The 144,179-nt window shown below is 42.2% G+C and overlaps 3 protein-coding genes across 9 annotated transcripts; all 3 read right to left on the bottom strand.

Annotated features, from left to right (window-relative positions):
• Positions 1-8,194: 8,194 nt before the first annotated feature.
• Positions 8,195-19,089, bottom strand: slc6a1b (solute carrier family 6 member 1b). The gene is made up of 15 exons (XM_062544742.1): positions 18,758-19,089; positions 17,517-17,908; positions 17,091-17,222; positions 16,719-16,819; positions 16,309-16,418; positions 15,860-15,992; positions 15,515-15,649; positions 15,305-15,408; positions 14,879-15,003; positions 14,575-14,687; positions 14,205-14,336; positions 13,160-13,262; positions 12,518-12,618; positions 10,420-10,587; positions 8,195-10,166 (listed from the first exon to the last, which is right to left on the bottom strand). The coding sequence occupies exons 2-15, from the start codon at positions 17,749-17,751 to the stop codon at positions 10,059-10,061; spliced, it is 1,800 nt and encodes a 599-aa protein (XP_062400726.1). The 5' UTR covers positions 17,752-17,908; positions 18,758-19,089; the 3' UTR covers positions 8,195-10,058.
• Positions 19,090-51,163: 32,074 nt separating this feature from the next.
• slc6a11b (solute carrier family 6 member 11b) lies at positions 51,164-67,176 on the bottom strand. The gene is made up of 16 exons (XM_062544741.1): positions 66,821-67,176; positions 66,478-66,559; positions 65,939-66,172; positions 65,104-65,238; positions 64,574-64,714; positions 64,211-64,292; positions 63,059-63,191; positions 59,599-59,733; positions 57,138-57,241; positions 56,779-56,903; positions 56,107-56,219; positions 55,594-55,731; positions 54,484-54,586; positions 54,087-54,187; positions 53,722-53,892; positions 51,164-52,831 (listed from the first exon to the last, which is right to left on the bottom strand). The coding sequence occupies exons 3-16, from the start codon at positions 66,156-66,158 to the stop codon at positions 52,697-52,699; spliced, it is 1,836 nt and encodes a 611-aa protein (XP_062400725.1). The 5' UTR covers positions 66,159-66,172; positions 66,478-66,559; positions 66,821-67,176; the 3' UTR covers positions 51,164-52,696.
• A 16,553-nt stretch (positions 67,177-83,729) lies between these two features.
• Positions 83,730-134,892, bottom strand: atp2b2 (ATPase plasma membrane Ca2+ transporting 2). 7 transcript variants are annotated; one of them, XM_062544737.1, is made up of 24 exons: positions 134,348-134,892; positions 121,025-121,222; positions 115,591-115,848; positions 114,770-114,895; positions 113,367-113,492; positions 112,633-112,665; positions 111,403-111,495; positions 108,660-108,701; positions 107,280-107,444; positions 106,890-107,104; positions 106,488-106,730; positions 100,524-100,765; positions 100,033-100,267; positions 97,554-97,733; positions 97,058-97,145; positions 96,546-96,652; positions 95,742-95,933; positions 94,829-95,042; positions 94,426-94,637; positions 91,388-91,495; positions 90,548-90,730; positions 89,738-89,909; positions 88,546-88,595; positions 86,416-86,521 (listed from the first exon to the last, which is right to left on the bottom strand). In XM_062544737.1, the coding sequence occupies exons 1-23, from the start codon at positions 134,544-134,546 to the stop codon at positions 88,588-88,590; spliced, it is 3,639 nt and encodes a 1,212-aa protein (XP_062400721.1). In that variant the 5' UTR covers positions 134,547-134,892; the 3' UTR covers positions 86,416-86,521; positions 88,546-88,587. The 7 variants fall into 7 exon arrangements, with proteins under 7 accessions (XP_062400718.1, XP_062400720.1, XP_062400719.1 ...); XM_062544738.1 differs by lacking the exon at positions 112,633-112,665; XM_062544734.1 differs by lacking the exons at positions 88,546-88,595; positions 89,738-89,909 and having other exon boundaries at positions 83,730-86,521.
• Between the last annotated feature and the right edge of the window lie 9,287 nt (positions 134,893-144,179).

Genomic DNA, 144,179 nt, shown 5'->3' with positions numbered 1-144,179 from the left:
ACGTTTGATTTGAAATATAGGATTGGGAATAAACTGTGCAAAGAGTTCACTAGGTGCTTTGTTGCCTGAAGCAGTGTGTTAACCTTTGGCATACAGGACCACTCGTGAATCATTCATGATGCGGAGAAGCCCACTCCGCTTCGCTGCTCAACTCTGGAGGGATGCAAAGAGCCAGCCCCATGCCAAGTCCAACCTAATTCAAGCAAATTTGTACATATCCTTTCCCATTGTGTTTGGTTCCTGTCAATGAGTTGTGTTCAGAATATAAATCAAGAAAAATAGGTCAACACTGATGAAATCAGTTTTGTTTCACCTCTCTTAGTATGCCATTGCCATTTTGTTGCTTTAGATGTAAATTCCCATGGGAATAAAAGTATACATTTCACGATTTAAATATAACAGATTTTTGTATTACAATCTTTAGCATGAACAGTTAAATCTTGGAATATATTAGCCATATAGAGAGAAGCTAGGCCAAACCCAGATAGAATGTCTTTGTCCCAGGGCAAAGCAAAAGGGTGAGTGAGAAAGAGAGAGACGGGTAGATACAGAGCCAATGAAGGCTTAGTGGCCAGGGCACTCACACATTGCATCACTGACTGTGTTGTGTGCTGGGGGGAGAAGAGAAAGAAGGGCACACTGCACCTGCCCGCTTCCTCCACTGGAGAGATGAGCCTTTGTGGCAAGAAGGAGTAGACCCTGGCTGACACAACCCTCTTGCTTTTGCTAATCTATCAAAGGGGACTGAAAGCGTCCTGAAAGAATGTAGGCACCAGACCATGTCTGCCACCATCAGACGTACATGCACATGCTATTATCTCCCGCTAGCTTGGAGCATTGCTGTCGAAGTCACAAATCACACATACAAAACGCTGTCTAGATCATGGATGGTTGTTGACTGACTATCTTTTTCGTTCTGGGTTTCTCTTCTTTCTTCTTTCTCTTTTCTTTTTTTTTATCCACAAGCACCATCACTGTTTGCCTGGTAGGCCTAAGCTGTGTTATTATTTTTAGACCACTGATTCCTTCTTAAAATACATCTTGGACAGCATCAGAAGCAGTACTTCTGATCAAGAATGTTTAACCCAGTGGGGTTTCGTGCTTTACTGGATGGCACACCAGCTGATTAACTGCACCCTTGACCAAGTGGCCTTTCCTCACAGCTGGAGAAGCAGAGGTGAGTGGACACGAGGTATTGAGTAATGATGGGGACAATCAAAGCCAGCCAATCAAAGGCTCCTCAAACATGAAGCCACAAATATCCACAAAAACACTGTGGATATCTAGGAAACTGTTCAAAGGACTCAAATTGACCAAGACTGATTTGGCAATCATTGCCTCTGCTTGATATCAAAGAATAGATCTTCAGAATACAAGTAGAACACTCCATTGACTTGAATGGGATTTCCCAAAGTTCTGCCGGTCATTATTTTCTGATAGAGGACCTCTGGAAAAAAAAATGGCTGCTGTCAATGGCAATGGAGTTTGTGCTTCTAATTCAGGTCTTTCATATCACTCCGCTTTGTTGAAAGTGAAAGACAGCTAGTAAAACGTTGCCAAGCAACATCTGAAACAGTACAGTTTTATATGTGTAGCAAACTAGCCTATTTATGTTATTTTGTTTTGTTGTTATGCTATTATCTATTTCTATTATTATGTTAGCGGAAGCCATGAAACGGAAGTCAACGCTGAAAACACATTGTGGTAAGTTTCTTTTCTCGTTTTGGCAAGTAGCCATATAATAAGCAGGATAATGTATAGAATGATCGGGAAGATAAGTACCTTCAGGGCGAAACAAGACCCCTTCACTTGGTGTCTGGGTCCGGTTCGCCCTGTCGGTACTTATTTTCCCAATAATGACCAGCATTCTATACATTATCCCTTAGCCTATTAGCCTACTAAGCGCATTGTTGGAGAAGTGACTGCAAGTCCAGACCGAGCTATGTCTCTTAGTGAGTCTAGGGATGTCAGTGTTAGGCTACTGCCTACGTATTTTGCGTAGACACTAGAAAGTTGCCTAATGCAGTGGACAGTCCTGGGGTCATCTGGGGAAGGCCTATAGCTGTATCACCCATGAAAAAGGCATGTTCCTCTAAGAAACTAAAACTTTCCCCATCAGCATCACTGTCACTTAAACCACTCACTAAGACAGAATTAGGCACTTTAACATTCTGTTGTCTAACCACATCCTTTTAAAATGCGGCCTCGGCCGTGCTATATCGGGAAAATATATAACGGCATTGATTGTGATTCAAACAATCATAATCAAAGACCAGAACTATCCGTTTTGTTAGTAAGGGTGCGTAAATAAAAGAAAATGCGTAACTACGCACATTTCACTAGGCTCACTTGACTTGTCAAGTCGGCTGCAGTCGGATGCAGTCGACTGCAAACAGAAACGTAATTTGCGTAATATGCAGTGCACGCTAGTTAGACTTGAAGAAATGTTGTGATTATAGGCGCGTTCAAGATGGCTGCGCAGCACAAAAACTGTGCAGCACAAGATGTTAAAAATCTGTCCACGATGGTCTAGATGGGTGTGTTTTCGACTCGGCAGTCTGTATCACATGGCCTCAACTTATCGCGGGAGCAAGGCGTGGCCAGGCAGCTGCTTCGCAGTGGAGCAGCAGCTTTGGAGGTACTGCGGAGCGCAGCTGACGTCAGGTCTTTGCCCTAATTGGCTTTTACATCCCTGACGTGTGTGCAGGTGTTTAGATGCCTCCTCATATCCACAAGGGTCCGTGCGGGTCCGTGCCTCGTGATTCGTCACATGGTCAAGTCTAGACTACGGGAAGTAGAGAGTGTACAACTTCATAGCAGCGTTTGTATCCCCTCCCCTGCTGCCACCGGCAGCTCTCGCTGCTGCAAGAGGTCATTTGGAGTTGAACTTGAACACGCCTAATGTCACGAAAATGTGACCATGTCACGTCACTCAAAACTCGCGGGATAAAGACGCGTACAGCCAAATTTTGCAGTTGTCTGCATTTGTTCTCAAACGCCTGCAACCGGCTGGATCCCGCCCCAAGACATCAGTTCAAGGACGTGATGGGGAGATTCCTTCCAAACTGCCCTATGACGATTATGACAGGGGTCTCGTTCTTCCTCCTTACCAACGATTCTATAGCGGAGCAAGATGGATCAGTTAACATTTTAGGATAAGCACTGTAGCCAGTGTCTGGGACGACACCTGAGCTTGTCAAAAGTGGTCAATCTTGCTCTGTTGTAGAATCTTTGCTCCTTACGTTAGAATGTACTAAAATGAACAGATATGGAAGGGATACCTTCTTATTTGTGATTTCTGGAACAGCGGTAGGCTAGCCTACTGAAAATGTTTTGATAGTCTGCTATTTTATGCTGTTGGTTAAATATACACACGGAAAACACTTGATATTTAATTAATGTGCTACAATGCAGGCCTATTAACTGTATGACAACAGTGGTTTATTTAAACTACATCATATCAATTTATTTTGTCAGTCATCATGCTCATTTTAATGAGTAAGAAAGAAAGTTATACTGTATTTAATGCACACAAAAGTCTGCGATATCTCCCGCGAGGTCTCAAGCGAATCACGTCAGCCAAATTTGCAGGATCAATGTGACGTCACGGGGAACGTTGTAAACGTATACTTGCGCGTGGTGGTCATGACACTATTTGCAGTATTCTCCTGAAAATTTTTACTTTTTATCTAAAATATTTTACTTTTTATCTCAAAAGTTTGCCTTTTATTTCTCAAAATGTTGACTTAGCATAAACTTATTTTTGTATTTCCCTGGCGGAAATGGGCTTCCATACAATCTAAGTCCAGAATCAGTCAGAGTAAACATTGGTCGTAGTAGTGTTATCCAATTGCGTGCAGTGAGATTTTGAAATGCATGCTTGGTGCCGTCCCTCGAGGCCATTTTCATTATTCGTGGCCAGACCCTTAATCTGAAAGATTCCAGGGACTGGTTTACTATCAGGTAATCACCCCCCCCCCCCCCCCCCCCCCCTTAAGTGTCTGAAAATGCCTCTGTTTATCTTGTGTCTATGTGTTAAATTCTCCATACAGAGTCAGGGACTCTGAGTCACGGTTTGTATGTTGATGGTAGTTGGTATCATTGTGTTACTAATGTGTTTTTTAGGCTATATGACTTAACTTTGAACTGATCATTGTAAAGGCACTGTAATGTTTATCAATGAAATTGTCAAGACCTATAAACATAAACATGGATGGAAAATATTTTTAAAGACTTTAAAGAATAAATAAAAAATGGTTGGACACAACACTTTGTCAAACCTGTGCAAAAAAACAGCAGTATTTATTGTATTTTTTTCTTCACTAAACCGTTTGCACAACACACGACTGTGTTCGGTCATCTTGTCTTCAATGGATGCAATTAAAAACTCTCATTACACTGCTTTTGTTGGACAACAAATAGCTTATCCCGTCATGTGTTGGCCTTTGATAAGACCAAGCTCTTCTTTTACTGAGGGTTATTCTGGAGGGGCCAGATATGTTATCAGCCTCCCTGAGAGGATGGCAGGACACTACTGCTGCTTTTTGTGCAGCATAGTGCACACACAGTAGATTGATTGGTGCACAACTGATACAGTAAGATCAATATTCATGCATATCTAATTGTTGGTGAAATATGTAAATCAATAATTGTTCAATGTGCTGTAAATGCAGTCTCAGTATTAGATAAGGTTCAGGAACCTTTAAGAGCAAAGGTGTCACTGATTGACTGTGTGTGTGTGTGTGTGTGTGTGTGTGTGTGTGTGTGTGTGTGTGTGTGTGTGTGTGAAAACCACACTACACACTATGTGATTCAGATCATTGAAGTCTTGCTTGAGCCAATTTGTCTTTGCTTCTGTGTGTGTAATGACCTATAGGCAAAGTGTTGAACCAGTTCACAGAACGAAAACGAAAAATCAATATTTTATCAATATTATTATACATTTTATTCATATTAATGAACATTTATTTGAAATAATGGTAGCCAGTTAATAATGTTCCTTTATACTTTCTGCAATAACTTGTTGCAGAAATCCATAACTTTTCTGTTGTTGTTTGATACTAAATAACTTTCCATAACCAACATCTAATAAAACTCAGTAGTGTGAGGCACAATGAAGGTTGACAAATTATGTCTAAGGCACAATGAAGTTAACAAGTTTTTTAATCCATGAAAGGATTTAGAAAGACTTAAGTAGATATGAAACAGTGAAACAGACTTTGGCATAAGTCCTGTTCTCAGTCCAGTTGCAGACCCTTGCAAACTTTGCCGGAACGGGGTGACAGGGGCAGAGCCTACCCCTTAGACAGCTGGGTCCGATTTCCCTAAAGCATCATAAACTTGAGAAGGTTGTGAAGACCCTCTTATGAACATACGATTTGCAGACTGTTTCCCGAAATCACCGTTGCTTAAAAAAGTTGTTACTGGCTAAGAGATCCAGGTACGTCTCACTGTCACCACTCACCAGCAGGACATACATGGAAATTACAACTAAGAGTCATTGCACGAGAAAACCAGGCAAAACCAGCAGGAGGTGGGAAGATGGGGGTCGGCCAAATCGGCTCATACTTTGTATTTGTGATAAGTATGTGGAACTATGAACAGCCATATACTTAAAACCCTCGAACTCTTTTTTGTTGTGGAGTTCTGGGGCCCCTCTCAGAGAACCTCAAAAATCCAACAATTCATGGCTGAAAATGACTGAAATTGCCATTTCTACCCTGATTATCCTGATAAAGATATGAACATGAGCTTTATGTTTCCATAAAGCTTAGGTAGAATAGTTTTAAAGACCAAAAGGTGCACTAGGGGGTTATCTGCACCACTGAAAGCAGAATTTTCATCCCTCTAAAATTGGTCATTTTTTGGAGGCATTATCTCACATTCGCAGTGGCTTTGGTGGATGGTTTTACTGTTGCTGGACAGAGGAACATCTTCTGATTCAAAAACAATTGTCGTCTAATTGGGCCACACATAATGTGCGCCGTGCCAGGAGGGTCTTTACGGGTTTTTTTTCGGGTTTTGGAGTATAATAAACCAGGTAATAATATCTCACTATAGGGTAATTTATGGTCAATTTTTGTGTCACTGTATGACAAATTGTTAAAGAAAGCTTTAATTAACTAGAAAAGCACTCAAAGAGTGCAGACCTCTGCATGCATTGTTGTTCTTGGTTGTCATACATTTGAAACTAGACTATTCAGATCGCCACCGAGTGGCCATACCATGCCATTACATCGCAAACATCTGGCATTACATCTGTTTGTGATGTAATGCCATGGTATGGCCATGTGATGGCGATCTGAATATGGTTTATCATAGGCCAAAACACGAAAAGTCCTGCTAAAGACCCTCCTGGCACGGCACACATTATGTGTGGCCCAATTAGACAACAATTGTTTTTGAATCAGTAGATGTTCCTTTCTCCAGCAACAGTAAAACCATCCACCAAAGCCACTGCGAATACGAGATAATGCTTCTTAAAAATGACCGAAATTTAGAGGGAGGAAAATTCTGCTTTCAGTGGTGTAGATAACCCCTCGGTGCACCTTTTGGTCTTTAAAACTATGCTACCTAGGCTCTATGGAAATATAAAGCTTATGTTCATATCTTTATCAGGATAATCAGGGTAGAAATGGCAATTTCAGTCATTTTCAGCCATGAATTGTTGGATTTTTGAGGGTCTCTGAGAGGGGTCCCAGAACTCCATAACAAAAAACTGCTGGAGGGTTTTAAGTATATGGCTGTTCATAGTTCCACATACTTATCACATATAAAAAGTATGAGCCGATTTGGCCGACCCCCATCTTCCCACCTCTGCCTGGTTTTCTCATGCAATGACTCTTAAACTCCAAACTAGCGACAGAGCAATTGCCCCATCGTGATTGAGTTCAGGGACTACACATGTTGTGTCAATTTCAACATAGCAATTGTGTGGCTGTCTAGGTGAAAAACAGAGTTCAACTAACTCAAATAACCAAAACAAAATGTGTATCTGCAAAAAGGTGTACCTTTTGTTTGTTTGTTTGCTTGTTTTTCTTGTTTTTCTTGCTGCACAAAATAAACACAAAATTACACAAAATCGTGTAGTCCCTGAACACATCCTTTTTTTTGCCGTGTGGGCCTCCTGGCTTATGCAGTGAAACCACTACAGATGCTCAAGAACACGGCCGTCAACCAAAAAGGACACATGTTACACTGTTCATTTAGCTCTTGCATCAAATTCAAGTCACTAATGCTTGCCTACAAAGTGACTGCTGGGTTTGCTCCCACTTATTTAAATGCCCTCATCAAGGCTCATGTTACCCGTTGACCGCTGCATTCCCCGCACTCTCCACAATCCAGACTGTATACTTCCCTGTTGGTGGAACACCCTACCAAGTGCTACCAAGTGCTACCAGAGCTGGGGTGTCCCTATCTATCTTTAAGAAGGATCCTATCCCACTCTTGCAAATGTACCTCCTGAATGTACTGTAAATGTATGTAATGTATATTTTGATCATGGTTATAGTTATAGTTATGGTTATAGTTATTTAGCAGACGCCTTTGTCCAAAGTTACAAAGTTACTTTGATCATGCAAAGTTACAAAGTTGCAAAGCTGCCCATTCTATTAGTTAGTGCAGTCACTGGCCCAGTAACGCAAGAGCTCTTATGTAATGCAGAAAAGGTCATGACAGTGAACTCTGTCTGGCAAGATTTTGATTGCACATGACCCTCTTTATCAGGCTATTTCATAGTGTAATTTTAGAAAGTAAAGCAGATACTGTGCAGCTGGTCGATAAGTCCCTGTGTTGACACCGTGTTGATGCCACTATATGTGAGTGATTACGAGATTGAGTAAATTTACTGTAATGATTCTCATATTAGAATATTTAGAGGGAAAATCAAAAAGATGTTCAAACAATGTTGCTGTGAGCTTCATCCTTGCCTTAAAATTTTGACTTGATATTCCAGAATATGGTACTAGTTACTGTGACCAAAACATGAATAGTTTATTGATTTTCGTGACACAGTGTACCGAAGCAACCTAAGCAAATTGCTTAATTTGAATAAATTTGAATAAATCCTATAATATTGCAGTAGCTCTAGCGAGCTCATGGCGAGCTGATCAAGAATTTCAGTATAACCTTTACACTATGAAACACTGATTAATTAAATCTTCACATATCAGAGAGAGCACATTATAATCTATAATTCTTTATTTTTTCAGATAACATATATGGCAATCATGCTTTTTATATAACACCATCTAAAGACATGTATTATATTTTTTTACATATAATATTTTACAGTAGGCCCATGAAACAGTTAGAAATATACAAAACAATATTCTTTGACTAGACATAGTATCTATAATTGTATTTATTATTCTATTATTATTATTATTATTATTATTATTGACATTATTTTTACATTTCATAAAGATATGTGCTTTAGTTTCTGAGATCATTGTATTATTGCAGAAAACAGCAAATAATAACGATAAGATTCTTCAACATTTAGACAAAAACATCATAGGTCAAACAAACATTCACAGTTACATCTTTTACACAGTACAGTTTTACAACATTTTTGTTCAGAGAGAAAACTGCAGTATGGTACCTTTATACAAAATCACCGAACATTATCGATTGCACATTTTAGTTAGATATCTTTGCAGAGAACAAAATGACTAATTGAACCAGATCCCTGTCATGTGTAGCTGCCATAGAAGCAAACTAACATTTTCCTTGTTGAAATGCAATCTCAATACCTTGTGGAATTAAAGCTTTGTGCTTTTATCTGGTGAAGTTAGGAAATAGGGACACAAGCAGTAAACTCTTATTTAAGCCTATATATAGTCATCTCTATCTGAATATATTATAACTATATTTATTGCCAAACAACTTCTTAAAAAAAAGAATAAAATAAACTAAAAAAATGTTGGCTTTTCCTTGTTGGCAAAGATTGCTGGTTCATCTCTAAGATGTCCTCTGTAAACCGGCATTGTTAACCTGCACAGTCATGTAAACAGACTATGGCTTCTACTAAATTCGATTGTTGGCTGAAGGCCTTGTCATGCCTTCCAAATTTCAGGAAAAAATTTGGTCACTTCCACCTTTGTTCCTGAGGAGTGGCACACCAATGTATTAAGCAAGTAACTTCAAAATGGACACTGCCAAAAATGCTTACGTGGTAAGACCTTGTACCCTGTGCTTTGCAATGACGTAGCGCAACTAACGTTTAATCCAAATCTAGGTGGTGCTCGTCTTTTCCCCCACTGGATGAGTATGATTTTGGTCCTTTTCACTCTTACATACAAAACACCCTAAAATGAATCTAAAAAACATACAAAGTCATATTTGTCTTTAAAAAAACAAAGATAAAGTTGTAACAGTCTGTCATAACACTGAATTGCTTTTGTGGCAGGTACTAAATCATACTGGCCTTGTGCTTTTTAAGGGACACCCTCAAACTTACTGAAAAAGGTCTGTAAACTGCACTTCTTGGAAAAGAGTGATAGTCAGGCTACATAGGAGTATACATACATCATGAAATTTGGCCTTGCCTTTTGCACACTCCCGTAATGGTCATTGCTTGAATAGGTCAAAAACAATTCCATTATGCAATCACTGTATTGCATTTATGTGCCATGTAACTTCGCCTTCACTTTGCTGTATTTTACTCAAATACAATCAAATACAATCTGATTCTATTCTAAATGTTCCTTTTTACAATAATTAATAGATTAATTACATGTAAATATTTTAAATTAGCACAGTAGTGTTGAATCACATTGGGCCTCCAATTCATCATTTTTTTTAAAATTTACAGTAGTTCTCTGGTTGCTATGTAACATTTTAGAAAGACTAACATTTTGCATATGATGTACAAACTATCACTAAAACGTTGCTTGGTAGTTTGTCTTTTTTGTCTTTTTTACAAATGAAAAAAAAATGTAATCAGGTTGGTCACATTTTTCCCTAGGAGGTAGGTGATTATACTTTAGACATGGAAGTCCTTGGTTGTGTTCAACCATGATTACGTATTTCTGCATGGGTGTCTGTGTAATGGGGACTTAGATGTAAGCTTCCTCATTGGCAGGGTTGGAGTTCTCCGGCTGCTGCTCCGGCCCATTCTCCTGGGCCTTCGATAGTACTGTTGGCTGGATCATTATCCGCAGGCGCTGAGGGAAACACACACATCGTCAGTCTTCATTTTGTGGATAATCAATTTGCCCTCAGTGGAACTACTACCTAATAACCTAAACTCTCCAAGGAGAGTAGCTTAATGCAACAGCAGTTAGTAGCTCATGCCTACTATTCTGATTGATTTACAAATAGGACAACACTGGTATAACTGGTAAAAACTTTGACAGATATCTGATCTTTGACTTAGTCATCCGGTTGTCTGCAACCTACTCAGCAGGATGTACTTACCTCTTTATAGGAGCCTTTTAGTGTGAGGAACATGTAGCCCATGTACCCAGGAATGAGGATCATGGAGGACAGGGCCATGCACCAGCCCACACCTTGTCCCCATTTGGGGAACACGTAATCTCCCAAGGTGAGCGGGACCATCTGAATTGCGCTGAAGAGGAATACACCCTACAACACAGACAATGGAGCCATATATTTACATACAATATGGGCGATCAGAGAGATAACACACACTCACCAGCTACTACTAGGGACACCTTAGTGGACCCCTTTTTGTCCATTGAACTGCCTTAATTATTCATGGCACAAATCCAAAATAAGGCGCTGAAAACATTCCTCAGAGATGCTGGTCCATATTGTCATGATATCATCCCACCGTTGCTGCAGATTTGTCGGCTGCACATCCATGATGCAGTTCTCCCATTCTACCACATCCCAAAGACACTCTATTGGATTGAGATCTGGCGATTGTGGAGGCCATTTGAGTACAGTGAACTCATTGTGATTTTCAAGAAACCAGTTTGATATGATTCAAGCATTGTGCCATGGTGCGTTATCCTGCTGGCTGATTCCAGATGGGTACACCATGATTATAAAAGGATAGACATTTTCAGAAACAATACTCTGGTAGGCTGTGGCATTTAAAGGACACTCAAATGGTACTAAGGGGTATAAAGTGTGCCAAAAAATATCCCCCACACGATTACACCGCCACCACCAGCCTGAACTGTTGTTACAAGGAAGGATGGAACCTTTAAATGCTTTAAAATTCTGACCCTACCATCTGAATGTTGCAGCAGAAAATAAGACTTGCCAAACCAGACAACATTTTCCCAATCTCCTGTTGTCCAGTTTTGATGAGCCTGTGTAAAATGTAGCCTCTGTTTCCTGTTAACGGAACAAAATGGCATCTAGTGTGGTCTTCTGCTGCTGTAGCCCATCTGCTTCGAGAGACACGTTATACGTTCAAAGATCTTGCATTCTTCTGTGGTTGTTAACAAGTGGATTTGGTTACTGTTGCCTTCTTCTCTGATCTCTGGCATCAACATGGCATTTTCACCCAGAGAACCGTCACTCACTGAGTATATTCTCGTTTTTAGATCATTCTCTGTAAACCCTATAGATATGATTGTGTGTGAAAAATCCCAGTAGATCAGCAGTTAATTAAATACTCAACCAAAATAACCAATCCATCTGGCACCAACAATCATGGTTCATTCAAAGTCATTTAAATCCCCTTTCTTCACCATCCTGTTTGAACTTGAGTAGTTTGTCTTGTCTTGCGGCCATGTGATTGGCTGATTAGATATTGGCGTCAATGAACAGTTGAACAAGTGTACCTGATAAAGTTGCCGGAGAGGGTATATTACACTGTTGTGTTGTGTTATGCTATTATGTGTAAACTGTGAAGAACTTCCCCAGTTCCGGCTTAACAGCTTGAGTGAAGTAATAAGAATCAAGAATGTGAGCTATATTGCAAATATATTTTATATGTGTTCTTGCCCACTTTGTCTCCTGAATGCATATAACGCTTTAGCAATTCCAGGACAAAATCATCTAAATACATGTTTAAGTATATTTGGGAGCTTTTTGTCTTTATTGGACTGAAGAGATGGAAGGAAGTGCGTGGAGAGGGGTGGAGATGGGGAGGGGTAAATGACCCAGGTCAAACATGAGCTGAGTGCCCACACACACTTGGACCCAATTGTGGTACGGACGCTGTAGCCAGCCACCCCTCAGCACTCTAAAATAGTCTAAATATTGGTTGCAACATTGGCATTATTTTCCTTTCCTACACAGTATATTTGGACACAAGAGGTCATTAGAACAGGTCATTAGATCATCTGCATCGCTAAACCAAATAGCAGGTTGTTAGAACCAGCTGTTGCTACATAACATATTGCATTTTAAGTAGTCTTATAACATTAGCTAACAGACAAGATAAAGTGAAAAATTATAGCAAAAATAATAATAAAAATGTCCAGAAAAAGTAATGTTTTTCTATATGGCCAGCAAGACCACTTTGGTAAGATGTGAATGCAGCACACATCAGCCAATCATGTTCATTCAAACATATCTCATTTATGTCGGTACTTACAGCAACAATGAGAGGGGTGAAGACCACCCAACACAACTTCCACCAAAGGCAAGGCTTGTATCCAATCATCTCTTCGATGTTGCCATAGAACTTGTCCACACCTGCCACACAGAAAACATGCCAAATACAGCTTGCACTTGATACATTATGTAAATATCTACTTAACCCCAGATTACCGCTGGTGAGATGTCTGAGGACTGGCTGCCTCTGATATATGCTAATAAGTCTTTCTTCAATTTTGCATAACCAACCCTGTCATGCAATTACGTTTCTAAAGGCTCCATGCAAGGAATTAGGTTTCCCCATTAATTATATGGATTTAAGCAGGACACACATTTTCCTCACAAAAGCCCCTACAGTCAGTGTTGTAGGCATTGCTATTAGCAGAGCACACATATAGCCTACTGATGAAAATGTACTGTGTGTGTACTGTAAGTCACTTTGGATATACTGCAAGTGTCTGCTAAATTAATACAGTTTGCAAAAGATATTGATCCATGTCCGTATGTAAAACGACTAGGCAAGCCCACTCCAATATAAAGATAAGTAAGCAAAGTACTGCTTGGACTTCCAAATGGGACATCCAGATAAGTGTCTCAGGATATGGTCCTAAGAAGGCTGCTGATTGGAAGGTGAACTCACCATAGAACCAAGATATGGAGACACACTCAAAGAACACCAGAAACAGGAGGCACATTCCACTCGCAGAGTAGTAGTCAAAGAGCTTAAACACGTACAGGCCACCCTGGGGAAAGCAAACGGCAACCGCATCACATGATTATAATCCAGCAGTGGACCAACATGTCTGCCTTTACTCATTTACACACAGCCTTCAGTGGAATGCGGAGTCAAATCATAGACAAACCCCAAACTATCAGGTGAACATGAAATCACACACTGGTGAGGTGAGCTGTGAGGGACTCAAAAGAATGGGGACACGTAGTGTTGGAGAAACACAGAGTGCAACAAATACAGTGCAAATGGTGGCCAAAATGTTGAACCTTGACTGTTAGGTGAAACACAGTGCAGCAAGTGGTGGTCAAGGAAATTGTTTTATAACCTGAACGATTGTAGTATGGGGCACAGTTGGATAAATGGACCAGTTTTCTTCAACTGTTCCTGTAAAATACCCATCTTTCTGTAAATGCATGACCATTGTGATGGAGTATGCATGATCTTGTAAAGGATAAAGGGGTGGTTCCACTACCCTGTTCATGTGTTTATACATAATTCACAACTTATTATGTTATTTGGTCCCTAACTCTATCACACAAGCAGGTAGTTGTCTGTGAATAACCGCTCAATCTAAGAGGTCTCCCACCAGTGTCCCAGCACAACGGGGGGTTGTGATATACGGCTTCCTTTTGCATAATCATGTTTCTATCCATATGTATAACTGCATTATACCTGTAGTTATGAGATTACATAAGAAGAGCTCTGCCTAGACATACGCTGTAAAAGATGTACAATTCAAACAATGTTTGAGAGCCCTGAGTTTAAAGGGAGCCACTCAATCCATGTTGAAGTACATTATTTTAGCATCCTCTTCAGTCATCTGCAAATATATGCTTTAGGGAGCATCAGTTCATGGCTGTATGTGACTTAATGCATTATGCAATCAACAAGAGGACTGTTATAGGAACACATATAGTTACAGGGGAGTGGGCGGTTCTTCTAAGCCGCTTACCTGGGTGATGTTGGACAGGCCAATAATATAAGACACCAGGCAGACACCAGCAATGAAAATCTCTCTCCTTGCCCTCAGAGCGTGAGGAAATTCATCCACCAAAGCCGTGACGAAGCCCTCCACTGTGCAAAACTGAAGAGAGAACAACACAAGCAGTGAGATAACGTAAGGTTAGCTATTTGGGCATCAAAAAAGATCCATATCACCAACAACATATTGTAGCTTAGAGAACTGAGCACACGAAAGGACTCAACTCAATGTGATACTGCTGCATCACAGCAAGACACCAAGGTAATCGACATGAAATGGAATCTGATGCAATAAACAGGTCTACCAAATGGTCATGCAGCAATAAAAAGGCTAGTTTTACCTGGCTATCAATTCCCAGCATCAGCAACATTGAGAAGAACAGAATGGCCCACAGTGGTGAAACAGGTAGCTGTGTTACTGCCTGTGGATAGGCCAAGAAAGCCAAACCTGGACCTAAAAAACAGATAGTCAAAGACTCAGTTTGGTGCTGACTGAAACCTTGAGACATGCTCTTAAATATGTTCGTGCTATTTTGAAATGTAATACATTCTCATATGTAATTTATTATTACAAATATATCATAACATTTATTACTTTGATATTCTCTATCCAAATAGAAAAGAAGCCCTATCTGTAGCAATTACCCGATGCAGCTACATCAGCAATAGGCCTCTTTGTTATGAAGGCCATGAAACCCACAATGGAGAAGATGACGAAGCCAGCAAACATGCTGGTGAAGGAATTGATGCAGCACACAATGATGGAGTCCCTGTGGAGCAGAACAAAAGCATGGCTCACTAGCAGGTATTGATTCCTTAGTTGTTCACAGTGAAATGGACATGCTTTGACAGAAAGAGTTGAAACTGCTTACAGTATGTATAACATCATGCATGACACCACACACCTATAGTATTGAGCCGTAAATGACTTAAAGATAGTTGTATGATAACAAGACACAGCTGCAAGCTGAGTATGGTGCTTTGATTGCACCATTTAACAGACCAGGCTCAAGGAAATTATGCTAATAGGTGTCTAAATGCCTGCGATTTAATCTTACAATTGCTGCCTACTTGTAAACATTGTTGTTGAAAGGGTTGTAGCTCCCAAGGGCAATGAGTGACCCCAGCCCTAATCCATAGGAGAAGAAAATCTGAGTTGCAGCATCCAGCCACACCTGGCAAAATCAGGAAGAGATATTAGAAAAGATTAGGTGCATGTGATCCCACATGTGGTCCCAAACAACTAGAGGCCCTATCTGCTTAGGACACAGCATACTGCACCTCCGACTCCTTCAGCTTGCTGAATTGAGGGGTGATGTAGAACATTATCCCATCCCATGCTCCAGGCAGAGTGACTCCACGGATGAACAGAATAAAGAGCATGAAGTATGGGTACGTTGCAGAGAAGTACACCACCTAGGAGGCACAATCAATAACATGAGGCTGCTGGAACAACCAGGCCTTAAGATAAACTCCTGAAGTCATAGGATATTGTAGAAGAATGAACTATAATGTTTGGAGTCTGTAAATGTGTTGATAGAGATTGACGTCTTGGAGTATAACAGCCATGAAACGGATAGATAGTAAATATAGCATTTTCCCAAGAGTGTAAGACTTAACTCCTACCTTTCCAGTCCACCCTACACCTTTCCAAATACAGAAGTAGACGAGTACCCAGGCGATAGCCAGTGTTATTGCCAGCGGCACTCTGATCTCTCCTGGCTTATCCAGTCCGTCTGTCATCTGATGCATATTACGTCTAACAGAGTAAACAGAAAGATTCACTGGTTTATGCTGAAGAACTGAACCGTTTTTGGCATGTTCTCATTCCACTCTGCCATGCGACCTCAGCTGAACCACATGTTCTGTAAGGCTATACTGTATACATATGCTATGCCACATTCCATAAAATACAACTCACCCTGTCATGGATGGATTTAGTTTTCATCATATCCTCATATCTTGGTGGAACAATATATAGACAACAATAATACTGCTTCCAGACTAGCAAAACTGTCTCAATTCCTTGTTTTATAAATACATATTAATGTTCAATAGATGAATATTTATCTTACTCCCAAAACTCCACAACAGCACTTGTCAAGTTGGTGGTGTTTGCCATGCTGTAGTTTGAAAAACATCTGTCTGTGTTCCAGGGGTTATCACATGATTTCCATGGAAGATCCTGTCAATTGTCAAAATGACATGTTTCAATTACTCAATTCATTACTTTAATTCTGTATCTACGCCCCCCCCCCTCTCTCTCTCTCTCTGTGTGTGTGTGTGTGTGTGTGTGTGTGTGTGTGTGTGTATGTGTGTGTGTGTGTGTGGTGTGCGTGCGTGCGTGCGTGCGTGCGTGCGTGCGTGCGTGCATGCGTGTGTATTTATGCTTCATTTCTGGTATGTTTGTTACAACCTCAGCTAATGGTGCACTGTACAGTATGTAGTTTGGGAGAAAATATGCAATATGCAACGCCATACTCACAGCGGTGAATGAGTTATACAAGTAGTAAATGGCCCAGGAGATGATGACAATGTAATAAATGTTTAGCCAGAAGGACAGGACAGCGGCAGCCCAGCCAACACCTGAGATGGCGGAATCAGGAAAATATTTACTGGGTAGAAACTGACTAGCACGCAATTTACAAGCGTTCCGCGCTTTCCGATTTTCATGGTGCGTCAAATAAAACTTTTAATGAATTTGGTGAAAGTGAACCTCGTGACACTAAACCTGTATCTAATCCGTTACTAATTTCGCAAAACCGTATCTTTGAGGGATTAACAGAGCTTTGAAAGAGACCTTCACAACAATTTCCACGCTGCCTAGCCTATATTTGGAGTAAGTTTGCATGTTTACCTTTGAACATTGGAGCGAGTTTCCACACTCCAAGTCCGCCAACGGATGTGTACTGACCGAGGGCAGTTTCGAGCAGAAACAATGGTACTCCAGCAAATATGAGGGTCAAAAAGTAAGGAATCAAGAAGGCCCCTGAATAGGAATTAAATGGTAGAAAGTATGTATGAGTGGCAAATAAGCATTTGAAGACACAACAAGCTACCATGTAGTTTACGGTATCAACAAAGAGCATTAACAACACTTTCATTGCGCTGCAAATGAGTGGAGATAGCGCGCGCAGATTCCTGAGCGAGTTCAGATGGAGAAAACTAGTCGCGCCAATGAGATTATTTAAATTAACCACCAGAACAATGCAACCATTGACGAGTCCAGTTTTGAGACTCCACTTGTTTTAGAGAGCAGGGAAATCCAGCAAGTTTCGTTTACCTCCACCGTTTTTTCCACAAAGATATGGAAATCTCCAGACATTGCCAAGTCCGATTGCGTACCCAACACAAGATAGAAGAAAGTCAAATTTCCCTTGCCACGTTTCTCTGTCGGGAATATCCTTCTTCGGTTGGACTTTCACAACCAAGGTTTTGGGTTTATCGTTGGATGTCGGTGCCTCGTTTACTTCTGTTAGCACATGTCCATCGGTTGCTTTTGTACCGTTTGTCGCCATCTCTCTGGATTTCGCAGAGGTCCTGGCCGGCGGACGAGAGAATTCAGCACCAGTCCACGTAGACAGCAGTTTCGCGGTTCCTCACCCAAGCTTGAGACGGAGTATGGTGCGGGAAATCAGGAGAGATATCCAACAACTTTCAAGATGAAGTGGCAATCTGTAATCACACACAAATATAATATTAGATCAAGCTGCTACCTACATACTCGCACAAAGCATGGAGAGAAGAAACACTGCGTCGGAGGCGAAAGAGCGCTCCGAGGATGCGCTCCTAAATGACTTGACGCGACAACGACTTGAAATTTGCGCTCAGAATAATATACTGATGATGGCAAGACTTTCCCAGACTCCATTTCTCTCATGTAAAGAGCAAAAACACTGTCAGTAATGAGTTGGGTAATGATAACGTGTCCATTCAATGTGGTTAGTAGCCTACCGGGAAGTGGGCTATTGGGTAAAATATGCACAATTGAAGTTCATATAAGTTACAGTAGCCTATTATATATTTTTGAATTTTTAGAATAATTTCCTTTGTTGCTGAATACTTCACCTATGCCAAGCGTTTCTGTTCAAGACGACATTTAGATCCAGAAAAATATATTATCATAATTTAACATTACACGAGACTGCAAAAAGACTGACATAAAACATACATTGCGATATAGAAACGTGGCATTCGCTGAATTCTGACATAGTCCAGTCCATGTGAAAAAGGTGCCGATTGGCGAGAGCGCAAATCTCTGCGCGTAAAATAGATTTATTGGTTGTTTCTCTCGTGAGATAACGAATATAAGCGGACAAAGAATTGTGCCAGTTAAGATGTATGTCCTTTTAGACGAAGGAATAGTCATACACCGGACTCGTCAATATTCTTTAAATGTCCAAAACTATTCATTTGGTCAATTAATTATTCCATAAATTTAATTTTTAAAATGCTATTCTGGCGGTCAGAATGGTACATCAATCTTAAAGTTGGTTATTCGTTTCAATACAGAATTTTACTTACAACAAGACTCCTCTACTGGATTTTCGGGACAGGAATATCCGGTGGTTATTCTTGAAGTTGCACACAAGAAATATCACTGATTCAAACAAAAGAGAAACGTCTCCATTAAACTTGAGAACAATCAGCCTATCCAGGGGAAAAGGTGTTCAAATGCTTCGGTGAATGGTGCTGTCCAAAGTTGTGGTGCTGAAGGCGAAGAGGGAAACGAGTCAAGAGGCAGTTTCGACTTGTACCGCCGTCTAACATCAGTAACCCGAGATGTTACATGTAGCACGAGTCTCCGCTCTCATCTACATTTCGTCAATGTCATCTGAAAGTCGACCCTCCCCATGTTCAACATTTCCACCACTGAGATCGCAGCGGGTCTGACACTGGAGCATCTTCTTGACTCAAGGCTTTATATGCTTTCTGTTTTTTTTTTCTTCAAAGATCCGTGTATTTTTTTCCTCCTCTCACCAATTCAAATTGGCCACTCACGGTATGCTGATACGTACGTAATTTGATGTTTTATGACTTAACATTTAGTTTGCGTGACTGCCTGAAGAAAGTTAGCCCACTGACCTCAACCTATCCTAGATAGCATAGGAATGCAAAACAGTATGTACTGAACATCGGGTTCGGATAAACCATCCGAAGTCGATTTACACTAATTTGTAAAAAGCAATGACATGTTTTGCACACATTGCGCAATTTCTTGTTAAAATTATGCAGTTACAGCATATGCTACGGACACACAATTAAAATACATACAATCTTTTAATCTATAAAATAATGATAGACTATTTTATTGCAACCGATTTAGTCAGTTGCACTGAGTTGCCAAGTGAAATCTAACGAGTTTAGTTGGTCTTGTGAATGTATACCTCTCCAAACAATCTCCCCTCCTATAGTTTGTCATTCCTGGCTCATCCTGATCAGTGCTCACAACGAAACAACAGACTGTAGAGAATATATTTTGGGAGAAAACCGTGAACTCATTTAATCTAGCGCAACCAACACTTCCGAAGTGGCAGATCCACGGATGATGCCAATCGTGCGCTGGTTGCTGGCGAAATGTGATAAGAAACCAGTCAATAAGTGGCGTCTGGGAGGGCGAGATAAATTGACTAAACTGTGCTTTAAATCTTCTTAGCGTTCTGTCTCCAGAAATAAAATGCCCCTACGGAGTAACCCAAATCAACACACTTAATGCAGACTTTTACACCCATATTGCCATAAATTAATAGTTGCATACCGGGAAATGAGGGTTTCATAGGTCAGCACTGGGGGCTTTGATGAAATGGATGTAAGCGAACATTGAAGCTCAGTAAAAGATGAAGTCAGCTGAAATGGCATCATGCAGTTATGCTGATTATCCAATTCCACAGAAAATTAGGAATGTAGACCCACAAAATCTCTCTAACATATAGCCTATGACATGGAGACAGATGCATCCAGAGAGAGCATCCTTGGGGCTACACTCCTGTAGGTTCACAAATGTGGCTCAAAAGACACATGGATCATCCTGCTGTTGACATAAATAAAACACTAAAGAAGCCACTCATTTTTCATCACCCAATTTCAGTTGTGTTCCCAATTTCAGTGCATAATGTCCAAATCCCACCCATTCTCCCACATACTGTACACTCCACTCTAATTGTACGTCTCCTTTTTTTGCCACCCTACTCTCCCCAATGCACTGACGCAGGCCTGCAGCACACATTCGGGTGTTTTTTTGCTTGTTTGTTTAACTTTGTTTCAGTGTCTGGCTCTGTAGGCACGGGGTGGTGAGGGAGATGCACAGATCAGGGCAGATGGTGAACCAATGAGGGGTGCGCTAACCTACTAATGATACAAAATGAAATTTAGCATTTAGATTTCCATCTGTGGTATTTGCCCCGTGGGGATGGGGGAGTCAGCCATGGCTCACGTTTGGAGACCTGCGGTGAGAATTTTGAGTGTTGGCATTGGTTGGTGGCACACTTGATTGCTCAACTGTGCACTGAACCTTATAATTGCATAAGGAGGTAATAATCCAATCTCTCAAACCCCTGATATTCCGCCTGTTATGCTGCAAATGGATGCAGCAGCATCAAAGCTGTCTGTGTCTATAAGGGGCCTACTGTAACTGTATGCATCAGGCAGTAAAAGACAAACACCAGTAGTGGACGACATGTCCTCTAGTACAGGGGTTCTCAATGTTTTTGGTTCCAAGGACCCCTTTTTAGTGGATAACTTTTTCCGAGGACCCCCTTGTAACCGTAACAGTTAACCATTCGTATTCTCTGAAGTTGTGGCCGGGTCCACTATCCCAAGTTAATGTGGGTAGGACCAAATAGACACAATTTGCTTGTTTTATGGGTGAAAAGAGCATCATCTTTTTAAAATTTTACCTTTATAATTTCAAGCAAATTATTTCGCGGACCCCTTGGCTATGGGTCACGGACCCCACTTTGAGAACCACTGCTCTAGTAAACCTGACTGGGCCACTATTTGCTCAGTCTATTCTTAGCTTTATGAAGAGGATGCTGTGATGATCCTGACTGAATGATGCAAAAATGAATGACCACTGTTGTGTTGTTCCTTTAAATAACGGACATCAGCCCCATAGCGCAAAACAGAACCATTTCGTTCATCTTAATTCCCAAGCAAACTTTTGTTTGTCCTACTGTTTGTATGTGTTCACGGGGGGTAATCATTCAACCAAAATAATTTTGTCTGAATGAGAACAAAAAGTAAGAAAACAAGCCCAAACAGAGCACAAAAGACTAGATCTCGCCTTTCAGCACAGACGCTAATTCTATTTACAGTATGCACCACTGAGTACAATATCATCTAGCCCATACAAGGCAGTGTGCCATTGATTAGCGCTGTTGGTTTTCATGGGTTAGCAGAGCAGCACATGGCTATGGGAATATGACACAGCGAGGGGAGTGAAGCTCGACAGAATCAGCCCTTTCTTCTTTTCAGCGCTAGGAAAACAAGGCCTTGGTGTCACATCTATTTATGTGTGACACTCCAGGGCCCCGAATGCGGCGCTCTTCATTGGTAAGGCAGTCAGGTAGTCTGCTGCGAGCCCTCCAGAGGCTGCACTGTGCTGGGTTTCCGCTCCCACTGAAAGGCCTGAGACAGACTGGCATGTCGGTTGCTGGGTGATCAACAAAGGTACTCAGGGCCACTTCTGCAAAGGAGCTGGGAGGGTGGATGCATGGAGAGTTTGGGGGTGGGGTTTCTCAGCTGAATGTGGAGGCACAGCCAACAGGTGTCTCATCTAGCAGAGCTGCAATGACGTGGGAATACCAGAGGTGAAGGGACATAGTCTAGAGGCTTTTTTTCCTGATGGAAATTACATTTTCAAAGCATTCTTACCAACGTTTTAGATTTTTAACAACTACAGCGATGTCAGGCAAAAATAGCAACCACTAAGAAACCGAAGCCTGCACAGAATGTTTTTAACTTATAGGACCTTAATGTCTTCATGTCTTGCTTTATGCTTCTTGAAATTAATTGGAGAATCAACCATGTATTGGTTTATAAACTGTACAATTTAATTGTAGACCCTTTCTGTAATAGGTCAAAGTAACAATAAAGATAAAGCTTAATCTTTTTCCATGGTTTCCCTGTTATTTGTTTTGCTTGACAGAGAAACAAAAATTACCCTATAACTGCAATTAAACATGCTTAATCATCACAAACAATTGCATATGTTAAAAATCTACATCTGAAATAGAGATTTAAGAGGGTCTTTCTATACATAGCCATGTCATAGATCCTAATTTATGCCAATTAGGGCCCTAATTTGAATGATAGTCTAAGTGCAAATTCTTAAACTTTACATAGAATATTAACATAAAACATACGCAACTTTAGTCTGTCAAAAAATATCCTCAGATACTATTTTACAAGTCCATTTACATAAAATTAGGCTGAGGAATAAAATGGCCGATATAGCAGGTATCTAGTGCCCCTCGTGCTTATCTGGCCCTTACATAAATAATTAAGTGAGCTTTACTCTGATTGGCTGCCTTGCAGCCAAAGACCGCTCACATCAGGCTAACACCTTCTACCTGAATCTCTGACTCGGCGGTGTAGCGTAACGCGTGGAATGGGCCAGTGATCAGAGGGATGGTTTGCGTTCCAGTCTGTGTTGTCGTCACACTCAGATTAGTTTTCATTTTATTCATTTTTAGTGGTCATTCAAAATCCCAGATGTGCATGTGTCTGGTTTACAGTAGTATTGTGGCCATGTTCCAAACTACTTATTTAACAAAGCCAAGGTCAAAATGGTTTTCCATTCTATGTCTGCTTTAAAATCACAGCCTCACAGTAATTTTGATGCCATACTGACGATAATGAGACATTGCTGATATCGGTCCAGTATGCCTGTAGTAGTGCTCTGGTCTATGTACAGTAATGTTGTAATAGCAGGTGACCCTTTTCAGAGGTTTTAGACGGTTGGTTTGGCCAGCCCCTTGGCCCTCAATGGATATCCACTACACTGAACATTTATGAAAAGGGGATTCCTTCTCAGTGTTACTTTAAATCAGGGTATTTAAACTAATCTAATCATGATAGTGTAATCATAAATTGTATGCACTGAATTGGCATATGATCACTATCACATACCAAAATCTATTAGACCTGGAAAGATTACATTGATGATGTGTCCAAGGTTGTGCATCAGTAGATGTTTTGTAAATATGGAAATACTGAGGATCATTAGGAGATACATTTGATATGTAACACTTTACAGAACACCAAAAACATGATTCCACCATTACTTAAATTGATAACTTGAATAGTAAAGTTAATGATACGGTGCTAGTGGCTCAATCTACTGAAAACATTTGACTATTTCAATATTCTATAAGAATGTTTTGGTTAATTGTTACAGAAATTGATTTTGTAACTCAAAGGTGAATGTAAAGTGATTCTTTGATACTGACGCTGAATTAAACTGACTGTGTGAGGCAATGCTTGTTTTTGAAACCTTGACATTTGACACATGTGCATGTCTCTTTGAAATCCTTGCTGCGTTGCTGATGAATAAATCATTAACATAACAATTGGCTATTAATATGCTAATTAAACACTTTATTCATAGTATCCTTTATTCGTTAACTATGACTAAGTGATCTTTTTACCTCCTTCTGCTATTGTTTTTGGATGTTATTCCATCATCCATTTCTCACCAAAAGCCTATTTAAAATCATTAGCCCGTGTATTTGGTGCACAGAATTACTGGTGAAATGGCACTGAATTTCTTGGTTAAAATATGTTAAACAGGTTGACATGGCTGCCCGTATGCTTGCAAAGTAATTTATGGCAGAAATGTTATTTTTATCTATATTTGGAAGGCCGTCGTCAGCAAACAGAACAAAACCAAGAAGAAAGACAGAGATATTCCTGCCGAATCACCCAACAGCATGGAGAAAGCTATGATTCAGAGGGGAAAGAGAGCACCACAGGGAATAAGCATTGTGCAATCCACTCGCTTGCCTGTCTGGAAATTCAATGGAAATAATTGTTCATCAGAGCGAAGTATTAGATCTCAGTCTCAGAGCTACAGCAGTAGTTGGATATGGAGTCTATTTATGTCTGTGTATTCTCTGACATTGCCTTCATATTTTCGCAAGTAAATTAATTTAGGAAACATGTTTGTTTTCACTGGATACTTATGCTAATTTATTGTTAAATAACAATGTCAAACAACAACAAACAAATTTTATATCACTGATAATTACTCCAAAGGTCTTATCAACCATCATGTTTTCATAATTGATGGTGTCATATAATGAAGATTTATGCAAGAATAAGATCTGGTCACAGTATTTGTTCATTTCTGATTGGATGAGGGGCATTCCATGAGACATCACAAGTGGCTCTCTCAGGACATGCCCACTCAGGGGGATTGACAGCTAGTAATCACTTTACACGTAAACATTTACTGTAGGGTGTATGTTCAATTTGGAGTGCTTCTGTTTCAGCCATAATGCCCCTGATTAATGACTACAGAATTAATCTAACTGTAATAACATTTACAGCTAACTTAGAAACAAGTTTTGAGAAAGGCTGTAACTCTGGCTTGAAATAATATATTTTAAAACTTTCACTGCAAATTCAACTTCCCAATGGCCAATCAACAACCGAACCTACAGTATTTAACATTGCACAACATACAGGGTACAATAAGAATGCGCAGTTGGCCACATGTTGTACTCAGGATCTGTACCCTCCTTCACAATATCACATGATTTGTGCTGGCCTCTCGTAAAGATCCAAGGAAGGGGCCAGTAATCTGATTTTTATTGAAGATACCGTATCAATTATTTTCCACTAAGACTCCCATTAATTTTATTTTTCTGTATGTCACTGTCTAGGTCCAGGTACAGTTGGGTTTTAGTCATCAATGTAATAATTAAGTTTTCAATATGCCATTGGTAGAAAATGAAGCTAGTATGGTAGATAAATCGTGTGGTTCAATTCATCAATGAATGAGCGCTATATTTTTTTCAGAGTTCATCAGTTTCATTAATTCCATTGCTGTTTTTTGATTAAATTGGCAGCTAATTAAAGCCGAAAGTCAAGCTCGTACTTCGTTTTATTCCTTATTCGCACCAGCGTATGGCTCAAAACAGACACCAATTATTTATTTCTATTTATTGCTCCAATAGTTTTATGTTACAATTATGAGTTTTCATGTTATACATCAATTAACCTGCGTGTTTTTTCTGGCTTGTTTGACAGTCAAGCGGTTGAAGATGACATGGTGGTCTTGAGAGCCTTAAGGGCTGGTATAGTTTAACTCCTTTGGGGGTACTAGTGGACTCCATGGGGGTAATGCAGGTGGACAGAAATGGATTCTTCAGTCAGCGCTGATATGTTGAATTAATGACTTTCTCTGGTCACTTGCCCTTTGTCATACATGGGAAATTGTCCGTATGGAAGCGTATTCATAGAACATGGCAGACTTTTCCTGCTATTTCTTTCTTTCTATATGCAAATAGCATGTGCCTTCAGTCTGCTGGCCCCTCTGCCAAAGTGAACTGATGCTATGCACATTATAATTCCATCTATATCATGCCTCTCTTTGAAAATCTGCTGGCACACGTCCAGTACCAAAAAGAACCTTTGTTTACCTGTCAGCATATCCGATAACATTATGGATGATGATATGTTTGGGGGGGACAAAAAACAGAAAGGATTTTGAGACAAATAATGCCTGCAGTTGTAGTATTTGTGGACGTGTTGCTAGGCAACAAGGCAATCAGTTTCAGTCAGTGTTCATGCCGCCTTTAGCCTCCGGTGGGCAACTGACTGCCTTGGCAGCTGCTGGAATAGGCTTCATTAAGTTTTATAGAATCTCCATTAAGTGCTCAGATTAGGGTTCAAAGGTTAATTCAAATTCATCTCAGCCTTTAAACGCTTCCCTGTGCTTTGTATCAGAGCTGAGTTCAAATTCTTTGGCAGTGAAAGCCTACATAACAGCATATGCAGTAGTCTACTTCTCTTTTTTTGCAAATAGCAATTAATCACATCTCCTCTTCAGTATTCTCACTGAAATGCATGTGGATAGATTTTTGGATATCATTTTGGATAGCCTGAATATTGTTTAGGCTAATCCTTCATATGTCAATCGCAATAGTTGTTCAATTCATGATTTTTGACATCAGTGAGTCTTGCCTCAGCAGCCACATCCATTGAAAGCACATTGTGTTGTTGCTTCTCAAAAGCAAATCCTGCATCAGTCACAGGATAGGCATTATCCCTCCTAGATAAATCTGTCATATTCTCTATATCAACTCTGCAGTCTTCCAACAAACAGAACCATTCTGAATCCTCATTGGATTTTTCTCTCTGACGGAGACCAAAGCTTCTCAGATAAGAGTCTTCTTGATCAGCGATGAGCTTGATTGAGACACATTGTTTTTTTTCCACTGAGTTCAGGAATCCTTCACCTAATCACTTCAACATGCACAGTGGGCTTGACTATCTGATTGGCATGAATCTGGAGACAGGGATCAGCATGAACCAGAAAATTGACTGGTTACTTGCCACTTTTAATTACAATTGAATCAAACTGAATTACAATTTAAAACCGTGTATGCCTGCATGTATTCTTTAACATTATAGAGACACATACCTCCAGTGCTTTTATAATTCTGCACAGAAGACGTCAATGTCACGTACATTGCTTTGCATGAAGTAGCATTCCTTATGACTCTCTGTCCCATCCTGTACCATACATTACCTCTCCTTTGTCACTGTCACATTAGGATTATTTGAGCAGGTGTTGGATGTCTCTTACTACGTACTTTTCTTCTGGCTAATTAGGAATGCAATGATCCATTTTAACCGTCTCAAATATCTAATCCTCAGAAGGCTCAAATTCCTTGTGTGTGTGTGTGTGTGTGTGTGTGTGTGTGTGTGTGTGTGTGTGTGTGAGAGAGAGAGAGAGAGAGAGATTGTGTGTGTGTGTGTGTGTGTACATAGAAATACAGCAGTTGTCCAAGAATCTGAGGGTATCCAGCTCAAGTTGGGCTCCTACTGATTTCTTGCCAGTGTCCTTGAACGAGACACTACTGTAGTTCTGCGTAAACAAGTCTTTTCCCCAGCTGCATGATGCGTGTTATCCCTAAGATGTGCTGTGTTTGGATGTGCTGACGAAAGGGCTGCTATGAGACAGTATGGGGTTAAACAGCTGTTTGTTCATGATACTTGGACTGACATGTGGCTTTGATTTTTACTGTAGGTAGTGCAATATGTAAACAATATAATAGAGTTTATAAACAGTATATTAGGTGGTTATTTTATGTAACCTAGTTTACATTCATGTACAGTAGCAATGGTAAATGATAGTGGAAAATATGGAAGAATTTTCTCTTCGTGGAATACTATCTTACACCATAACGCAGGAAACAATTTCATACCAGTAGAGCAGTTTTGGGGGCTGATGAGGGGGAGGGTGTGCAGGTGTCACACACATCCCATTCACCCCATTCATTGCTATGGAAACCGGCAGGATGAATCGGTAGGTGATTTGTGCCACTCCACCAATGACAGAGCAGACAAATGCAAAGTGGAGCACAGTTTAGCTATACATTTCACCATGGTCTGGCACCATGATACTGCAATGCCGGGAAACGGCAACACATCAGGAAGAAGAAAGATGCTTATATTTTACAAATCCATTCTGTGAGAACGATGTTAAATATTTGTTATATGATTCATTCTGGTGTTACATGTATTCCAGCACAATTTGACACATACAATTGCATTTCTTTGCACATAAAAATAGACTAACAGCTGACTTCAGAATGGATCTAGGAAAATTACAATCATTTTGATGATGTAATATAGCCAAAGTTCAAAGCCTCAAATTCAACAGAGAGAAGGCGAAGATTACAATAATTGACAACACAGATTCTACCAAGGTCAATTGTAGGGTACTTGCAGTGATTGATAAGCGTTGTCTGAAGCAATTGTAACCTTCAGTGTGACAATTTGCCTTTCCATTAAGCTATAAGACCCAGCTGTTAAAAAGTGTGGTGCTAATTAGCAAGCCTGTGCAACAGAGAAATCTGTGGCCACTGCCATCCATCATGTGCCAGCCAGAGTGGTGAAACAATGTGCACTCAACTCTCCTCTCCTTTGGCTGTGCTGAGACAGGATCAATAGTCTCTCACCTGACAAAGCACAACACAAGAAAACATCAAAGGCACTGAAAGCGGCAGAACAAGTGTATACTTAGACTGTCATTATCTTGATCCTGTATATTATGGATGTCACTTTAGTGAATTGCATCACTTTGGCTGTAAGTACAGTACAGTATTTGCATGATCTATTTCAAGTATAATCTAAAGTCATGAATCAATGTTAGACGTTATGTGAAGCTTACCAGCAGGAAAAAGCTGAAAACCATTATAGGCCATTAAAGGGGACCACACACACGTATGTTCAAATTCATGTCTGAGTTTAAGCACACTATCTAATCTTATCAGATACTTGTTGCATAACTACTTTCATCAAATATTTCCAATAGTTTTTGTTGCTTGCATACTGTCATCAAAGATTCCCATGTCTAAAATCCCAACAGCCTTGCTGTGTGGCCACCAGGCTATCTTGTCACTAGCAAGACAACTAGCTACAGTAGCACCAATTTTGTTTATTTCTTTTTCCTACTGACATTACTCATGCCCTTGAACAACAGGATCCTATGAATACAGCTTTGCTTTGGTTTTACTGTGTCTATATCCACTTTGAGTTGGTTGGACAGCGTTCACTGAATTTCACACTAAATGGGCATACTGTAGGATTTATGTTCTTTTTCATTAGGTTTGCTTGAATTGATATTGTTTATTGTTTATATTGCCAAACATTTTTCATGAGCGAGGTATTACAACACTAGAACACTACTTGCAGATGGACGTGAGGATGCTAACCATCCTAGTGCTTTTATCTGTGGTTTGGCATCACTAATCTTAAATTCCATTTCTTATTCCACCAGGGAGAGTATTTTGCCCAAGTCAGCACGGGGAGAAATTACGCAACTAGTCATGCCTACTATGTTGGATATGTCGAACAACAGCACATCTTCAATGAGGTCAGAAATCCTTTTTACAGCAGTATCATTAAACACTTTAGATATCTTGACAATGTTTTGAGCGTCTTTAAAGGGTCCCAACTGTCTAAGAGCCTATTCTATAGACTAGACTATAGATTGATTTGCCACTCAACTGAGAATTCTATGGATAATGAAACAAAAAGATTTTGGGCAAGAGGTTATTCCTCCGAGTGTGTTGAAGAGGCGTACAATATTGCCCTCTCTACACCACCATTTTACCTTCTAAAAAGGCGTGGTAAAACACTAAAAACGTATTCGGTGTCATGCATCACTACTCACACACTCAGATCCTGATTAAAAATCACTATCATGGTACACTGGTATCTAATATCCAATGACCTTCAGGACAAATTTAATGAGCCGCCATTGTTTGTATCCAGGTGAGGCCCTAACCTCTGTAACAAGCTCGTCAAAGCTACCTGTAGTATAAAATCAGTTCCTAATCACTTTTGGCACCTTTAAAGGGATATTCCGCCATTTGTGGAAATACGCTCATTTTCCACCTTCCCTCAAGCAAAACAATCGATATTTACCTTGTTCCCGTTCATCCAGCCATTCTGAGTCTGGCGATACAACTTTTAGCTTCAGCCTAGCATAGATCATTGAATCGGATTAGACCATTAGCTTCTCGCCTGCTAGCTTCATGTTTAAAAGTGACTAAGATTTCTGGTAATTTTCCCATTTAAAACGTGTCTGCCTTGATTAATGACCCTGTATGTCTATGATATCTGCACTGTTCCTAAACATGGATAACATAATGCGTCAGGGGCGCGTTCACGTCAACAACCACGGGTTAAAGTAGACTGAGTGTCTCCTGAAGTTTTCCACTGTTGTTGTATGATTATCTATCCTTTGCTGTTGTGTATTTAAACCATGTATAATTCTCTATCAAATCAGAGACGCATATTCTGGAGTACCCTGTGCTTCGTGTGTGCCTCTCTCCTGTACAGACGCATTATGTTATCCATGTTTAGGAACAGTGCAGATATCATAGACATACAGGGTCATTAGAATCACTCTTTTAGTGTGTCAAAGTGACCCACTAGTGAGAAAGACAAAGCTTTAAATCACACATTGGAATATGGGCCTAATGCAGACATTAAACCACATATTAGAATATTAAACTGAATGATCAATTCCATTTTCTCTCAGCCTCTAATTAAAGAATCTAGCATGGATTAAAGTGTGCAAGTTCTTTTGACATTTCAGTTTTTGTTTGTTTCTAGCATCTTTTATCGTGAGTGCGGGGTGCTTTGCTAAAAACAAACATTTGCACAACAATTTTTCAATCTAGAGCCTAGGGATTGTATGAGAATGTATGAAATGCATTATTTGGCTCAATCAAATACAATTTTGTGAAATTTGGAAATGTTATGTTACTGTATGCTTCTCTGTTTCTCCTGATAACAATGGTGGGTATATTCTATCTCTGTCATGTAGCACAACCACACAATAATTTACCTCCGCCAAGGAGGATCCCCGACCAGTCCACCACGGCTGAAGTGCCCTTGAGCAAGGCACCTAACCCCTCACTGCTCCCCGAGCGCCGCTGGTTGGGCAGGCAGCTCACTGCTCTGGGTTGTGTGATTCACCTCACTGTGTGTTCACTGTGTGCTGTGTGTTCACTAATTCGGTTAAATTGGGTTAAATGCAGAGAACTGAATTTCCCTCACGGGATCAAAAAAGTATATATTCTATTCTATTCTATTCTATTCTAATGCCACTGAAATGTATTTAAAAATATTCTTGTATCTTTAAAAAAAAAATAGGAACATAGGAGTACTTTCAAACCATGCTAGCAGAATGAAACCTATTGCCACCTCATGCCTGCTAAGAACGCTGTTATTTCTGAGAAACATGGTCCTCCAGACAGTATACATCTACTTTTGAAGGCAGTAGAAAAGCAAGATTCTAACTGGAGGAATTCTTGCTATAATTCCTGTCTGGTCACAATTTGCTCAGAAACTGCAGCCGAGCAGCCAGCTCCAGTGGGTCAGACTCCAGGGTGGCCCTGGGTTTGGAGCCCTCGAGCTGGGCCCTCTGCATACTAATAACAGGCTTTTGGTGTTTCAGGCTCAAGTGGGCATGCAGCTCATTGCTTCAAGCATGTGGATGTTTCTGGATCAAGCGCATGTGAAGTGAAAGGGGTTACACAGTGGTGGAAGGAATTCACTCGTGGGCAGTTCTATGGGAAAGTGGTTATGAGAGAATAAAGTACTCCATACAGAGATGTCCAAGTAGTGAGACTTTGACCTCCTAATTTAACTGAAAGAGACTCAGCAATTGGCAAACGTCAGCAAAAATACCTTAATGGGGACATAAGCAGATGCCTCAGGCACAGATTGGTCTGATACCTCGGCTCCAAACACGAGGTCAAAATATAAGGAAAACATTTTGCTTGTACAGCACTAAAAGTCCTCTTTGTATCAGTTCTGCCCCATGACCCATGAGGGACTCGTGGTGTCTACAGAAGCGGTGGAATGTGAGGTTTATAGTAAGGGCCTCACTTGCGAAAGTCTGCATTGAGGCTGGCATGGCTCTGCATTTCTCTGGGCAGGACACCCTGGCAGTGTGACCTGGATCGGGAAGTGAGCTTTTGGAGTGGGAATGGGGGCCCTTGGGGACAGCTGTTGTGAGATTCTTCTTCGCTCCTTAACGCCTGAAGAGGAATGCTAGTAACCCATGGGTTCTCATGCATTCAGTCCTTACAGGAACCCTATCCGCTCGGTTACACCTTCCTGCAGTGATTTTGAGTTAATCAAGCAAGAAATAGTAAGTCATCAGTCTGCTATCAAAGTGATGGCGCTACAACCTACAATACTAATGCTGGAAACAAGTGATACATTGAGGAAATGTATCAGACTTCCAGTCACAGAGCTGGCTTATTTATCATTATGGTCATTTCCATCTCCGTTTATTTCACAAAGTGACCTACAAGGTCAAAGACCAGAAGATACAGCAGATGGACAGAAATATCCCATTACGCTATATACAGTATATTCATTCCAACAGGTTAACTCACAAGTGAACTCGCAAAGAAGTGAACAGAACCCAAAACAAAAGCCCTGAACTATGCTCACCATTTGAAGACCTGACCAGTATTCATAACAGAATGGGAGAAACATTTAACTTACACAATCCCCTCTTCATCTTTAACACTATCAATACATTCACACCTTATAAGGCCTGCCCCCTATCACAAACGGCCAAATACTTACAGCTTATGTGTAAATGTGAACTGTCTGCTTTCTCCCAGAAGGGTTCTCACCTTCTCAGGTGTTGCTTAAATGCCTCTTCACACACAGTGGTGTTCATCACCCTGACAGAAAAACAATGATGATTCCAGAAAAGGCACAAAACCCCTCGCTTCAAAGCAATGAGTAGTAAGGTAGGGACAGAAAACTGGGAGAGAGGGGAATGGCCCTCAGGGATTTGAAAAAATAGCCAAGGTTAAGAACTCACACTGACCTTAAGATATCAGCCATGACACCACTGACTGACACTCTGGCCACACTCGTGATGAATTTCACCTTCAGCTAGCCCGTTGGACAAATGTGTTGAGAAGGACAGAGAGGGAAAAAAGATAACAGGAGTATGACTTGAAATTAAAGAAAGATGATTGTGTGCGGTGAAATTGTCACGATTAGTTCGACGGTGCATTGAAAGTGCCATTGGTTACTTAGATGTGACATCGCTTTCAGGTTCCTGGCCGTCCTGTATTACAAACTGTCACACAGACAAATGACATGGGTCCCGTACATGGGTCCCCAAATCACCCTAACTAATTTGTAGGATCCCTCTTCAATGGCCTTACATTTTCAGAGGACTTCCCAAAAGCATCGCAATTTAAAACCAGTATCACAAATTAAGATTCTTTTAAAAACTATGTTGTCCTGTTTAATGGTCCAACTTCACAATTCACATTGGCCTTGTTTCCCAAATATGTTAAGAAGCTCTTAACGCTAAGATCTTCTTTAGAGCGCTCTTAAGACCGCTGTGAAAGAAGAACGTGTTTCCCAGAGTCGCTCTTAGCTTAAGAAGATCTTTCACTAAGAAGGAAACGTAAGATCGAGCTGACCCACTCTTAACAGCCTTCTTAGCGATCAAATGCTCAGTGATCATACTCATAGCCTGCCGCCAGGGGCATCTAGATTTCGAGGCTTTAGTGATCAAGCTGCGTCAGGGAAATGTAGGCTATATCCTCCACTTTTTTAAACAATAAAACAATGTTCAATGTTGACATGCGCTCATAGCTGTGGACCACTGACTGGCACAAGAAACATAGGCTAATAGTAGGCCTAGAGAAGAAAAAACTGTTATTGAATTACACGTTAACAGTGTTGGGCAAGTTACTTCAAAAACGTAATACGTTATTTATTACTTGTTACTGTCATTTCAAAGTAATGTGTTACACTACAATATTACTGTCTCTGAATTGTAAAGCATTACACTACTACTGCATTACTTTTGACTTACTTTCATATAAACTTTAATATATATATATATATATATATATATATATATATATATATATATATATATATTATATTATATATATATATATATATATATATATATATATATATATATATATATTATATAGCTTATTATGCTCGATCCAGCTCAATCATAGGCAGAATTTTTTTTAAACCGACAAAGGGTTTAAGTCTGATAAATTGCACTAGAGATACGGTATAACTTTAGGCCTATCCTACTCATTAAAATCAGTGCCCACTATATTATAACCTAAAGCCAAAGACCTGACAAGATCAACTTTTTTTGCATTTCTATTCCACTTGAACCAGAGGAAGTAATGAGACTTGTGGTAGCTAATATTTATTGTTAATGTTTATTATTTAACAGACGTTTTTGTCTGGATCACAGATTGACATGATGTTGCTGTTCTAATAGTTACAGCAGTTTTACAGCAGACAACCTGTTGAGGCAACAACACCTTACCTTGTCAGTGCTAGTCTGGACGGGGGTCTTACTAAGCTGGACACTCCACTGCTGACAGCGGATGCATCTCTTCCACAAGTCTCCTTACTTCTTGAGGTTCAAGTGGCATCGCGGAACGGGATAATTAGCTGCTTTGTATAGTCTCCTCTCGTCCTTGGTTTGCTTCCTTTTTACTCACGTAGGCTAGCTAGCGTGGTATGGGGCGCGCCCCACTAGTGTCTAGATTACCTTGTTTGTGTTTGTTTTGTGAGATGGAGGTGCATTCTCGTAATTATCAATAAAGAAAGGCACAGGCTACAGATTAAAAATAAATCTCCGGTTTTTCACGTCAGATCGCGCCCCACCTGGCACGTCTCTTTAACTTTGAAAGATCGCTACTTTTATAGCCGTATGGCATCCAACAAGCTACAATCCACCTCCGTCATATGCTCATATGCTACAATGTTACTATGGTTCTGCATGTCTGTATTTCAGCTTGGATGCAACGTGACAGTTCATTTAAACTTCGCAATGAGTTTGGCGAATTAATATTCAAGTGTGATACGGGAACTACTTCAAAGGTAGCAGCTAGGTTATACCAGAGCCATAGGGTTATACGAAGTTAATGGCCACCCCATCAGCCAATCAGAGAAGAGAATTCCATTGTTGAGGGAGATAAAGTAGGTTATGCATACACCCCACTCGCAGGCCACATGGGCTGGAGGGTTACATCTTCTCGGCTATATTAAAGTTGATTAGCCTACTACCACACTATCTATAAGAGAGATGGGATGCGTCTTGTATGAGTTAATATATGAATGGCCTGAGCTAATAAAAAATAGGCCTAGGCTATATTGATAACCAGCCTGTTTGATCAGTTGGTTTGAGTTTTTTGGCAGACTATAGGTGTAAGGAGCCGCGACCGCACAGTCCGGCTGCAGAAGTGCCGCAAGGGCGCTGCAAATTATCTTCAGAAATAATACTATATTTAAGCTCACGATATTCACACCTCCCGAATCTCGCGATTAGCCACCCGGGCCTGCACACACACACACACACACACGCACGCACGCACGCACGCACGCACACACGATACATGCGTAGCCTAATTGCACCTGTAGGGGGGACACGGGGCGCTGTGTGTGACTTGTGCGCTGATAAAGGGGTGGGTGATCAATTTGCCTGGCATCGATTGATTCAGTTTCAGCACCACCGTGGTGAACAGCTCTCGTTTAGAGCTTCTTAGAAGCTTGTACTTTGGCTTGATCTTAAGGTCCTCCTATAGGCAGTTATGAACGCGTCTGGGAAACACCCCTATCTTAGCGCTCCTTCTTAGCGATTTCTTCTTTGGAGCCTTCTTAAGTCCTTAAGAAAGATCGAATTTGGGAAACGCGGCCATTATCTTCACCTTCACAAAGTATATCCCAAGTAATCTCCAATTTTGGTCTACAGAACCTTTAAGATATGACTTTTGCTGTGATATAGATAAGGTTGAGGGTAAATAATTGTCTAACATTTGTTAGGGTTCAACCCCCTTCAGTTACGAGTGCTCTTTTTTGATAGCTGGGTGTGATTGATGAGTATGATTAACCTGAATACCTGTTCAGGCTTTTACGTTAGATGTGTGGGCCCTGTGGCAAAATGGTTTGCTTTTGACCTATTTCAAAAATGGAAATTTAATAGCCATATTCATTTTTTGTACTTTCCACCTCATCTGTCTATGCACAGATCATCATAAAGACGTCAAAGCAGTTTCTGTATCAAGTTTTGCCCTATGAAGTCTCCCATTGTCTGTCTCAGAAGCACAGCATTCTCCATAGCCAACTGTCACTGATTGCAAAAGAAGTGGAGATGGAGAGCAGTGATGTGTATAGGGGGAGGGAGAGACGATGGGTGGAGCAGAGAGAAAAACACTGCTGCCAGGGCCAACAATCACATGTCCACACCAGTGAAAGGATAACATTAGATGATGTGATGTGCCCAAGATCACAGGCCCACCCTAAGGGACTGTGGTGTGGTGTGGCAGCTTCTTTGTGGTATCAGTGTCAGATCAAGGAGAATGGATCATCATGTATTTCAATTATGGAAGGACTGCAATCAAAATAGGTAATCTACGGAAGTGCAAGCAGGCCTACCAGGGCATTGTCACTAATGATATACTGAGTTTTGGGGACAACACAGAAGCATTTATCAAAAACTGCCCAGTGCCAGTATTTCTTAGGTTGCTTTCATACTAGGTCCGTTTAGCTGGACCGGACCCGAGTGCGGTTATTTCTGCCGTAGTTGGTCTCTGTTCACATTACATGTTTGTCTGCGGACCCGGGTCCGTTTGCGTCATAATTAACACGAACTTCCAGAATTCTGTTTACAAAATATCACTTGGCAACACAGCAAAAGGCAGTGCAATGAAGAGGACAAAGGTAAAGATTCTTTAGAATCTTCAGAACGTTTGCTTAGCAACCTGCTCCAGGGTTCTAGCGAACCGGACCCGAGACCACCTTTTCAGGCGGACCCGAGTCCGGTCCCGGGTCCGCACCCGAATTCGGTACGGTTGCGTTCACACTATCAAAAACAGCCGGACCATCGGACCAAACGAACCCGGGTCCGGTCCAGCGGACCTAGTGTGAATGGGCCCTTAAGGAAGCTAATTTACTTTGGGTAACCATAAATATCCTCAATACATTTTACAACTCCTTAATTGAAAGCATAAAACATAGGCATTCATTTGTTAATTCCACACTCTCACTAACCAAAGCAAGAAATGCCTTCAGCATGAAAATCATCCAGAGTGAACATCAACAAAATTGTTCTGAAGTTACTAAAACAAAAATGTATGCAAATGTTAGTTAGTATAACATTGTTAAATAATAAATATGTGTGCTGCATGGACCTATTTTTTTAAAGCATATTTACACATAGATTCAACAGTGATATCAACAACCTTCAAACTCCTCCAGCACAAACACATCCTCACATGACTCAAATCCTTTGGTCCTTTCCTAATGTAATTCCTAACATTTCATGATATTCCATTGTCTGTTTAACAATTAGGAAACAAAATTGTGCTAAACACACCTGTCATTTGCATTGGTTAAATGTCTGGACTATTTACACATTTATTATAGGGCTCTATTCAACATACTGCAAAAAAACTGCTTATCTAATAAAAGCTAACCAAGTCTTATTAATCTTGTATTAAGTCAACGTGTTCTTATATTCTTATAAGTCAAAAGGATCTTTCTTCATACTAAAAGCAATACCAACTAGATTTTTTTTAAAAATCTTTGTGATGCAATTGTTCAATAAAGACTTACAAACTGCAATGCTGCTTAATACAGGGCTTGTTCAGCACTATTATACAGTATACACATATTTGTTTTGTGTTGATGGTTAACTTGTGCTCCCAAAAATGTCACTGACATGTCTAAAAATATGACTTTGCTAGGACACTCAGAGAATAATTCATCCACTGAGTTAAACCATATTGTAGCTGTGGGCATGGTAAATAGAGATTTCCAAAGCAAGAAATTAGTTCTTCTGCCCAGGAGGTGAAAACGAAGTTTAATATTACACTGTGCAAATATACCCATATTGATACAAACAGTTCTGTACAGACTTCGCAAGAATCCACAGAATACAATTTGCACTGACAGTATTTTAGTGTCCTTGGAAATACATGAGCAAACACAGATCACTATCTGTAATACATAGTATGTGCAGTTTCCTGGGTATATATGGCCTTGGGGTGGTCCAAAAGGTTAATGAAACATTTAGCTAGGTGTCCCACAGGGGCTTGAACTTGGACCCTCTCCAGATGTCACTGGGGCTTTGTTAAGGTGACAGTGTGTCTTGATGCCTGTGTCTCTGCGATAGCACTGTGATAGTGATGCAAGTCTGAATTGATTCAAGTCTGTCTTTGAAGCCTGTCACTCTCTCTCCCTCTGTAACTGTGTCTGTGTACTGCAGCTGTTGTCTCATATCCGATATCTGACTCTGTTTCCATACTAGGATGCTAGGCTCAAATTTAGCTGTGTTGCACATGAAACAGTTTTCAACTATCATATTGTGCTCTTGTTTGCATATGCATTTCTAAGCAGAGCATGTGGCATGTCTTAGCTGGATACTTATGAACTGTGGTATCCACTGCTGTCACTCTGACTCTGAGATATGACCTAAATCAAGAAAACCACCATTAGCTCACTTCACACTCTGTATCAGTTTGAAATCTCAAGCATTCTGTAATTGTCCTGAGTATAATTTAAGATAAGGGTAAATTAAAGGAAGCATGTGGTCAGAAGGCAACACTCGGGAACAGCTCCCTATCCCGCCTCTTTTGACACTTCAAACCTATTGCTCAGACTTCTCACAACGTGCATGAAACAGATGTTTACCAAGGTTAGGCAAAAAACAACCAAAAATAACACAACCCGCTTTTGGTTTGACTTTATAAGGAAACAGCTATATACTGATGTACTAATGTGATTTAGCACACGTAAGACTGTAATAGGATGTAGCGGATTTTCAGTTTCTCAACTTAACACATTTTATCAGCACCCAGTAAACAGAAAATATTTCAATATAGAAGAATAGGTGTTTTAAGTAAGTGTCAAATGTAGTTGATAAAAATCTGTCCATTTGTAATTTTCAAATTGGCTCTAGAGAGAGCTTTTGAGAGATGTAATTATGGTGTTAGGAGTCTTCCATTAAAGTGACAACACAACATGGACTTTGCTGAGATAAGATTATTGCATTTTTTCCGCTGCTGCTGTGTTAAACAGAAATGAATGTTTCCTCCACAGTAACATTACCTATCTATCAAAGATAGCTGTGTGGTAGCATGAATTATGTTTTGTCTTTCTTTGTAATAGATGTTGATTTATCTCCTAATTGATGTTTTGTTCTCTGTAAAACTTGACATATTATGGCAATGACAAAACACTGGTGCTGTATAAGGTCAACAGTTTCTGCGCCATGACTATAACACAGTTACACAACAGAAACAACAGTGAAAGAGAGCATGCACATGAACAGTGACCAGACACTCTGTGTGACCTATTTTGAATATCTAAAAGGTTCTGAATCTTATCATTTCAGTGCATTTAGGGTGTGTCCAAGTCCACTTCAGCTACTCTGATGGCGGAATTAAGGATCAGACACCAAATGCATGGTTCAAAATTTGTTTTGATAATATTAAGTATAACATCCCCTACCGAAAACCATTCCCGAAACACCACCTTCTACAGGGCGCTGGGTCAGTAAATGTATGCATACAAATTAATTTGTTGTATGCCCCCCCCCCCCCCCCCCATTGGAGGAATTACACAAAACTTGACATGTGCCCACCAGAGGCTGTCAGGGTGATAATACAGATCAGATCAATACACCACAAATTAGTGGTTATGGGCTAGGTTGATGCAGCCGCCCTTGAGACCGGCATAACGCAATGCAACAGTTATAACAGTTATTATTCAGTGTAAACTGTATTTGGCTGGCTTTATGGGCCCAGCACGTGGGAAGTGGCCCCCAGGACCAAACGCTTATTTCCCGTAAAAGTGGGGCTTCATTAGCCTGGTCCTCTCGTACAGTCTTGAATATAGCCTAGTCATTAAGAAGATTTACCATGACACTAAGGGTGCATTCTCCCTAGACTGCTTGGTCTGGACCCAAGTTCATTTGGACAATGTGAACGCAGTCCACCGAAACCAGGTCCGGACCAGGGTCCACTTAAAAATTGGGGTTTGGGGTACGGTAGTTTCAAAACCAGGAATTGAACTGACGTTTCTGTGATGTTGCCAAGTGACATTGGTAAAAAGAAGCTTGTGTATATGACACAAACAAACTCGGGTCTGCAAATCGGGCTTGTAACCGGAGGGTTGCTGGTTCAATCCCCGACCAGTCCACCACGGCTGAAGTGCCCTTGAGCAAGGCACCAAACCCCTCACTGCTCCCCGAGCGCCGCTGGTTGGGCTGTGTAATTCACCTCACTGTGTGTTCACTGTGTGCTGTGTGTTCACTAATTCGGTTAAATTGGGAAGTTGCAGAGAACTGAATTTCCCTCACGGGATCAAAAAAGTATATATTCTATTCTATTCTAAATAACAATGTAATGTGAGCAGCTGCATGGGTCAGGGCTATAGGGGGGAGTAATCACACTCGGATATGGTCTACTTCAACGGACCCAGTGTGAAAGCAACCTAATACACTGTGAGGTAAGTATATGGTAAATCATCAATTATGACGCCCAAGTTATGAACAGACTTAGTAACGGTCAGTTAAAATGAGTGAAGCTAGATATTAATCTGTTTGGGGAATATAGCTGAATTAGCTTGTGGCATGTCTTAGTTGGATATGAACCGTGGTATCCACTGCTGCCACTCTGACTTCAGATATGACCAAAAGCAAGAAAACTACCATCAGGTCATTCCACGCTCTTTATCAAGTGTGGAAATCTCAAGCATATTGTCCTGGGCCTTATTCAAGATACGGGTAAATTAAAAGAAGCATAGGACAGTCAGACGGCAACACACAAGGCAAACTACTCCCTATCCTGCCTTTTTTGACATGTCAAACCTATTGCTCAGACTTCCCACACAGAAAAACAGGTGTTTATCAAGGTTGGGGCAAAAAACAACACAGCCCATTTTTGGTTTGACTTTACAAGAAAAACAGCTACAGTATTTACTGTTCATGTGATTTAGCACATGATACTGTAAAAGGATGTAGCGAATTTTCAGTTTCTTCACCTAAACAGAAGAATATTATTTCAATGTGGAAGAATAGGTGTGTTAAATAAGTGCCAAATTTAGTTGATAAAATATCTGTCCATTTGTAATTTCCAGCATCTGGATTCTGAGTCGGATCCAGATGTTCATGTCAGAGGACCAAGACATGGAGACCCTTGTCGCTGATGTACAGTATGGTGACCCTGCCTTTGGACCAGAGTCAAGTTATGTCGATGAATGGACGGACTGACCCGATCATAATACTTTCTTCCAGTTTCCTTCTGTGGCTGCATAAGTGTGAGTGTTGGCAAGTGGTTACCTTTTTTTCTGGTTAGAAACAGCTCCTTAAAGTGATTGCGTACACAGAGATTCATATACACTGATTGCATAAAGAAAGATGATCATCCATCCAAATGACATACACGCCCAGCATGTGCATTCAGAACTCACTGAGGTACAAGTCAAACAATTAGTCCTTTGTGTCAAGAATATATTCAAAGAGGACAATTTTGTGGTCTTAGAAATTACAATAAATGTATAATACCAATCTACTTTGAATCTCAATGAATGCCCTAAAAGCTCAGCCAACCATGACATTCAGTCCAGTCCTGATGAGAGAAGTACATGAACCCTATCATATGGTTTGATTACATCAATTGATAACAAATCTTGGTGGGGGACCAAAGACCTTGTATGGGCTGTAATTGCAACACAGCAAAAATAGCTGAAAGTGATTAGTACCATTTGTGCCACAGGAGATTAGACAGAACTGCTGGAAAGGGGCCATGGTTGAATTAAGCCACCAAAAGATGTATGCAAACTTCCCATGTGGAGAGAGTGTTTCAGCAGAAATAAATGATGTATGTCCTCATACTTTTTCAGAACAATCACAGCATCATAATATCTAAAAAACATGAAAACTCACCAGAACTGGATGTGGCCTATTGGTTTCCTTTCTCCTATACCACACAAAGGACTCTGTGTGTTCCAGACAACTGGCAGGACAGAGTTCAATTGGTGCCATCACTGGGGGGACAAACAGTCCACTGTGTAGTGAGGTAAAGACACAAATAAAGCTGTTTCTTACTGCAACTCCTACATCTTATCCAACATGAATCCAACTAATCTCAGTTACACATACTAGTAACATTCTTACAGTTACTAAGTCAAATCCTGAATAAATAATGTTTGCAAGAGGCTAAACAGACTATGTACTTACATGTATGTAAGTACCCAACAGCAAAGGATAGATCATCATACAACATAACAATAATGAATATTGGGCCTAATGCAGAATTGAACCACATTTTAGAATATTGGACATAATGCCCAATTCCACTTTCAGCCCCCCTTCTGCAGCCTTATTGGCTGGAACGTTTATTAAATACTACCACTAGGAATCTCAAAGGGAAAATACGCCTAACCTTAGTGCAAATGACTGTTACATGATGATTCAACAAGGCTTGGCATTAAACAGTCATATAATGTCCAGTCTCTTCATGTCTCATCATTGTCCAATGAGTCAGCTGTCCAAGTTCTCGATCCAGTGACGACAGGGACATGTTGCTGTGCCTGAGTGTGAAGTGGACACTGATGATCACAAGCGTATGACTCTTGATGTGTTTGCCACTGAAAACAGTCTTACTTAGGCTACATTAGCCCATTGTTTCCCCAATGCCTGAAATTGTTGTTGTGAAATTCAAACTCTGGTGAATGTTACAGATGTATGGCTCTGGTTTACAATTAAATATCTCTTAAAAACAACAATGGAAGGACGTTTCAAGCCTGTTGGCATTTTTTAGAGGGTGTTGGACACACCTGGTTTAAACTTTAGGCTACAAACTGGCAATAAACAGCATTGTCAAAAAAATCTGTATGTGGGTCTATCTTTGCTGTCAGTAGATTTACACATTCAACAAAATATTCACATGTTTATAGGTGTTGCTATACTGTTTACCACAGCCTCATTGCCAACCGATGGAAACATTAGTTGATGGTGTTCTGGACTAGAATCTCCCTGACAGGAGTTCTAGGTGGGTGTGTAAGACTGAGAAATAAAAACACGGTAGGTAGCCTATCTTTTACAAATTACACACACCAATTACAAATAAGAGATAGCTAGCATTAGCTCCATTCAAACTAACAGCTAAAATTGTTTCACGTAGGCTACAAATGCTAGGCTAGTTAGCTTTCATTACAAAACGTTTCTCATAAATTAAGATAAAGTTACTTTATACTCACAATATTCACCTCCTTAACAAAGCCTATCATTTGGATTGCATACCAACAATGCGTTCAGAGGCCAAATTAAGGTCCAAGAAAACATAAGAATAGACCATAATGCTTCCGGATTAAAGTCTGTAGGCTAATGCAGCCCAATGATAATTGTCAGAGGGTGGCACCAAAGTAGACCTATTATGCCAACACGGAATATCTTTTTTAGGCTATAATAAATATTACAGAACAGACACAGTATGAGAGAAAATTCCAAGTGCAAAGGTCAGTGAAATTTTCGGTGAGATCATGCAAGAAAGCTTTAAAGGAACAAGCCAACATTTAGATAAGAGACATCTCTTCTCTCTGAGTGCAATAACCCAGTCTGACACCTCCACCAGAGCCTACTATAGTAGGCCTAACTGTGTAATTCATTGGAAGTGGGTGACACTAGCTTCCATGGTTGAGCTTTCTGGAGGTGTTGTGGGCCTAATTCACCAGAGCACTGAAGAAGGAAGGTGCCTGCTTGAAAACCCTAATGAAATGCAATGATCGAAGGCTGCTCTGATGGTGATGCTGTTTGATCCAGCTTTTGCTCTCTCTCTAGGTTATCAGGCAATTAGTCTTTGCTTAGAGTCTGCATCAACAGGACATAGAGGACTTCTAACACCTACCACCACACCTCTCTTATGTAGGCTATATCTGAAATTAAGGATATGCCTAAAATGAAGGGATGGGTCACAATTAGCTTTTAGTATAGAAGTTTAGAAAAACTGCCTATAATGTAATACTCATACTGCTGTCTATGTACGAGTTCCACAGGTAAAGAAACCTAAGGCAACATTCTGATGAGAATGAATAAAAACAGAACACACATTCTGGCTGAGCTAAGTCATCCTTTCAAGGAGAAGAACCGCAGAGCGCATTTTAATGAGGATTCATTTTATGATGTTTCACACAATGACCTTTCAAGCAAGCTGTGTTGGGGGAAGGAATGTGTTCTAATGCTGCATTATGTCTTAAAAGCCTTGACTAAAAGAGGCCACTGTAATTTCAGTTTAATTTCCCCCAGCCATTAAGAGGTAATCTATTAAGGCAAGGGAGGCAGGCGGAGCCAAAACAGTAGAACGTTAACATTTCCATTTGATTAACCGTCCGTCACCTACTGTGACCCACCATTTAACCATATAACCATATATTTGCCTAACCCTATGCATTTCAGTGTCTCATCTGCATCTCTAAACTATCTGCAACACTCATTCAATCTTGTATAAGACAATTTTGTGTTATTTCTGTACTAATATCATATAAACATTTTACAATGAGGTCAGATGGAGAAAGTTCCATCAATCTTCCAGGAAAGGGTCAGAGAAAGAGCAGAGCAGCCACTGTCCATAGCACACCATACCACAGATGATCATTCAGGCAAGGGGCACACTGATCAAAAAGGGAAAGGCAGCACACACAAGTTACTAACATCAGGAAGGAGGCAATAAACATCTTAACACAGACTCAAGGCAACACACACAAGTTGCTGGCATCAGGAAGGGGGCAATAAACATCTTAACTCAGACTCAAGGTCAGCAAATCAAAAGTGAACCAAAACACACAAAACAACTTATTCAAAATAATTACTTTATGACAGATATTACAATTGTGATTTGCCATATTATTTTCGAATGTCAGTGAATTGACATCAATGTTCCAAATGTCTCTTTTAAGTTGTGCCACCCCTGATTGGTGAGCAAGCCCAGTGCACAAGAAGTACGACACCCCCTTTTGGACAGTAAGCAAAAGCCTGCCTAGGTCAATCAATATCACTCTGAACTCAGTTTCTGATTCCCTGCGCTCTCTCTCTCTCTCTCTCTCTCTCTCTCAATTTCAGCACCTATCATTGCTTATTCCTTGTTCCTTGGCGAGGCTTATTGTGATATCCCCAAGCCGCTGAGCTTGTAAGTGATGAATCATGAAGGAGAAGTCATCTAACAATCCAGGGCTACTCATTGTGTTTATGACTCTAAATAGGCATCACAGCCTCGATTGATCTGGCTCGGAATCGATAGAAAAGGGAGGTGAAGGTGTTCTCTGCAGCTATTATAACGCTCAACAATGGAACAGTCGTCCTCAATTGCACTGCAAATGTCAGATAGTGGAAAGGCTTTTGTCACGTTCGGTAAGGCTTCTATTTGGAAAATAAAAACAGAGGTGAATTACCCAGGGCTTTAAAAGCTGGCTGGAGGAGATAGAGAGGGTGGTGTGAGAACAGCAGAACCCTTACGCCTCAGAAGACATGGCATGAGTAGTCTGTGGGGTTTTGTGTGTGTTTTGAGATGCTATCATGAAAGGCAGAAATGAAAATGGGAGCAAACAGGGCGGAAAGGAGAAGTTTATTCCTTTTTTTTCTTTTAAAGACAAAATATATGAGCAGAATGAAATTTAAAATCCAAAGAATAATTTGGTAAGATCAGCCTACAGTGGATGCAATGATCTTGAAGTGACTTGGGAAGTAATGTCCTAGTTGACTAGTGAACCGCGTGTGGGAATCATTGAACAGCAATGCATAGTGGAGGATTATAAGGACATGCAACAACAATCAGAACCACTGTGCATTTCACACAGCAGAGCTGCATGCAGCCATTTGCAAGACTAAATTGTGTAATCAGTGTGAACTGTGAAGTAGTGCACAGCCTGAAAATGTCTTAAGTAGCCCCCTTGTCTTTTTTATTATAGTAATGGGACTCTATGCTGACCTCCTTACTTGTTTGTACTAAGCTTAAATAAAACTTTAATGGACTACTGGTGCAGTATACAGTAAGGACGAAGTTATCTTTTCCACATTTCAGGATGTGCCCTGTAGTCAATTTATTTGAAGGTTGATGAAATGAGTTTCATACACTGTTAGTTTGAATATCTCCATAGTACATTATGTTGTTTTGTTATATACACAACCAAATGTATCTCACGTATGACATTTGTATGGCTTTTCTTTTGGCCATAGCCTGTGGTCAGTGAGTTGGCTTTTGATTCAGGACAATCACATGACAAAAACTGTCCATGCAAACTCCTCGGTTTGCACAAAACTCTATTCTTAGAGAGAAGTACAATTTTAGCCCCCAGATTATTACGTCTTAGTTCCACTGATCAGATGTGTTTTCATTTACAAGAAAAGTGATCTTGACTTGGCAACATTTGTCGGACAGACAGCTCTACGTGACTCTAGTCAGCCTCAATAATTTGCCTAAAGACATTTGCCAGGCACTGGTTGCATTGCATGTAGCGTGTCTGAACCCTGGCAGGTGCTTGGAGCAGCTGTGTTGCCACCCATATCAGAGTCATTAGGCAGCCTTCTCCTCAGCCTGGTTGTCTGCACATGCCTCTCCCCTCGCGCCTGGCTGCCCTGCTCACATGTCTGCCGGCGAGCGCTGCAGCTGGGTCCTCATCAGCGGTGACATGGGGAGAGGTGCAGGCGGACGGCTGGCCTGCCAGGCCTCAGTGTGTGTGCACGCCTGTGTCAGAGGAGGAGACGCGGCGCTCGGGACGCCACACCAGCTCTGCTGCAGTGTGCCGTGGGTGAGGTCAGGTGACGTCCAGAGGTCGTCCAGCATCTGGACGCTGGGGCAGACGACGGATCAGAGGAGAGGAGAGGAGAGAGAGAGAGAGCAAGAGCACTGGGATGTGTGGATAGGTCAACAGTGAATCAAAAAGAATTTCACAGCTGCCAAAACATATTACGCCGCCATGAAGGTAAATAACCACACACACGCACACACACACACACACACACACACACACACACACACACACAGGCTCACACACAGGCTCACACACATGGATACACTCTACACACTCTTTTCTCCTAACAAATACACTGCATTTGCCATCTGAGCTACATAGTAGTAGTAGTATGTAGTGTGCATTTGAGTTAAAAAAATAAAGATGTGTGTATGTTTGACTTTATAAGTATGATGTCAATATGTAGTAAATCTACTCTGATGTGGAGGGCACGGAATACTACTGACTGTAATTGGAGTGTTTTTCTGTCTCTCTCCATGGCTTTTCCACACTTGAGCTGATTTTTACCTCCAAGATAATCCATTCCTGCACAAAGGGAAACAAAATCAATGTGGACCCTTATGTTGTCATTTGAAAGTCTATTATCACGTGAAACATTGAATGTATGGACATGTAGCTTGAAACCAATTATAGAGCCCAAGAGGGATGCAGATTGAATCTCTGGTAGCTTATGTGTAGGGAGAGCTGCGTGATGACTATGATGATGATGATGATGATGATGATGATGATGATGATGGTGATGAACATGATGTCGACAGTGAGCAAATAGCAAATCTGCACATATAGACATGTGCACACAAAGAGTTCTATATATATGAAATGAGCGCCCCCTCACAACACTAACTCCGTCCCATTGTACAAATAGGAATGAAGCTTGTCAAGCCACTGGAGTGGAAGAGTGGCCAGAGGCGACTGTGTGGAGATGGTCGAGGGAAGGCTCTCTTGGGGGGGAAATGGTACAATCATCAAGCTTATGGTATTGGGTCTCATTGAGGTCATAACACCAAAGTGCATGGTGAAAAATACAGAATGTCCCTCTTCACTCTTCTTACATGTTACCTTATTGTGTCCCACTTGTCATTTCATCTTAAGATTCTAGTTTATTTCAAATTCAATTTCCTCACTGGACTATAAGGATCCTCTTCAAAACCATCTTCTTTCTTTACTGTGTTGTGTGCTTCTGTCTGTGGGTATATATAAAGCGCCATTATTTGTTCATGCACTGTAAAATAATTTTCTATGGATGGTGAGCACAAGCCTGAGGGGTCTTGTGCTTTTGACCCATGAACTACTGCAGAAGGGGAGGGAGGTTAGTGACCAAGTCATCCAGACATCTCCATCCCCCATCCAAGGAACCCTGGAAATACACAACATAGTCAGCCAGAGGAATAGGCTCCCATTCAATTATTTATGTGACATTGTTTGTGACATGGAGTGCAAGGTTCAGTTTATTACATAATAGGTTTCATTGATCATTTTAGGTGGAATATTGAAATGAAAATTCACCTTTAGAACCATCCATCCAAGGTAATAGGGCATTGATCATCGTCCAGATTTGCAATTTACTGAAATGATTTAATGTAGGCCTTTAGTGCAACCATAAACATATTAGGCTATTATTATATAGTCTCATATATTACGCATATAAGATTACTAGAGTGTCAACAAATATTTTAGTTTTGATAGACCAAGAGAGAAAGGCTTAAAAGTAACATAAATACAAAAACAGCCGTATACAAATTAGCGTAAGGACAAAGGAACAATAAAAATAGTAGGCCTACAGCCACCTAAATTTGGGGAGTCTATCGGTGTCTAGAGTGTCTCTGTTTCTATAGCAACCTAAAGCCGGATTCCAAATAGTGCTTGGTGGAGTGTCTTTGAAATTCACTTGGCCATAATTTCACGGCACTGAACAGAGAGGGGCGTTCCTGAAACCTTTTTAATGTAAAATGAAATACTTAAAATGTCAGCGGAAAATAGCGGCGCATACGTCTCTTTGATGTAGCCACTTCAGGCAGTTGAAGTGTGCCAGGACTGAGGGGATGGAAAGGTAGTTTTTGAGTGTGCTGCCCTCTGCTGATGGGTTGTGTGCACTAGTGCTTAGCCATGCCCCACTGGGCACTCTCATTTAGCCCCCACATATGATGCCATTTAGACGTACACAATATGTAGGTTTTACTGAAGAATTTGTTTAGTATGAGTGTGTTCAATGTACCACATGTATTGTCCCTACAAGCCACAGCCACTCAATATTGGATAGAGGAAAGTATAACTCCTCATCCCAGAGAATGTGGATTTAACCAGGAAGAGTCAAGAATGCTGAATCCATTCCCCCCTCCTGGCTGCTGAAAAGCAGTGCATTGCTGGCAGAGGAGATTGCTTTCATCCCTTCTCTCTTTCTGTCATCCTTTCTTTCCTTTTCTCTGGTGGGGGAGTGGTGTCCTCATACCAAAGCTGACCTGGTTTCTGAGGCAAGTGTGTGTTTGGGGGGGGGGGGGGGGGGGGGTCATCTCAATGAGGGCTTGGAGATTAAAAAAGACTGATATCTCGTCTGTGTTGCCCTGATGTACTGATTAAGAATGCAAATTTTACGCACACAGCTATTGTGGAAATGTTTGGTTCCAAAATCAGTTCACACCCAGCCCCATTGTAGGAGGCAGAGAGGCTGAGATGTGTACTGTAGGGACAGGCAATGAGTGAATGAGTCTAGAGGGGCAACAGGATTCCATAATAGTGAAATGTGAATAATCATCTCATAATCAAATCTAGCTTTTCAACAAAAAAAACAGAGCCCTTCTGGGACTCCTGCCTGAATAATGAGAACAAAAGGAGGCTGTGGTATCACTCTGTTGATGAAAGGGGAACATAAATAAATGGCTGCTCAGTAAACAGCCTGTGGTGGATTTCTGATGGTTTGTGAATATCATGTTAAGACCTTGAAGATCATCCCAGCATTTTGGTATACAGCTTGGTTACATGTAATGTCATATGAAGCACTTATTCAGGAAAAAACTTTGAATATGTAAAGGAGAGACACAGCATTGCAGCACGCATGTGAGACAGTGAAGCATTTTCGACGCAATGATTTTGTCCTTCCTCTTACTCCTCCCTGCCTTCCTGCAGGAGTTGCTATGGTATTAATAATGCCAATCATGTTGAAATAACCTCTCGTCCATAAATAGCTCATTATTAGCCAAGTCCTCTCAGTGAGACGGCATTTTACCCCTTGCTCTCTCCTTCACTCACTCTCCCTCCCGCACTCTCTCTCCCCTCTTTCCCCCCAATCACCTCATTCTTTTCACCCTTGCTATCTCTCTCTTTTCTCTCTCTCTCTCTCTTGCTCTCTCACTCTCTCTCTCTTGCTCTCTCTCTCTCTCTCTCTCTCTCCCTGGTCTTTTCTTGGCTCAGGGGCAATCACACTCAACAGCAATCAGTGTGTGTGAGTTCATCCTGGTTTGACAATGCCCCCACCCAACCTGTCTCTCAGTATGCCCTGCTTATCAGCTCTGCAAGCTGTCATTGGTATTCCATTAGAGTTGGCTGCTCTGTTAAAGGCAGCACTGTGCCTTTCTGCTGATTTCACTGCCAAGGAATTATCAGTGCCGTTACTCTGCAAAAACCTCACACCCATCTCAGGTATCTTTGCACATGCACACTGCACCACTGCCCCCCCAAATGCAAACCTTAGCATCAGCCAGGTATCCTTTGATAAGCCATACAGCATTTACAAAGCCTCTCACAGAAAGGTGAGCAGCTATGCATTTGATCAAGGGAAGGTTAGATTTACGTTAAGTATTGTGTTAAGTAATTCAAGTGTTTTGTTTCATCGCTTGCTATTTCCCACTGATGACGTGTTTTCAGCTGAGAAAAATGGCGAAAGTCTGTTTTGGCCTGTTGGCAGCTGTGTTTGTTTGCCTTGCAGTGTCCTCTGTGACACGCAGCAAACAGCAGTGCCATTGAGGGCTTGCAGGCATGACTTGCTCCGTGTAAAGTGCCACAACAGTACTGTAGGTCTGGACTCTGGACTATTGGCAGTTTGATGCCGATTTCTGAATGGTATGCTGTACCAATTTCACATCAGTCTGTTAGCAATGCCTTGTCCTGTGGAGGTGGTGAGGCTGACCACACGTGATGTAGCTAATCTGACCGCAGGCCAGAGTGCTGAAGCTGAAACACTCACTCACACACACACACACTCACAGAAAACTGTGAGATCAGATGCACACTCACTGTAGTGGCCCATGCCTCATGACATAAGGTGAACCGTGAGAGATAAAGGGGGAATGGAGCCCAATGGCAACACTGAATTATACACCCATCAAGTATTTCAATTCAATGAAAAATACTGGACAGACATTTTTTCTTTCAAATTTATTTTCAAAAATGGGTAAGCAGACAATTCTCATGTAAAGTGAATACCAAATTCATTGTAAACAGTACATACAACATATGCATCCTACCTCTAAAAACTCCATAAGAACATGTTGTACAACATATCAAAAATCTTTCATGAAAGATCTTTTCAGTTCCAAAGAATAATATGCATAAAACTAACAGAATGTAAAATATACACCATTCTTAATTGTTAACAATCTATTAAATGCACATTTGTCTACTTGCACAAACGTTCATGAAGATGTGGTGACAAAGCAGACCATTCCAAAGAAAGCATGCATGAAAAGCGAGAGTCCCAGTAGCTTCCCAATCACAGCTCTGCCCTGAAGCCTCTGCCATCCTCTAACCACTGGCTTTGGAATCACAGATGACAACGCAAATGGAGCTCCAAAAGGAAAGATGGCAAACTGAACTGAACCTGTAATTAAGCAGTGATTGCATCCGTGCCTCTCCTCTTCTACTAGACGACTTGATTTAGAAAAGTGATTTGCAGACGTGCGTGCGTGCTGAGAGCGATGACAGGCTGCCGAGACCAGCTCAGCCACTGACAATGTAGAAACTGTTTCGCAATTATTCATCCATCTACTGCCCCATCATCTTCCCCAGCAAGACAGCTCAGCTATACTATACAATACCACAGAACTGACACAGGCCTCTACTGAAGCTATTTCTCAGGAGCGTGAGACAATGTGATGTCCCCTCTCAGGTCCTCCTCCTCGTGCGCCTGATGATGATGATGAGCTGGCCCAGCCCAGGGAGGTGGCCTGGGTCCTGCGCTGGGCAGCGGGCAGCAGTGTGCCATGGCAGTGTCATGACCGGGGCAGTGCGGGGGGAGAGGACACGAGGGGGCTACAAAAGCAGGCTTGGCAGCAAAGAAAACGAGGAAGCCATGAAGCGCTTCCCTTTAGCAGCACCCCACTTCTATTCATCATGGCCGCTCCACCGCAGCATGCAGCGCCACGTCTTGGAGGAGAGACCGTGCCACGCTCGCCCCGCGAGCCACAGCTGCACTACGGCAGGGGATAGCTAGTTCCGCTAGTTGAAAGATTCACTACGAAAAATTCCCCACCAACATACATGGTGCTGTTTGGAATGGTTTGATGACTCAAATCTCATTAGGCAGCTATCTAAAGCATACAGTACAGCACATGGCTAAGAAGTGAAAGGTTTTACAGCATATTTGACATTGGTGTCTTTCTAAACATATAGTAAGCTTGCTAGTATCACATATTATTGACAAAAATACAATTATAGTTTTTATCAGCCTACATATCTCTTCAATGTCAAATACAATACATATTTATTAACTCAATTCATGATGTTATATATGAAATGAATGTGTTAATGAAGTTTGTGCAAAAGAAGCGTGATGTGGGATATAAGGTAATCACACAGTAAATACTTCCTCTCACACACACATACATTTATGTCTCATTAAATCTTTTGTTCACATTGGTGGTGGTGGTGGCAAAATTGGCTTGTGTCAGTGGCCTCTCAGAAGTGGGTCTCCTTCTCTGTGATGGTGGAGATCTTGGATTTGGCATCACAGTCATTGACAGCATAGGGGGCTTTGACTGGCCGTCCTCTCATGATCAGAGATGGACTCGGAGTGGTCAGCTTCTTAATGCGCTGGGGACATGAGAGGGAACACTCATTTAGAACCTTTGGCACACCAAAACAGCAGGTCCGTTTCTTAACACAATTCTCAAAATGACTAAATCTCTAAATCATTGCAATCATTTCCAACCAACAGACAACTACTAACATTTTAAAAGAACCAATGGAAATCTATTGGATTATTTTTAGAACCCCCTCTTAGAACAAAAATGAAGTGCAGCAACACATTCTGATTTAAACAAGAGAATGATACTTGTGACGTGTGATGTGTGAATGTGTGAATGTGAGGTGATTGATGTGGTAGCAATCATGCTTTAAAAAGATATTATAATCTGTCCGAAGTTTAGCCTCTTTCAATGAATGACATGAGGTCATCTTGGGAAAAATTACATTATTCGCCATTGATTGAAGCACACACACACACACACACACACACACACACACACACACACACACACACACACACACACACACACACACACACAAATGTGACGTCTGGATAGTGCTGTTGTATCCCAGCATCTTGGCAGCCATGCTGCTTCACCTTTATCTCTAACTGTCATAGCGCCGCTATGAGAGATGGCCTGTTCTTCCAAGGCAATTTAGAGAGTGGCGCGGCTCTGACAGCTACCGTCCAGTGCCATCACACACTGCTTAATGCCTTGAGAAATGCTGTCAGGGGTGCATCACATGGGAATGGAGGAGGGCACGGCACACAAATATTTACAAAAACACATCTCACCAAAACCACTCGCCGTGGAGACCTAGTGACCATTTTTCTAAACGCAACTGAAAGATAAGCCAAGGGTGAATGGCTATGAATGAACCGGATTTTAAAAACAAGCAAATAAATGATTGGATAAAGTGCAGAAAATAAGGCAGGAACACTGTGACTGTCTCACCTCTGAGAAAGTGCCTTCTGTCTTCCAAATCTTGATGATCATGCCCAGGGGGATGCAGATCATGGAGGAGAGAGCCATCATCCAACCAATGGCATAGCCCCAGTTGGGATATGTGTACACATTGTTGTACTTCAATGGCTTGTACTTAATCAGGAAGAACAGGAAAATCGCCTGTTTGACAGAAGACAAGAGAAGAGAAGAGAAAGGGAGAGAGAGAGAGAGAGATTTTGAACATGTGAATAATGCATTTGAAACATGCATGTACTGTACAGTATGTATGAATTATCGTACATGTGGTTAATATAAAATGTATAGATATCCTTTTGCAGAGTAATATACACGCAGGAAAATATACACAAACTCACAGCACATATTCCAGGAGTAAGGATCTTCCAACACCACTTGATGAGAAACAGTGGTTTGTATCCAATCATATCTTCAATATTCGTGTAAAATCTGTCACTTCCTGAGATAAAAAAAATAAATCTACCATTAGCCATTCCACTGATACAACTGATTTGGAATAAATAACATGCATACATGACATCAAACACTATAGAACATATATGCTTGAAATGCCAGGTCTGTCTTGTGCCATTATGTACCTCAGACTTACCACCAGCAGGGGGCATTATAATAACAATAATACTGTATGTGCTTGCTATTGTAGGACAAAGGTCAACATGAATCTCATTCTCACAAAATCAAGGTGCACATGGTTTGCAAAGCTATACATTTGTAACAGAGCGAGACGAAGCTTACCGTAAATCCATCCAATGCAGATGGCCTCAAAGATGGCCACAAATAGCAGACACATCCCACTGGCCGCGTACGAGTCAAACAACTGGAACACATACATGCCACCCTAACAGAGCACGACAGCAATGGGGTCAGCACACAGGGCCATGCTCATGAGACAATGCACCAGTAATAAAGCACCAGTGTCCTCTCATGTCACAGTGGACATCAGATCACACACACAGTCAACAGACATGCATATAGACTAGCATGTCCTGCTTACAGAGATCAAATAGAACATGGACAGGGAAATCAAGTCAGAACACAATGTGGGGACATGGACATGGATACAGGGTAGGGCTCGTATCAGAGGACGCAGGGATTACGTAAGGAGAGCAGAAGCTGAGTGTGCGCCAACACGCTAGGTGGCATGGGCTCAAGCTCTCACTGTCTTCCTGCTACGGCTAGTGTTCCCTTTCTCTGTGCCAGCCAGCTTGCCATAGTAACAGCCCTGCTCAGTGAAAAGGCAGAGGCCTGATATTTCCGCTTGGCACAGAGGCGTCGATTCCACGGACAACTACACGTGAGGCCTGGTGGTGGAAGGCCACACTGTGGGAGTGTTCACCTGACTGAACTTCAGAGCAACTGAAAGCCTTCTCTGGTTCTGTGATGCATATTTGTACTCCTCACTGCCTGAGCTCTGTGAGTTTAGAGCATCCACTCTAGAGTACATAATACAGAAGCAAGTGCAACATCCCTCTGCTCCCATTAGATGGAATGTCAGCTTCAGACAGGATGAGAGGCAAAACAAAGACTGACTTCAAATGGTGGGTAAATGAGTCTCAGTTTTGACTTGATTGGCAGCTAATGTCCACATGTATGGCAACACTACTATCTTCCACTTGGCACACATCAGCAGGCCTGCAGCACGTACAGTATGATCACCATGCAGTGCATTCAAGTGTGGCTAGTTTTATGATAGGACAAGGAAATGGTACAGCAGCAAGCCGGAAATGTCTCCACTGTTGTGAGTTTTGAGGACTATGCATCTCTAGAAGCATGCAGAGCATTTAGAACTACTGTATGCAGCAGGGCAGGAGCATGCATGCTTCAGTCAAAGTCCTACAGCAATACCTCTGTGAGCATAATCAATCCAACCAGGAAGGATACGATGGACATGCCCAAGATCAGCAGCTCTCGTCGGTAGCCCACTCGGAAGGTCTTGGGGTACATGTCCACCACAGCTGTCACCAAGCTCTCCACACATACAAACTGGACAAAAGAAACAGTATGAACACAAGAGTGTATTAGTTGTGTTGGTCAGCCCTGGAAAATGTGTGTGTCAATTTGCACAAAATAATGTGGTAACGATATACAGTAAAAACAATTAATAATGCAAACTAATCCCTATATATGGCCATCAAGTAAGCTCACAAATAACATATTGTGAGAAAAGCTGCAGCAAAACTGGCATTTGTGCAACATCAGGCATGATAACGGACCTAGTGTCATTCTCCTCCAAGTGTAGAGTATGCCTGGGACCTGATTGGTTGGAGGGAAATCAACTTGACTGACTGTACTCAATTTGAAAATCAATTGAAAGCAGTTAGACTATGTGTCAGTCCATTAACTAGCACACTGTATCACCTGACTGTCCAGGCCCAGGAAGATGAGCATCATGAAGAAGAGGCAAGCCCACAGGGGAGACAGGGGCATCATAGTCACCGCCTTGGGATAGGCAATGAACGCCAGTCCAGGCCCTGAGAGATGCACAAGCAGGTTGACATATCTGTTCATTTGTCAATCACTCACTCCAAGGACACTGATATAAGATGCACAAGGACACTGGCAAATATCACTCCATCAAAATGATAAATGCTCAGTACCCAAAATATGTTTATATAACCTGTGAATAACCTAAAATGTAGGGGAAAAAAGAAGAGTGATTTTATTTTTCTACAGTAATACTCCATCTTGAACGGTAAGATTAATAGGCAACAGTACCAAATAACAGTTGTTTTGAAACAATGGCACTAACACATTAGTGAGCAAAAAGCTCAGAGAGAGAGAGAAAGGCATGAAGGTGAGTAGGATCAAATCCCCTGAACTGAAGCCCCATCTGCTTGAGGCACTGCCATTTCCTGTCCCTCGGCAACAACGCCTGAGGAGACTCCATTCTGCTCTGCCAGTATAAATCATTCAGTTTGAGTTTGAATAAGTCATATTGTAAGAGAGCCTCTGAACCATCTATGCCATTATGTAAAATGCTATTACATTCCATCATAGCACAATCTGGAGCTGATGAGAAGTGGCACTCACCCGATTCAGCGACTGCTTCGATTGGCACGCCCTGCTCATAGGCCATGAAGCCAAGCACAGAGAAGATGGCAAAGCCAGCGATGAAGCTTGTGCCACTGTTCAGACAGCATAGCATGAGACAATCCCTATTGCAAAGAGATCAGAGACTTGTAAATCCTAACAATGATGTTTTGGGAATTTATGAATTGACGCCACTTCCTCACAAATATCAGTGTCCAACATGTACGGACATTCCCAGTGGTATCGCCTGGATCATCATCTTTTAAAAGCAAATCTGATCTACAGCTTGTGTACACAGTAGAAGCAGCTGGTTGTTTGAGCTGGGGTTCGTTTTAAAAGGTGCTGTGAGACAAAGGTACCTGTAGCAGTTGTTGTGGTAGGGATTGTAGCTGCCAAGGGCAGTTAAGCAGCCAAGACAAATTGCATAAGAGAAGAAAATTTGAGTCCCTGCATCAACCCATACCTGAAAAACAAAACCAAGCACAAGGCCATGTTAACAATATGTCTGTTCAGTAACAAGTGAATCTTTTGTCCAGCAAGGAGATAGCCACATGCCAGAACACTGTAACACAGGATGTCAGGTTGACATATTGGCCTTAACTTAAGGGCACTACAAGCCAGCCCCTCACTATGTGTCTTTGGCCGAGGCAGTGTGGATTTGTCCAGATAGGATGGCCTCAGTTTAACCCTAGCCCCATTATATTGGTTACATAATGGCACCTTGTCTGGGCTCCACTTGTTCTGCTTGTCCATCAGTAGCACTAGAACAAAGTGGTTCATTAAAAGCCTGCTAGCATTCCGTGGGCACTAGTAGGCCAACTCCAGTGACCAGTGCCGGACCGTAATCAGTAGTAGTACTGAATATTAAGTCACTTTTGGAAAAGAGGCTCTGATATATTGCACGCATTGGGGTGTTTTTCCACACACACACACACACACACACACACACACACACACACACACACCTGGCCTTTGAAGGGCACAGGACAAGACACACGTCTGTTTCACTTCTTCAGAGCCCAAATGTACAAATATATCTACTTTGTGCACATATTACACAGACCCTGAACAACAAGCTGCATTTTCAGGGAAGTGTGCTGTCATTCACAATGTATCACAATGTGCTGTCATTCACAACGTATCACAATGTTTGCTACACTATAATTTCACCATGTTTGTGCGGACAGGATTTAATGTTACACTCAAATATTTAATTCAATTCCGTTTCAGCACTAAATGGATTTTTCGCTGGCTGGTGAAATTTATTGCATCCCATACAAGCTTCAGATTTTGATACTGATATTGATTCAGACAATATCAAGTGCAGCGTTAGTTCAGGTAGGTCAAAATAGTCTGTCTACTGCTTAGATCCTCAACTGATCCACCTCAGCCTACAAGTCATCCTCACCCACCTGAAGTAAAGCTGTCCATTTAAGCCTCAATCATCGAAATTCACAAACCGAAGACTGACATGGCCATTATTTTAGGAGTTTATCCTTAATTGGCAAGTTAAAAGATACTTAAGATGCTTTCAGGCCAAGGCCATGAAAGTGTAATGCATTATCAACATTATCCTGCAATGTTTTTCCTGAGAGACTGTTAGGCTTGTAGTAAAACACCAACAACCACTTTGAAAATGGCCCCCCATCACCATTGAGCCACTAATCTTATCGAGGAAGAAAACAATTGACAACTTGCAGTATTCTCCTCCCCCAGAGTGTTACCAGGGAAACCCTGCTGCCCTCCCAAACACAGCCTAGTGTCCCTCCAAGAACATCTTTTCTATGGGGATGTTCATTTATGCCCTCTGCACACAGCCACTACCGGTGCTTTTTTTCCTGTCTGTAGAGTATCTCCCAGTTCAAGTTGATTGAATTGTTCATGGAAAATGGGTAAGAAAAATAACTACTCTTTCTCAGAACATCTCTCGTAAAGTAATGCTTCACTGTGATGATCTTAATTATAATCTCAGATGAAGAGAGACCTTACCATGTGGAAAAACATTAGTGAATAGCCTGGACTTTAACCGCAACTACACTCACTACAATCACAGCACAATTTTCACACAGAAAAGGGCTTATTTGTGAATTGTGGCTAAACAGTGAAAATGTACACAGAAGTGCAAGGAAAACATCAGTGATATAGAGCTGCTGTTCTGGCCGAGAGTCAGCTTGTGAGAGCAATGTTTAATTAGCCTTCAAAGAACAACCACACATGTTCACTCTGCGTGCCACCATCCCTCTCTGCATGCCACAGGCTCTTAATGACAATACACATGCATGGCATTATGCTATGGACACTGCTTGTGCAATGCATCCTCAGTTGTGAACACACAAGCCTGACATACTGTAGGCACAGGTTGCCATCGCAGTACACAGAGTAATTATTTGGCCTTAGTGAATCTAAGAATTTGGCAAGATCTGGCTGAAATTAACATTCATAGAAACTAAATGTATCAAAGCAAAAAATGTACAGTCCCCTTACACATAAACTGTCTGCATACTGTCTGTATCCGTACTTCTTTCAAAATAAATAATATTATTGGACATAATACAATATCCACCAAATCCATGGCACGATCAAACACAAAGTAGTGGCAATATCAGTATTGTTGCCTAGCGACCTCAGGGGTCTCCAACCAAGAGATCAGGTAAATGAAGGCAGATAAATATACTGAACTTCAGACGTTAGACAATGACTTCCTCTTGTATTACTATACACTAATCTCATGACGGGTGCAGTACACAATTTCTTCTTTACATGACACCTACGTTGCAAGGGGAAAGGAGTAAAATGATGAGGCCATGTTGGTGGGCCTACCTGTGGGTCAGACAGGCGTGAGATGTCTGGGTAGAGGTAGAACTTAATCCCATTGGCCGCTCCAGGGAGGGTGACTCCTCTGATGAGCAGGATCAGCAGCATGACGTATGGGAACGTTGCAGTCACATACACCACCTAGAAAATGGAGAGTTCATGTCTTTTGAGGATTGAATTAAAGTCACCATGGGATATATCATTCAAAGCATGAGATGCTAACAGCTTGGCTGAGGAAGGGCTTGGGTCAAGCCCTGGGCCAAAACCTCATGTATTATAATGTAGCAATGGGGGCAATAACTGGACTTCCCTTTTTTATGCTAACAACAGAAACATTGCATATGCTGCTCAAAGTATGGCATGCTAACAATAGCGCATAGTAACAATAGAATGACTTATGAGGCTTCTTCTGAACTGCAAATGGTAGGCTACTACAATATACAGGTCTATAATGGGTAAGGAAAACATGGAAATACTAATAGGCCTATTGAAAGAAATGTCTTAGATATATTAATCAAAACATGCCCTTACAAGACTTTTAATCATTAAGGAAAACGAGGAACAATGTGCACTCAGACTAAATGACCAAAAACACACTAAAAATGTGGGTGTATGGATCACATAGATGTTACATTCAAAGCTTAAATGTTTCTGGGGCCTCATGATCTGCTGCTTTCTTCTGCTGATTTTACTGCAGGCCCCTTTTACCAAACATTATTCCTTTCTTCTCTTTAAACGGAGCCCGAAGACTATGGGCCATGTTTAAGGACTTCACAATGGTGGTGCAGGGAGATCTAAGCTCTTGAGAAGAACGGAAGGGGTTAAGGAATGTTCAGTGATGGTGCCAAGCAACCAGGTTCTTTTCTGAAAGCCTAATTGAGTGCAGAATGAAAGATGAGGGAAGGAAGGAAGAGACTGAGGCCTAATCCAACATATTTGGTGCCGAAGAACATTCAACACAACATACTGTACTGTATGTCCAACAACATACACAGGTACACACACACACACACACACACACACACACACACACACACACACACACATTAACAACACACAAGTAGCTTTCCCCTACTATTTCCACAGAATGTTACTGTACAGTATGTGGAGATGCTAGACTACATAGTAAGTCCACTAACACGTTTGAACTGCCTCAGTCCTCACACCATTAGGAGTGTTGGCTCTGGCACTTCTAGCAATTTTGCAGGAGACTATTCATGATTCCTTAGAAATCTGCTCAAGATTTCGAAGCTCTTTTAGTGACAGGAACAAAACCACCATTGGGGGCGGCCCTAGGTCCCTCTACCCTGGCACCCACTCAAGACCAAGCAAAGACAAGACAGGGTTTGGACACAAAAGCTTTCTGCCCAGTTTCCCTTCAGAAGGAGCCCAACAGAGTTGTGTTGGCAGTGTGGGAAAATTTAGGGTAAAGCAACTTCCAATTATACATGTCTATTATTTGGCTTGGGTCATTCTACTGTATTTTGAACAACATCTATGCCCACAGGAAACAAAGATGCTTTCTTGATTCATTAACAAATATTTGGAGTCCATCTTAACTGATTAAAAAAGCTATAAAGTACATTTCATAAAAGTCTCAAAACAATGCTATTTTACATTTGACGAGTGACATTCTTAATAACTTTTCAACTGGCCAAATAAATGTAATTGTATTGTTGCTGCATTTACAGTAAACTATGGCTCCACGTGTTTGTGTGGTTGGGTTTACTGTTTAAATGAATGGACTCATACTATCCTGCCCTGCGAACAGACACTGACTCTCTCTTAGCTCTTCATGGGTGAACAACTAAGCCCCCCAAAAATGTACAGATCAACCCAATGCCATAAATCTTGTGCGGGCTTATGTGAGAATCACTTGCAAACAAGCACACAAAAGCCCCGAAGCAAACAGCTTAGCCACTGCCCCTGAATGCTCAGATCTGTATAGTGTCCCCAACACAAAAAAGAAGTGGGCAAAAAGAAAGTCTCCCCTGTTGTCGTAATTCCTCACAGAAGGGAAAGAGGCAAGCGAAGGGGAGCTCTCTGCATGCTGCTCATGAACGCTCTACTTTCCCCCAGTGAATACAGAAATCAATCTTGGACTGGCTGCTAAAGCCTTGCCATGCAGGAGTATTCTTTCCTGTTACTTCATGTCCAAACAAAAGACACTTCAGGAGATATAGGCATTGCTGCTGAGGCTCTTTTTTTCCTGGACCTGTACAATGTCAGCCCATTTATTTTTCTTCACACATCCCTCTTCTTTTCTCTCGCCTTTCTTTCTGGCTCATTGAATCTGTTAGACTTTCTTAAAGGCTGCTAAGAGAATAGCATCCAGAGGAAGGCTAGTGACTGAGTTTTCGGCGGCTTGGCAAAGGAATGGAGAGTTCTCTGATGTGGTGCATTCTAGGTACAAGGCAAAGGTAGAGGAAGGCCAGTCTTGGCCTTTGTGCTCCAGAGACAGGAATAAAGCCTGGTGTTTTCAAGGGGAAAGGTTTGTCCCTGTGGGGTGTTTAAGTTTACCACTGTTCCATTGGGTTCAATTTGCTGTCCACGGTAATCTCTATTGGCTCCCGTTTTTTTCCTGGTTTTGTTTGTCCACACAGACTCTACAACTTGTTCAAAAACTGCTTTGAATTATTCCAGTCAAGACAAGTCTAGTCAAGCAGCCACCGTGGTCTCTAAGCTTCCGAATGGCCAACACCAGCTGTTGATTATGTCTTTATATCCATTAAGATGTGCAGGAAATCAGCCAGCGGATACCCTCTAGCATGGTGTAGAAAACGGGCAGGGATTTTAAATCCTCCATGACCAAATGTTCAAACTCAGGAGCTGTAAATGAACACTGGAGCTCAGCAGAAGAGCTCACTCGCACACAACTGCAACAATACATCAGCACAACTCCAGTATTAAAGAGGACATTGCTGTTAATGATTTTGTCTAAATTGTAGGGATGCAAATAATTACTTTCATAATTGATTAATCTGTTAATTATTTTCTTGATTAATGAATTAGTTGTTTAGTCTATAGCATTTCTCAAAGCCAAAGATGACTCACAAATACATAATGTCTTTATGCAAAATAAACGGATTGATTTAGCTATTAATTTAATAGTAGACATCTAATTGATTGATGGATTAATTGTTGCAGCAGTACTAAATAGCCAATTCAAAATAGGAAGAAACTGTAATGTCCACTCTTATGTGTCAGTGAAGTGCTCACTCACTCTACATTCACAATGTTCATTAAGATATACTTGCAGACATATTACTGTAAAGTAGCTGATATTTGTTGTTGCTGCCGGTTGCTACTGATACTGATACTTATACACTCTTTCAATATTTCTGCTTCAGAATTCTGATTTGTGAAATATGGAATGGCATGCTCTTTATGTCATTTAATCCCAAAACCATCAACAATATGTTCTTTAAATGACCACTGTGCTGTTACAAATAGCACCTATGGTTACCTTGCCAGTGGATTTGGGCCCCTTCCATATGCAGAAGTAGCAAATGATCCACGCCACTAGCAGACAAAGGGCAAGCTCCCAGCGCAACTTCCCCATGTGCTCAATTCCACTGGAGATTTTGAGCACACGCCGCCTGAGGGAATTAAATACATGCTGTGTTGGTGACATGAGAAGAACATACGAAGAACACGCACAGGTTCCACATCAAAGTACAGGCCTATCAAAGACATGGCATGACACTATGGCAAGTGACAGTTATAAGGCTTTGCATCATAAGAGTAAATGAGCAAGTAATCTCTGGCAATTCAAGGTAACAATGTCAAGTAAGGTAAGTGCATGATAAGTACATTGCTTTGGATCCGGTACGATATAGCATTCATCATTTTTGACATGTTCTTGGAAATCCTCCACAGGCTGGCCAGGAGCCATGTGGAGCCAACCTATTCCATTCACTTGTCTCAACCGGGACAGCTCAGACCCTTCCCACTGCTGGGGCTGCCCCATTAAGAGTGCGCCAGTCTGGGGGCAGTGCACGCAGCCTGCCCGCTATGGCCATGCTGCTTCCTCTCTGTCCACCACTGGCAGCTGGACAGGAATTCTGTGCTCAAAAACAATGCAACCAGCGCCAAATTTGTGTCCATACCATTTCTAGCTGTGCAAGTGGCCTTTTGATGCTTGTTGACAACAGACATGAGCATGAATTACAAATGATCAGAGAGGAAGGTTAAACATTTCTGCTGAAGAACCAGCAGCAGTGTGAGGCAGAACATGACGACCATGCCAGAGCTCATGCCAACCCTGGCACAGGCCTTCTGTTACTTCTGCCATCCTCACGTCTGATGAGAAGACAGCCTTAGGTAAGGAGAACACACACACCCCAATCCCACATGAAGATAAGTTACAAAATCAGCTTCAGTTCCATGTCCCACTACAAGCTTTTTGAGTGAAACAAAACCTCTGGCCCCACAGATACATCATGTGTGATGAGAAAGGGATCATTTGGAAGACTTGCCAACGAATCTTGGCATTAGCATGTCATTCCTGAACGCCACAATTAAATGTTCCTAGCAAAAAACATTGTTGCAGCTCAGACTCAATTTGTTACACCACCAGTTGCAATCAGTCTGTTTTTGAGGGTTAATAAATACTCACTCCCAAAACTCAATAACTGGAGTGGTGGCATGAGGATGGGAGAAGTTGTGAACACTCAAGTTCCGATGGTCCACACAGTTTTCTGTAGAATAAATTCAAGAAACCTGTTAAAGTAGGCATTTTGTAACATATTAAAAACTCAGATGTTGCCAATGAATTACTTAGTATTATCTATCTGATAGTCATGCAACCACAGGTACGAATCAATAAATCTTAGCAGGCCCGTAATGAATTTCCAGCTTTATGACTTATTGATTAGACTTCAGTGCCAGTCCCACTCAGGAGCCCCACAGTGCAAGAGCAAGTGGAGCTGCAGGAGATGTGCCACATACTGTACTGTATGCCACTCATAATGACTCTCACCTGTGTTCCACTCGTGGCCACACGATGCCCAGGGCAGCTCTGTGGTGAAGCAGTTAAACAGGTAGAAGATCGCCCAGGCCAAGATGACAATATAATACACATTGAGATGAGCCTCTATGACTTGAGTTGCATATCCAATTCCTGTAAAAATGATAAACATTCCAAGTCAATACACCTACTGGTTTTGCTTTTGTTTTCCAAGCATAACAACATTATTCTCCTTTCATTAGCGGTATAAAACATTTAGGGCTGAACGTGAGCAATTTAGGTGAAATATCAATTGTGATTTTACTGATATATATTTGAGATACAATTAGAAATGACTCTGAAATATTACTTTTTGAGTATGACCTGCACTTACTTGTTGATATCTATTGTGCTGCCTCAGTAGCAAAATACTATCATACAGTCAGTTGTGAGCTGCACAATTAATTGGCCTTCCTGATTTGCAATTTTGACTAAAAATTGATTCATTTTCAGCCCTAAAGCAACTACAACAGGACTTGCAAACACTGTAACTGTGACAATACCCTCAAACAGTGGACAGACTTTTCGCCAACACGTGATCCCTCCTTCACTAGTGAACTGGCCCAGGGCTGTCTCGAGGAAGAACACCGGGATCCCACAGCACACAAAGAATATGACATAGGGCACAAAGAAAGCACCTGAAGGGGAAAGATGCAGATGCATGAGCATACAAGGTCATCATCAATGTAGATGACAGCTGACAGCTGTTCAAAATCCCCCCAAAAGACACTCACCATGCCCCATAGATAACTAGTGACTAAAGAATCTATAAGAGTTTGTACTGGGTGGCAGGTATAAAGTCAACATTACCTTACCTATGGAGCGGTTATTCCCCACATCATAACACATTTCAAATATGAATGGCTTAACATGAACATAAATTAAAAACACCATAAATAGGCAACTACTACTACTACTACTACTACTACTATTACTACTACTACTACTACTAATAATAATAATAATAATAACAAAAATCAACATGACTTTGTCTTGCCTGCATAAGATGATGTACAAATGATGTGCAGTTTATCAATCAAATTATGAGTAAAGTTTGAATTATTATGACTGTCTAATTTCAGTGCAGTTAACAGAAAGGTTGCTAAATAGCCAGTTATGCTTTAAATGGGAAAGTCCAGGATAGGTAAATTCATTCAAAGAACAGTCACATCATATGTCTTAACCGTATATTTTCATCATAGTCAGTTTGTTGCATGGATCCAAAGTAGTATTCAGTGCATGGATGGATCCAACGAAGAAAGAAGGAACCAGAACGATACCTACAAAGAGTAGGCTATGATTGACTTAAACTAAAGTTAGATCAATGAATAGTCTTACCTCCTCCATTTTTGTAACACAGATATGGGAACCTCCATACGTTTCCAAGTCCAATAATCTCTCCAGCGACAGACAGCACAAACTCAATCTTGTTGTTCCAGTGTCCCCTCTCGTTCACTCTTTGGTCATTGCTGCGCGCCAAGGCGGCACTCGAAGCCTCTGCATCCATGGCATCATCTGGTTTTCCATTTATAATGGGACTAGTCTTTTCGGCTGTCATGACGTTAGAACAGCCTGAAAAAAATCGAGTAGAGTTCATGTGTCACATGCCAATACAGGGTGAAATTCAAATAACTTCTGAGTTGGTGATCTTCACCAAACACGCATGTGGAACATCACTCAGTCAGAGCCCAGCGACATGAGATGCCATGGGCAAAACAGTGAAGTGCATCTTGTAACCTCATGTCATTAAACAGTGTGACAGGGATCCCAAGTAAATTGTCAGACCTCAGATAAAGTTAAGATTAACATAGACTTTTCCCACGCCAGGGAGGATGACAGCAGAACTTGACAAGATGAAGACGTATCAGTCTACTCACCAATATAGGATGTACAGTAAAACTCCTTGGCTCACGCGATGACCACCCGCTATTGGCTTCACAAGACAACGGAGAGTTAAGCCTGACCCGGGGCGAGATAAGAAAGAAGGGAGGGAGAAAAGAGAAAAGGATTCAAGCTCCGTACTGGATGCTGGCGCTTTGTTTGTGGCTCAGTATATAAAGGAGGGTCCCAGTTGTGGCGATGAGATCTGATAACCGGGTGAGGGATAACTTGCAACTGCCGAGACTCTGTCGCCGCGAAGTGATCTCAACCGCCTCTCATTGGAAATGAGCCATGTGGCAACTACACACACACATCCAGCATCATATCGCGGTAACTTACCATTCACCTCCAGACGTGGGGAACGAAGTCACCAGGAGAGGAGTCGACAAGCCAGCAACCATGCAAGCAACTTTCTTCGAACCTCAAAAGTTATTCAAGCGGTTGGCTTGAGGACATATTTAATGTTCAGAAGTGTAAATTCAAGACACAAGTCAACAGAGTGTAGTTTTTTTTTTTTTTTTTTTAAGTTCAGATGGCTGTGAATTAAGGATGCAAAATCACCGTGTTGCCTGCACTATGGAAGTCTAACGTCTATAAGGCATACATTTGCAGAGATGTAACAGGTGGTCCTAGAGTGTGTGTGAAAAATAGTGAGTAAACATGGTCCCCATCTCTGACTGCCCTGTGTGTGACAGTGTAGTGGTGTGGTGTAGCCTATTAGAGGGTTGCATGGAACAGGGTGGGTGAGCTCAGGTGAGCTCCTTTTATGGGCAGCAGTTGGGCTACAGAGGGATTGGCTTTTGGAGTAGTGATGAAGTCCAAGCCTCTGAGAGAGATAGAAAGATCTGTTTTCATTGACAGTGTTGCTCTGTAAAATTCCCACAGACCATTTTGTGTCCTCATATACCAGCCGCAGTGAAAAAGCAGCTTCACGCTAACTGCTCAACAAATGTTTTCTTGAAACAGCTTAATGAGTTTTTTGGAGTTGTTCACACTAGATTGGCTCATTTCTTTGCTAAGTGAAACGGCTGTATGGCAGGGAGCTCCCTGCACCCCCAGCAGATCCAAGAGCCATGGAAAAGACTGACCCAGTCACTATGCCCCCCTCAATTAAGGGTCAGTTGTCATTTGAAGTGAAAAAAAGTAGTAGGGGCCTTGCATAAAGAGTGTGGCCACCAAAGATGCTGGCAAACTGTCAGTGCTCTAGTGAGCAGAGAAACAAGTTGGTGTTTGCCTTTGTCATTTATGGCCATAATGTCGTGAATGTTTGGCTTTTGCATTTAAAACATGCCAAATTAGAAAGAAGCACACTGAAATGGCACACAGCACAATTATTATCGAAAGAGTTGTGATCATTTTGGATCCAAATTGTCGTTATTTTTACTCACCACAACATTAGCAAACCAAACGCATCACCACACAAAACAAGTGTACTGTCTTTGCATCAGCAGAGATGAATGCACAGGCCACTTGGTTACCTTGAGTCAATAACTGCACTTCTGTTCTTTTAGGTCAGTCATCACAAACATGACAAGTACTGTCAGCAGTGCAGTCAGTCAGTCAGCAGAATGGCCGGAGCCCATTTTAGAAGTGGTGTGCCCATTCAGGCCCACCAGTGAGAGGAACTGTTTCCGTAATGGCCTCTTTCTGAAACACTTAGTCCGTAGATTCATCAATTAAATTCACAAAACACTTCAGCAACTGTGGCGAAGAAACATATTACATGCAGCTTTTATTCACTCAAGAATACAAGATTGACAGTGGATAACATTTGAGAGTAAACAGCATTCAAATGAACAGCTTAGTACATATAGTGTTACTCAAATGGTTATGATAAGGTAAAGTAAGTGGTATTTAGCAGTAAGTAAGTGGTATTTACTTGTTTATCCAAAGTGGAATATCTTTTAACAGCCACAAATCAGAAAACTGTACAAATGATGGCATTTGTTTATATTACAAGCAAAATAGACTGGCAAACAACGTGCAATCTGCTTCAGATTTCTCTACCGCAATTACCATTAGTTTGAAAATACTCCCTCCCCTTCCGCTATATAGCCAAGATGGCGTCCGTTGAGGGCGAAAAGTGTCCATCGTTCCACACTCAGCTTTTTGACTGGTATGAGTGCACCATCCGGTGACTTGCAGTGTCCTTCGTGTCGGCCGAAGTTTCAGTGTGAACGCCCTCACGCACTCAAATTAAGTATTGTAAGTGCGGAAGTACGCGATTTGAGACAGTGTGAATGTAGTAAATGGACTCATGACACCATAGGGGGATGCACAAGAAATGTGGTGACCTCTGACCTCTAGGGCGTGCTATAATGACCAAAAATACATTTTGGCTTGTGACTTGATGTTTGGATTTAAAACTTATTAGCTGTGTCTGTTAAAAACCTGGGAGGTCCTAAGACAGACACATGCCAACTTTTGATGTCAACATAATCAATCCGGCCATCATATTGGACTTTATAGAAAATGCAAAAAAAAATTTCACTGTTCACAAATGTTGGCTGTTCACAACTAAAACTTGCCACAGATGATCTTCAGACTAAGCCTTACAAATGTCTTGCTTTTTACAGCTATAGTCAAAAGCGTTCATCCGTTACAGCTAATGAAAATGGGCTGCATATCTCAACGTCTTAATGATCTTATTATCCAAACACAAATGTCATTATGTTATGACCTGCTACAGGCTATTCAGGGTAAGGAAGGGGGGGGTCAAGATTCTGTGTGGTTCTTCATCTGGGACACACAGCTGGAAAAACTGAAGCGTCTGCAAAGGTCCTCAGCTGCAACCGCTGTAAAGGTCTGTGTAGATTAGGCAGTGTTTACTAGTTCAGAAGGTTGAAGACGTGGGAGGTTAGTTTACAAAGCTGGACATGTCATGGTCCCATTGTCCCAAACAGCTTGAGCCATGGATAGTTCATTCAAAAAATCTTCATGGACAGTTCATTCAAAATCATCCTCAGGAAGGCCGTTGTCATATTTTCCCAATTTTTGCCGGAGTCTTGCAGTGAGGGCTATTTGTAGCTAGAGTGTAACCCCATGAGGTAGGCTATGCGCAGAGCCCGCCCAAGCTATTGCCATTATTTGATTGAGTCTGCTTCATCAGCACTCTGGAGATTTAGGCCATAGCTACACACTGCAAGTACATCACAAACATGAATCTTGTCTTGTCTGAAGACAGTGAAAGCTATTTCCAAAACATCTGTCCTAAGTTGACTGCACATTTGATGTATTTAATGTCTAAGCTGATGTGAGTTAGCTCTGTAGCTAGTGGGCTAAGTATGTCTTATACATGCTTTTGTATCCCTTATATTAACAATGAATTAATATTAAGGATTTTTAATATATTCAATATGTTTTGCATCAACGTTCTATAAAAACTGCTTTGGATAGCAAAGGGACTGTTGCAGAACCTGACATTATTACCAACTGCCAGAAAAAAATATTGTCTCAGTAACATTGCATGTAAACCCAGGGCCTGAAGCTTCTGTTAAGGTCAATAGTCATTTCATTTCAACAACACAGCCTATATTTTGAACTGATCAGAACCAACCATATACATCTGATGTACTGTAATAATACAAGCTTAATCTATGTTTACAGTGCATTTATATCTGCTTAGAAAATACTTTTATCCAAAGCATAACATAACAATAAACATTACAATGTTGCTAAAATAACAATTTAAAGTAAAATGAATTAAAATAATAATAATAGACTAATAATAATTATGATTATAACAATGGCAATAACAACAGTATGCAGAACAACAATAACCATAAATGTTTACAAACTATGACCGTAAAATTAACTACTGATAGAAGTAAGTTTCTTAAAAATGTGTTTTCCCAAAGCTATTGCTAGAATGAACAACTCTAAACCATTCCACCAATGAAGAATCACAGACAACAAGTCTTGATTGTCATCCTTTAGGTTACTGATTTGTATTAAAAAAAAGTGTTATATTTGGAAATCTATGCCTTCAGTTACTGGCTTTCTGTAGATATTGAATGTTTTCAGAGTTGGTCTATGACTTAGAAATAATTCAACAAATATGTAAAATCCTTGTGACTGTAGATGGTGTGACTGAGTGAATGAAATCCAACACATCTAGAGAGTGGTGCTGTGGCTGGATCACAGGTTGTACTGATCATAAATATTTTGTGTTTTAATGCACTTCAGACATGCAACCTTAGAATTTTAAAAAGGTTACAATTGACTGGAGAAAGGGAAATAGATTCAAGTGTTTTAATCAAAGATGTAGTAGCCTACTGAATATGCAGGTTTATTTCCAGATACAATCACTAAAAACGGCTCCTTTACAGTCCTTCAGCTGTCCGTTCAGTGTTTGAATTTTAAAAACATGGTGTTGGTACAGTAGATAGTCCCGGCTCTGTAAATGATAATAAAAACTATTGTGGCTCAGGCCATACACTAACCATACACAATATACAGGATAAGTAGCGTAACTTGAGTCTGTTTAGGTGAAATGTCCACAACCTTTCAAGAATTACAGACTTTATTTAAAAATGACATTTTCCACTTGGGAGGTCCAGATGGCACTTTCATGATGTAGATGCTCTGTCTTATGTCTCAGACAACAAACCTCTACAAAGGAAACACTGCATGTTGATTTGTAGGCACAATTAAATAACAATGTGCATATACATTGAGAAAATAAAGGAGCAGAATTAGTTCATAAATAAATGAAATAAAATAAGAGAAGAGACAACAAATCAACCTAATTGAAGAAAGATTTCCATCTTCTTGATTTCCCTTCTGCTCTAGTTTATCTCTAACTTTTATCTTTGATTGCTATCTACTATGATTAAATAAAGACCATACCATAGGATGCTGTTAGAAAGCTTATATGTTGGACTCTGCCCCAACTGTAGGATTGTATCCATGAATGGGACGCAGGGGAAATTCATTTTTGATTGTGAATAATGACGTATTAGAGTTGGCCCCTTGCTAAGCTTTGACAAAGGGCTTTTAAAAAGGGCTGGAAAGACATACGGTGAAAACAAGGTTAATAGAAACAGAACGAGTTTCTATGGCAATGTTGGTTCCAGCGAGAGGAAGAGAATAACTAACCACTTATTCATGTTTTCAAAGCTTTGTATAAGACTGTAAAAGGGAAAGGAGAGTGTGGTTATGAATGTGTAGTTAAAAACCATGAAAATGGGCAGATGAAAGGCAAGGCACGGCAAGGCAATTATACTGTATAGCACATTCGGTACACAAAGGAAAGTCAGTGTGCTTTACACCACCATCTGAAAACAGAAATCACAAGCAGTAATATTTAAAAGCATGAAGGACAAATACAATAATGAAAAAATGAGTCAATAAAATAAAACAAATACAAAATACAGTAAACATAAAGTAAAACATTATAATCAAATAAGAAGCACTTTCAGGTAAAATAAAACCACCAAGGTACAATGAGGTTCAGCCACTAGTTTAAAATACTTAAGACTAAACTATGAAATTGCCAAAGTTTTTTGCCAAAGTTGTATTACTTCAGTTTTGTCCTTGTTCAGCTAAAGAAAGTTTAGGGACATCAGCTGTTTTCAGGGACCTACAGTATAGGAAATGTAATAGACTGCAATGATACATTTACAATTTGGAGCATGGTGGCTGCCAGTAGGTGAAAAACCATTTTGAAGACATTTGTAGGCTATAGTGGGGATCCAGCATGGCCGTCTGTATTTGCGGAGGGGTGATCGTTGCTGCAGCTACAGTAGATGGAGCGGGTCTGGTAGGGCTGCAGCTGGACAAACCAGTTTGTGTCAGAGGCATCTGGATGGGCAACCGGCAGCTGGTGGGCAGCTGGAGCCAAAGGGTCATCCATGGGAAGATGCTGGCTGCCTTCTGTAGCCATGGACTAGCACCTCAGTCCATGATGACTGGTGTCACTGTCGCACAGGATGGCCGTGGACAGGTGGAGGGGTCCCAGAGAAGCGTGTCCGGCACGGCTGTACTAAGGGAGGCTAACTGCTTGGACTGACTACCAGCCACATCCATGAGTTCCGACAGCAGAGCTTCACTCCTTCAGAAGCTTCGGATCTCCTTCAGGTAAGGTTTATTTTTCAGTCCGGTGTTGAGAAAGAAGAGTTGAGAGTACAGTACCCCTTCTCTGCCTCTTTTGCAACCTTCCTGCAGCTGGGCTATTGTTTTTTATTACACTGTCTTCTGTATTCATGATACATGTTTGAGTTTACTGTGTCATATTATTATGACTGCAGCTAGTGAGATCATATCATGCATAATTGCTCAAATGGTGCAGTTTGTAGCCTACTGTAGGTGTAGTGCATTGCGTATTATAGGCCTGTGTTGTACATACTGTAGGTGAGCTTTTCCCCATTATGTGCTTAATAGAACACGGGACATAGGGCCCTGGCCGGGAACATATGGCCCTGTAACTAGGGAACATATGGCCCTTCTCCATGTTCTCATCATCTACCATGTAAATCTGGGGAACGTAGGGCTGCCCCCATTGCTAAACCAATTTCCTGGCACACAGTGCATAAGGTTGATCTGAAATCCACTGTAACATTTCTCTAAAAAACACTATGCATTTTTTTCTCAATAAGCGTTTAAGGACTCTATAGAGCTCTCTAGAGCTGTTTGCCCTTGCATGCCCTTGTTCCAGATTAACCTTAAGAAATATGCTATGGACACTTAAACGACCTGATTGGGAGTGTACCTATGTTCCCCACTTTGTATGGGACCGGGGAACATAGGACCCTTTTTTTGGTACATTTTAAAAAGGGTCATATGTTCCCCACTTTACCCAAAAAGGGTCCTACAGTATGTTCCCCAGTCGCAATACATACCAGGGAACATAGGGCCTGGGGAACATAGGGATGACCCCACCTGATGCTAGTACCCATTGGGTAGCCTCATTGCTAGCATGCCGACCTCCAAGGTGCTGCTAGTTGTTGTTATGAGCCTGGGCAGCACTGTAGAGGACGTTTTGTAAACAACCAATGGAAACAGCATTCGAATCAAAGTGAATCCACCAGCTCTAACAACTAGGCTATAGCAAACAGATACTAATAAGTTGTCTTCATAACCCACAGAGGGTCTTTTTCACAACGTTTTGTCAGCAGAATCTACAGTGCACTAAAACCTTACAAAGGATTATGGGACAAAGTTTATACCTGACTCAAACATGTTGACAGCCGGCAAGCGAGAACCATTCGGTGCTGTTTTATTCAGTCCAAATGGACTTGCTGGAGGGCCTAATAGACACTTTCGTCCACATCAGAGATGAGGAAGAGGGTAGGCTATAGAGATGCACAGAAGCCATTTCAAGGCCATGAGGGGATATTTATGATTAAAGAGGTTTAGACTAGGGTAGGTCTAAAGATCCTACAAGTTATTTTTCTTTTCAATGTACTGTTTGGAGTATAATCTGGAAAAAAACAACAACAATGTGCCTTTAAACTTGAAGTCAATGAACTGGCATATCCCTTTCATATACTGTATTGCAATTGTAAAGTACCCCGACCCCCAGAATTGTGCACACAGTCCACTAGCATCTCTTCCCTCTCATCATCCCCGAGGGTCTCATGTTTATGGTCAAACTGGACGCATTAACCATAAGTAATGTGACATGCAGGAGGTGCCATATGGAGCTGTACCATGCCACCACAGGAAGCTCCTCTTCCATTTTTAGCGCCTGCCAAACACATCCTAGAGAGAGAAAACTTTAGCCTCATAGCCCTCATCATAAGTCCATCTTAAAATGTATTTATTGTTCTATTTTCATTGCTCTTTATTGCCACCAAAGGGAGAAACAGGTCAGATCTTGATAAGAGCTTGTTCATTTTTTGTGAGACAAAGAAAATACATTTGTGTCAAGACATTTTCTTTTGGACAAGCTCTGTTCTGTCAATACTGCATCATCATACTAATATAAATATACAATGATGCATTTTATACTGTTGGCATACTAGTAGCAATTGGCTTCAAGCCGACAACGTAGTGCGAGCTGAATACTGATATGCAGTCGTGTGTGGCTATGATGTACTGTAGCATCAGATGAACAGTGACAGCTCACTAGGACTGGAGGGCTTCTCACAGATGTGATTCCAAGAGCACAGAGCAGGCTACTGACATGCTAGCAATGTCCAAATGGTAAAAGCTGCAATATTTGTCCAGGTGCAGGATATTGGAGGAACATTGATGTTGGCGAGTGCTTGTAGTTAGAGGACCTTTTCACCTCTTGCTTCCAAAATGGCTCTTTTTTAAGCATGTTTTTTTTTTTTTTTTTTTGTCTTTCTTATTTTTGTTCTTATTTTCAATTCTTAACTTTCAACTTATGAATCTCCTATGGATTTATTTCTCACATGAAGGAAGCTTGCTTGAGAGTTGAAACCACTGTATTGGGACTTTCCAAGAGGGAGGCGTCAGTCCTTTGTCATAGACTCCTGCAGGGACAAAGACACTTCTGTAATTTTACTGGAAACCTGCACAGGGACTTAAGTGTTGGAGTAATGTGGTCAGTCCTTTTTGTTTGTGTAATAACTCTAGGTGCAACATTTTGTAGCACTTGAAGCTGTTTGATGGTCTGTTTAAGATGGCCTGTGAAAATACAGTTACAGTAATCAACCCAACTGGAGATAAAGACATGAATTAGTCTCTCTGAATGATGTTTTGATATAAGACCTCTACCTGTTTTTAGGTAAACTGATGTAGATCACTGTCAATTAAGATACCAAACCAAATCCTTTACCCTTTGTTGGACCTAAGTCCTTAGGTAACAGGGTAGATGTGGGTGTCATCTGCATAGCTATGATAGGAGATCAAGTTGTTCTTGATGACTTGTCCAAGTGGGAGCATACAGTATGAAGGATTAATAATAGTGGCCTCAAGATCGGCCCCTGGAGGACACCACAGGTCAAGGCCATTGTTGTTGAGGAACAGTTTCTGTTGGCAACAACCTCCTGTCCTTTACTACAATTTAAGCCAATTAATGACTATACCATAAAAATTCAACTTAAAGGGTAACTGCACCCTAAAATATGTTTTTTGAGCTGTTGATTGATTGAAAATAATAAGTGGTGAACTATACTATCACCAGGGTTAATATTGACAAAAATTGTGTTTCTCGACAAAAGTAACATTTCGTATGATTTTGTATTGGAGATATTGCTCTCCGCGCCTTCTACAGGTTGAAACATGCCATGGCATGTTGGTCCAAAATACTATTGGAATGCTGACGTTGTCCTGCACTTCTCGTCCAACACTACGTCACCGGGTCGTTACAAATTAGGAATGAAACGCCCCAACACCTGCTGCCCTGATTAGCCTACCTGTGATGTCTGTAGCACTCATTCCCAGATTGACATGAAATCACCATGGTTGATTGGCTGCAGCAGGGCTGCACTCCCTTCCAAAATTGAGAACTTCCTGCCCATTTTGAAAGCCTTTTTCAGAAATGTGAAATGGGTGGAGTTATGGGGTGAAGTGACTCTTTAATGTTCTTGTCTGTGTTGTAGTGATAGTATGTTGTGATTGTCAGTGTTAAAGACTGCATTAAGGTCCAATAACATTAGGACTGGTATCCAGGGACCGTTTGTTGGGTTTGGGTGTGAAATCAGTCATAAATCCATAATATCTTAGAATGGTAAAGGTAGAATGTGCAAATAGTAATAACTGTATGTGAGACCTGTAAACAAATTTCTTTAAAGGTACATGGAAATATAATGCAACTAGAAAAGCACTCAGAGAGCGCAGACCTCCGCCTGTATTGTTCTTCCTAGGTTGTCATACATTTGAACCTAAACTATTCAGATCACCACCACGTGGCCATACCATGCCATTACACCCCTTAGCAAAACACATAAACGGCTCCGGAATCCCGAAGGAATTACAGATCACTCCCAAAATAATTGTTTCTTCCTTGGGTCATGCCTGATATTCGCTGAAATTTTCATCGAAATCCATCCACTACTTTTTGAGTTATCTTGCTAACAAACATACAGACAAACAAACAAACAGACAAACACACAAACAAACGCCGGTCCCCAATGAAAACATAGCCTCCTAGGCGGAGGTAATAAAATGATTGAAACAAATATGTGTAAAATACATGACTAAACATAATTAATATCAAGCAAATTTAAACAACATTTAGGAAAAATCTTTAAAGTTACCATGCAGGGAATGTACAAGTAGTAGTAATGTTGGTGGAATTACCAATGTGGAGACTCGATTGCTGTATGTCAGTGGTAATAGCGGGAAGCAGCTTGAACATGGCAGGAGGCAGGGACATCTGCTGCCATGAGATTGGCACCTGCCCATGTAGAGTCGCCTCTTAATTACCTTCACCTGGGGGAGAGAATCTCTACTGTATTCTGTCATGAGCAAAGCACAAATCAGCAGGTCTCTCTCCAGGAGGTCTATTCTTCTATTCAGAATGGGAGGTACTGGATGTCACTTGGAAGATGATGGGGACACATGGAATGTTGATTTTTGTATTTTGTATTTTATGTCAACTGGCTGAACCGCTTGTGCTGAGACCAGGATGGACAGCAGCTTCTTGGGGCCCAGCCAAACATGACAGACCACTACACTGCAGTCCTGTATTTAGCTTCAGAAACTCAATCTTCTAGTGACTCTGGGACATGGATCAGCTGGGCTACTCCTCACTGGCGTGGCCACCTTCCTCGCCCCACAGGGCCCGTGGTCCGACAGCAGGACAGCGCTGCCATGTTACGGATTCTCTGGCTGGAAAGTCGTACACCTGCGTGGGGCAATCGTGCGGACTGCGGATACCACAGCACCTCCTGAAGTCTCCACTAATGACCTCCTCTGTTGCCCAGTGTCCTCAGTGACCTTGACAAAACTCCACTCAGGATGCACTTACATCTCCCCCCCCAGCACCTCTCCACATCACTCACCTGCGTGCTTGGCGTGTGTGCATGGACTCCACATGGTGTGAACAGGCTTTGCACTGCAGAGGTTTAGCAACAGATTCGTCATAGTACCAAAACATGATGTCGGTTTCAGACCTACTGTATCCTTGACCTCACACAAAACAAATGCCATTCAGAATGATCAGTCAGCATCAAATCTAGTGTCCGTCACGTTCAATTGGAAGGCAGGCAGGTGAGGGAGTTCACCGTGCACCTGTTCAGGTTATCTCTGTCCCCAAGACGCCATCCACATTCTAATGGGTCTGGACGGACGGTTGGATGCTGATGGCAGCCTCCCCAGTGATCCTGCAGCATCACCCAGCTCCCACCCTCGGTCAGCTCGTAGGCGTGCAGGTGAGCTGCTCCAACTGCTCCCTCACTGCCCACTCAGTGGCCGGCGTCTGCTGGACTCGGCTTTAGAACACCGCTGCAGTTGTGCTCAGCCTGCTGCACACCTGCACGTTCCAAGCCTGGCGGAGCAGCCACCGTGTCCACCCCACATAGGAACAGCCACCGTGTCCACCCCACATAGGAACAGCCACCGTGACCACCCCACATAGGAACAGCCACCGTGTCCACCCCACATAGGAACAGCCACCGTGTCCACCCCACATAGGAACAGACGCCGTGTCCACCCCACATAGGAACAGCCACCGTGTCCACCCCACATAGGAACAGCCACCGTGTCCACCCCACATAGGAGCAGCCACCGTGTCCACCCCACATACTGTAGGAACAGCCACCGTGTCCACCCCACATAGGAACAGCCACCGTGTCCACCCCACATACTGTAGGAACAGCCACCGTGTCCACCCCACATAGGAACAGCCACCGTGTCCACCCCACATAGGAACAGCCACCGTGTCCACCCCACATACTGTAGGAACAGCCACCGTGACCACCCCACATAGGAACAGCCACCGTGTCCACCCCACATACTGTAGGAACAGACGCCGTGTCCACCCCACATAGGAACAGCCACCGTGTCCACCCCACATAGGAACAGCCACCGTGTCCACCCCACATACTGTAGGAACAGCCACCGTGTCCACCCCACATAGGAACAGCCACCGTGTCCACCCCACATACTGTAGGAACAGCCACCGTGTCCACCCCACATAGGAACAGCCACCGTGTCCACCCCACATAGGAACAGCCACCGTGTCCACCCCACATACTGTAGGAACAGACGCCGTGTCCACCCCACATAGGAACAGCCACCGTGTCCACCCCACATAGGAACAGCCACCGTGTCCACCCCACATACTGTAGGAACAGACGCCGTGTCCACCCCACATACTGTAGGAACAGATGCCGAGGGCTAGTAGTGGACAAGCAATGCTGGAACGCACAAGCCTTCTGGCTCTCCCCGAGCTCATTGTGCACAGGTGTGTTCCTGGGCCAGGTGAGCTGCAGGCATGTGGTATCCACAGACGCCTCACTCCATGGCTGGGGAGTCCTGCACATGGGACGGACAGCAGAGGGGCCTCCACATGAATGTCTTGGTGTTTCTCCGACTGAAACACTTCTGTCACAGGCTGTCCAGTTGTCATGTCATTCAGAGAAGCGAGTTCACAATAATAACCTTACATTATTTATCTACTAAAATAAAATAGATACTAAATAATACAAATAAATGTATTCAAGCTGTCTACAGTACATTAATACTTGTCTTGTCTTTGAAGTAAGACAATGCCAGCTCTGCAGTGTTACCCCCCATTCTTCTGGATAAAATGTATAGGTGATCTAGGTTGGGCCTAGGGTAATTCTCCTCTCGATACAGGAGCTAATCCCTCTCCCAAAACTATTACTTCAAGGTCTCTCAGCGTCTGCAGACAAAACATACTTTAATCCACAGAATAATATTACTACAGACATATTTCATGATTTGGACGTTGTCTCTTGAGGGGTCACATGCCATGTACTGTATGCCTTTTAGGGTTGGCCAAAATGATCGATTTTGATCTCATATAACCATTTTTATTAGTAACCTTTACATATTCAGATTTATGGATAGCTCTTAACATTGTGAAATGTACGTCTGCACCCCAGTTCTATTTCCTGTGGATTTTTGGGACGATGGGACTATGGTGGCCTCCCTATCAGTTAGTATCTTCCTCAGGGTTTGGACAGTATTTCCTACAAAGCATATGGATGGTGGTATGCAAGTCCCACTTTCTTCATGCGGATCTGATCCATATTGCCTTTGGAAATATGGTAGAGCATACAGTACATATGAGTAATACATGTGGGGAAATGTACCACTGTGTAAATATATAAGTACCTTTAGAAAATAGTGAACAGTTTCAGGTAAATAAAATGAGAGAGAGTATAGTATATACAGTATAGTGCATACATCACAAGACACAAGACTCACTGTATGCACTCAATACATCCAAAAATGGACCTGTTGAAATACGTAGTTGTAGTGTAGGATACACGTGACTTAAAACATGCAAAAGAACAAAGCTAACAAGTAAAAAAAAAATCCTTGTGAACTCACTCCATGCATATTTAAATGTTTAATTTCCCGGTGAACTCATGCCATACTGATTGGAATACAAATACAACTGAAAGTGATGTGCAAAGCATGTCCAGGGGGACGAGGGGAGCATGACAGGTGTAAAGTGTGTTAAATGAGATACAAATGAGCCCTTATTGATGTGGAGGACACCTGCTGGTAGCATTTTCCAATTACAGCTCAAAAGTATTTATTAATGTTTATTTATTTGTTTGCAGGTTTGTTTACAGTGTTGTCTACCACATTCAGTTCCCATGTGAATTGGATCACATAGCGTCTTTCATGACTCTATTTGAAGAATTTCTCAATAGCTGGGTAATAAGCCGCCAAGCTTGTTTTATACTGTTTAGAATTAGTTTTTTCTTTAGTCCACAGGTTAATTTGCTGTGACAGATAATTCATTTGGATAATGTCTACCGCTGTCATTTGATGTTTTTGAATTCAATCTGTTGTTTTTCTTGGCTCCTAAATAGCCCTTGTTAAGATGCTGACACTAAGGATATAACTCCATTAATGAGGTCATTAGTAAAACTTGAGGAGTGAAGTTAAGAGAAATGAGATCGCTTTGACTCTTCTTTTTCTAATAAAATAATTCCATGCTATTTTTATTTTTATTTAGTCATTTGTCTTTCTGGCATTGGCAAAGTCATTCTTATTGAAGGAAAACAATGTAAAACAGAATCAGTTTGTACAAGGAAAGCGGTAACAAAATGGATTTCTATCTGTCGGGATGGGGAGGGTGTTGGGTGGGAGGAGGCGGTGGGAGGAGGGGGGTGGGGGGTCTCTCTTAGTTTCCCATGTCATTCCCACAACTGGGCTTCCCAAACAGGAACCATAGGTACGCTGATCTCATTAGAACAATTACTAAAGGCTGCATTTTCCAGCCTGGCCTTTAAAGACCCCAGGGCAATGTAATTTCAAAATCAATCCCTTCCAAAAAAGCACCAGTGTTGGCACTTTCTAAAGGACTGTCAATTACCTCTACCTCCATTTGGCCAAAGGAAAGCAGTGGGATTCAACTGGGCTCCAATAAAGGCCTATTCTTCAGGGAAATCAGCCTGCGCATGGACTAGAATTCATTGGGCATTAATCTCTGCAGGGCTGTGGGAGCCCACTAAATATTCATTGGCCGTGCCAGCCACATCGCTGCATGCAAATTGTGCATTCCTGACGTAGAGAGGCTTTATCTGCTCTCTCGCTCTCGCTCTCGCTCTCTCTGTCTCTGCCACTTCAATTTGCAACCCGCAAAAAATATGTTTAGCGCGCTTTCTTCCCTGCCTCTCTCTGATTTTTACTGTCCCCTCCACAGAGTTTTTGGCTTATAACTCCACAGAGCTGCATTTAAAGTTTGGTCCAACTGTAAAATGAATTTAAGCATTGGGAAGTCACCTATCCACAACAGTAAATTCAACTTAACAGAACTTTCTTCATGTTGATATTTTTTGAAGCGACATTTTCCATCTGTCCCCACTATTTTTTCCTCCCCGGTATTGATGAAAGGCCACTAAAGCAACAACATTCGTGAAGTGGTGCTCTTGCTGGGAGGCTGAACTTTCCCACACACAGCCACGGGGAACAAATGGTTTCAGCTGCACACGGCGCTTGTGGTATAAGGGGTCAGTCAGCGCTGTGGAACCACGGCAGGCCCAGGCATGCTTTGATATATGATGGAAATAAAGTTCTCCTCACAGCTGTGCTTGACAACAGGAAGTCTTTAAGAGTTCATGCAACAAAAGAAGAGAAATGGGCTTGCTTTCTCATTAAGCCAGCATGGTCCTTATCCTTGTCAAGCACAGGAAGGAAGCATATTACTTGTAATTGTTACAGCACATCATTTTTTTGGGCCAGAATAAAACGCATGTAGGTGTAAACCGTGAGGGTTCTTATATCTAAATAGTTTAGAGTTGAAATCTGACTGGGCAGCACATAAAGTGTGGTTGAAATATTTCGAAGGACAGAGGTCTTCAGCCTTAATGCTATGTCTGAATACCCTCTTAATCTCATAAAGCAGTATTATATCAAGATGAGCAATCAACATGTCCAAGTCATGTGTGATGTAACCACATACAAATGGTGAGGTTAAATGATAGTGTTGTTGCTAAACCAGTGTTAATCATTGTACTGTATGACCAACAGTGTCTGCACCTGAGAGACCCTTAATTCTACAGAGACTTGACTACTTTTGAAAAAGGGATACTTAAGGCCAATCAAAGCTCATCTTCAGTATATAACACATCGTTCTATTTCTATATATATATCATTCAACCATAAACCATAGCACACTAATATAAAACTATTAATCCCATTCAGATGGGAGCATTTATGTGACAAAATGTACTAAACATATATTAAATATTTCTGATTTATTATTTTGCACACAATTATAAATGAGCTAGACATCAACAGAGATGCACCTGCTCTCCATCCTCTCTTCAGTCCAATAGAAATGTACTGTACGCATTTATGAGCTTTATTTGACCACAGAAACAGAAGCATGTAGGAGCTCTGTGTCCTAAAAACCTGATTTCATTTGAAAGGTCAGAGAAAATACTAATGGTGTGGGTTAACTAAAACAAATCAATGTGCTCAACATCAAGCTGCCGATGTAATGCACAAATAGAAATGATGTAGCATTTTCTCTTATGGCCACATATAACACAACTTGGCTGAATAGAAAATGATATCATCAGCATATGCACTCACATCATTCTGCTCCTCCCTGTGTTTGCAACTCATGGTTGGATCTAAGATGGCCATTTCTGTCTGTGTATGAATCTAAGATGAACATGAAAATGTAACATTTCTAATTGAATACCACCCTCTGCTGGAAGATACAAGAAGTAACCATAGTCATGTATCATGAAGAACACTAGTCAGCCACAGAAAGAAAATACTGTAGCTCTACCGGTAGCTCAGCCGTGGTGATAAAGCAGCCTGATTATTATTGCCTTGTGTACAGTAAGTCTCAAAACCACACCATGTTAACATTGGAGGTTGGATTACCCCAGTCTTAACCTGACATATTGAACCATTCCATTTGCCTTAGACTATACAAAGATGAGGACAGAGAGTTGTGATAGAGCGTAGATATGGAAATGGCAGGAGAAGTATATTTTAGTACACAGTGAGAGACAAGGAAAAGGCATCACATCTCTATTTAGATGTGTAACACATGTAGTTAACATGTCACAAAATCCTCAGTAACATCAGTGCTTCATGGTAACGCTCATTCCTACAAAGCCTTCTTAGTAATCCATCTCCTGGCTGCTCAGACCGAGGAAGCTATAGCACTGAACATATAGACACACACATACTGTACACACAATGCACACACAAAGAGTGCCTGGGCCCAGGAAATGCAAACATCACACAGACGCACGACTGCTCATGGGACACCATTCAGGTTCATGCTGCTCTGGGAATTTATTTAGTGCTGTTTTTTTTTTTTCACTTGCGCTCCTGTCTGGAGTTGTGTTATGGACAGGTAGGCAGCAAGAGTCACAGTTCATTGCTTTTTCTTGTTGTCAAGCTAAAAAAATCATGTACATCACATTGTTTACTGACTTTTTTTTAGACCACAAACATTCCAGCAACACACTCTAGGGGTTTAGGTTTGGTAACAATCAGAAAGCATGACTTTTGCATAGTATTAAATGAACAAAGACATTAAGTTCTTTATTTACAATTATTGTAGAGATAAAAAATTCATAAAAACAAGATGGATGAACACTTATCATTTACCCATAAATTGCTAGAGTGCCAAACATTTGTTGGCATATATATATATATATATATATATATATATATATATATATATATATATATACATATTCTTTGTTTCACAAAATGCATGCTGCTAAGTACAGTACATAGAAGCAGTTTGATGTATTGCAAGAAATATTATTCATATCATTGTTATTATTCGTATTAGAATGCTTCAACATTGTCATTAAGATGTTTGTTATGCATGTTTTCAACTGCATCTGTGATTTGGCCCAACATCAGTGGTGGGGCATTGTGCAGAGAGACTTGACCAGTTGCACTGATGAGCTGGAGAGGACTTATATGAGATCAATGAAATAAGCTTCAGTCCCTGTCCACGCAAACCTGGCTGGAGAAGTGGTTTCAAGTGAGACTGTGCTCCATGAACAAATAATAAATGTTCTAATATCTGGTAGCTAAAGCTGGATTTTTGGTGGATGTGAAAATGCATCTGATATATTTTCAAAGAAATCCAGGCAATATATCAAAACCAATCATTCTCTGTGGGGATCACCAGGATGGAAATAACACTTGCTGTCCTAAACGAGGGATCTCATAAATGTTCCTTTGCTGAAGTCCTTGCCTGAGCTAACAGTTAAAGCTTGTTCACCCTTGCACAATGAAACAAGTGACTAATCAAAAGAAAGAGGATGAAACAGGCAAATAAAGAGTAGGTCAAAAGAGAGTATAAAAAGCTTACTGGTAGAAAGTTGGATGATTTCAAATTGCATATTGAACATATAGCATCATGCTTCCCCAATGGCTCTAATTGGTGATAACCAAACAACTGGGATACAATATCAGGGTCAGGGACAACTTGATGCATCCTCATATGTCCCTCCAAAAATTGATCTTCTATGTGATCTTTCATTTCTATACCACAATAAATATTTTACAACTAGCGAAATGCTGGAATATATTTGTGACGGCAGGAAGACAAGCTCGTTTAAAACACAGAAGCACATCTACATTAACACCACATAATTCATTCATATCAGGGTAGTGCAGAAAAGGTTCATGTGTCTCATATATATAGAAATATATATATATACTTCTATATATTTCTTATATATATATTTCTTAGAAATGAGTCAAAAGCAACATTCCATTTTGTTATTTTTTCAGTTGTTTAAAATGTCATCAGCTCTTGAGCTGGGTTCTTTCTTTTAAAGAAAAATAAATGAAAAAGTAAAAAAAAGAATCAGCACAATATATCACAAGATTTCAACACAATGTTTTGATTTCCATACAGAAAAGCCAAATATAACTTAGTTTCCATTTGTTTCTAACATAAAAAAATCCATCGCATCCTTTGAAGGGTCACACATAATTGAAAACACTTTTCGTTAAACAAGCAGTAGTTGTTGAGTAGATAGTTCATTTAATTACACCTGAATGGCCCACTCATTTTTGAGATTGACTTCAAGTTCATTCAAGCATTAAAAAAATAGATTAATAATGGAAAAAACCCAACTTCATCTTAAGATCTGTGGTTGGAAACAGAGGGAATCGCTCAGACTTGATCCAAACAATCATGTAATACTAAGATGCCACATGAATTATATATCCCACTATATTTTGGTTTCTTTTGTTATCCTCTAAAATTATCTACAATATCTGACAAAATAGCAGGCAAGTCCAGCACACAGTTTGTAATAAAACACCTAGTCCAATATTACAGGAGTATTCAACATCTTGAGCTGTTCTGACTATATCTGCTGCATGGATTTGAACCCTACAAATAAACCAGGACGCTTCTACGGTTTTGTAAACAAATTACATTCTCTTTAGGACATAAATAAGTTAAAGTAGTTTAGAGCCATTTAAGCAGAAACAAGGCAACATGCCAACAAACAAAGATAAACTCTGTATATATAGATATATATAATACATATATGTATACATATGTATATGTTTATACATATATGTATATATAATTTTATATATTATATTTTAATAAATGCTATTATTCATGGGTTCCTCTTTTCCAACAGGTGCAAATCTACAGTGCAAGTTGAGCCCTGCAACCTTGATACACTTTATTTAATGAAATAAATCTATACAGTTAGATACATGCCACACAAGAAACTCACAGACCAGTGAATTGGATAATCTGTCTTAAAATAGCAGTCCACGGCACTTCCCACCAAATCAAAATCATAGAGTCCAAATAAAATGTTCAACAATTTAAATAAAAACTTGGGTAATGTACATTCATGCAGGAGGAATTATAATAGTTGAAGTCAACTGGCTTTTAAAATATTATTATTACTGTCACTGTTGCCAGCAAAAAAGAGTGGTCAGTTTGAATCTGATACTGTTCAAGTTCAGCCACAGCTGCGTCTCCTTAACATTGCCACCAAGAAAGAGAGGGAAAAACAACTAAAAAATGGTTCGGAACACTTCTTCAGTCTGCAGCGCAGGTGCCTTACACATGTTGTGTTGGCTTTGTTATGCTTGAGATTGTATAGTTTATTATTTTTTCCCCATAATAAATCTTTTTTCCCCAGGAGATGAGGGCTAAAGGGATGTTTCCAAACTATGGAGGGGGCTGCCTGGAGTGGAGGAGGCAGCTGATTTACTTGTGTCGGTGGTGAGGTTGATGCCACTGTCAATGGCGTTGTTGTTCTTGTTGGGTGAAGAGGGCTGACTGGCCAGGTTCTTCCTGGCCTCATCATCGATGTCAGTGTCATCTATGAGTGGGATGTGGGGTGTGGAGTCTTCTATTCTAAACTCGGGATGGGTCATGAAATTGTGAATGGAGGTTCTGGATTCTGGTTTTTCCAAGCCTTCATAGAGAGAGCTACGAAATGCATTCACAACACGGATCTGTATAGTTGGAGAGAACAAAATTAAAAAGACAAAAATAGAGTATTAGTAACCAGAAAGTGATATCAGCATCCAACATGGAGGACCCACGGCTTGTCATAGTTAGAGGAGATAGTGGGACAGAGGATGGGAGGAAGCCTTGTGAGTAACCACATTTCACAGTTCTGCGGTCATGTTACTTGGGGAGGCATTCAGAGCTCAATTGTTCACGTGCACTGAAACACTGGGAACTGCAGTCAATCAACAGAAACAGAAGAGAATAACAACTAAAACATGTTAAAAAACGGAAAAAAAGGTTTTCAAAAGCCACACAAGAAAACACAGGCGATGCTGTTAAGAACAGTATACGCTACAGTCCAGTATGATGTATACCTAGAGACAAGCCACGTTAATAATAAAGGAAAATATACACATGCAAGTTGAAGTCTTGTGGTAAATTGGTCAGAGGAAGCGTGTCAGATCCAGGAAGAGTTTAAAGGGAGAGGGGAAAAGAAAACTCCACAAAGACTCCCGGTATGAATGAACAGGCATGGGGCGAGGGAGGGAAACACAATGGCTTCAACATGGAAATGAAACAAACAAGACTGATGCTCGTAGAGATATGGTGCCACAAGACAAGAAAGCAGACCAAAGGATCCAGTACTCAACCAAGGGACACTGAACATGCAGCTTAGACAAGACTGTGTTGATACACTGAAACAAACACAGTTACGTAGACGGCTGAAGAAAAATAAGAGTTAAAACACACACGCACCCACACAGACACACACGAAAATAGATGAGAACAGATGAAAATTCTGTTCTTTCCACAATTCCATGCATATCTGTGTAAACACTCAAGTATAGGCCCAAAAGTGCTTTTTAAATCAGTATGCCACTAAAATCTATCTACTACTAATGGACTAAAAAGTCCATTACTGTAAAATCTTAGCTATATAAACCCAATGAAATAGCAGTATATTTGTTTTTACATTCACATACTTAATCATAATTCTAGGAAACAAACCAGCCCCATGACTAAATATCTATTGATCCATCTCATATCCTCAGCCCCCTCATCTCAAACACACATCTTACATGGCAGCGTCACACTGACATTCTACAGTATGCTTTAATACGTTTGCTACTGTCTGTAGTGCAATAGACATACACCACCAGTGTGCAGGAACTGTTGATACCAAGATCAGGTCATTAAGAGAAATTTGCAATACTAGAAATAAGTAATTTCCTTCCACATATGAACCTATCTATATCTGAACTAATTAGAGGCATATGAATTTTGCGCATCCTGGTTTATTAATGCAATGTCTACCCCGAACAATTATAATCCCTCATCAGTAAATACTGGTGCAAATAGATCATTACTTCCACATTCCAAGATGTTTTTCCCAAGATAAAAAATAAAAATATCTAACAAAAAAATGGAATAGGATATGCTATGCTATGGGACTTATGTTATAAGAGATGTTAACAAACAAAAGGCAAATTACACTGCTCCGAATGAGATGGGGAAAGTGATGTCAACACGGACCACATCAATGGGTGGCAGGCTGAGCCTGTGCAACACAAGGACTCCAGTGCAGAGACACACGCAAGTCCATTAAACGAGCCACAATGTGAAGCCAGGAGACGGAGCGCAGCTCTCTGTGGAGCCCCCACATGCGTGGCTCTGTGCACCATGTAGGCTACTGATGACATGGAAGACAGGACTATGAGGGGGGGAGAGACCACTCTCTTCGTACGGCTTTCCCGCTGTATAGAGAGAGAGACCAGGATAGAAGACAAAACCCATCTGGCCATGAAGTTAGCCTTACTAGGTGTCCACTCTTCCATCGCACACTAAAGCAGACACAAAGTGTTGAGCCTTCTCTGAGAAACTAACTCTACCCAACTTAACCCAGCTTAAACCCATCAGCTTATACTTGAATGTTTACCCAGCCCAGTTGAATTGGTTTTCAAAGAAAATATATAAAAAAATTAATTGACATCAATTGTACTTTTCAGACAATGGAGGGACTCACAACCTGAAATTCACTCCTTAGGATGTACCCACTACTCCAGGGCTCCTAGCACTCTGAGGAAGACAAACACATGGGACATTGAGACAATAGTGCTCGAGAGCTGGGCTCAGAAGATGAATTTAGAACAAACATGGGAATTGAAAGAGGAAAACTGCAGAGAGGCAGAAAGCAATGAAGAAAAGCTCAAAGATGCCCCCATAATGTGTCTGAGTGTCATTCAGTGCTAGTATTACAGAAAGGTTTATCTGCAACAAAGTTTGGCAGTCAAATTCATCTGACCGTTAATGATTATAATGTCTCAAAACTCCTACTGATTAGGTTTAAAAATTGTGCAATCACATTTTCATATATATAGTTTTACATGGCTTTGTACTCACAACTCAAGTTTGTGTACTTGAAATTCCCCCATTGCAACACATATTGTACTAGTGGTGTGTGTTCTCATAACATGCTAATCCACTGTTATGTCTCCTCTAGTTTTGCCACACTCCTGCTACTGTATTAGTTTGTGCCTAGAGAAGAAATTGTGAAAGTGTAGATCTAACAACCAACTGGAAAAATGTCATTGTAAGGTGGCATGGGCTAAAATGAACTAATGATCTGCATTTCTGATTAGCAACAACAGACATGACAGGAATGATGGTAAACCAGTTTTAGGTCAAACTGATTACAGGAAATTGGGGAACGAAAAATCGCACAAGGAAAGTAGCTGCTAGCACTAAAGTGGGTGTTTAAAGCACTTTTTTTCTTTCTCAAATACAATGCAAGATCAGCAGATTTGTTGTTATCCAGATAATCCTTTGTCTTTATTTTGTATTTCATTTTTAGTGAAATGCAACTAAGTCCTTTAGTGAATGTTTCATCATTTTCTTAATGATGCTAGTAGTACATGTTTTCTTTATTACTACGATATTCGTATGTTTTATTTTTTGTTGTAATCTTTTTTGTATTGAGTTTGTATATTTTTTCGCTTGGTATTTGGCTATATATCCTTTGAATACTGAAATCTAACACTATTTTACAACAAAACATAGTGGTTACCATTTTTAACAACACCACACGTAGCTTAACTTTTAGACCACAAAGTGGTCCAGTATAGTGGTGATGATATATGGAGAAGTCTTGTCTCCATAATGCACATGTATCTGTGGGGCTGGGGGCATCTCTGACCAGCACAGAGAGAAGCTTCACTCACGGCCAGTAGGAACTGCAGTGGTGCTGGTAGGAGAAGAAAGGGCATTGGACAGGGACACATGACTAGGACTAGAAACATGGGTTACATCCTGATTCTGGCTGGTGGTGGAGGACTGCCGCCTCAGAGCACCCTGAAAGGAAGTCCCGCTCTTGAATGTGTTCACTACTTCGATCTGTAAGAATGAGGAGACAGATAGACACAGATGTATAGTTGGGGCTCACCGAGAGAGCGAGAGAATAGGGAGCCAATGGCAGACGGAATTACACTAGTATGATCAAATGTTGGTTGAGGAGAACACACTGGCTTGAAGACAAAACATCACTTCACATGAACAGTAATGAATGGCCCATAGAACATGAATGGCTGAAGGACACAGAAGGTCAGATGGTAGAAAAGCTTCTGTGACTCAACGAGGCTCTGTTGAGGTCATCTGTAGGTATCTGGTGTGTCTTGTGGTCACTGTTGGTTTATCCCAGGGAGTGGAGTAGAAAGGCTTCAACTCATACATTTGTCTCTATGATACAATACTGTTGTAACATATAGATTGCCACATGCGCTAAGAACCATGCAAGGATATAAGGACTTTCTATAAATGGCATGACGTTCACTACCTTGCACTATTTAGAAGCAGTGCAAATGTATTAAAGTCTATGGTACATTCTAAACGTTTAAGCATTCATCTTAAAGCACAAACCCATTAGTTGAATCAGTGTCAGCCATTTCCAGTATTAGGGATTGGCCCACAACTCTAGTGCGGCAGCACCACCACTACCCAATGGAGAGAGTCTGAGCTCAGCGCGCCTCCTTTACCTGTGTCTGGATGCGGTTGAGGCCACGGAACCAGAGGATCTGTCCCCGCCGCAGCTCCCTCTCCGCGTGGTCGATCTCCTCTTGGTCATCGTTGTTGTCCTCCTCGGGCATCTCGTCCTTGTGGGTCAGCCGCCCTGCTCCTCTCAGGAACCTCAGCTTGCTGTTGGGGATTGTGGAGATGACCTGGTCATAGGGAGAGAGGAGTTAGAGAGGGAGGTGTGGATTTGACATGTGGAAAAAGCTCAGTGAAAAAATGTGACATACTGTAAAGGCAGAGTACCTAAAACAATGTGATTGCAGTACTCCAGCGCAAAACTATACCGTTCAGAACATTAGTCATGTTTCACAGGACTTATCATTATATCTGCCACACTAGCGAGGGTAGATGATAGGGATGTGAGATTCATACAGAACCATTCAGATGTGCACCGAATGTAACATTATGCAGTCTTCAACAGCAATCAAGAGTAGATTTATTTTTTGTGTGTGGACCATGTTTCAAATTTGAGTTCCCACACAAACACACAGTATTAAGTGGCGGACCATATGTCAGTTAACATCAAAAAACATTTGACAGCTTTTCAAAATAATATTCCCCTTCAATCAGCATCAACAATATTGTCAGTGAACTTTAGGCTTGCAGGACCAACAGACTATTACATACTGAAAATGAACCGAACCATGAGGTATTCATTTACAGTAACTGTGATTTTTGTGTACCGTTACACCCTTAATAGATAAATAATCATTCCAAATAATGCAACTTTTTCATTTCATTTCTTGAGCAGCTTCAGGTGTGAGCTGTATGGGTTGTAAAGGTGAAAAGCATGTTTGTGTTACCTGACCCCAGACCAGTTCTCCCAGCCCTAGAAAGACACACCACATCCACTTCTCCAAGTCCAGTGGGGAGCAGCTGAATGGCTTTCCTCCAAACTGCACGATCACAATCTACAGCAAATGGAATATAGATCCCGTAGATACGTTTACCACATCACAACAGCAAACTGGGGAAGAGCCTAGCACTCCCACAGGATCAACATGGGGCCCAGCACACAACGCAGCACAGAACTCTATTGCAGAGTACAACTAGAAATGTAATTCCAAGGAATTACCAGTGCATGAAAATGCAAAAAAATGTAGATATGGCTACTAAGGTGTAGCTAGGGTAAACATGGTGGTTGCATAGTTTAAAGAGAGTTGATAGTGTAAGGTAGACATTTTAAAGCTTAAACATTCATGTTCTAACTTAACTAATAATTTCTAACAGGTATTCTAAAATGTTAACTATACTAACAATGCTAACCAGGTTGATAAGTTAACTTAGCTGATGATTTCTAGCAGTAATGCTAAAAATGCTAACCATGCTAATATTGCTAACTATGTTAACAATGCTAACCACGTTGATTAGCTAACTTAGCTAATCATTTTAGCAGTTGTGCTAAAAATGCTAACTATGCTAAAAATGCTAACTATGCTAACAATGCTAACCAGGTTGATTAGCTAACTTAGCTAATCATTTTTAGCAGTTATGCTAAAAATGCTAACTATGCTAACAATGCTAACAATGCTAACTTGCTAGTGAGGACTTTTATTTTGAAACAGTAGTTGCTAGGGTATCCATGGTGCCCACTATCAGGAATAAAGAAGTTACTGTAGTATAATCATGTTGGTTGCTATGGAAACTGTCAAAAACGCTTAATTTTAATGGTTACTATGTTGGTTGCTAGGTACATGGAGGTTTCATTTCGTTGACTGGAGGCATAGTTGATGATAACTGACAGTTGGAATGGTTGAACAGTTAAATAGTTGAGTAGTTTCAGTGGTTAAATGATTTAATAGTGTATTATTGCAGTGAGGACTTTTATTTTGAAACAGTTGTGGACAGAGGAAACAGTTAACAGGATATGTAGTCTTCACAGAGAGATTGTATGCTTAAAGCCTGAGAGAGAGAGGGCTGCTGCAGGTGGGGCTGGCCACCTGGCATAAGATTCTAATTGCTCAACGACCCGATTGTGATGTCATAGAGGCCAATGTTAAGTCTATGGGGAAATTTTAATAGTTTTTATTTAATAGTTCAAAAAGTATAAAAGTTACAAAGTTGAAAAGTCATAGCAACCCGATCCATTAGAATACCTACGTTACAAAGTTTGAATGAAGTTTCTAAGTTAAACGGTTGAAGAGAAATTGCGGTTAGAAAAAGTGGTCAGCGGAATAATAATAACTAGAAATGCAATTCCAAGGAATTACCAGTGCATGAAAATGCAAAAAAATGTAGATATGGCTACTAAGGTGTAGCTAGGGTAAACATGGTGGTTGCATAGTTTAAAGAGAGTTGATGGTGTTAAGGTAGACATTTTAAAGCTTAAACATTCCTGTTCTAACTTAACTAATGATTTCTAACAGGTATTCTAAAATGTTGACTATGCTAACAATGCACCAGGTTGATAAGTTAACTTAGCTTATGATTTCTAGCAGTAATGCTAAAAATGTTAACTATGCTAACATTGCTAACTATGTTAACAATGCTAACCATGTTGATTAGCTAACTTAGCTAATCATTTTAGCAGTTGTGCTAAAAATGCTAACTATGCTAACAATGCTAACCAGGTTGATTAGCTAACTTAGCTAATCATTTTTAGCAGTTATGCTAAAAATGCTAACAATGCTAACTATGCTAACCATGCTAACGATGCTAACTTGCTAGTGAGGACTTCTATTTTGAAACAGTAGTTGCTAGGGTATCCATGGTGCCCACTATCAGGAATAAAGAAGTTACTGTAGTATAATCATGTTGGTTGCTATGGAAACTGTCAAAAACGCTTAGTTTTAATGGTTGCTATGTTGGTTGCTAGGTACATGGAGGTTTCATTTAGTTGACTGGAGGCATAGTTGATGATAACTGACAGTTGGAATGGTTGAACAGTTAAATAGTTGAGTAGTTTCAGTGGTTAAATGATTTAATAGTGTATTATTGCAGTGAGGACTTTTATTTTGAAACAGTTGTGGAAAGAGGAAACAGTTAACAGGATATGTAGTCTTCACAGAGAGATTGTATGAGAGAGAGAGGGCTGCTGCAGGTGGGGCTGGCCACCTGGCATAAGATTCTAATTGCTCAACGACCCGATTGTGATGTCATAGAGGCCAATGTTAAGTCTATGGGGAAATTTTGAATAGTTTTTATTTAATAGTTCAAAAAGTATAAAAGTTACAAAGTTGAAAAGTCATAGCAACCCGATCCATTAGAATACCTACGTTACAAAGTTTGAATGAAGTTTCTAAGTTAAACGGTTGAAGAGAAATTGCGGTTAGAAAAAGTGGTAAGCGGAATAATAATAACTATAAGAAGCCTAGGAAGAACAGTACAGTGCATTTGCATGCACTGTAACTATAAGAAGCCTAGGAAGAACAGTACAGTGCATTTGCATGCACTGTAATAAGTGGGCAGGAAGAAACAAATATCTATGCTAGAAGGAGAAAGAATTGACTGAATATAAGATCAAGTACATCTGTAATACTAATTAAGATGAAACAGTTAGTTTGAAGCATCGCTATAATCTATAATTATACACTATAACGATTTATTTATTTCAGGGGTATCAACAAATCTGTCTAGAATATCTACAAATGATATACCAATAGCATGCTGCTATACATGAGAAACATGACTTGATGATTTGAGTCACTCAGTGAATCAAGGCACTTGAGATCCCGTTGTTTTTACATACAGTATGTAAAAACAACGGGATCTTAAGTGCCTTGACTCATGGAACCCTGGCTGCTAATGTAGCACTTGGATAAAGAATGATGGGGGTGTTGAGTATGACCCTGCAGTCAAAACTTATCTAGAAAGAAGATCTAATCAGCAATGAATCCCTTACCTGGATGGCAAAGGTTCCCAGTACGATCGAGCAGAAGATTGGGTTTCTGAAGATGCCATCAAACACATTCCTCTCGCCATGAATCTTACGGGCATTGATCTCATTGAAGAGTTGCATCATGACGAAGGTGTTGAAGATGATGGTGTAGTGCTCAGAAGGAGGGGAGTGCAGTGGGGCATTGCGACCACTGTCAATGTCAAAGATCTGCTCCCCTGCACAAGGCACATAGCAATAAGACATTACTGGCAAGGCAGTGGTGGGGCTCTAAGCCACGGTTAAAATGAACTCTGTGAGACACTACTGGAATGTCACATTAAGACAGCAGTTTAACACTTTGTCAAATGTTCATATAAATCTACATTTCCAACTGATATAGTGCAATTGAGTGAGCAGTGGTACCTACCCACAAAGAGCAGCGTGAAGATGATGGTGAGCTGGTAGACGCCGTGGCCCAGGATGTTCTTGGTCATGGTGCTGGAGATGAGGGGCTTGTCCCTGCCGTACGGCTTCCTCATGAGCAGAGACTCGGTGGGCGGCTCCGTGGCCAGGGCCAGGGAGGCAAACGTGTCCATGATCAGGTTCACCCACAGCATCTGCACCGCCTTCAGAGGGGAGTCCTGGTATGGGGCCAGACAAAGCAGAGTTAGAGGAGCACGGCAGGCACAACCACCAGCCTTCCACCATTCTGTGTCTCAAGCAGGAAGGAGGATTGCCATCTCACGGACCTGCACGGACCTGCACGGACCGATTAATATCACATTACACTTGGGATTGTGAAAGTCTGTCACCAATACTATAGCAATCACAGCACAGATGGTCAGAAACACTGGGAAATAATATAAATGTAGAGTAATAGTTTGTCATTTACTTCCAAAACATAATGCTTCTGATGCCACATTCTCCCTGGTGGTGTAAGTATTTTTATACATAAAAGAAATGGGCTTGGGAAAGGCAGGTCCCAGACCTTATGGCCTGCTCATTTCCTGGACCAGCCCAAATAGCCTAGTGACGCCATACAACTACTGCCTCTGTTCTTCCAGTGTAAAAAAAACGTCTTGATTTTAAAAAGATCCTCTTTCTCCAGCCATAAGGCCAACAGCTAGTTAGACGCCTCCCAAAGACAGTGGAGAAAGCTCCAATGCTGTAGGCCCGCATGGTGAAATAACAAAGACAAGGACACAAGGAGGGAAAGAGAGCAACAGCAAATAGAACGAAAGACAGACAATGGTGACAGCTGGCTAAGGATGACAGAAGGACTGAAGGAATGCTGCGAGAGGAGGATGAAGAGAAGAGAGAAGGTGGGGGGTGGTGCACACCTGTGTGATGCACGCCCCGGTGAACGCCACGATCACGGCCACCACGTTGACCGTCAGCTGGAACTGCAGGAACTTGGAGATGCTGTCGTAGACGTTGCGCCCCCACATCACCGCCTTCACAATGCTGCTGAAGTTGTCGTCTGTCAGGATGATGTCCGAGGCCTCCTTGGCCACGTCTGTCCCAGCGATGCCCTGTTACGGCGAGAGAGAGAGGACATCAGCGCAGCTCCATGCGCTTTGGACACACCAGTCCACTGAGGCTCAGAAACAGCATCAAAAGGACAGAACTGAACAAACATGGATGAGGGAGAATTAGGTCAAATAAAGACCAGATGAAGTGAAATACCCCTTTGAGAGAAAGTATGTATACTGTATGTAATGCCTCCTGCTAAGGTTTTCCATTAGCAGATATGTGATATATGTGTGTCTTTAAGATGCATCTTTTAAAACTATAGAGAATACATTTTTGAAAGCTTTGCCTTATAACTGGTGACTGGTGGTAAAATCATGTAAGCACAGGCTAATACAGCAGATTATTCAGTGAACAGTGAAATCTATGAAATCCATAGCTACTACAGTGAAACACATTCGGAAGGAAAGACACATTCAAGACAGACAAAGAGGAATGCCTCAGTAAAGCACCATCTTTATTTACTACAGACATACACCAGAGGGCAGTCTAATTCTTCAGTTATTTTGGTAACAGAGAGTTGGTCATGGTCTGTGCATGTGTGTGCGTGTGTGTGTGTGTGTGTGTGTGTGTGTGTGTGTATGTGAGATCCAAGACTCTGTTGCTTTTCTCACCATAGCAAAGCCCACATCTGCCTTCTTAAGGGCCGGCCCATCATTGGTCCCATCACCTGTTACTGCGACAACCTGTCTCTGCTCTACCAATGTGCTGTCAATGATTCCTGAAAGAGAACCAGAGAGGAGGAATGCTTTATACAGTAAAGTACACTTTTACACCCCAGTTTATAGGAAAAGGTAACAAAAGCATGGCTAGCTGTCACTACATAGCAGAACTATCACTATTTGACTTGTGTGCCAGAAAGGTACATACTGCCACAAAGTTCACTGCATCAACATAATATAGCACCAAATGCAGTCCTTGTACTGTACAGATTCCGATTGCATGTCTGCTCTGAAAGCTTCTCTCATGTTAGGGCTTCTCCTGCACTGTTGCGGTGTGTGTTGAAGGTAGCAGTTTTAAATAGAGCGGTTGAGTCATCCATTGTCCATCAAGCCCACACCTTCCTGCTGCATTACATAAACCCAAGGAGCTCTGCTATTAGAAACAGAAGGGCTGGCACACACACCTTTGACCAGTGTGTGTTTGTCCGTGGGGGAGGACCTGGCCAGCACTCGCAGTTTGGGCCACACCTTATCAATGCGCTCCTGTTCCACCTGCAGAGCACACACACGCACAAACACACACAACGTGCTGAAAGGCAGAGCGCACTGAGGAAGGGCTTATGTTCACCATCTTAGAGATAACACGCATCATGCAGCTGGGGAAAAGATTTGTTTACGCAGAACTACAGTAGTGTCTCGTTCAAGGACACTGGCAAGAAATCAGTAGGAGCCCAACTTGAGCTGGATACCCTCAGATTCTTGGACAACTGCTGTATTTCTATGTACACACACACACACACACACAATCTCTCTCTCTCTCTCTCACACACACACACACACACACACACACACACACACACACACACACACACACACACACACACACACACACACACACACACACACACACACACCAGATTAATGAGATAAAGAACTCCTCTGGGAGATGCACTGGGTTACCTCTCCCTTCTCGTTACGGATCCTCCTGTTGAATTCCTTTCCATCGATGCAGAGGAAGTCCTCTCCAGGGTGGATGATTCCGCACTTGATGGCGATGGCGCGGGCAGTGTTGATGTTGTCTCCTGTGACCATGCGCACCGTGATGCCTGCACGCTGGCACCTCAGGATGGCGTCGGGCACCTGTGAGGTTCAAAACATGCCGTCGGTAGCAGCAGCAATTAGTTCAGAGGTGAAGAATGACAGGGCCATGCAAGTGCTTGTTTTGCTCGAAAACTAAGCAACGCACGCATGGGTCCATCAGATTGATTCGGTTGGCCTCTTGTTGGCGCTGTAGCTCACAGATCTTCATGGATCATTTATGTTCTGACCAGGTCAATAATTCATTATGATAAAAATGGACTTTTCCATGCAGGCACTGCAGCATGCATTTGAAACAGCAGTATGCTAATGCTTGACTACATACCGTACAGCACATCTCTATAAACACACGTGGAAATGGACAAAAGACCAGACGCATCAGTTAGACACTGATGCTATCTCTCTGGAAACATGTCAGGGGCATTCCCAGGGATTTGTTCAGCATAATGACTGTCTAACCCACTTAACTCACTGGACATGGGCCATGCCAAGGAAAAGCCTCATCAATAATGGACAATGGCAGAGGAAGGTGACTTTGTAACTGTAGACCTCAAACTCCCATGTATTTGTTTACACATACTCATGTTCCCGCCTTTAGTATCTGATCTAGATACAGGGGCCTGGAGGAGAGCCACACACTCAGCACACTGGCTGCTTCAGAGTGCAGCTTCAGTTCAGCAGTCGCATTGCCATCGCATTACCACAAAGCAGCCATCCACATCATGGGAGTGAATACGGCGCTGGCAGCCTGGCACCAAAGCTAAAGCAGCAGAGACGGCTAGATAATTACCCATTAATGACATTCCCATACCCAGGGACCTCACACACATGTGCCATTTCAGCTGTCATTTACAGTAGGTAGAGGTATATTCTGAGAAATCTGGGCAATGAGTTTCTGTTGATTTCCAGATGACAGTCCAAATGGACGTATAGTCACATTGGCCAGTGACATCACCGCCCCATGAAGGTCACTGTGTTTCATGGTTGTCTTGGCTTCCTCATTTCAACTGGATTAGCTGTGAAACCCATGAGCATCAATCACAACTGCTCTCAAAGACATCCGATGGATCAATGGGGATACTGGGGAAACGGAGCAACATCTAAAGTACCATGATGGAGGAATCCCCAACATTTCAACATACTGGGTGCCCATTTAGCACAACTAGCCTAAAGCCAATGAGGAGGGTCACGCTCCTGCCCACAACCACCATATTCCATCCCATTAGTGCAATAACAGCTGTTCCTGGTGCACACTGGCAACATCAGACACTCCATCCTCCTCTTTCTTTCAAGGTGGTATCAAAATGATATTGACTGCTATTCTAAGCATTACATTCAGTTGCGTTAAAGGTTGGTGAAAAAAAAATCAAACAAATCCAGTTGGGATAACGTGAAGGTCCCTTGAAAATGCTTGTGCAACATTTTCCATGATTTCACTTCAAATGTAAAAAAAATGGAATGCCACCTTAGCAAACCTTGGATTTGAGATAACAGAGATTTGAGATCTCCTTTGTCATCATTTTTGTCACCACAACCCAACTTGCTGACTGGCCAAGTAGAAAGCAAATGATTCCCTCTTGATGGTCTCTAGACTACACTCCTTCCCATAACTTGACTTTTCCCACATGGATTTGTTCATGTTGAGAAGGTCCTCTACCACTGCAGAGTGTAGTCAGTAAAACAGGGCACATGCAGAGCAACAGGGCAGACAGAGCGGGGAGGAGGAGGAGGAGGAGGAGGAGGAGGAGTGGGTGGAGGAGGAGGAGGAGGAGGAGGCGGAGGAGGAGTGAGGGCACAAGACAGTAAGGGAGAGCGAGAGGTAACAAGTGCACAGTAGATGGAGAGATAAAAGAAGCCGGTTGAATAATGCAGAAGCACGGCTGTTTTGCTCAGTCCTATGTGATCCCTGAGGTGCTGGGATCTGAGGAAACAGCGTTTAAGGACTTAACATCTATGTCACATTTGAAATGTAAAATACTATGAAGAATGTGAAAACTTAAAAATGTCAAAGGAATATGTTGAATGACAGTCTCAGGAAAGTATATCAAGCTGAGGCTCCTTCTGATGAGATGAAAAAAGGCTGACCCAACATGTGATTTGTTCTTGCCCCAGTTTAGTGTTGGACTGCATTTCGAACTATTACTAGGAATTAGTGATCAATGGAATCAACCACATGACCATTGTGCTCAGTAGGTCTCTCCCCATTCCCTTTCCAAAGAGCGGCCTGTGCATGTATTGCACCACAACTGCTGCATGCAGGCCAGGTGTTCTGTATCAGGTCAGCTGTGCGCAGCAGCATGCCAACTGATTCTCAGGAGAGGCATGACTAACCGTGCTTTACCTCAGGCCGAACAGGATCCTCAATGCCAACCACGCAGATTGCTGTCAGCTCGCTCAGGATGTTGTTCTCGTCCTCCCAGTTTGGTTCGGGATCAGCCGGGAAGTCCCGGTACGCCACGCAGATGGTCCTCAGGCCGTCGCAGGCCATGGGCTCGATCACCTTCTTCACCATCTCATCCCGGTCCCGAGGCCTGAACACGCGCGGCTCTCCAACATCACTCAAGATACGAGAGCACCTGCAACGCAACGGAACACTCCCAATCAGGAGTAGGCTTCCTCTCTTTGCCATAAACTAAACATTCCCAAGAAAGCATGAAAGTAAATCACTGAAATGGATAAATGATAGGGGATCAAATGACATCAACATTCAGAAAGCATGCTTTTCATTTACAAGAGCCCTGCCAAGTTGTGGGGTAGATTAACATAAATATCTGGTAAAACAATTTCCTTACTGGCATGCAGCCTAAAATGTTATTATCGGAGGCCACTTACTTCTTGAGCACAATCTCAGATGCCCCCTTGCTGTACATGCGGAAGCTGCCATCTGGGAGCTTGATCACAGTGCTCATGGACTTTCGGACAGAATTGAAGGTGTAGACCTTGTAGAGCTTCTCCTCAGGGATCTGGTTGCGAATAGTCTGGTAGTCTCGTTTGAGATCCCGGACCAAACCCAACAAGCCGCATTCAGTCTTATTGCCAACTTGCTTGGGGAGACCACCTTCCTTGTCAGGGGGCTGGGGAGACATCAGCAGGCATCACGTCAGTAATGAGAGTTCAGTTGCAGTGGAACAAAATTGCTTTCCCATCCCATTGGTTTTAAAGTTATGCAGGGATCTGCACAGATAGCATGGATTTCAGGAGCACTTACTGTATCCATGTCTATTACCAATGCATGTGTGGGAGCAAGTGAAATACTTGGGAAGGATGGGATTAAGCTACATGGTGAGATTAAATATGATTTGGTGGTTGGGGCTACCTTGCATAGTCTGCCTTTATAACACGGATAAACCTGCTGATCTGGTACCTCATATTTCAGCTATCCACATGCCTGTACTTTCTGTTGGTCTCTTCACTGAAGTGAAATAATGTACATGTGAGTGTTTCAGGAGATTTAAAGTGCTTTTCTCCGAGCCATTTCAGTGGGTACAGGAAAATGGTGGTTGCCATAGCAATGCTAGCTGAGGTGCTGTTAGGCAAAGTGACAAGGAGATGACTGGTGCTCTCCACAGCTAGATTTATTTCACACTCTCCATTCCAGCTCTCTCACGCACACACACACACACACACACACACACACACCAGGCCTTCACTCTGGAACACTTTGCTCTGTCTACTTTCCTCTCTCAAACATGTATGAGCAGTCACATGAAAACAGTATACAGGCAAAACATCTGTTTGCCATGGAAGTGTTCAGGGGCTGTACAGTATATTGTCCATGCTGTAAACTATGAGTAGGCCAGATGTTTTCTGATTGAAATGACATTATGTTACATCAGTAGATTTGAGATGAAAATTTTTTGCCCTGGTTTGTTCACAGTCACACAAAAGAGAAACAAATCACGCTAGCCTCTGACGATATTCATAATACCTGTGTGTGTGTGTGTGTGTGTGTGTGTGTGTGTGTCTGGAGACTAAACCCAATGATCAACTTTTAAAGCACAATATCCACAATACATCACCAACAAATACAAAAGACTGGAGGCTAGCTGCTTTCTCAGTGCCTTTGCTGTTGGCTGTTATTTGGCTCATACTGATACAAAGATATGTACTCAAAACGTTTATTCAATGTCCATCTCCATGTTATACCCACCACTGCTCATAGACCTTGTTAGACCTCATAAAGTAGAAATATAAGTAGGCTTAATGCATCAGTATCAGAAGGTCAAAGTAGATAACTTAACTTTAAACTTAAATTCAATTCAATTCATATTAATCATTATGGTCTCCAGTTATTCATCCATGGCACGGCATGGCTGATAACTGCTCCAAATACCAACCACCATCTCCAGCTTCACCTAATAGAAATCAAGCATCTATTGTGATCTTCATTTCTGGCACTATGAAGTATTTGGTCACTGATGCATCAAATCATGACACATTTTTAATTTGCTTTTCTAAGCAAAAGGACAAGCAAACGAGCAGGGAATTCACTGTGTGCATGAGTCCTCTCCAACATGTCTATGGCGGGCATCAGCATTTCCCCGTCAACATTTTCCAGGCTAGAAAGTCACACAGGGTCATTTCTGGAGGACCCAACCAAGGTCCTGTTTGACGTGCTACTCGGATGCCCGGGGAGAGGAGCTGGCATAAGTGGCACAGGGTAACAGCTGTCCTCTCCCTGGTCAGCGGGCGCCGCTGCGATCCACGGCATATGGCGCACAGAGAGCTGGCAGCGCCGCTTCCTCTTTAGAGCGCTTTTCACACTAGCAGCCGTGCCACTCCTGCCGCCTACCCCCCCAAACCACACCACAGGCCTCCACTCCCAGCATCCCCTGCTCCGCAGGGCCCCACAATCCCCTCCTGCGTCCTCAATAAGGTCCTTTTCATTTTTACCTCTTTGATTTCAGCTCATTAAAGACAGAATTTGATGGAGCCTGCTTAAGGGATGAGAGGTGAGCCTCACTGTTACAGTAGGTGCCCAAATGGCGTTCACCAAAGCGGGGGAACCCAGAGCTTACGAAGAGGATATTGGCAGCCTCTGACTTCACATGGTGAAGGGAGCTGGTCACCATGCCCTCGTGCCCACAGCGATTCAGAGCTAGACAATATAACACTCATTTGAAGTAGTCCATGGAGATATCTCGCATTGCAGTAACAGTGATAACAACCCTGCAATAGCACACAGCAGCAAATACCACTGAGACACAGGGAATATTTCACGCCAAAAATACTGGACAGGTACAACTGCTACCTCTTCCTCTGCTGGCTATTAAACTGTCTTGGTAAACTACTCAGTAACATCATCTAAATTCCCCGGGTGTTAAGTAGAGAGTTATGCAGCTTAAGTGTGTTTTGAATGTAAAATGTTGTTTCTTAAAATGTTCTCTTTAAGGCAACACTAAAGCACGTTTCCTTTGTTGCACACATGCTATTTGTTTATCCAGTGAATAATGATGTCCACAGCAAAGGTATGTTGCATGATTTTATGACCATTTTTAAGTCTGATGTAACATCGAAGCAAGTCAAATTTGTAGTTTCTTATGTCTCATTCCATCGAACTACAGATTTGCTACCCGATCTGGTAAACTTACATAGTGTGATTATAGCCGATAGAGGGCCGGGAAGCGAATTCAGAAGCGCTGTTCTCACTGTTATGAGTTGATGAACCACTGAAATGATTTTGGAAACATCATTTTAAGGTACAAAAAACTCTACAGAGTTGCTTAAAAACTAATTTGTCTGCAAAAAAATCTCTGAATAATCAAATAGCTCTGAAAAAAAGTCTTCCCATCATGCTCCATTCCTACAGTATATAGAGCAGCTATAGTATTTCACATACTGTACTATTACCTGTCTTTGTGATGGATTAAACACACAAAAGAAGCTATTTTACATGCACTGTACTGCACTGGCATCACACATTCAATGTACTGCATGTTTGAACACCTCATGAAGTGGTCGCCACATGTATTTTGTAGGGAGCATTTCCCTCACCAAAAGTAAATAGTGAAAACCCGTAACAATGTTCAAGTTTACACCACTTGTCATTTGAGAGCTACCATTGGAAAGTTCTGGGAACCTGAGAGGAAGCTCAGAAGCCCAAGCTAGCAATGCATCACAGGAACAGGTGGCCCGTGAAGCCCATCTATATTAAAAGATCTTATTTCAGCATGCTTGCCAAAGCTTTCAGGAAACCTATCAACTATGCTGGGCTAGCAACTAGGAGCATTGTATAGTAACTAGGAGTCACTGGCAAACCTCAAAGAAGAATATTCAAAACAACATTCAATATTCAAAAAGAAAGGTCAATAATCAATGATCAATTTTAAATACTGTATTATATATATTGAAAGTCTCTCTCTTGTGGTTTTCTGGAGAGGAACTAGTGCATCAGGTTCTTTACCTGCTTAGTTATCAAAAAGACAGAAAGTGACATACTGAAGGCACATTGACAATCTGTAACACCTGCTGTGCTTACATGATATGCCATTAAGGCTGACCTGGAAGAGTTGTCATGTTCCCTTGGCCACTAAGTGTGACTGAAATCGACAAGACAGTTCATTTTAAAAGAAAGTTTCAAAGTTGAGAGAGAGAAAAGTTAACTTGCTGAGCGAGTAGTGGGTTACGGTGTGAGTTATGTAATGCCATATCACTGAGTGGGCTTAGTAGAGTTTCTTAAGGATGAACCGAGATGACGGAACAGACTTCTGCTGACTGTAGTCTCCATTGAGGCAGAGACAGCGGCAATGATGTGGATATCAAAGCTGTCTTTTGTATGGTGATCAAAGCTCACCAGGGCCAGCCCACGGAAGACAGGTTACGCAAGCACGGAAGGCCTCAAGGGAAGAGGACTCTGATGGGCCTTGTGCTTGGAGATCCCAAAGCCTTTTCTCATGATTAGGACACAATGTTTGGACCTGCATCCCTTGCAGGAGAACTTAGAAACAGCCTGACTCATGTCTCAAAAGAAGACTTCTTCTTCACTAACCAGAACGAATCAAGCCATACTTTCATGCAATATCCCTTTGTCTGTGAGAACAAAAATGAGAATCTTTAACAGGCATGTTAAGAGTGACACAGAACATTTTCTGATTTCTTGATTTCTTGACAACCCCTCTCTGCCTGGATAATAGAATTCATGGGCAAACCACACCAGCTGTTTGAAGATATTAATTAACATTTCAATACTAGTCCATTTCTGAAAAAAACTTCAGTGAATAATTAGAGCTGAAAAGCCAGTCAGCCATGCCAAATTACACTTTGTAGGTACATTGATGAAATATATAGAGAAAAACCAACCAACCATTCTGATGAGAATTAATATACAAGCATGTCATGGAGCACACCACACTAACTATGTAGCAAATAAACGACAGGGAATTCAATTTCTATAACATGCACCTGGAAGCCATTTCATTTCTGACTGTAATCTGCATCTGTCTTTCTCACTCAATTGTAACATAAAACTGTTATTGCTAAAACAAATGAATTGTATGCACTTCAAAATGACTGCATTTCTCTGAGAGGGGCTTGGCTCAATATCCACAGACCATCCATGTCATAGTACAAGAATGAGTGTGATGAAACAACCACTGAACAGTGTTAAAAGAGACATTTGAAATGAGAGTCCACTCCCATGATGGAACGTGCCAGTGCAACTCACCAAGCAGATGGCAAGGATATCAAAATTCAGATGGGCACTACTTCAGCAGAGACGACTAGGAAATGTAGGACACCTCCCAAGTTACATTTCAGATTGTACCACCTCTTAAGCAACTCTGGTGACCCTAGGTTACTTCTATTTTAAATGGTTCATGCTTTAGGGGCCTTTTCTAATTTGGAATACATACATATTGATTTTATAGCGCAATTCTAAACTGAAAAAGACTTTAATTAATGCCCAATGTAATTTACAATACATCAAGGAATGGTGGTCCAAATTAGCTCCTTCATTTTGGGACCACTGTGTTCATGCCCTGAGGTATTTAAGGAGGGTGTCTTTATTAAATGAGAATTAAGCTCTGTAGCCATCCAGCTGTGACCAGACTTAAGATGGGAGACCCGCCTTATTGCAAAGGCATGGCGAGTATCAAGGCAATGGGATGAGATGAAAACGAAGGTCAATTGAATTACAGTACCCTGTGTGATATACTCCTCCCCCCAATAACTGTATCTGCACTTCCCTTTCATTCACCCCAGTTTGTAAAATCAGAAAATAGCAGAGTCTTGAAAGAGAAACTACGAAATAATTCAGCACAGAATTCTTTATTTAGTCTTGTCTATATCCAAGCTTTCAACCTGGGTTGACTTTTGGTATAAAGGCACTTCCATCTCTCCGTGTGTGCTTTTCAACTCAGTTCTGATTTCATCCATATTTCATCTCAACAAAGCTTTAGTCTTTGTATTGACAAGTAGGGGTTAGCTCCATAGGCTGTCTGGCTTTTAAGGAGAACCACTGCACCCATATGTACATAGCCTTGGGAAGGTTATTCTTCAAATGTACTCCACTACAGATAACGTATTCTACAACAGATTACATCAGCATTGTCATTTCATTAGCTATTGGATGAAACAGTTACCGTATGTGCTGCACTGAGGTTGTAAGACTCAAAGCCAATGCCAACAACAATCCATGACCCTGCTTTATAGTAAGGATAGATTCATGTATAGGCCAATGAAACGTTAACATCAATGTGGTAAAGAACCTGCTCAATCACTCCTCAACTCTGTGTTTAGAAAACAGCGGAGACTAAGCTTGACCAGATGGCCTGTGAAACAGCTGGCTCAGTGTCTTACCAGAATCTTGGTGGTGTAGGCGCTGTTGATGGATATGGAATTCACAAGGGTGTCCAGTGTTTTCACATTGATGACACTAGGGTCAGGGATATCTTTGTGATGGACATCTCCAACATAGCACTGCACTGCAGTCATGCGATTGGTAGTCAGCGTGCCCGTTTTGTCAGAGCAGATGGCTGTAGCGTTACCCATGGTTTCACAAGCATCCAAGTGCCTCACCAAGTTGTTGTCCTTCATCATTTTCTATCAAAACACAAATGAGTTTTAGGCCTTTATGTCAGTACTGATTATTACTACATTGCAGACACACACTATTTATTAGGCCCTAAACACCAGATAGCAAATGGCCATTTGACTGACCAGTCGGAGTGATTGAATTATTATTGATTGTGGCTGAAGTACCTTGACTGAGTAGGCCAAGGAGATGGTGACTGCCAGTGGAAGGCCCTCAGGAACAGCCACTACCAGCACTGTCACACCAATGATGAAGAACTTGACAAAATACTGGACATAGACGGGAGTGCACTCGGGCATCCACGGCCTCTTCTGCAGAACAAAGTTGTCGACGGCGAAGTATAGCACCAGGATGATGACTGTAATGGCAGACATCACCAGACCTACAGGAAGGGCATAGACGAAGATGCTGTTGTTGCTGTTCATGATTATCAGTCTCATATGGACTATCCTGTCGTTACTTATTGTGATCTGTAGTTTATCACATCACATGATTTTTTAAAACTTTAAGCTGAAGTCAAGTTTTGAAACGAGACGAGGCATGATTAGACACAGTACCAGCTTTTCCAATCTGAACAGCCAGCTTGGTCAGCTTTCCTTGCAGGACGGACTTCTCTTTCTTGGAGACGTTGGTCTTCTTCTTCTCTTTCTCGTCCGTCTCTCCTCCCTCTGCACTCTTGAGGGGTTGCATCTCCATCGCTGCAGCTCCGTCTTGCTTCTTCACTGTAATGGGGAGAGGAGAGCAGACGTTGGTTATGCAGAGGGCCTCTTTGTTGCTATACATTTGGGCAAGTTGAAGGGCGCATTCAATTCAATCACTCACACTATATATAAACATAAAGGCAATCTGCCATTCCATGTTCAGTAAATTAAAAAAAACTGCACCAGTCGTTCACTCCAAACACAATATTCAGCAGACTTGAAATTGTGCCTGAAAATTGGTCAAAGGACTATGCTTTGCATCTTTTTCAAATGTCTGATCTAGAGCTTCATTGCATTTACATTCCACTGGTTTGTAGAGAAAGGTGGGCTTGTTGTCACTCAGAGTCCTTCTTGTCAAGCCCCTGTACCTTTAAAGGAGCAGCACCTGAAGGCTAGAGCGGCCACCTCCCAGCACCTTGAGGCTGGAGTGCCTCTCCACTCCTCTGTGGGGGAGCATGCTGACCGCTGGGCTCTGGCTCATACCCACTGTATGCATGGATGAGTCACCCCGAGCTCCCAGCACCCTCGGCCTCACTGAGCCAAGTGGATGCTATTAATCCCTCAGACCAAATGCATGACAGACGGTGTAATCTTGCTGTCAGAATTTTACTTTCCTCTCCTATTGTCCTTTAGGGTAGAGAATACCATTGTCTGAAATCTAGACAAATATGGACATTTATGGTTATGGTATAATGGTTACTTTATGATAATTTTATTTGCTGTTTATATTGCATTTAGAGCTGTATAATGTTTGTTATAAATGTTTGTTAAGTATCCTGTTTGAATCCTTTCCTTTGCAAATATTTTCTTATAACATACTTTTTGCTTTTTTTCCCCTTTTTTTTGGAGAGACCTCTGTTTCATGGTCTAAGAGTGTACAATACATCTCAACATCAGTACATATAATCATCTTGTCTTCTTCGCCCTCAGCTGCCTAACTGTATGTCCTATTTAGAGCGCCACAACACATTCAACAAATCATTTTCTCTGCAGGTTGCGATACATACGGCGGCCCGGCCCCAACCTTTGGCCAGCACCAGCACTCCAGGAGCACACAGATAGATAGATAATCAAGAGACCTTGACAGGCTCAGTAGGAGCAGCAGACAGGTGGGACACAGAGTGACAATGCTACAAACACAGATGTCAGGCTTAAATGGGAAGCCCTGGAGCTATACGGCCACCAGGCCAGGGAGGGGGAGGAACCAGAGGGAGGGCTCAAGTGAGAGGAGGTTACCTTTTGTCTGGTTGTTCTCCGTATTCCCATCCTGCATTTTACCTATGATGAAGACATACAAGACACAGAACCACAAAAAAAGACAAAAAAGTAACCAAAGCAGACAGTAAGACACCAAACGTTCACAAGGACATTACAATGAAATCAAAATAAAAAAGGAAGACAGAATATGAAGATTTATTCAACATTTCAATGACAGTAACATACATAACATAACGCTGCATTTTAATGGTGTGGCTTTGGTGAGGGTGCAACACATTGCCATGATGTAACTACTTTATGGCGTATGATCTTCTGTGTGCTTTATTCATTGAAAAATATATAAATGACTTATTTAACTTTAACACGAATGGGTAGGCAATAAAAAGTGTCGACTTTAACTATTTTCAGTGAAAGTAATCTACATAATTTGGATAAGAGCATATGCAAAATTAGACTGCAGTCTAACATATTTGCTCTGATTTATTAAAATCAGAAAAAGGTTAGTAATTATGTATAATGCATTCATTTCTGTATGTTGGTATGTGGTACAATCTATTTGTAATGAGTCAGTGACATACTCACATTAAAGACTAGAGAGAGTCTGACATTTTAACAAGACAAGAAAAAGCCAATCTAGTAGTCCAGACGAAACGATCACATATTAAACACAGTGATGCAGGAAAGAGCGACACAGGTACACACACTGACACTGAAGACATGCAGACCACCACCACACTGACACAAGGATGCGCATGCAACATCTCATTGGTCAAGGTAGAGAGGAGGGTTGGTATGTGACTAAAGCCTGATGCTAAAATGGGGCATACTTATACCTGACTGGACATTCACAACTCGCAAAACATTTCCCTAGCTATCATCTTCCACTCAAACTCAAAATCAATCTTATTTCTCCACACTGAATATTTTCAAAGTGTCCTATCTTAAAAATGCATTAGTTCCAATATGTTTTGATAAATAACGTACACATACAGGTCAGTCACATAAACTTCTGGCTTCAGACATAAAATACATTGAAACATATACTGTCTAGATTGTCCATTTGCTATATACACAGCAGAATACAACAACACAACTTGTTGTATCATTTAAACTACTCTGACCTGTTGATGCTCATACTGTACTGTTTGATTAAATATAGAACAAGTAGAAAGTGTCCATTGATGCTCATAAACTCCAACGAATACTCAAGGTCAACATGACTGCATACGAATCAAGTTTAAAGGAAGCATGTTAGCAATGAAATACAAGGTGTATTAAGCCAACATGCTTGGGAAGTTTAAAGGTTGAGCATGCGGAAGGAACTGCCACAATATTCATTTCAATAGTAAGGAAGCCAATGATGTCAACAGTTTTCAGCACAATCTTTGTTAAAATTCCTAATATTTGTATTGATAGTATCGTGATGCCTTGCTGTTTTCCCAAATATAAGTCACATTTTAAGTGAATCAACAATAACCTTCTAAACAATAAACAAGGCATTTGCAGTCTCTATTTGATCAGTGTCATAATTAGTGTTGTTTTCGCTTTGTTTTGTTTAACAAAATGTATTTTAGATTCACCTAATATATTTAATCTATACAGATGCCTCCAGAAAAGTATTGCCTTCTGCTAGGTGCATATAGGGTAAATACAGTCCTTGAGGAATTGTACCTATATTTCACATTAATCCATGAACACAATGTGCCACAAAAGACCAGACAATGATACAATACAAACACAAAAAATGGTCTCAGCCACGTTTAGTCTTGGAAATAACAGGGCAACATCTGGATAAAATACCAACAATACCAAAGCTAAGCAACCAACACGGAAAACAATACTGTCAGTGTGGAGTACGAGGACTAACATATAATGTTGCTGTTCATGAACCTCCGATGACCGTTTACACATACTACAAACACTCTTCCTTAAAACTCTGCAGACATTATTTTCAGGACAACAAAACTTCACTTTCAGGACAAATGCACCTCTAAATCAGTAGAACTTTTCATAAAGTGTTGTGTTAGAGAGTGGCACTAAGACAACATATTGGGTAATTAAAGGTCACAGTAGTACATGATTTAAGGTCACTTTCCCCCTGATGCAACTTTTATGCTCATATATTATTGCTCTCTTGATGACAGGAGATGTTAGGGGGTTGCTACTAATAATACGGTACGCTTTATAGTCTGGTAATTGGCAGTCAAGTGTCTACTGTAGTGTTGATCCATACGGAGATCACTGTTTCTGCCCTGGTGTCTAATCGCACAAAACAGCCCATAGCCTCCTTCAATCAACCCAGCATATGGTCAGAGGTCAGACTAACCATAAAGAATATTCAGAGAGCCAGACGCTTTCTTGGAATAGTCATCATACAACGGACAAGGAGAACAGGATTACTCTCCTTTGGATTCCTTTCACAAAACACTCTAATAGAGTACATAACCTGTGGATTAATGTCAAAGAGTATGTGCCTATCTCCACAACCAACAGAACAGACGCATCCCTTCTTTTGTAACTAACAACCAGAGAACTTCTTATTGTGGCATTCCATCTCAGAGAGTTTGGGGGAAATGAGAGAAGGGGAGGAACTGGAAGGGGGGAAAACAGCAAGGAAAGAAGGAGGAAATATTCACAACTTCCAGAGGCATGCATTTGCGAAGGGTTGTACAGTCAGCAGAGGGGGAGGTAAGGAGAACTGAGGAGAGGGAAGGATAGGGAGACCCATGGGAAAAGGACAACGGAGGTCTTCTCAACCTACCATTGACTAGGCTGGCGTTACCAGGGGCATTTGCACCTGCAGCACCATCGGTGGCTATAGTTGCGATGGGGTGGGAGGAGGGATGGGAGCAGTCTAGCCAGTAATAATGGGATAATAAAAAAGGGATAATAGTGAACAAAAATAACATGGTTAAGAGCTTCTTCACTAGGATTAGTTAGCTTAGCTTGTTTCTTCAGTCAACTGCTTTCACCTAAAAGGGCTCGAGGGATGGCAATAATAGGTGGAACATTCAAAATGCAACATAAAACACAGTCACATATAAAATGGATGAACAAAACAAAAAGAGTGTACACAGCACAACACAATGATCAATGGTACAACAATCAGCCAGAATTGACCAAATACTTGGTATGCTAAGACCAGTATAAAAGGCAAAAATAATTTGGACTTGAGGGTAAGAGAGTGTAAAAGGTGGAAGAGAATAATTTCATTTTATTTCTTAAGGAGACTTGAAGAGCATATGAACACTTAACCGTTTACAGTGATAGCTTGACCACCTGACATCTGGGAGCTAGAGCTTGTTTATTTCAAGCTTGCAAGCCATTGTATACGTCACTTATAGACAGGATATAAAAGCTCTTTAGAGGATTAAATAACAGAGATTGTCTAAACCTAGCATGCTTGTTAGGACCAGAGGTCTTTTCAGTTCAGCAATACAGTACATTTTCCACTGAAATTAATACACTACAAGAAGTAGTCATCTGTAATATGTGCACACCTATTATGAATATTGTTTACTTTGCCCTTGTTAGAGTGACAACATTTAAAGTTCTATGTTTTCACAGATAATGTGTAAAAATCAACACTGGCATAATTATAATACAACCATAAGAACTCTGCCCATTTCTCAAAGGATAGGAAATAACTGAGACTAATTAGTCTCATGGATTCAAACTTGACAAGGCGGAGTGATTTGAGACGCTAAAACCGATTTGGTACAACCATTGATCAGGAGCTCTATGCAGGGGTATGGATGGAATGTGTTTCTGTTTAGACTTAAAAAGATGCGTTAGGGAGGCTCCTCTTTTTAAGCGAGAGAATCACTGTGGCTGAAGCAGGTTGCTAAGGAGGAGGAGGAGGAGGAGGGAGGAGGGAGGAGGTTTAGTAGGGTGATCACACGGTTACAGGAAGTTGAGTCGTGATCGGGTTTGGTGGAAGCCCCCAGGGTAAAAACATGGGATGGGCGAGTGGGAGGGAGACATACTCTACCTGTGAGCTGCTGGCCATCTTCCACTGTATCACCTGCATGGTGGTATGTAGAATGACAGTCACACAAACAGGAGATGCATGTGTGTAGTGCACCCACAGACCAGGGCAGAGCAGATCAAACCCCATCTCTTACTGATTTCTGTGGTGACTTTTCTCCTGTGTTGGACTGGATTTGGTTCATGTCACAGCAATAGTACATATCAGCATATTAAGTGATCTTCAGATCTACTGTACACAGCACCTTGTACAGGAATTCACATCCACAGAGCACAACACACTGGGAGGCAACATCTACTCCAGAGCTATAATGTCCACTTCCTCTTTCTCACACTGTACATGTTCACAGTACATCTGATTAATGCATTGACCCATTTGTGAGTGGATGTCACATTACAATCCCACAAAAATCTGTCGACTGATGTTTCCACAAAAGAGGAGATTAGAGGCAAAAGCTCTTTCATCACATCTATGCCAGAGCTGATGAGATATAGTATATACACACTAGTGTATTAACATCTGCTGTCTGGCTGGTGTCAGATTTCATAAAAGATATAATGTTTTACTATCTATCAGAGCCATATTGACCAAAACTGCCCTCTTGGAAAGGGGCACTCTCCAGGAACTCAAAAAGGCCAGTTACGCTGGATTATAATCAGAAGTAGAGCAAGGCACTGAGGGGCCTTCAGAACAGTCCCAACGTGTGTGTTTAGAGCTGAGACATGAGGCAGACGTACCTTTCTTCTCTTTCTTCTCCTCCTCCTCTCCACCGGCACCCAGCAGGGTGAAGATGATCCCAGTCTGGGAGTTCACTCCCACCGCCGTCACCACCATCCTCCCAGAGCCCTCCATCACATGAGTCCCTGCAGGGTGGCCAACATGCACCATCAGCTCAAATAGGCAATGCAGAGGTAACACTAGCTAGAGGACCCAGGACAAGAAATAAGTGCAAACTCCAGAGGGTCTATGATTAAGACGGGCCATTTAAAGAATGACTGTCTAATGAAACAGATGCATTGTCTGCAGCAGCAGGCTATTATCAGGCTAAGAACAACTGGACAAGATGTTGGCAATGGCAAATAGAGACCACAAGGAGTACAAAGCTGCTTTATAAAATGACAGTAACAAAGTGAGAATCACTACTAGCTACAACGCCAGGGGCTGGCGGGAGCCTTGATCGAGATGTAGCATCTGAGGAGATTACAGCAAACAGTGCTAATAATGGGCATTAGATAAGGACACAGAGCACAAGGGCATTGTGTTATCAATAGCAGTCCCTTATTCAGAGAGATTATCACTGAACACTTCGTACTGGTATTAAGATGTGCTAAAGGAAGCCTTTACAATGCTGTGTGCCTTTTAACCAGAGATATAAAAATAGACCTTGTTTACAATGTCCATTTAACAACCAAGGTAGTCCTATATTGAATTATTTCGCCAAGGGCAAAAAGGTTAAAGAAACACACCCTTTCCCCTTCTCTTCTCCTCCTTCAATAAAACCCACTTTATGATTTCCTGGTTTCTAGAGAAAGCCTTTATGAGGAGAATAACAATGGCAATGGCATCTTTTGTAGATGCCAGCAAACGTCAACTGAATTTATCATTCAGCATGTCAAATATGGCTACTGATGCTGCGCTCATTCTATTGCTTTTGCCCTCCATGTTCTGGGCAAGATAATATTATTCATTTGAGTGGGTAGATGCACCAGTTGACCTTGCTAGTCCTCCAGTGGCTCATTTAGTAGGAGAAGAAATATGGTGAAACTCATTCCAATGAACATAGATGAAACCTATATCTTTTATTTCAACATGTTTTTTGTCTTATTAACAGAAGTAAGTCAGTTGCATTGTTCATGTCTCCCATTAGAACCAATCTACTGCAATAGAGCATAACAGAGCTTGACAAACACTGATGTTATGCCTTTGGTTTTGTTAATGTTGTACTTTCGGTTCATCCATAAAATGTCAGTATATGACTAAATGTCAGGCAATTGCGATTTTTTCGTTCAATTAGTTTCCCATTTTACCTACTTAGAAATGTCAATAAAGTGTAAAGTTCAAAATGTCTGCAAAACAGTCAATTATCTCCAAACACAGGTAAGGTCAACAAAGTGTGAGTGAGAGAGTGCAGCACACTAACCAGACAGCAGCATGGGATCTTTGTCTGCAGCTTTCCGCACGTGGTCTGATTCGCCAGTCAGAGAACTCTCATCAATCTTTAGGTCGTTGCCCTGTATCAACACTCCATCAGCAGGAAGCAGGTCACCTTTAAGAAGAGGCAGGGAACTCGTTTGTTTGACATTCACATTACTGGGAGGAAATAGTCATCTCCTTGTGTCTGCACTCCAGCAGCATTTGAAAACAACATCTGAAAACAACAGCTGAACATATTTGTCCATTTTCTGTTATAAATGAAGGATTTCCCCATTAAAACTCTTTAAAACGGACTTAGCACCTCCCACGTATTGCAGGAGGCATACAGATCTGTGTATGGCTCACAGGTTCAACACATCTATGAGGCTGAGCTCCACTGGTGCTCTCCTATGAGTAATTAGTGGATGCCTCTGAACTCTGCAGTGGGTTTGAAACGTGTGGATCACATCAGTCAAAAAAAAAAACATACCAATTAGTTCCTTGCCTCATTAAGTCTCATTACATATACATATTTTTAGATATACTGGAGACCCAACAGTACAGCAACAGCAAATCACCACATGTTTTCCTTCCACTGCTTAAGGATACATTTTTCTCACAGGAGTTGTTCATGGAAAAGCTGTTGAGCTTGAAAGATGCTTTATGAAAAGCATGATGGCAGTCAATGCAAATAGGACTGTAGAGGCTGCAGAAGAACTGCAGTGACCCTTTGTCATATAAAGCAGTTATATGATGTAACACAACCCATTGCTCAGATGCCACATGTGGAAATGAGTAGTGTATCTGTGAGACAGAGGCCGTACGCACCATACTTGATTTGGGCGATGTCTCCGACCACAATGTCTGCCACGGGCAGTTGGATCACCTGGCTCCCACGCACCACCTGGAACTTTTGTTCCTGCTCGATGCGACTCTGAAGTCCACGGAACTGCTTCTCTTTGCTCCAGTCATTAAAGGCCGTGACCAGCACCACACACACCACTGAGAGTAAGATGGCGGCCCCCTCTATCCAGCCGGCCTCCGCCTCCCCCTCGTCCTCTGCACCTGCAGCCGCCGAGCCACAGCCTGCACACCGGGAGAGGGAGCAGAGAGGAGATCTCACACACACACTAGTGGATGCACAGCTACATTAAATACACACACATAGTGAGGAGATCTCAGACACACATTAGTGGATGCACAGCTACATTAAATACACACACACAGTGAGGAGATCTCACACACACATTAGTGGATGCACAGGTATATACATTGGATACACACACACAGTGAGGAGATCTCAGAAACACATTAGTGGATGCACAGGTATATACATTGGATACACACACACAGTGAGGAGATCTCAGACACACATTAGTGGATGCACAGGTATATACATTGGATACACACACATAGTGAGGATGGTCTAGTGATAACACACTTAGAGGGCACATTGAGTGTGCCTGCACACATACAAAACATATCACATCAGTTAGTGAGTCAGTTATACAAGCACCAAATAAGCTCTGTCATCAAGTAAGATGAAACAATGATCAGTAATGAACTGCATTCAATTCATTCACCTTCTGGGAAAGTTTGATCTTTTGCATGCTATGAAAGTATTGGCTAGCTTTGTTGGAGTGAAATTTGCATAAAGCATTGTACTTTAAGGAAATCTATTAAAATGACTGCAGTGCAGTGCAATTGGTGTTTAGTGGTTTTCATTTGTTTTTTTATTGTATTTAAAAGCAAAATGTCTGTGAAGTCATATTCCTTTGAGATCTTATAAAACTTCAACCTGTGTTAAAAATAAATCTGTATTGTTACCAGGAGCAGAGTAAGTGAATAAATCTTCTCTGAAACACCACAGATGTGATAGATATTTTGAGAATAGCCAGCTTGAGCTGTACCAATAACAAATAATATCAATCAACAACGATTTTAAGTTAAAGGGATATTCCGCCATTTTTGGAAATACGCTCATTTTCCACCTCCCCTCGAGCAAAACAATCGATATTTACCTTGTTCCCGTTCATCCAGCCATTCTGTGAGTCTGGCGATACAACTTTTAGCTTCAGCCTAGCATAGATCATTGAATCGGATTAGACCATTAGCTTCTCGCCTGCTAGCTTCATGTTTAAAAGTGACTAAGATTTCTGGTAATTTTCCCATTTAAAACGTGTCTCCTCTCAAGTTAGAAAGTGCAATAAGACCAACTGAAAATGAAACCTGGCGTTTTTCTAGGCTGATTTGACATGGAACTACACTCTCATCTGGCGTAATAATCAAGGCAACTTGCAAACGTACCATAGGCGCAGTGATATCTTACGCAGCATCTGAAAATAGTCCCCATAGACAACAAGCAGTAGTAGTGCCAGTAGCTGCAAGTTGCCTTGATTATTACGCCAGATGAGAGTATAGTTCCATGTCAAATCAGCCTAGAAAAACGCCAGGTTTCATTTTCAGTTGGTCTTATTGCACTTTCTAACTTGAGAGGAGACACGTTTTAAATGGGAAAATTACCAGAAATCTTAGTCACTTTTAAACATGAAGCTAGCAGGCGAGAAGCTAATGGTCTAATCCGATTCAATGATCTATGCTAGGCTGAAGCTAAAAGTTGTATCGCCAGACTCACAGAATGGCTGGATGAACGGGAACAAGGTAAATATCGATTGTTTTGCTCGAGGGAAGGTGGAAAATGAGCGTATTTCCAAAAATGGCGGAATATCCCTTTAACCATTTATCACACAAAGCATCTCATCATATCTTTCAATCTTACACCAGCAGAAGTACACATGTAACCTCCACATGAACACGTGTGAGGTATTTAAGGCTCAAAAGTGTCCATTTGAACTGTGTGAAGCCTAAATCTATGCGGAGCACAATTAGCTTTTATCGTCACCACAATGCATTCAACCCATTTATCTGTGAGGCTCTAAAGGCAACATATTGAGCAAACCTGGCTAAACGACTCCCAGTGGAGGGATAGCTCTAGTTTACAAAGCACTAACACCATAGGAAGTCCCGATATAGAACAGAGAGGCAGCAGCTCTGTGTGGAAAATTCAGCCACAACACGCAACAAATTATTTTACAAAATTGGCCGCAGAAGAACAGTCTGCCTCAGTGAGATGGTGGTGGTCACACTTTCATTAGGCTGATTTAAAGTCAAGGTCAACCGCTGTGTAATAGTATGCAATGATCAAAGCAAATGAGACGCTCTGGTGAGATCAGAGAACAGAGCATAACTCATCCCACCATCTACAGGGTATGTGTGTGCTTTAGAGTACAAACATGTCGCCATCACCATTTTTGCTCCAATAAGTTGAGAGTCCTTACTGTTATCTGAACTGTGACCACAATACAGATGTGTGTCTTTCAGAGGTGACCACGAGGTATTTAACACATCAGTCCCATCATTGCTGCAATGAGATGCCATTGTGGCTCCCATCAGGCCAAATCTCCCATCAGTGACTGCACTGCAGATCTCTTAATGTGACTTAATCCCCTGCAGCATGCTGCTGCCTGCTAGTCTGTGGCAATTCTGAGTGCAGCGTGTGGACCAGACTGTCAGGAGCTGTCCGTGGTGCTGAAGAGGAGACGCTCTCGGTTAGATAACCCAACTGGGCGTACTGCAGCAGGTCGCCCGTGTCAAAGGGCTGCCACTAATGAAGTGAGCCCCGTCACAGGCAACTCTACATGTCCACAGCCACATAAACAACAATTAGCCAGAGCCAAGACACTCAAACATGGCAAACAGATTTCAGAACAGAGGCCATTCAGTTCTATCATTTGCTATCGTTTGTCATGTAGCACTTTTATACAAAAATGAACGTTGCTGTTTGGTTACTCTGGGATCTATCATGGAGAATGACCAATAAACAATTCTATGAAACACTGCTTTCTACAGGCATAGTGCTCACTGCCACACAGAGAAAAATGACATTTTCTCTCTGCAGAGGCTGCATTGATCCTAATGCGAGCGTGCTTATCTTGCCATGGCTAGCTGCAGGCAGAGACACTGTGATGGCATGATTCAATTTGAACACCAGGGATGTCTGGAAGCACAGACAGGCAACACAATTAATCTTCCTAAGGGAACATCAACAATGTCACTCTCCTGGCAACAAAATTAAAGTCTTTAAGAAAAATGAATAATACGGCCAGAGCCGCTGTGCTGAGAGGCTAGAATGGCGTGTTATATACTGATTGAAGTCATGTGTGATGCTGTCATCAAATGCAAACATGCCTGCATCTTTCAAGAGCTATCAAAAGCTTGTCAAGGTGTCTACCAATGAGAACATTCTCACTGTGACATGGGAAAGCAAACCTTTATTTATCACTCGCTCCGTAATGCCTTTTCAGCCAGCCCAAATAGAAAATGATTCTTGCTACTTTTACGTCGTTTTTTTCCTGCCACCTGAGATAGGCCCTGGCCACTGAAGCGTAATTCATGTGCCACAAACATTAAAATGCTCCAAAAATGCAGCAAGAGAAAGATAGGCTTTCAGTGGCTATGCTGGTTCGCCTTCATATGGTTATATACCAAGTTAGAGTTCACTGTATTCTGAGGTATTTTAATATTCAAGTCCATATACAGTAAACTTCACTGTCAAATAAAGAAACACATAAGAAACCCATGCAAGTTGAGCTTAATATCCAACCATACCATGCAATTCCCGCAGATCATTAATCTTTCAGCACAAAGTATAGAGATTGGCTACTGGCTTTTTCAAAGCAATCCAAAAGGCTGCAAATGACTATGCAAATCCAGTAATTAAAACTAATGACATTCAGAGTATGCACATAACACATACTGATTACTGAAGTATGAGTGTGATTCAAAAGGATTCTGCAACAAAAGCCTCCAAACTGTGCAAAAGTACAGGAGAAGAGGATTTTCACAGCAACTCCAGATTGCAGTCAGAGAGTATGCAGCTATTCAGACAAACCCTTTCTGACAGGCAAACACAGGCAGGACATCTGTTAAGACTAAAATGGATCTGTGATTATCAGGCTGCTTTTGTGGATAGACGTGGCAATTTGCATGTTGATGATAAGGATGTCATTTTCCCGTCCTCTTTTATTGAAACTATGTGTACACTTTTTGCATCAAAATGATTCTCTCAGCCCAGAGACAGCATTTTAGCAATGCTACTAACTAAGACCAACAAGAGAGACATTGTGCTTTCATGAAGAGAGGCCCTCTTCTGGCACTAGTCTTCCAAATACTGTATGTTCAGAATTAAAGATCATTCTCAGCTCCTGGTATAATTGAATTTGGGACCATTACGATGATTGATATTACTTACTCAGCATCTCCCCCACACTTTCTTAATGGCCATGTCTTCATTGCACATTTTATAGCCGGCTGCTTTGATGTATGGCCTTCACCTAAAGGTTATTCCCCTGGGGCGGCCTTCATTAGCCTGTCCTCTCTCTCTCTACCTCTCTCTCTCTCTCTCTCTCTCTCTCTCTCTCTCTCTCTCTCTCTCTCTCCAAGAGTGCTTGTGCCATAAACCCACCGCCCCCAACCCCAACCCCCTCCAGTCCTCGCTCCCCTGACTTGTTGGAGAGAGCTCAGAATGCACAGTCACTCTTGTTAACAAGGCCTGCGGTGAGCTGCTTAAGCACGGCTCACAGTAAATATTCTGGGCTGCATGTGAATGGCGCACTGATTTGCCAGCGTCTCCTGAGCGGGGGAACTCATCACTTTGTCTCATTTCTGTGCAAATGCTGCCCAGGAAAACAATGATTCTATGTCCCATTGGGTGCTGGCACCGGCTATGTACTTTAATATATTTACTGTGATAACAATGCTGGGGTTTACAGGATGCTGAAGGCTGTAAAGGAAACACTGTATAAAAGCATAATGTTTGGATGAGGACTTGTCCAGTCCAGTCGAAATGTGTTTCAGTGGTCATGGAGTGAATCTAATAAATGGTTAGAGAGAACTGGCTCAACAGTATCCCTTCTATTCACCTAGATCATGGAGCATCCCCTGAGACGGTTGTGAGACTGATGTCTGGCACTTCAGCATGACAGTGCAGGTCTCACAAGCACTCCTGTCCTGTCCTGACCCAACATCATTACAATATATCTCAAGCACGGCCACCATTTGGAGCAACATAATCACATGCTCTGGGTTCGGTTAAAAAAACAATAACAATTGTTTGTTCCCACATTTGAAATACCTTAATGGCAAGTAGGTAAAACAAGCTGAATCCCTTTGATGACACAAAAGGACTGTAGGAGCTACTCACCCTCGCCCCCCTCCCCTGGGGGCTGGTAGAAGGACAACCCCAGTGAGATCAAGGCGGCGATTTCCAGGATGATGAGGGTCACATCTTGAAGGGCTTCCCATACTAACTGTAAGAAAGTTTTTGGCTTCTTTGGAGGTATAAGATTTTGTCCATACACTTCTATTCTCTTTTCCAAGTCGGGTGCAACTCCTTCCAAACCTGCAGGGGCATGAGAAAATAAAAACAAATGCATTTACATGTATTCATTAACCTGACACCTTCATCCAACATGACCAAATGAGGACTGACATTCAAGTTTCAATGCAAAAGGAGACCATAGAGAGAAGAGATTAAAAAGTACCTACAGATGATCATTTAGCCAATTAAACAGGCACTAAATAGTCTACTTCCTAGGCTTCATTTTAGATACAGATTGCTCACTGCTCACTGTTTTCCATCACAAAACACTCAAACATTGCAGTATTTCTCTTGTAATCAGAAAGTCTGTCATAGTTGCATAGTTATGCAAGTAAGATGCAAGATGTGCACAGCAAATGTTGGCCAACTCTTTGGAAAGGATGATAATGTGTGGATCTGAAAGGTCATGCCAGTGATCCCATCTAAGGGAAGACAACATTTGCATCCACAAGGTCAGTTCATGTTTGCTAACTGACTAAGAATATCCAAGGCTGATATATCAAGGCTGGACTTCAGCAGTTAAGAAATTAGGTTATCCAAGAATAAGTCTGCACCTTCTAAAATGACTATCTAGTGCGAGTGTGTATGGCTCCGAAGCCAATGCAGATCACAAAACCAACACTAAGCTGGCACTCGAAAGGTAAAACATACAGCATAGGCCGAATAATCCACTCAGGAATGTTTTAATGGCTTAACAAACTACAGTACATGCCCATATTTCAAGTATTGTGCAAAAAATGTTGACCCCCCCATCCTAAGTGTTTACCTTTAGAGTGTGAGCTTCAGAATGAGCAGCTAACAAATAACACAATCGTGAAGAATTTTGACAAGAGCAAGTAAGGCATCGTGCAAGTAAGGGTATCGTGATTCGTGTCCATGAGTTTTCAAAACGGCGCAAATCTTCCTTTCTGTTGCGCTCGCGCTCGCGCTCTCGCAGGCCCTTGTGTCCTCCACAGGCTCCAATTATGCTGCTGACTCAGCAGCAGGGCGGAGCTGTGCTCTTATATAATGCTAGCGGTAGTGAGCGCGGGCCCTGGCCTCTGGCCTCCCCTCCTCTGCACATACCATGTGCCATGCAAATCAGCCCTGTGCTAGCAGCGCTGCAGCAGGCTCAAGGCACACTTAGCTGCTAGCTCACAGAGGAAAAGCATAAAAAAGTGACACAGAGTTCAACTGCCAGGAATCCAAGCCTGATCTGATGCCTCATGCTGCTGCTCAGAAGAAGATATCACTCCAGGATATTTCGCTTTGGAAAAGCGGATCCGCTGGATACATTTAAACTGACATTTCACATCAAAACTTAAAGCAGCAGTATAAATAGGCTTATCGATATGATCGTCACACAGCTAAAGGGCACATTATGCTGCAAATGCCAATTCAGGGAAGCGTGACTTCCCTGTAGAATTACAACAGCTCACACTGAGCTGTTGTAATTCAAGTGTGAATTGTCCAACTTCAACACAAGCATTCCTACATTAGTGTAATATAGCGCTCGCGCTGCCTGTCTCAGTCAATGAAGTTAATGTCACTGAATACAAATGAATAGTATTACATCATCCTAACTTACAGAATATATCCATATGCCTTTACCATTCCACACAGGCACATCCGTTGTGATAATAACATATTCCTTACATGTCAGAATATCACCTTGAACTGAGAGAGATTACAGTGGAACATGCAGACTAAAGGTGCTTTTATCATGCAAGTAGAGTGCACTGCTGGCACTTAAGCATTCATTCCGTGGACATACAGTGTGTTTACAGGGCAATTGATAGCTGGGCTATGATACAGGCTTCCACACTAACTCCTCTGCACATGATTCAAGACCCCATAGCCGGGGTGTCTGTGCAGCCGCTGAGAAAATAGAGAACCTGCACAGACCACAGAAGCCATTAGGGCTCATGCCAACAAGATAAATTGACTTTAAATGTGGACAGATAGAAAAAGAAAAGACATTCGGTGAGAAAAAATGGGAACTGCTATCTCCAGGACTATACACCTGAGAATAGCACTGTATACGGCTGCAATATCGAACTCTTCTTTTGTAGTCGGGAAACACTCTCTGAGAGCTGTTAGGTCTCATGTTCAGATAGAATCAATGAGAAGCAGCCATTTGCTTTTGTAATACCTGCTTTTGTAATACCCCATTGCTACTGTAGCTCTTTACCAACCTATTAGCATATACACACCACTAAAGAGCACTTTGCATGTATGCAACTGTACAGTAAACCACAGCACTACATGAAGGAATAAGTCCTATGGAAGTATTGTGGTCAAACTGAGCAATGATGAGCAATGAGCTATAACTAATCTTAGCATCAAGGGGATCTATGAGCAGTCACAGCAGTGCGCTGTTGTTGTAAATCCATCATTGTGTCAATCTTCTCATTTGCACATAAACAAATCACTCAAGCCTATAATGAATGAAAACAGCAAATGCAAATTTGAACAAGAAACTGATATAATACACATGCCTCTGTTCCAGGGGAACACCAGAGCAGATAATGCTATTGGACAGCGTTCAGAATACTGGCACATTATTGGCAGCGATAAACGGTGGCCGGCAGCTGGGCAAATGTGATTGGGCGTGGGCCCTTGTTTTCTCAGGTCCCTGATAAACAGGATTTGTGGAAGTCTGCTATTTCAGTGGCCTCATCTGTCCAGCTGCGCTCTGCTGATTGGGAGTCTCGGAGCGGCCAGACCTGGCCAGGAACACGGGGACACTGGGCTTTTGGAACGCACCCCTGCTGCCATCAATGCTTTTCAGGGATTAGACCTTCAGTATGAATTTGCTGTCATTTAGCTGCCTGGTCCAGTGAGGCGCGTCATGAGGTGACTGCAACACCAGCGTCCTTGGCTTGGTCAAGAGGAAAGAGACGTGCAGGCCCTTCACCACCAGAGATGATGGAGAGCTATGGAGAATTAGGACATTCACTTCAGAAATAGGAGTAGGGGGATCCATTTGAAAAAGATACATCTTTATTTATATCCTGATTGGAGTATGGAATGTGATAGGGTGCTGTCTTGCCGTATCTTTAATGATAAAGAGAGCGGAGCCAATCGGAAATAAGTCCACCTCCACACAAGACGCATGATGTGAAAGTGAGCAGAGTAGGGGGAAGTTGCCTGGAAACACCAGCTCCCTCTCCTCCGTAACACACACACACACACACACACACACACACACACACACACACACACACACACACACACACACACACACACACAAACAAGAGCACGGATATAGTTAGTGAGTGTGCTGCTGTATGTGTGGGCAGCTTAGTGGCAGAGGGGCGTAATATTGAGGAGGAGGGGGATAAAGCCAAAAGCAGCCCACGTCCAAATAAAAATGAGCAGCCCAAAAATAGCCTCATTAAGCATTCCCTTTTTAATTGTGCCGTGGCATGCGTGGAGATCCTCTCATTGATCTTGCCCCCGCGCGCTCCGGCGTCTTTCCCACGGCCCGGGCCACCGCTATAGGCTGCCTCGCCTCGCCGCCCTCTCATTGGCTGAGCCCCACCGCACTGAGCCGAGGCGGGCGCCGGCCTCGCGCACTCACCCAGCGCTGCCAGCGCAGCTGAGCATCACTCACCGAGACGCCACCGAGACACCGCCGCGCTCCTCAGCCAGCCACTGGCAATTAACAGGAGCAGGTCAGCGGTGGCACCCCGGCCTGCCCACAGAGGCTCCAGCAGCCACCGTGCAGTGGGGCGCCCCGCCAGACGAGGAGCGCCAGGGAGGCGCGGGAAATAAGCCGGGACGCTGGACGCTGGGAGCACATAGAAATAGGCAAATGGTGCATGTGTGGGCTTTATGGAAGTGCTGCGCTGGTGGTAGGAGGGCGATACAGGCGCTGTGTTATGAATCCATAAAGCATGTCATCATGGCAAGCCTTCTACTGAAGCCAACCCATTACCCCAGCAGCAGAACTTTCAAGGGATATGAATATGAAAGTATAAAAATTCAACGTGCATTTTGGACCGAGTTCCAATTTCCTCCAAAGTGCCTGTTTTATTAGGCATTTAAGAGCTCACAGCACAAGAAATATGACCACAGTACAGTATCCGTCATCTCCTTGATGTTAATTGAACAGTTATTGCACCATTTGTTACTTGGCTTCATAAAGTACTTTGTAACAAACATTACTGAGCACACCACACAATAATAATTTTAAACTAAATTAAAATATCAACTTCAAAACACACAACATATAAATCAGAGAAAATCAAACATTTAGCATAAATCTGATGGTAGAATGGGCTACCAGTGGACTACGAGTGTTTTCATGCATGTGTATGTATGAATGTATGTGTGATTGTATGTGTGTATGTATGTACTGTATGTATGTGTATGTCTTAAACAGAACAGCTGGAGAGAGATAGAACTCCAAGGTAAGAGCACCAAGTAGTGCCGTAAGCGGGGACCAAATGTTAAGGCGGCAGTTTGCTCAGCAGATCAAATGGGAGACATGCAAAGTGTTGAGTGGAGCTCATTATGTGCCAGGGGAGGGTGGCGGAGGGGACTGGAGGGAGCGGCGCTCCATAGAACAGCCCGGCTCATTTGGGGAGGGAAATGAGGACACTCATGCGCACTGATGAGGAGGTGTCACACTGGAGGTGTGGGGGACCGCAGCAGGGAATAGGCTGAGTTTTAAAAAGATCACAAATTGATTTCCAGACCATTTGGAACCCCCCTCCGGGCACCAACGTCAAAAAACATACTCTTGCCTCCCCCAGCCATTTATCTCACAATCACCGCTGTTGATTACATTTATAAAGACACTCAGGTGAACGCAGAACGTTTCTGGCACTGAAACCAAAGCTAGTATATACGTTACTTTGAAAGAGAGAGAGTGAAGAAGAGAGAGGGAGAGAGAGAGAGAGAAAGAGAGAGAGAGAGAGAGAGAGAGAGAGAAGCAGGGGGCATTATTGCATATTTTAACATTTGGTTTTTTCACCATGGTTAAAAATAGATTGCCATGGAAACCCTACACATCATACAGGCTAGATGGGAAGGTTGGCCAGCTCACTGCAAGGCCTGCAGTGTGGCTTAACAGCAACACAGAGACTTTCTTTTTCCAGCCAGACAACTTTCAGGTTAGCTAGCACTGGAGGCATTAACAGATTATCTCAAACTGTCCCACTAGAGCTTGAGAAAGCAAATTCCATGTTTTCACAGCGCTCAGGCTAGCAATGTAAGGCTCCCTCTGTTGCTAAGGGACCGGACTGGCCCTAGATCAGTAATTTACTGGAACAAGAGCAGGAGCGTAATGAGAACATTCGAGAAATTGCAGGTCACAGAAAATACTTGAGGACAAGATGGATGAATAGAATGGTAATCTGGGGGCACTAGGGGAAGATCAATAGCAATACACCACATAGGGTGTGCACAAGACAAATAGGAGCAAAAATAACAACTGACATGTTGAATAAATCAGGCTCGGTTTGCTATACATTGACTAAATGCCATAGAATTCTAGAGCACCCGTCTTGTGTCAGATTCTGAGTATCTTTTTTATGGTGTAGGCTACTGTGCTGTATCCAAAACTAGTTTCCTTGGAAACCTGTTGTGATGCATCTTATTGATGTTTCTCACAACCAATATTTCAGCACCGTCTGTAGGAGTACTATATCTTGTTTCAACTGAAAATATTACACACAGAATACTAACATATACTGATAGATTCATTCAAATGTAAACCTGATATAGATTAGCTAATGAGAGACATTTAGCAAAATGCCCATTTAAATAGCATAGCCTGCTTTGAAACAACATGAGAATAATTTCCAGCGTTTCAAAATGGTCTGCGTTCTCCGACCTTGTCATCTTCTATTAGAGGTCAAATGGAAGATGGCAAAGCATGGACATTTTATTCTGACCCAGTCATAAGGGACTACTTTAGGTTGGTCTGATGAGTTGGTGCTGGATAGGGCTGACGGCTCCATGCCAGGGAAGAGCAGTGAGGGCAGCCCCTGGCTTCTGTGCCAGTGCACGTGGACGAGGGCACCCCAGTAATTGATCCCCCAGGCAGGGAGAACCAACACACATGCACTTGTACACAAGCACACATTTGGCAGACATGTACAGTGTACACACATACATAGGTGAACACACACACACACGCACGCACACACGCACACGCACGCACACACACGCAAACACACACACACACACACACACACAGCACATCCCTATCCCAGAGACAAATATGCCTTCAGGGATATGGCCTGGGTTCTGACACTAAGTGATTTCCAATAGAAACACAGACATGTCACACTTCTCATAAAATGTCCACCTCTGGTTTATCAACTCTGTCTCTAAACAAAACCAATGATGATGCTGGTGTATGTGATTCTATGACACAGGAGGCAAGCTGCAGTAGATACAGACAGAAGTGAAAGACACAGGGAAGGCTCTCAAAGAGGGGACAGTATAGACAATCACTCTATATGCTACCTAAAAGGAAAGCACATTTTTGGGTTTGCTGACATTAAGTAAGCCATTAAGTGCTTTCATTAAAGATGTTCAATTGACTAATGAACTAAAAATAACTGGAGATGTTGTCCTGAAAAGGACACTGACTAACCACTTACAAAAATGACTTTCATTTCACATAAGATATGGTTGTATGTGGTGTTTAGGTAAGGTGAAGAAACTAAAAAAATTAGCCCTCCTGCACATCTGTTTGAGTGGAGTTGCCAGGCAGCTGGCCCAGGGTAAGATCCTAACTTAATTAGACATCTGCTGGGGGGTCAGAGTGTGTGTGTTTGGACATGAGTGCCCACCTGCCAGGCCAGACCAGCACAGGCAGACTGGGATCCTGGAGTCAGTCAGCACAGGAGCAAGTGCTACAAACCACATTCATAGGAAAAGGCTTTGCATGTTTATATGTGGATACATTCAGTATAGAGAGGAGAGATACAGAGAGAGGGAGGAAGGTTACAATGATTTCATTTGTTCACATACACAACAACCCAGGTGGTATGCATGGACCGAATGTGATTATGAGCGTGATTGTGTGCGTGCGTGTATATCTATATCTATGTGTGTGTGTGTGTGTGTGTGTACACTGTGTCCAGGAGCAGTGACATGGCCTTCCCCAGGTCTGCAGGCTGTGGTGTCAGGCTCCACTCTCCTCCTGCTGGGTTCAGGTGTGAGTGAGCCCTTACTGTACTGTACCTCCCTGGCTGCCCATTAAAATGCAGATCAGCCCAGCAACTCATGAAAGACTCATGATGAGGGGAAGTGAGGGAAATGATGGAGGAACAGGACATTAAAAAGTGCTCTGCCTGCACATGAGCCATACGGTACAGCAGCCATATTTATAGAGGTCTCTACAGTGTCCTCATATTTATGGAAATGTATGTAAAAGGGAATATGCTAATGTAATTGCAACGTTAAAACATGGTCATATTTTATCAGCCTGTTAGTTTTGATAACTCTACCCTAACTGTAACAGTGTTTTGTTCAGAATCACTGCATGGTGTCAGCATAAAATAATAACATTGGAGCAAAAGCTTACCAATAAATGGCACATAACTAATATGGTTTTACAATGCATATATCTTTTTAGATTTTAAAGCCCTTCCTCAGTTGCTATATTGCCCAAACAAAACACAAACTCTGCGTAGCCTACTATTGATTCGCTCCGAATCCCATAATGGCCCCATTCATTTTAGTCCCAATGGATCATCACGTATTCAGGATTTAAGACTAACATTAACGTTATCACTAACATTAAATCCATAAAAAATACCATTCCACCCTGAGGTCCCCTCAGCAATAATGATACTACAACTACAAATTTATTTTGCCATCCCCCTCTAATTTAGTCTACCTCTATGACAAAGACATATAAAGCAAAAACAATCAGAAGCCCACAGATATGCACAGCAAAAACGGATGTGCTGACAATAAGAAGAGAGATGTTCCTCTTTCTATCTGTCTCTTTCAGCTTTAGTTCTCCTGGTTGCAGACAGAGGTTAATGAAACTGCTAGAGACTTGATGGGGTCTCCTACAGCACAAATCTAATGCCAGTGTAATATTTAGCCCTCAGACCTTCCCTAGCATGTGATAATTTATTGCTCCTCTCGGCATGGACACACGATGAGTTACTGTGCTGTTTATGCTGCAGTGCTAAAACAATTGGCTCATAATGGGGACATTAGGGAGGAGGACGAGGTGTTGGGTGATGTTGGATTCGGCTGTTTACACATTACTCAGGCTAACTCCAGGAGTCTGCTTACAGTATTCACCTCACGAGCAGCTCTCGTCTCGCCAGAGAATAGACGGCACATGCAAGCCTGGACTGGAGACTGCTTAGCAAGACATTTTGAATTCTTTCCATTAGAATTCTATCCACAAACTACTGCATGTCTCCTTTAAACTGAACCGTGCTCAAACAGGGCTCCTTTTATTCAACGGCTGAGCCTGTCTCTGTTTGACCTTGAGCTGACATTGTATCTGAAATGACACAGAAGTAAATGGAGAATATTAGAATGTAAAATCCTTTTATACCTGGAGTTTGGCTGTTATTTTAAAGGCATGTGTTTGCCATGTGTCACACGCTTTGGCTGTGTTTCAGCCCAGTGCCACAGACATTCTGGAACACAGCCATCCATCTTTGGCCTGTACCTGTCACCTTACTGAGCAGTTCCGACACCTGCCGTTACGGTAGAGGATGGATGACAATGCTCCGGTCTCGACACAATCCTACGTGTGCGTTCACGCCCACATCACCACCTTGTAAAAATAGCAGCGAGGGGGTCAAACAGGACACCGAGCCAGCTGCCGGTCTAAACACCGGCCGACGCTGCATCTTAGTCAGCAGCCATTTGCATCAGTTCTCCGACAGACACCGGGACAAGCGACCTGCGTGACAGTGGATGACAGATGCCGGCGGATCTTGGCCGAGGTGAAGGTGCGTCACACTTCGCCGACGAAACGCTAGTACAGCGAGCAGTCACACTAGGCCAGCCACAATCACACACCTGCTCGCCCGCTCTCACTTGCCGAGTCCTGTCAGCCCCCCAGAACACCGGGTGTTTCTAAAATGGCGCTGTCACCCCTCGCCGCTCTGATTTGCCTACAAGTGGCAGGCTGAACGGTGAGAGAGGAGGGCTGAGACTGTGTGGAGCATCTGGCCCCAGCACACCCAGGTCTCTACAAAGCCATACTTACTGTTAACAGCCATGAACTACAAAATAAACACACACAAATGACAAATCAGGGAGGAGAGACGCCAGCCTTGGGAATTTGCACTATTTTGCACTATTAAGTCGTGTCAAGGTACTGCAAACTCAGGCGACTGAGCTGTAATAATCAGTGGTGTGTTACTGTATGGGATAGGGAAAGAAATGAGAGTTTTTGCATGAGGTGCACGACACGTGGTATGTTTTACTAACTCCTTCAAATGTTCCCAGAGAAATCTTAAGAGGAGCACAGAGGATCAAAGGAGTATGTTCAAGATGATTTTCTTTCTCCTCAGCTCTAACTATCTTCCATGGAGCCAGACCAAAGACATTTTAACATGCAACCTCTGATACTGTGTCACAGACGGCGCAACGTTTTTTTTTAAAACATTCTAGTTCCCCCAAGGTCAGCCGATTGGGAGCTGCAGTGCCTTTGGGGGCAGAAAAAAGGCCATGTATCATTAATAATCACTCCTTGGAGAGACTAATTTCTCCTTTTTAAGAACCACTGCCGGAATGAGGGCAGCCTTGCTGGTGAGGAGGAGAAAGTGTCCTTATTAAAGGAGATTGCGCTCTATCTGAGCAATTCCTGGTGGGGCTGAGATTAAATAGGATGTGTCAGAGGGGAATGCAAGGCCCGGGCTTGGTGGACCAGATTAGCATGCTCAAGGGTGGGGTGGGAGGGGAGCCAGAGTGGAGGAGGGGGAGAACCAGGGGTTAGTTGTTCAGAGTTGGGACACCATTTAACTGGCCACGTGAAGCGGAGAAGTGGCAGAGAATGAGCCGCCATTCAGTATCCCCCCACACTGGCGCTAAAACCCTGTGTCCTTCAGCACAATGTCAAACTGGATGAAAACAGCACAAAACACAGATAAATGCAAAGTCTCGCTGTACTGCAGTGAATTGTATCAGCATGTGCAGATGCTGTGAGTGGGGCTGGATACGGGCTGTCTGATGCATTTGTGTGTTTACAACAGGGGCATCTTTTCACTCTCCTCCGTGACCTTCACAAGACTAATGGTGCTGCAACCAGTTTCAGCTGCTTTCCCATTGCCTGCGCATACTGTACATACTCACAGGTACGCAAAGAGTATTTCTCTGACTTTGTTGTCCACTTTGAGCATGAGCACACATCTATGGTCATTCGATAACTTCCCATAATAATTAGGCATGAGAGGAAGACTATCCTCACAGTCATGGTAGTGATTACAGGAAATCAGGAGGGCAAGAGCAGATGAGGGATTTCCATCCATAGTGATTAAAATCATTCAAAAATAGCTTACATCTTTTAAAATACGCTCCAATCTGATCATGTATTATATCTAAGCAACACAGTGAATGAATAGATAGAAATGTCTAACTCTCAACCAGAGCAATTCAGGAGAGCAACAACGTGTAGGTTATCTCACATCTGAATTGATCAAACAGAAATAGCCATATGAGAGGAGGGAGCCATGTAGGAGGACAGGTTCTACCAGGCTCCAGACACTTCTCGCCAACTCACAGCTGGTGTGTAGGCCACAGCTGCTCTGCTGCAGATATTACCATCCACCAGCTATCTCTCACAGCCTCTCTCCCTCTCTGGAGGGCCATTTTGATGTCTCCAGCAAATGCATAACCGATATAAAAGCTCCTGAGATGTTTCCCTGGTGAGACAAGGGCATATAAATGGTGATTTAAGTGCTACAGAATGGCAACATTAGCATCTATGGCATGTTGTAACAGCAGGTAAGGTCCCCCTGCTTTCAGTGGTGTACTCAAGTTCAAAGCAGCCCCTGACCCAAGCTCACCTGTGTGGCAACTGGGTTTTAAAGGAAGTGGCCAAAAAAACTGCCCGTGCTCAAGCAGGGAAAAACAGTTAGGAACATTTGATCAGCTTGGCTCCAGAGCCCAAACACATCCTATGCTAAGATGGCAAGCAATGTTATTCCCATTACAAGAAGGATGCGGAAATTGGCCACCAAGGCCTCATCAGGCTCATAATAAGAGGCACAGGAAGGCAACCGCTTTCTCAGAAGACACCTGGGAATCCACCCGCTCATGCCAGGACTGCTTCATATACAGTAATACAGTCATCTGTGGGCAAGGTAACCTTGCAACTGCAAAAATGGTCACCTGATATCTCCACCCACAGCCCCCACGCCATAGACTGAATCAACACAGTTTGATGTCATCCGGCTACATCTAACTACCAGCATATACTGTATATCTATCATCCCAACTCACTGTGGACATGAACTCCTGCTATTCACCCCCATGGACCACATCAAAAGAGCCCAGTAGTACGCGTCCTCCCTCCAACTCCAGAGCCAGCACCCCTACGGACTGGCAGCACAGGCGTGGGCTGGGCCTCCTGTGGAGATGCATCAGAAGGAGCCGCCACATTATGGGAGCTATAGCACCTAATGGCTCAGCACACGGAGGGCTGCTGGGCGCATGAAGGTGACTGAGTCCCACTCGCTCCTCAGAGGGAGCACCTCAGCACGTGCCTTATTAACAACCACTGGATGGGACCATTTGTCTTCATTAGTGGGTCACACTTCTCTCTTTTCTTGAAAAAAAATCTCTGAATCAGACGAAAAAGTCATAGACATATCAGCATATAGAATAGCTACATGCCTGTAGGTTGTAGCATAAGATGTATTCAAAGCCTAAAGAGTATCTAAGTAGCTTGATGACTAGGATAACCTCCTGGGCTATGGGCCTTTTCCATTACAGGCTCCTAAGCCTTTGTCCGTTAGCTCAGTCACATACTCTGTTGACAGACAGTTTGTCGGTACAGGACAGAGAGGCCATATCTAATTTCTGTGGTCGTGTATACCACAAGGGACTAGAGTAGTGGTTACATGTTGCTGTATAGGCAACATGTGTGTGGCGAAACACAACAAACATGCTAGGCTATTGAGAGCCGTTACACACTGGGCTGAATTTACATTGGCAGTTAGATCAATAATTCCCAGTGGCTGGCTATTTACAGAAGTGGTCAGAAATACAGTTTGCTATTTAAAAGACTTACCACGTTCAATGGGTTCTAATGACATTGAAAGACACCAGGCATATTTAAGACATGAAATGATGTGCATGAAAGAATTATTGATCTGATAAAGACAACATTGCCTATTTTACAACATCTACGAGATACCATAATGAAGGTGCCACACAGGGCAACTGTTGTTATTGATGAACACGTACAGACAAAACATAGAGCCATAGATCAAGTTGATGTAGCTATCTATAAAGCTATAGCTTACAGACATTACCCTGTCGTCCACTGTAGCCTCCATCCCATTACAGTGGGGCCAATGAAGAACTGCGCTGGAGCACACAATATCTAATAGGATAAGGCCTGCATGCTGCCCACAGCTACTCTCCAACAGAATGTGATGGTCCACAAATGGAGTTTTGGAACACATACTTCCTTTTTAATTACTCAGGCAAAAACAGTCGTTAGAGAGAATCTTGTGCGAGACCAGTCATCAATCAAAGCTAGCATTTCTTCCACATGACCAGGAGGCCCATGTAGACTGAGTGCTATGCTGTTGCCCGGGATACATATTGTGTGTAATAAGTCCTGTGTGAGGTAGGGCACAGGGGAGGGGAGACAGGACAGGAGGGAGTGCTCTGAAGGGCAGGCGTCAGCATAGCTACACAGAGATGCTCCTGAACAGGCAGAGGAGGATCTTCAGGCATCATCAAGCTGCTCATTTAGTAAAGCACATTGCAGCTCGGATTTAGTGTGTGTGTGTGTGTGTGTGTGTCTGAGAGAATGAGTGTGGTGGGCAGAGAGAGAGAGAGAGAGAGAGCAAGTCATTGGAAGAGAGAGAGAGTTTGTATGTATTGTGTTTGTTGCATTTGCATGTTATAGTATGAGTCTGTGTGTGTTGCTGTGAGCCCACCATATTTATTCACACAAACTCACAAGAGGAAAGACCAAATGGAGCACCCACTCACCCTCCGTTGGCGATGTCTTGAGCCTCTGGCAAAGTCCGTCCGTGCCCCCATAGTCCTCTTGGATTTTGACCACGGCTTCCGTGCCTCGCAGTTCCATAAGGGAGCGCAGCTCCATGAGCGAGATGCCAAAGCCCTCGGCATGGTTGCCCTCATTTCTTTGGTTCTTGGTGTAAAAATCACTGTTAGTCATGTCCCCCATAGCGGCAAGTATTGCTTGGTGTCGCTCGATGCAGAGCTGAAGAGAGTCGTTGATATAAAAATCACTGGGGACAAGGACCGGCAAAAGGGGCCGCCACCAGGCAGCGTGGCTGGCAGATCTGAATGTGTCTAATCACAAGGGAGGTGCGGGGGAGAGAGAGAGAGAGAGAGAGAGAAGCTGTGGAGAATTGAGCATAGAGAACGTGTAGAAAAGAGGCAGAGAGGAAGAGAGAGAAGGAGGGAAGCGAGAGAGGGGAGGAAAAAATCCCGTCCTGGGTGTGGAAGAGGCGTCGGGTATGAGCGGCGGGCAGGGCTCCTCCTGGCGCGGTCAGCGGGCGGCGAGCGGCGAGAGACTCCGGGAAGGCGAGAGAGAGCGCGGGATCAGCTGCTCCGGGCGACCTGCATTCAACAGCACGGCTGCAGACCGGCACCACTCCATGTGCACTGTCCCATTCTGGTTGGCCTCAGTCTGCCTCTGTCTACATGGTGCTCCACTCCATTACTCCTTCAGAGAGAGAAGAGAGGGAGAGAGAGAGAGAGAGAGAAAGAGAGAGAGAGAGAGAGAGAGGGAGAGAGAGGGAGAGAAGAAAGAGGAGTCAGTTTCTGAGGCACTGGTACAAAGGCGAGCGTTGCAGCACGGTCACCGGAGGGGAGGAGAGAGAGGGAGAGACGGAGGAGAGTGAGAGGAAGGGGGGAGGAGCGAGGAGGCGCGTGCGAGCAGAGAGGAGGGGAGTGAAGGAGCAGAAATGGTGTGAGAGCGGGAGGGATGCAGCAGCCCCGGCACGGAGCCTCGTTAGACGTGTGTGTGGTGGGGAGGAGCCGAGGGAGGGAACACGGCCACGCAGATGCCTGTGTCACATGCACACGGATGCAGCCGCAGCATCAGTACCACCAGCATCAGCACCAGCATCAGCACCAGCATCAACAGCGCCCAGTCACATCCCAGCTCCACTCTTTGATCAATCCCATGAGCTATGGCTAAATACAGCTCCTCATCCATATTAATGAGGGAGCGTTTGTGTGCCTCACAGCTCCATTTTACACTTGTGTGATATGTGTATGTGAGAGAGAGAGAGAGAGAGAGAGAGAGAGAGAGAGAGAGAGAGAGCATGAGAGAGAGAGGGAGAAAGAGGGAGAGAAATTGCTGAGGAACAGAGAGTGGGTGATGGTGGTGCGTCTGTACATACGCAAATTCGTACACATTTGTACATTTGTCAGGGTATGTCTGCCATCGTACACAGTACCTGTGCCTGTGTGTGGTCAATCAGTCAAATCAGTATTAGTCAATCAGTATTAAAACACTATTTACTCTCTATAATCGATGCCCCTAGCATCCTATTTAGCCCACTTGACAGCCTTACACCACTTTAATTATAAATTCAAAATATCAACCATTCAAACTGCAGTTGCAGTACAAGGAACTGGTGTGGAAATCCATTCTGCATCAGACTGCTCCCTTTTGTATAAAAAGAAGAACAAGAAGACTTGGCTCAAGTGTGGCACATCCCATAGTGGTGATGTAGCACATCACATTAGCGTGAGCACCTCCTGCTGCCCGTGCTCGTGGCATGACTGGCAGAGCTCACTGCAGAGGTAAGGGGCTGTAAGGGGCAGGGGCCGTAGCGGGCAGCGCCAGGCCTCCCAGTCACTGGAGTGGCGTCTGGCTCCTGGAGCGGGCTGGCTGGCAGACAGCAGGATCTCCTCGAGTCCTCCCTGCCCAGGGAGGCAGGCTGGGTAATCAGAGCGGGTGCCACCGCTGTGTTATCCGTGCCATTTCCGCCCAGCTGTGCCAGCGTGTCCGACGAGGACGAGGGAGGGAGGCTCCAGAGAGGCCCATGGAGAAGAGCTAAAGGGGCTAAAACTGGACACCTGTGCAGCAGTGGCATTGCAGCCGCATTCTTCAGGTGCTTCACTAGCTTGTGCATGAGTGGCCATTTATCATGACATCTCAGTTGAAACTAACTTACTCCAGTCAACCAGAGAGAAACAGGAAACAACAAATGGAGATTCATATTTTATGAACCAATTCTTTAAGAGATAAATAATAACAAATAATGAAGTTTATAAGGAACTCTTGATTATCCACATGAATAGTTCCATAGCCATTTAGAACTACACCTCTGTAAAAAGACAGAGTACAGAAATAGCTTCAGACAAATATTTGATTTAAGCTGTTTGTCATGCAGCTCTGTCTATGGTTAGTGTGCATAATGTAAAATGCCTGAAAAGTTCAATGTTTGCACTCCATAGATACCATGAGCATGCTGACTTAAAGCAAAAATAGTCTAGTCCAACATAACCCAGTACTGTACAAGTCAAACGTGCAGCTTGAGGCGTGGTCTTTTCAGTTATCTTAAGAGAACCCTCTTCAAAATCATTCTGCTTTATACAACCATTGTTTTTTTGTCGTTGTTGCTGTTGTTGTTGTTTTTTGAAGAGGGGGTAGTAACATGCATTATTTAGCAATTGAGACCAACATACAGCATAGGATTCAGTGACATGGATTTTGTTTGCCCACTGCTGTTGATGACTCTTTCAACATGTACTATTTGCAAGAGAACTCTCATTCAAGATGAGTAATGAAATTGTTTACATTACATCTAGGCAGCCATTTTAATTATTGATGCAAGCAGTTGATTTTTAAATGCTACATTTTAATTGGCTATAATGAACAAGAACATTGGCTGATAGCCCCATCATTCAGACTACTGGGAAAGGACTGGTATTCATTTGTATGTTAATGTTTGCTTTTTAATGCATATCTATTACTTGATAATTAATTACCACACTAGATGAACCATCATTCATCTGAGATGAGAATGATAATGTGTAGCACAAGTCATTTCTGAGGGGCATGATGCAATCCATAAAATGAATGCGGGTGGATTATGTTTTCGACAGAAGGAACCGTCCCGTTTACCATTGAGAAACCCTTGGCCTACATTTACAGTACGGAGTCAGGCCTGAGGGAAAGAACCTCTCATTGCATTTGTCTAAAAGAAAGGAAATGGGCCCATTAAATATGTCCATAGAGTCTCAGAAATGTCAGAGATCTACAAGCAGATTTATATAAATCTTTAATGCTATTGCTTAAACGTATAGTAAAATCAGACTTTTTTTTTCTCAGACACAAAAACTCTGGCCCCATGTGTCGTGCCTTTCCTGGAAGCTTGAATGAGTTGTAGCGCCTGCGCCTGCGGATGACTAAGGTTAGCATGAACATGCTCAACTAAAGCCGCTCCAGGGGAGCAGACATGACAGGTCCTCCTGGGTGCTGAGCGGGGGCGCGGAGGAGGGGGCCAGACACTTAATCGTGCCGTTACTAAATAATTGCTACTTGCTTTGAGGTGACGGCAGCCTGATCTCCAGCCACCAGCGAAAGTGGGAAGGCTGTGCTGTCTGCCTTTGTCTCTCTATCCCTGACTCTTTTTTATTTTAATCTGGATGCTTACTTGTCTTGCACTTATGGAAGTCTTTGTATGCATGCATGTGCAAACATACACACATGTATCTGTGCATTGGAATCAATATGTATTTAAAATATGCTCATATAAGATGTGACACTGACAAAATGACTTAAACAGATATACAGTAGCATGTCTCTACTGCATCAAGAGCTTTACAGCAGCACATAAAAAGGCACAACAAATGTTATTCTAATAAAGTCAGCTCATTTGTTTTTGTTTAAGTGCATACAGTAGTAATCAACCACAGTTTATATGGCACTTTTCAGATTTAAAGGAATTACTGAAAATGTTGCAATAACTTTTCACGTTGAATGATTAAGTCCTAAAGCTATACTTGTCTGTGATCCTGTAGTTATTGACATTAGTGAATGTAGACTTGTGTATGCACATTCCTGTTACACAACTGTTACACATAGTGATTTCCTGCAATTTTGCTACAGCGTTTTTTGACGTCACTGCACATCCGGAGTGAGGCATCTTAATGTCAGCCTGCTAAAAGGGAGACTTGTAAGTAAACTCTGACGTTGAGTGGTCTTGCCTGGCCAATGTGCTGTGAATCGTGACTTCTAATTGTGTTGAAAGCACCTGTCAACCCCACTGAATGCCATGGAGAGCCCACAAAGGGGAAGGATGGAGCGCTATTTTAGAGACAAATGGCCGAGGATGGCGGAGTACAGCTTGGAGTCATCTCAGTGTAAAGGGTAAAGACAGCGTTCCATGGCTCTTTCTCCTGCATAGGCTGTCCTTTTGTTTACGGAGAGAGTGAAGGCTTTTGAAGAATAGAAGGGTGGATTGCTCTGGGCTGGCTAAGGCTTCCTTTTGCCTCGGAGTGGCAGAGATTACACACAGTGTCTCGCACATCGTAAAGCGGGGCAGCCAGCTTGTGTGATCTTGCCTTTGTTACAGTTGGGACCTTTAATGCATCCCCATGCCTCAGAGTGCTGCTGCGGTTGAAAGGGCTGGTCTCTATAAAGGCTTCTAGGAGAGGTGGTGGCCTGGTGTGACTCCATCCCAGACGCCTAAAGAGAGGCGCAGAGACAGGACACGTCCCTGCTGATTCCACAGGACATCTCATGTCTACTCATCTACTACATGCATGAAATGAGAAAACGCTCTCCACTTATTTGCTTTCGCTCCTTCTTCCCATCACCAACTCTACTTCACCTCAAACACAGCGCCAACGTCCTTGAGATACCTCACAAGCAGAAAGATACAAATCACCAGCATTTTCCTCAGGGACATTCAGCAATTTCTCTGTGAGTGTGTGTGTTTGTGTGTGTGTGTGTGTGTGTGTGTGTGTGTGTGTGTGTGTGTGTGTGTGTGTGTGTGTGTGTGTGTGTGTGTGTGTGTGTGTGTGTGAGAAGTTCTGAAGAGAGCCTAGTCTTTAGCACCTCAACAATGTCTTGCTATCATGCAACAAAATGGCCTGTCTGCATGGATCCTGTTCAACATGTCCTGCAAATCAGAGGGTTACACCCAACATCACAGACAATGCTATCACCATGTGGGACAGGGAAGGGCATTCCTATATTACAAGTGGTCATTGGACTTCCATGTTCACTGGTTAGCAGGGGTCCACTTTATCCCTCTCTCCCCCTCAAGGCCTATTGAAGTGCTGAGCATGCACATTGGTCTGATGCTGGAGTGGGGTGAACAGTGTGAGGGCTGCAGTCTCTGCTATTACAACATTAGCAGTGTCCCACACACAGAGGATGAGTGGCGCTGACCTCTGGCTTAGAGAAATGAACCTGATGCTGGGGGATACACTCCTTGGGGCTCTCTTAAAGGGCCCTGGTGAGCATTCAGCGCGGCCTCAGATGAATGAGCTGGGAGGTGTCCAGCAGAGCCCTTGAATGGATTTCAATTCATCATGTCCTTTAGGTTTCAAATACAATCTGTCAGCAGAGTCAGTGTGCTATTTAGCCAACATTAAAAAGACAAGGTTTATCTACTGAAATAAAACTGTTCTGGGAATAGACATAACATGTTGTGACACACTCAAACAACAGAACCACCAACAATTGGCACAGAAAAGTCAGCAGCTTATGTGCAGTTTTTCCCGTCAGGAATTCACTGGCATACACTGATGCTACACACTTTGCATCAAGACACTATACATTGTACCCTTGACAGCTATGTGCTGTGTGTTATGACAGGCCAGGTTCAACTAAGTGCTGTGGCCATCCCCAAGCTTTGGCTGCCTGAAGGAGCAGTGCAAGACATTCTGCACAGCCAAGCCATGATGACACATACTGCTGTTGTGTGGGCACTGACCCAGAAGAATGTCAGTGTTAAACGTATATACATGCTCCAAGCTTTCGCATGACAGAAAGCGTAAGGATTTCTAAGTGGAGATGCAACCACAGCTCTTCAGACACACATGCAAATTCACAAATACGCGCGCGCGCGCACACACACACACACACACTAGCTGATTACTCATTTGGCAGTCAACAAGTTGAGTGACATCATCAAACTCAGTCATTTTCTATGTTACAATTTTGAAACACAGAGATATTACAGATACTGTACATGGGGAAAATGTATAAATATCAGAATTTATAAAAATGTTCAGTAGGCTACTGATGTGGCAAATCACAGAATGCATCAGGAGATATTTAATTCAATGGAATAGGGTTCTTGCATACACACACAGACACACACACACACACACACACACACAGACACACACACACACACACACACACACACACACAGACACACACACACACACACACACACACACACGCACACGCACACGCACACGCACACGCACACACACATACAGTTGGGATATGTCTATGTATGTTGGAGATTCTATATCAAAATATAATTAAACAAATGTTTAATAGGTTGAAATCCCTAAAATAAGTCAACAATCATTTGATTGTTGATCTACAATTGAGAAATGTATTACTGGGGGTAAAAAAGCACCTACATTGTGATTAATCCTAACAACATAAATAAAGGTGTTAAATCAGTGAACAGCAATTCTGTCTGCATTCAAGAAAACAAGAACAAAAAAATCTTCATGATTAAAACCACATGAAGATCTACTCAACTTTGAACTCAAATCAGAAAGATTTCTCTGATTTCTCTGATTTCTGATGCCACGCTTTGTTTGGAGAAAAAACATTAAAAAAACAAAGCATGGACAAAGCATGAAATATGAGAACCAACCAACAAAAAGGCATCACGACACAATCCAATTTGATGTGATTGACTTTCAGCGGCAGATCTTTTTTAGTGTCAGGACACACATCTAAGGGTTTTATCTCTGCTGCCGAGACGATGGATCCACGTCAAGTAAATACCCATGTATGTCCACTAATCCACTCATATGACAACAGGACAACAGAGTGTCTGTCTTTTGTTGCATAATGAGGACAGCGCTTCCGAAAGTGGGGGCTGGGTTAGAGTGGCCAGGGTGGGGGTATTTGCTAACAATCTGTCACTCTTTTTCCATTGGTTTGACTCTGAGGCACAACATCTGTCACATAACAATACGGAATGAAACATCTGGCTCCTCTAATACCTTGCCGTTGTGGCTCTCTCCAGGCACCATGGCTGCACTGCTGCCTGGGCTCTGAGAGCAAGATGACTATGGAGGACAGGAACAAGAGGAGACATAACAGAATAACAAGAACAATGGCTTCACTGTGGGTGTGCCTATGTCTATGTGTCGAGTGTGGCGGTGCAGGAGTGCGTCCCTGTACGTGTGTGTGTGTGTGTGTGTGTGTGTGTGTGTGTGTGTGTGTGTGTGTGTGTGTGTGTGTGTGTGTGTGTGTGTGTGTGTGTGTGTGTGTGTGTGTGTGTGTGTGTAAGTGCATCTTTTGCATTTGCCCAGTATTGATCAAATGAAGCAGGTGGTGTTTCATGTTGAGGAGTGGTCCTGGTTAGCGTTGATTCTAAATGGGCTCAATCGGGTTAGGCTGGAGAATAGCCACGTGCAGGCTAGTATTGACTGGAAGGTAGCGCTCTCTCTCTCTCTCTCTCTCTCTCTCTCTCTCTCTCTCTCTCAAATTATTCTGTATATTATGATATGCACATTTAGAGAAATGTGAACATCTATAACACATCATATATATAATAACATGTACAGACTACTTCTAGCCAGCAAACACATCTTTTGTCTTGTAACCCGCAAGGTCACTTAGGATAAGAAGGGGGGGGTACCCTTCACTTGTTCCAAATCATTGTGCAAAAATCATTAGGGAGCTATTGTTGTAATTAAATTCAGCACACAGAGCCAGCTTACAGGAGAGGAGAGAGAGCCAGGGCTACATGAGAGTGGCCATGCTGATGCATCTACCTCAGCCATAACAAGGAGAGCGTGTGGGAGGTGGGGGCGGTCACAAGATTAAGCCCAAAGGGCAGACCTCTGGTGCTGTGATAACCAAAGCTTAAATATCATAGTGCTCTAAAGCCTGCTGCTCACTGCTGACAGAGCCTTTAGCAACAGAAAGGAACTGAGATGACAGCACTCAAGTTGCTCATGGATGACAATATATATGGCATATTTATGACATAAGCAAGGTATCATTTAGCTACTAAAGCACATAAATGTGCATTCCAATATTTCAAGGGACTGCAGCGGTCATATATACTAAAATGGACCAGGGAAGCAATAACGAATGGAAGTACAGTAATCACAAATAACCAATTCAGTAATTCCAGTGATTCCAGGCTTTCTGAGATTTCCCTTGAATGCCATGTTTTATGTGGCTGTCTAGCTAAGAGTAAACACAGTACAGTACAGAAATGAGAAGCTGAGTATTGACTTGACTGGTTTAACGACTCAGACAACCACAACTATTTGTATTATGAACAGTTCTGCTAACAGAATGAGCTTAGATCCGATTGCCTAATCTTGAAACAGAGTGCTAATATGAGATACATGTGTCATATCCCTTACCCACTCACACTACTAAGAGCAGAGACCAACAGGCATCTCCTTGTTACGTGAACCTTTTAACAGGTCATGTAAAAAACACCTGTGTGTGGGAAAGGGAATAGTTGTTGCTTGTCTCTTCCAGCAGGGCCATGACATTAATAGCTGGCCATTTCCTTCAGGATCGGTGGGCTGCGGTGGCTGCGCATGGGAGCTCTGCCCTCTAGCCAGCGCTGCTGGCAGTGACAGAGTGACAGTCTCCATTTGTTGACAGTGACAAGGTGGAACTAGCCTTCAACTGCCACCATCCTCCATTGCTCACCCATCAATCACACTAAATTTAGCTTCCATTCGTGATCCTACGGATTTCAGTAAAGGCAAGTATGGCTGTGACTAATTCTGTTCCGCGCGGCACCACTTCCACTCCGGGCCTGAACCGTATCCTCATGCCTGGCCCACCACTATCAACTTTCCCCAACACGCACGCTTCCACTCACGGCCAGCATTCAGCCAAGTCCTGGAAGAATTATGTGTTGAGCACAGACAAGGTGAGACATACCCAAGGACAGACAGACTACCAGTTGAAGCAGACGCAAAACCTCCCCGTCTTCACACTTATAAAACACGTCACTACGCCTTCAGGATCACCAGCACCAGCACCGGCCCACAGGGAGCACAAATGGCCGTGGTGGTGTGTGTGTGTGTGTGTGTGTGTGTCCTCCTGAGCGGCAGCAGTCGCGGGTGCAGATGTAGTGCTGCGCCACTCAGGCCCACTGAGAGGGGCTAATAAATAGCCTGTAAGAGGAGCCCACAGCACCGCGCTGGAACATTCATTAGCGCTTGCTAATGGGCCTGACAGAGGACAAAACTGACTTCTCTCTCCTCTTTAACTTCTCCAAGGGCTTCTATTTGCTCTTTCATGTATTGTTTGTATGTTCTTGTGAATAAATGGCTTTTCTTCTGCACTGCTTTTGCGTTAGTTGGCAGAGTTGCTCAGTAAAGAACTATCTAATTGGCTTTACCTCAGTGATATTTCAATAATGTGCATGCAAGGGCAAGAACATTTGCATATCGTGTCTATACTACTCATCTATGTGCTAGTTAAAAAACTAATCTCATTAAACATCTGCCAGATTGTGTGTGTGTGTGTGTGTGTGTGTGTGTGTGTTTTAGGTGCATGTGTGTATATACATGTAAGTGTATGTGTGATTATGCACACAGTGCATTGGGAGGAGAATATAAAGAGCAGGCATTTTGGCAGTAGGGAATAATCACG

This window comes from Sardina pilchardus, chromosome 9 (genome assembly GCF_963854185.1).
Source record: "Sardina pilchardus chromosome 9, fSarPil1.1, whole genome shotgun sequence".
NCBI lineage: Eukaryota > Metazoa > Chordata > Actinopteri > Clupeiformes > Clupeidae > Sardina > Sardina pilchardus.
Note: the sequence above shows the minus strand (reverse complement) of the source record. Positions and strands in the feature narration are given on the sequence as shown.

Excerpts from the sequence above, each read along its gene's own strand:
- slc6a1b (XM_062544742.1), bottom strand. The coding sequence starts at position 17,751 with ATGGCGACAAACGGTACAAAAGCAACCGATGGACATGTGCTAACAGAA. Across the intron at positions 15,004-15,304 it reads TTCAACAACAATGTTTACAA|GGACTCCATCATTGTGTGCT; the intron begins GTAGGCAGCAAT and ends TCTGCTCCACAG. Across the intron at positions 12,619-13,159 it reads CTCCATATCTTGGTTCTATG|GTGTGGACAAGTTCTATGGC; the intron begins GTGAGTTCACCT and ends TCTGTGTGGCAG.
- slc6a11b (XM_062544741.1), bottom strand. The coding sequence starts at position 66,158 with ATGACAGCCGAAAAGACTAGTCCCATTATAAATGGAAAACCAGATGAT. Across the intron at positions 54,188-54,483 it reads CTGCATTGGATGGATTTACG|GAAGTGACAGATTTTACACG; the intron begins GTAAGCTTCGTC and ends TTTTTATCTCAG. Across the intron at positions 52,832-53,721 it reads CAGAAGGCACTTTCTCAGAG|CGCATTAAGAAGCTGACCAC; the intron begins GTGAGACAGTCA and ends TCATGTCCCCAG.
- atp2b2 (XM_062544734.1), bottom strand. The coding sequence starts at position 134,546 with ATGGGGGACATGACTAACAGTGATTTTTACACCAAGAACCAAAGAAAT. Across the intron at positions 121,223-134,347 it reads CAAGACATCGCCAACGGAGG|GTTTGGAAGGAGTTGCACCC; the intron begins GTGAGTGGGTGC and ends ATGCCCCTGCAG. Across the intron at positions 100,268-100,523 it reads TCTGAGATTGTGCTCAAGAA|GTGCTCTCGTATCTTGAGTG; the intron begins GTAAGTGGCCTC and ends GTTGCGTTGCAG.